Here is a 144,179-nt window from a genome sequence, read left to right as displayed (position 1 = left end):
TCCAAATCGCTAGTAGCCGCAGGCACCACTATAGGCTGGTTCAGGTGAAAAGCTGACACCACCTTAGGCAGAAAATGAGGACGCGTCCGCAGTTCTGCCCTGTCCGAATGGAAAATCAGATATGGGCTTTTATACGATAAAGCCGCCAATTCTGACACTCTCCTGGCTGAAGCCAGGGCCAGTAGCATGGTTACTTTCCATGTAAGATATTTCAAATCCGCCAATTTGAGTGGCTCAAACCAATGGGATTTGAGAAAATCCAAAACTACATTAAGGTCCCACGGAGCCACTGGGGGCACAACCGGGGGCTGTATATGTAGTACTCCTTTTACAAAAGTCTGGACTTCAGGAACTGAAGCCAATTCTTTCTGGAAGAAAATCGACAGGGCCGAAATTTGAACCTTAATGGACCCCAACTTGAGGCCCATAGACAATCCTGTTTGCAGGAAATGTAGGAATCGACCCAATTGAAATTCCTCCGTGGGGGCCTTCCTGGCCTCACACCACGCAACATATTTTCTCCAAATGCGGTGATAATGTTGTGCAGTCACCTCCTTCCTGGCTTTAACCAGTGTAGGAATGACCTCTTCTGGAATGCCTTTTTTCCCTTAGAATTCGGCGTTCAACCGCCACGCCGTCAAACGCAGCCGCGGTAAGTCTTGGAATAGACACGGTCCCTGCTGAATCAGGTCCCGTCTTAGAGGTAGAGGCCACGGATTTTCCGTGAGCATCTCCTGAAGTTCCGGGTACCAAGTTCTTCTTGGCCAATCCGGAGCCACGAGTATCGTTCTTACTCCCCTTTGCCGTATAATTCTCAGTACTTTGGGTATGAGAGGCAGAGGAGGAAACACATACACTGACTGGAACACCCACGGTGTTACCAGAGCGTCCACAGCTATTGCCTGAGGGTTTCTTGACCTGGCGCAATACCTGTCCAGTTTTTTGTTGAGGTGAGACGCCATCATATCCACCTTTGGTTTTTCCCAACGGTTCACAATCATGTGGAAGACTTCTGGATGAAGTCCCCACTCTCCCGGGTGTAGATCGTGTCTGCTGAGGAAGTCTGCTTCCCAGTTGTCCACTCCCGGAATGAACACTGCTGACAGTGCTATCACATGATCTTCCGCCCAGCGAAGAATCCTTGCAGCTTCTGCCATTGCTCTCCTGCTTCTTGTGCCGCCCTGTCTGTTTACGTGGGCGACTGCCGTGATGTTGTCCGACTGGATCAACACCGGCTGACCCTGAAGCAGGGGTTTTGCCAGGCTTAGAGCATTGTAAATCGCTCTTAGCTCCAGTATATTTATGTGAAGAGACATCTCCAGGCTTGACCATACTCCCTGGAAGTTTCTTCCCTGTGTGACCGCTCCCCAGCCTCTCAGACTGGCATCCGTGGTCACCAGGACCCAGTCCTGTATGCCGAATCTGCGGCCTTCTAACAGATGAGCACTCTGCAACCACCACAGAAGAGACACCCTTGTCCGTGGCGATAAGGTTATCCGCTGATGCATCTGCAGATGCGATCCGGACCATTTGTCCAGCAGATCCCACTGAAAAGTTTGTGCGTGGAATCTGCCGAATGGGATTGCTTCGTAAGAAGCCACCATCTTTCCCAGGACTCTTGTGCATTGATGCACAGACACTTTTCCTGGTTTTAGGAGGTTCCTGGCAAGTTCGGATAACTCCTTGGCTTTCTCCTCCGGAAGAAACACCTTTTTCTGAACCGTGTCCAGAATCATTCCCAGGAACAGCAGACGTGTTGTCGGGGTCAACTGAGATTTTGGAAAATTCAGAATCCACCCGTGTTGTTGCAGCACTACTTGGGTTAGTGCTACTCCGTCCTCCAGCTGTTCTCTGGACCTTGCCCTTATCAGGAGATCGTCCAAGTAAGGGATAATTAATACGCCTCTTCTTCGCAGAAGAATCATTATTTCGGCCATTACCTTGGTAAAGACCCGAGGTGCCGTGGACAATCCAAACGGCAGCGTCTGAAACTGATAATGACAGTTTTGCACCACGAACCTGAGGTACCCTTGATGTGAAGGGCAAATTGGGACATGCAGGTAAGCATCTTTTTTGTCCAGGGACACCATAAAGTCCCCTTCTTCCAGATTCGCTATCACTGCTCTGAGTGATTCCATCTTGAACTTGAATTTTTGTATGTACAGGTTCAAAGATTTCAGATTTAGAATAGGTCTTACCGAGCCGTCCGGCTTCGGTACCACAAATAGCGTGGAGTAATACCCCTTTTCCTGTTGTAGGAGGGGTACCTTGACTATCACCTGCTGAGAAAACAGCTTGTGAATGGCTTCCAATACCGTCGCCCTGTCTGAGGGAGACGTTGGCAAAGCAGACTTTAGGAACCGGCGAGGGGGAGACTTCTCGAATTCCAACCTGTAACCCTGAGATACTACCTGCAGGATCCAGGGGTCCACCTGTGAGCAAGCCCACTGCGCGCTGAAATTCTTGAGTCGACCCCCTACCGTTCCTGAGTCCGCTTGTAAAGCCCCAGCGTCATGCTGAGGGCTTTGCAGAACCCGCGGAGGGCTTCTGTTCCTGGGAAGGAGCTGCTTGCTGCCCTCTCTTACCCTTTCCTCTGCCTCGGGGCAGATATGACTGTCCTTTTGCCCGCTTCTTATAGGACCGAAAGGACTGCGGCTGAAAAGACGGTGTCTTTTTCTGTTGGGAGGGGGTCTGAGGTAAAAAGGTGGATTTCCCGGCAGTTGCCGTGGCCACCAAATCCGATAGACCGACGCCAAATAATTCCTCCCCTTTATACGGCAATACTTCCATATGCCGTTTGGAATCCGCATCACCTGACCACTGTCGTGTCCATAAACTTCTTCTGGCAGATATGGACATCGCACTTACTCTCGATGCCAGAGTGCAAATATCCCTCTGAGCATCTCGCATATAAAGAAAAGCATCCTTTAATTGCTCTAAAGTCTGTAAAATACTGTCCCTATCCAGGGTATCAATATTTTCAGTCAGGGAATCCGACCAGACCACCCCAGCACTGCACATCCAGGCTGAGGCGATGGCTGGTCGCAGTATAACACCAGTATGTGTGTATATACTTTTTAGGGTAGTTTCCAGCCTCCTATCAGCTGGATCCTTGAGGGCGGCCGTTACAGGAGACGGTAACGCCACTTGTTTTGATAAGCGTGTGAGCGCCTTATCCACCTTAGGGGGTGTTTCCCAGCGCGCCCTAACCTCTGGCGGGAAAGGGTATAATGCCAATAACTTTTTTGAAATTAGCACTTTTCTATCTGGGTTAACCCACGCTTCATCACATACATCATTCAATTCCTCTGATTCAGGAAAAACTACAGGTAGTTTTTTCACCCCCCACATAATACCCCTTTTTGTGGTACTTGTAGTATCAGAGATATGCAAAGCCTCCTTCATTGCCGTGATCATATAACGTGTGGCCCTACTGGAAAATACGTTTGTTTCTTCACCGTCGACACTAGATTCAGTGTCCGTGTCTGGGTCTGTGTCGACCGACTGAGGTAAAGGGCGTTTTACAGCCCCTGACGGTGTCTGAGACGCCTGGGCAGGTACTAACTGGTTTTCCGGCCGTCTCATGTCGTCAACTGATTTTTGTAATGTGCTGACATTATCACGTAATTCCATAAACAAAGCCATCCATTCCGGTGTCGACTCCCTGGGGGGTGACATCACCATTACCGGCAATTGCTCTGCCTCCACACCAACATCGTCCTCATACATGTCGACACACACGTACCGACACACAGCAGACACACAGGGAATGCTCTATTGAAGACAGGACCCCACTAGCCCTTTGGGGAGACAGAGGGAGAGTTTGCCAGCACACACCCAAGCGCTATAATATATATGGGAACAACCCTATATAAGTGTTGTATCCTTATAGCAGCTTAAATATAGTAATATCGCCAAAAAAAGTGCCCCCCCTCTCTGTTTTACCCTGTTTCTGTAGTGCAGTGCAGGGGAGAGTCCTGGGAGCCTTCCTCACAGCGGAGCTGAGCAGGAAAATGGCGCTGTGTGCTGAGGAGAATAAGCCCCGCCCCCTAAAACGGCGGGCTCTTCTCCGGAGTTTGTGAGATCTGGCAGGGGTTAAATACATCTATATAGCCTCAAGGGCTATATGTGATGTATTTTTTAGCCATAAAAAGGTATTATACATTGCTGCCCAGGGCGCCCCCCCAGCGCCCTGCACCCTCCGTGACCGCTGTGTGAAGTGTGCTGACAACAATGGCGCACAGCTGCAGTGCTGTGCGCTACCTCAGGAAGACTGAAAAGTCTTCTGCCACCTGCTTCTGGACCTCTTCCATCTTCGGCATCTGCAAGGGGGTCGGCGGCGCGGCTCCGGGACCGGACTCCATGGCTGGGCCTGTGTTCGATCCCTCTGGAGCTAATGGTGTCCAGTAGCCTAAGAAGCCAATCCATCCTGCACGCAGGTGAGTTGACTTCTCTCCCCTAAGTCCCTCGATGCAGTGAGCCTGTTGCCAGCAGGACTCACTGAAAATAAAAAACCTAAAAACTTTTTCTAAGCAGCTCTTTAGGAGAGCCACCTAGATTGCACCCTGCTCGGACGGGCACAAAAACCTAACTGAGGCTTGGAGGAGGGTCATAGGGGGAGGAGCCAGTGCACACCACCTGATCCTAAAGCTTTATTTTTGTGCCCTGTCTCCTGCGGAGCCGCTAATCCCCATGGTCCTGACGGAGTCCCCAGCATCCACTAGGACGTTAGAGAAAATACATTTTATTTTAAAACTGTGTCTTGTATTTATTTTAATATTTTCTTTACAGGTGGACTACAGGTGCCAGCGGGCCCCTTAATGTCCAGGCATGCTGGCACTTGGGGTTCTCCAAGTGCCAGCATGCTGGGCACAAGTGCCAGCATGCTGGGGCAGGCTTGCTGGGACCTGTAGGCCGCCTGTAAAGAACAATATTACTATGCTTTACAGGTGGACTACAGGTGCCAGCAGGCCCCTTAATGTCCGGGCATGCTGGCACTTGTGGTTCTCCAAGTGCCGGCATGCTGGGGCGGGCTTGCTGGGACCTGTAGGCCGCCTGTAAAGAACAATATTATAGCATGAACCCCGCACCCACCGCCACCAGGGGTGCGGGGCATAGCACTGGGCTATCAACCCAGTGCTGGTTGTTGCTCAGGAGAGGGGGACCCCTCTTAAATTTTGGGGTCCTCACTTTCTGAGGAATGCCAACCCTGGGCTGACTGGTTTGGGGGGTGTTAATGTCATGGCAGGGGGGACCCCATACAGTGTCTCTACCCTGCTATGGCATTATTCCCCTGGCTGGTTCAGCCTGGTGCTGGTTTTAGTGATGCAAGGGGGACTCTACGCTTTTTTTTTTTTTTAGGGGGGGGGGGGGGGGCGGTTGGGTAGCAGTAAGTGCCTCCCCAGCCACTGACCTCACCGCACATCACTGGCGTGCGCCACTAATGGTGGAAATGGGACTGGGGTCTCTGTGGCAGCACCGAGCACAGGGAACATTTTCTCCATACAGTTCCCTGGCCAGCGGCTCCCTCTTTACCTGTTGCAGGAGGGCGGGCTGCTAGAGGACGGGCAGCTGTATGTGCTGGGGTCCAGGCTGGAGGACGGGCTGCTGTACGAGCGGGCAGGGACGGCCACATACAGAGTCAAGTGTAGAAATTTCATATCCTTGGTGCCCGCTCCTCCCCCCTACCCTTACCGAATCCTCTACTGCCCAATCACAGTGACAGGGGCGTACTTTCATATGGACTGAAAGCACGCCCCTGCCAAAGAGGCACTTCTACCAGTGCCGCCTATAAAGATTTTTTCAATGGCCTTTTTCTGCCTGATGCTTGGCCCCGCCCCCCTCTTCCGGCTTTTTACACAGACAGCGGGTGGCACCCCAGAGTGGTGCCTCTGAAATGCTTTTAAAACTGTTTTTCACAGGAGAGAAATAATTAAAATAATGTAAAGGGTAAAGCAGATACTTATGACACAGAATATGTGTCATAAGTGTCTTCTTTATATTATTTTAATCATTATGACAGGGGTGGCACTGCCTCCCCTGCCTCCCCTGACTGCACGTCCCTGGTTGCCGGGTACCTACAGCGGAGGCTCCGGTTCTCTTCATGTTAGACACACACAGCTGGGGCTCTCCAGGATCGCGTGGCCGCGCTTCAGGAGGTGGTAAGTGGGTCCCGCTCGCGGGACTCGGTCTTTATCGCGATCTGGCGCGGTCAGTGGGAGGCGGGCCGAGCGCGCTGGTGGTGGACACTGTGGATACAGGCGATCCCACTAGATCACCAGGGCATGGGCGCAGGTCAGGTTTTCTCTTAAAACCGATTTTAATATCACCCACAGTACCCGGTGGTTTTGCCAGCAAGGGGGATAAGGTTTAGACCTGAGGCCCCTCCCCCAGCCCCAGGGCGCCATTTCCAGCAAGTGTTCCCGCCCTGGAGCTGCATCTCTGTCTTTTCCTCACTCCCTGTCAGTGTCTGCGGCACCATTACTCCTCAGGTCACTGTTCCTGGGACTGCTTGGGCAAATCCTCCTATGTAAAGCCGCCTGGTTGTCAGCGCTGTGCCTTTACATGACACTTAAGTATTCTACCTGCCTTTTTAGTCAGTGTTAGTTAAGAAAAGAGTGCATTTAGTCAGGGGTTTATAGTACAATTACCCTGTGATATACATCCAGTTTCTTACGGTGTAGTGTTATATCTATTGACTATATAGCTGTGTAAGCTAGTCCAGTGCAGTATTATTGTCAGTAATAACCTCTGCATTGTACAAACTGTGACTATTTGTGTGTGCATTGATAGCTGAGTGGTGTCCATCTCGTGTCTTTCACTCAACTTGCTATCCCTATATTCTATAACCTGAGGGGGCTAGGTGCGTCAGGTGTTATTTAATATAGGATTTTTACAAGATATACTGTATTACGTATTTTTCTCTGTGATTTAGTCACCATATCTCTCCTTTATCTCTGCTGGTGCTGACTACACTGCGCAGGGGTTAGGGTTTAGGGATATAGGCCCTCATTCCGAGTTGATCGGTCGCAAGGCGAATTTAGCAGAGTTACACACGCTAAGCCTACGCCTACTGGGAGTGTATCTTAGCTTCTTAAAATTGCGACCGATGTATTCGCAATATTGCGATTACAAACTACTTTGCAGTTTCTGAGTAACTTCAACCTTACTCTGCCTGTGCGATCAGTTCAGTGCTTGTCGTTCCTGGTTTGACGTCACAAACACACCCAGCGTTCGCTCAGACACTCCCCCGTTTCTCCAGCCACTCCTGCGTTTTTTCCGGAAACGGTAGCGTTTTCATCCACACGCCCATAAAACGCCGTGTTTCCGCCCAGTAACACCCATTTCCTGTCATTCACATTACGATCGCCGGAGCGATGAAAAAGCCGTGAGTAAAAATACTATCTTCATTGTTAAATTACTTGGCGCAGTCGCAGTGCGAATATTGCGCATGCGTACTAAGCGGATTTTCATTGCGATGCGATGAAAAATACCGAGCGAACGACTCGGAATGAGGGCCATAGTGCTGCTAATAATTGTACTGTGTTACCTCGTACTGCAAGTTATATCATGTCTGCTTCTGAGGGTAACGGTTCTGGGACGGAACACACTGCTGGTGTTGCTGAAGCCACAGGCACATATGGGGAGAATATAGCAGCTGTGGGCTCTGGTTCTGGGGGCTCCTTGCCCCCCAGTGGGACTGTGGCAACGGAGGCACATACTGACCCTCCGTGGGCCACTTTTTCCACGCTTCTGCATACGCTAGTTCATAATCTAACACCCCCTATGGGACCCCCATTGCCGGTACAACCGTATGTGGTCCGTGCAGCTAACCCGCCGTGGGCGGACAATTTATCTGCTCAATTAAAGAAGTTGAACCAGTCCCTGACTACTAAAAAGTATGACCAACGCTCGCCTAAGTCCAAGAGGTCCTCTAAGCGAGCGCTCGTCTCCTCACAATCCACTGCTGTCACTGACATCTCGTTTGATGAAGACAGCACATACACTGACCCCACAGGTTCTGACTCAGATACGGCTGATGGGGAGGGTAGTTCACATGTGGACGTTCCTGATCTTTTGGAGGCTATTAAGTTAATTCTGCAGATTACGGATGATCCCGAGCCATCCGTTCCTCCTAAGAAACCTGATAGGTTCAAGCGTCAGAAGGTGATTAAACAAGTTTAACTCTGACCACCTAGTGGATATACGTCAGGAACCCTGGCAAAGCCCGGGTACGAAGTTTGTGCCTCAAAAGAAGATGCTGGTTCGCTATCCCCTCGCGCCAGAGCTGTCTAAGAATTGGGAAACGCCTCCTCCAGTAGACTCACATGAGGCTAGGATGGTGGTTTCCTCAGCTCTACCTGTCACTACCGTCACGTCTCTAAAAGAGCCTATGGATAAACGTGTCGAGGGTTGTCTAAAAGCGATTTACACCCTCACGGGTGCTGTACAAAGGCCCACTATTGCAGCTACATGGGCGGCAGAGGCTATTGAAGCATGGGCCTTGGAGTTAGAAGCTGAAATCTCCTCTGACCATGCTAGACAATGCTTGTCATATATTGTCACAGCTTCTCGCTATATTAAAGAGGCGGCTTCTGATGCCGGTATCCTAGCAGCCAAGGCCTCTACTACGTCAGTCCTGGCTAGCAGGATATTGTGGCTGAGATCCTGGTCTGTGGATCTGGACTCTAGAAAAACCCTGGAGGTACTCCCTTTCAAGGGGGATATTCTGTTTGGGGAGGACTTAAATAAGATAGTGGCTGACTTGGCTACTGCCAAAACTGCCTGTCTGCCTAATACAGCTCCTTCTGTGTCGAAGGCCAAAGGCACGTCCTTTCGCCCCTTTCGTCCTTCAGGTAAAGCAAAAGGTCAGGCGTACCATAAGCAGGTCCGCACTTCCAAACCTGGTAAGCCGAAGCCCAAAAGAGCCTGGGCTGCCCGTCAGCCAGCAGCCAAGACCAATAAGCCTGCCGCATGACGGGGCGGGCCTCCCCCTGGGGGATCCCAGGGTGGGGGGCCGGCTTCTAGGGTATACCCAGGAATGGTTGAAGACCACTTCAGATGCCTGGGTACGGGAGGTCGTCAGTCGAGGTTACGCCATAGCCTTCAAAAACCGACCCCCTCATCGATATTGCCAGACAGACGTCCCGTCGGACCAGACAAAGGCAAACACTCTGCATTCGGTGGTACAGACCCTCCTGGATACAGTAGTCATAGTACAGGTGCCTCTTGCTCAGAGGGGCCGGGGGTACTATTCTCCGCTGTTTCTAGTCCCGAAACCGAATAGGTCCTCCCGGCCCATTCTCAACCTCAAGGCACTGAACAAGTTTGTGAAGGTTTCCAAGTTCCGTATGGAAACCCTTCGCTCTATAGTTCTGGCCTTGGAATCTGGGGACTACATGGTCTCCCTGGACATACAGGATGCTTACCTGCATATTCCTATAGCAGTGTCACATCAACAATACCTGAGCTTCGCTATTGGCAACCTCCATTACCAGTTTTGGGCGTTACCTTTTGGTTTAACAACGGCTCCGCGAGTCTTCACCAAAATTATGGCGGTGATGACGGTGGTACTCCGCCGTCAAGGGGTCAGGATACTGTCGTATCTGGACGACTTGTTAATCCTGGCAAATTCCCCAGATCTTCTCCTGCGTCATCTGGATATGACGGTCTGGTTTCTACAAGCCCACGGGTGGCTCATCAACTGGAAGAAATCCTCCCTGGTCCCTGCTCAGAGCATGGTGCATCTGGGAGCGCTGTTGGACACTCAAAACCAGAGGTTGTTCTTGTCTCAGGAGAAAGTCCTGAAACTTTAGGACAGGATTTGTTGCTTCCTTTCTCGTCCGCAAGTGTCGATACATTCGGCAATGCAGGTGCTGGGCCTCATGGTATCAGCATTCGACATGGTGGAGTATGCTCAATTCCATTCTCGCCCCCTCCAGAAGCTGATTCTAGACAAGTGGGACAGCCTGCCTTACCGGATCAGGTCTCAAATGATCTCTTTGACTCTGGAGGTCCGTCTGTCGCTGCTCTGTTGGCTCCAGGACCGACAATTGTGCAGAGGCCGTCCCTTCTGGATATCCAACTGGGTCCTGTTGACGACAGATGCCAGTCTAAGAGGTTGGGGCGCGGTGCTGGAGCAGCACTCCTTGCAGGGTCGGTGGACCAAGGAGGAATCTCTCCTCTCGATCAACATTCTGGAATTGCGGGCGGTCTTCAATGCGTTGAACCTAGCCCAGCATTTGATTCAGAACCGTCCTGTTCAAGTACAGTCGGACAACGCCACCACAGTGGCTTATATAAATGATCAAGGCGGCACTCGAAGCCTTTTGGCAATGAAGGAAGCCTCACGGATTCTACGTTGGGCAGAACGCCATCTACTGGCAATATCGGCAATATTCATTCCGGGAGTCCTGAATTGGGAAGCGGACTTTCTCAGTCGTCAGGACGTGCATGCCGGCGAGTGGGGCCTCCATCCAGAAGTGTTTAAACTCCTCGTGGAAAGGTGGGGTCTTCCAGATGTGGATCTGATGGCGTCTCGACACCACAAGGTTCCGGTCTTCGGAGCAAGGACAAGGGATCCTCAAGCAGCAGTCGTGGATGCGCTGGCAGTGCCGTGGAGGTTTCAGCTGCCGTACATGTTCCCTCCGGTGTCACTCCTGCCCAGGGTAATTCGGAAGTTCAAGCAAGAAAAAGGAAATCTGCTTCTCATAGCTCCGGCGTGGCCCAGACGGCACTGGTTCTCAGACCTGCAAGGCCTATCGTCAGAGCGTCCACTTCTACTTCCACAACGCCCAGACCTCCTCGTTCAGGGCCCCTGTGTCTACCAGGACCTAGCCCGGCTGTCTTTAAAGAGCCACGCCGTCAAGCTTCCGTCTTAAGAGCTAAGGGTTTTTCCTGAAGAGGTCATTAAAACTATGTTGCGGGCCCGGAAACTGGCCTCTGCTCGGATTTACCATCGGGTCTGGCATTCCTACTTTGTTTGGTGTGCATCTAACCATTATGACGCTTCCAAGTTTAGTACAGCCAAACTTTTGGCTTTTCTACAACAGGGCCTAGATTTAGGCCTGCGTCTGGCCTCCCTCAAGGTTCATATTTCTGCCTTGTCGGTGTGGTTTCAGAGAAAAATTGCGACTTTACCTGATATTCATACTTTCACTCAGGGTGTGTTGCGTATCCAACCTCCCTATGTCCCGCCTGTGGCTCCTTGGGACTTGTCGGTAGTTTTGGAGGCGTTACAAGAGTCTCCATTTGAACCTCTTGGTTCAGCTGACCTTAAGTGGCTTTCCCTTAAGGTGGTGTTTCTGGTAGAAGAGTGTCGGATTTGGGTGCCTTGTTTTGTAGTTCCTCATATCTGATTTTTCACCGTGACCGGGCGGTTCTTAGGACTCGTCCCGGATATTTGCCTAAGGTGGTTTCTTCGTTCCACCTTAATAAGGAGATTGTGGTTCCAGCTTTTGTCTCTCCTGATTTGTCTCCCAAAGAGCGTTCTTTGGATGTGGTACGGGCTCTCCGTATCTATGTGAAGAGAACTGCTTCTATTCGAAAGTCTGATTCTTGCTTTGTTTTGTTTGGATTTCACAAACGTGGCTGGCCTGCTCACAAGCAGACCCTGGCCAGGTGGATCAGAATGGTGATTGCGCATGCTTATGTGAAGGCTGGTCTGTCAGCTCCTGTTCACATTACGGCCCATTCTACTCGGTCTGTTGGACCTTCTTGGGCGGCCCAACGTGGTGCGACTCTTGATCAATCGTGCAAGGCGGCTACGTGGTCCTCCAGGAACACGTTCATAAGGTTCTATGCCTTCGATACTGCCGCTTCCCAGGATGCTTCCTTTGGACGCCGGGTTCTTGTGCCCGCTACAGTGCGTCCCCTCCCATAAGGAACTGCTTTAGGACATCCCCATTGTCCAGACTTGTGGAGCCCAGTGTACCCCGCAGCAGAAAACGAGTTTTATGGTAAGAACTTACCCTTGTTAAAACTCTTTCTGCGAGGTACACTGGGCTCCACAAGGCGCCCACCCTGACGCACTTAGCTTCTTTGGGTTGATATGGCATTAGCCGCTGACACTTCTCTTGTTGTGAGAGTGTGGTGTATGTGGCTACTAACCGTTGTCGTCTCTTTTCCTGCTACTGCATTGGGCTGGTTAACTAAACTGAGCTCCTGTGCTGGGAGGCGGGGTGATATAGGAGGCGGCGCTATGCATCTTGGGAAGAAGGTCAAAGCTTTGAGCCTGTTGGTGCCTCGGATCAAGATCCTACTCTACACCCCATTGTCCAGACTTGTGAAGCCCAGTGTACCTCGCAGAAAGAGTTTTAACAAGGGTAAGTTCTTACCATAAAACTCGTTTTTTCCAGCAGCTGAGCGATTGTCAGACGGCTACACATGATTCTAAGTCACACTGCACTTGTGCCACGGCAATCTGGTGGCAGCAGTTGCAGGAAGGATTTATTCACAAAGTGATTGACAGGGACGTTTTGTGGGGGGCAACGAGGGTGCGAGGACTCAAATGCAGGTGTATCATGACTGTTTTGGGGATGTGTTTCAGCCTGCGACTGCAATCCCATATACAGTAGAAAGGGCTCTGGCATCGTGTGTAGTATGTTATGCCGGCGCTTGGGATCCCGACCGCTGGCTTAAAGGCAGTGGGGTAAGCGCAAAAGAGCCCCTTGCGGACTCGCTGCACGCGCCACGCTATTTATTCTCCCTCCAGGCGTGTCGTGGACACCCCAAGAGGGAGAATAGTTGTCTGTATGTCGGCTGTCGGGATTCCGGCGTCGGTATGATGAGTGCCGGGATCCCGACAGCCGGCATAGCAAATGCCTCAACCGGCATCTTACTTCCTGTGGCCATGCTGTGCAATCATAGGGTACTCCAACCTCTGATAATCAAATGACCTATGACGTCTTTGTACGGAAACACTGAGATTTGTGATGCCACCAGTGGGTGTCTCTAGACATTTCCAGGCAACTACCACATTTGCATATTTTCACACAGTTGCATACAAAGGCGCAGCTACAATTGCATATGCATTTCTGAATAAATAACTCCATGCTCTGGGAGTGCAGACAGGCAGGAATAGGATTGCTGACATGATGTGTGACTTGCCGCACAAGTAAATCATCCCCATGTCCCAAATTATTCTCTATGCCCAGTCTTGAGTGCCCGGGCCCCACCAAAGCCTTAATCCAGCTCTCAACACACAAGTGATAATGGATTTCAGCGAGAGAGGAAAAAAGAAGGGGCCACGGACAGGGCCTTGTTAAATCAGTATGAAGAGGAAGTGATAGAGTTGGAAGTAGAGACCGAGAAGGATCAGTTAGAAATGTAGGTGAATTATTGTGAGAGGGCAGTGTAACAGAGAGTGAAGGAGGAGATGCTGGGGGTCATTCCGAGTTGATCACTCGCTAGCAGTTTTTAGCAGCCGTGTAAACGCTATGCCGCCTTCCACTGGGAGTGTATCTTAGCTTAGCAGAAGTGCAAACGAAAGGATCGCAGAGCGACTACAAAAAAATATTGTGCAGTTTCTGAGTAGCTTCAGACCTACTCAGCGCTTGCAATCACTTCAGACCATTCAGTTCCGGATTTGACGTCACAAACACGCCCTGCGTTCGGCCAGCCACGCCTGCGTTTTTCCTGGCACGCCTGCGTTTTTTCAAACACTCCCTGAAAACCGTCAGTTGACACCCAGTAAAGCCCACTTCATGTCAATCACTCTGCGGTCAGCAGTGCGACTGAAAAGCTTTGCTAGACCCTGTGTAAAACGACATCGTGCGTTGTGAAAATACGTTGCGCATGCGTAGAAGTGCCGTTTTTTTTTTGCATCATCGCTGCACAGCGAACATTTTCGGGTGGTATTCATGTGACAGGCGGTCGAGAGACCGACGGTCACATGTCCTCCACCGACATCCCGCCCCCTCACTATCCCGATGGTCGGCATGCCGACCAACAGGGACTATTTCCACTCGTGGGTGTCCACGACACCCATAGAGTGGGAATAGAACTCGTGGCGACCGCAGCGAGCCCGCAAGGGGCTTGCTGCACTCGCCCCTCCCCACCAGGATCCCGGCGTCGGTAAGCTGACTGGCGGTCTCCTGACCGCCGGTCAGACATACTACACCCAACATTTTCAGCTAGCGATCAACTCAGAATGACCCCCCGCTGTCAGGTCAAGAAGGATATTTATGGGAAAAAGGAGACATGGATTTAGCAAATCAGCATTATAGAAATTGTCTTTTAAATGCTGTGCTCCGGTGTAAATAGCAGTGTGTGGGGGCTCCAGGATGACCGCCCATGTCGTCCCTCCTATAATCCGGCCCTGATAGCATGGGTAGCAGAGTCCCATTCACTCTAATTCACCAGATTTGGCTTAGACACATGGGGGTATATTTACTAAGATCCCGATTTTGACCGAGATGCCGTTTTTTCTTCAAAGTGTCATCTCGGTAATTTACTAAACTCAAATCACGGCAGTGATGAGGCCATTCGTATTTTTTTGGAAGTCCAAGAAAAAAATTACGAATGAATACACCATCGGTCAAAACGCGGCTGTTTAAGTATGAATCTCGGTCATTTACTAAGAAGTGCAAAGCAAAAAAAAAAAAAAAAACACTGCCGTGAAAAATTACAACTCGTAAAAAAGTGCTAAAAAAAAACAGACCTGCTTCTTTTTACCGTGATTGGATAGGCATGCACGGATCCATGAGATCCGTGCATGTATATCATTGGGAAGGGGTGGGAAAGTGGTTATTTTCCACAAAAAAAATGCGTGGGGTCCCCCCTCCTAAGCATAACCAGCCTCGGGCTCTTTGAGCCGATCCTGGTTGCAGAAATATGGGGGAAAAATTGACAGGGGTTCCCCCATATTTAAGCAACCAGCATCGGGCTCTGCGCCTGGTCCTGGTTCCAAAAATACGGGGGACAAAAAGAGTAGGGGTCCCCCGTATTTTTAAAACCAGCACCGGGCTCCACTAGCTGGACAGATAATGCCACAGCCGGGGTTCACTTTTATATAGTGCCCTGCGGCCGTGGCATCAAAAATCCAACTAGTCACCCCTGGCCGGGGTACCCTGGGGGAGTGGGGACCCCTTCAATCAAGGGGTCCCCCCCCCCAGCCACCCATGGGCCAGGGGTGAAGCCCGAGGCTGCCCCCCCCATCCAATTGGCTGCGGATGGGGGGCTGATAGCCTTTTGTGAAAATGAAAAGATATTGTTTTTAGTAGCAGTACTACAAGGCCCAGCAAGCCTCCCCCGCATGCTGGTACTTGGAGAACCTCAAGTACCAGCATGCGGCGGAAAAACGGGCCCGCTGGTACCTGTAGTACTACTACTAAAAAAATACCCAAAAAAAGACAAGACACACACACCTTGAAAGTAAAGATTTATTACATACATCCACACAAACATACATACATACTTACCTATGGCCCCACGCAGGTCGGTCCTCTTCTCCAGTAGAATCCAAGGGGTACCTGTTGAATAAATTATACTCACCAGATCCAGGGTCCCAGGCTCCTCGTAGAATCCATTTGTAATCCAGGTACTTGATTAAAATAAAAAAACGGAGACCCGAGCCACGCACTGAAAGGGGACCCATGTTTGCACATGGGTCCCCTTTCCCCGACTGCCAGAAACCCACTCTGACTTCTGTCTAAGTGGGTTTCTTCAGCCAATCAGGGAGCGCCACGTTGTGGCACCCTCCTGATCGGCTGTGTGCTCCTGTACTGACTGACAGGCAGCACGCGGCAGTGTTACAATGTAGCGCCTATGCGCTCCATTGTAACCAATGGTGGGAACTTTCTGCTCAGCGGTGAGGTCACTTTCGGTCAACCGCAGGGCAGAAAGTTCCCACCATTGGTTACAATGGAGCGCATAGGCGCTACATTGTAACACTGCCGCGTGCTGCCTGTCAGTCAGTACAGGAGCACACAGCCGATCAGGAGGGTGCCACAACGTGGTGCTCCCTGATTGGCTGAAGAAACCCACTTAGACAGAAGTCAGAGTGGGTTTCTGGCAGTCGGGGAAAGGGGACCCATGTGCAAACATGGGTCCCCTTTCAGTGCGTGGCTCGGGTCTCCGTTTTTTTATTTTAATCAAGTACCTGGATTACAAATGGATTCTACGAGGAGCCTGGTACCCTGGATCTGGTGAGTATAATTTATTCAACAGGTACCCCATGGATTCTACTGGAGAAGAGGACCGACCTGCGTGTGAACATAAGGTAAGTATGTATGTATGTTTGTGTGGATGTATGTAATAAATCTTTACTTTCAAGGTGTGTGTGTCTTGTCTTTTTTTAGGTATTTTTTTAGTATTAGTACTACAGGTACCAGCGGGCCCGTTTTTCCGCCGCATGCTGGTACTTGTGGTTCTCCAAGTACCAGCATGCGGGGGAGGCTTGCTGGGACTTGTAGTACTGCTACTAAAAACAATATCTTTACATTTTCAACAAAGGCTATCAGCCCCCCATCCGCAGCCCATTGGATGGGGGGGGACAGCCTCGGGCTTCACCCCTGGCCCTTGGGTGGCTGGGGGGGGGGACCCCTTGATTGAAGGGGTCCCCACTCCCCCAGGGTACCCCGGCCAGGGGTGACTAGTTGGATATTTGATGCCACGGCCGCAGGGCACTATATAAAAGTGACCCCCGGCTGTGGCATTATCTGTCCAGCTAGTGGAGCCCGGTGCTGGTTTTAAAAATGCGGGGGACCCCTACTCTTTTTGTCCCCCGTATTTTTGGAACCAGGACCAGGCGCAGAGCCCGATGCTGGTTGCTTAAATATGGGGGAACCCCTGTCCATTTTTTTACCATATTTCTGCAACCAGGATCGGCTCAAAGAGCCCGAGGCTGGTTTGCCTTAGGAGGGGGGACCCCACGCAATTTTTTTTTTAACATTTAAACTTTATTTTTTTTTAAAACAAAGTGCACAATGAAGCCCAGCACGGATCTCTCAGATCCGGCCGAGATTCATTGTATTAAAGTCGGCAGTGTTTTACAATTCACTCACGTAAAACACTGCCTAAAAAAACTAATGACATCGACATCGGCAAACACGAAAATGCAGAATACGGCAGCTTAGTAAATTAGTCGTAATAAATTCAAAAAGTTGCAGTTTTACACTTTCGATGTCATTCGTGATTATTCTCCCACCAAATCGGGAGAATTACGAATGTTAGTAAATATACCCCATGGATGGCAACTGCTTATCTTCTATCTTCAGAAAGAGAGCTCTCCCAAAACAGAATGAGAGCCCAATAAACAGGACACAGACTTAGAGTTCATACACACTATACAATATTGTGTACGGTGCATTCGGGCACATCGTTCACGATATCATCCAGTGTGTATGCACTATGCCGCTGACTATGCCCGCTTCCACACGTCATTGGCGACATCGCCAGCAAAGGCAGCGTGGCCCCACCGGCGTTCAGTACTCTCGACATTGACAAATGTGTGTGCACTTTCCGATGACAGGTCCCATCATGCATCGTGTACACATGGCAGAGTGTGTACATAGCCTTAGGAATGATGTTTTATGTACAGAGAAAAGTGAGGTGGAGACTGTAACTCATGCACCATTTCACAATCAGTACAGTACTAACGAGAGGCAATCACGAGACCGCCTGTCGGGATCCCAGCAATTACAATGCCGATGCCGGAATACCGGCGCCACAGGCTTTTCTCCCTCTGTGGGTATCCACGATACCCATAGAGGGAATATTGCTCTATATATGAAGAGGTGAGTGGATGAAGGGGTTATTTAACCATTGTTCTGAAAAATTTGCATTTTTAATTGATGAGGGTGATATGATCTAGGGATCATAGTAACAATGGGCCTGATTCAGATGTAGTTGGAGAGTGCATAGCTGTGGCTTACTTGGAAGCTGTAGTGATGCACAGATATGGAAATGCAGCAGGAGGCGTCTGGTATAAGTAGACACCTCCTGCATGCATTAGTGATCCGTGTTGCATTGGATCACCTGCAACACCATCGGCTGACTCAACTCCAACCAAGAGGTCAGGAAATTTGCCTTCCGGCGGAGACTCTGGCCATCACACACCTTTGTTGCGGTCTCCTCCCTGCCCCCAAACTGCTGCAGACTGTCAATTACTTCACATGTGCAGTCGTAGTGCATCCAATGACCTATTACCTGTACCGCACATGCTTAGTACAGGTCTGGAATACTTGTGTTGGGACCTGAATCAGGCCCAATGTTATTTTACATTTTAGTAGTCTATTTACGGACATATTTTGTGGATAACAGTGCTATGTCCAATTCATGTCAACACAAGCACGTCAACAGGGATGAACGGTTGACATGCTGCACATCGGCCTGCTCAGCATATCGACAGTGACCATATCTACATTCATAATGTCTACCCTGTCCCTGGCGGTCTAGTTGGTCTTAGGTGGATTACTAGACTACATAGTAACATAGGTAATGAGGCTGAAAAAAGACAAAATGTCCATCGAGTTCAACCTGTATTATATTTCTTACACTATTCTGTATGTAATTATAGTTTAACTATAGTGACCCAAATCAAGTCATGTTTTCAAGTTTGAATAACTACTATAATTTGTGCTTTTTCTAAAAAAAAAATACTCTTCCCGCAAATGCTGTATCCTTGAATATTTCTTTCATCTAGAAATGTATCTAACCCTTTCAAGTTCCAAGATATCATTTTTATAGTGCGGTGCCCAGAACTATACACAATATTCCAGGTGTGGCCGCACCAATGATTTATACAATGGCTGGATTATACGCTCATCCCTTGTCTCCATTCCCCGTTTTATGCATGCTAACGCCTTATTGCTTTTGTTGCTGCAGTTGGTGGCATGACTTCTGTGTCAGATCTGTCCCCAGCTGCTGCGAGTCCGTGGTGTTGTTGCTCCCGGAGGCGTCACAGTCCTTCTGTATTGTCCTCTCCTTGCACCTGCACTTTAATTGTTAGACTATCACATCAGCCATCATGAAACTTTTCCTTCGGCAGCTTATACTAGGCTACGCTGTCACTTGGCTGTAATTAATGGGTTTTTTTTTTGTTGGTTTTTTTTTTACAACTGAGTCCTGTCCACCACCGAAAGCACTGACAATGGCCATGTTAGTGTCAGAACTGGACCATGGAAGAAGGTAGTCTAGCCTGATCACTTTCTCTGCTTCTGGAGATTTCTCTTAATGTATGATTGCAATCATACATTAAGAGAAATCTCCAGAAGCAGAGCACTGTGTCCCTCCTGGAGAGGGTCATGTTGGGAGTATTCAGCCATTTATCTAAAGCACCACTAAGCTGGGAGAAGGACCACTGATTCTGCCAGGAACTGGGGTTAATCCGAAGTGAACCAGAAGGAGACCACGTTATCAAAATCAGAATACTGAAGAACTACTTTCAACAAACAAATTATATTGAGAGAGAAGATATCTGAATTCTTTTACGTTGTTTGGTTTCCCTGTGACAAAGTGCTGATGAACATATACCCTTTATCATTGGATTGAGAGAAAAAATTGTCGTTTATTGACTCAATTGAATATACCCCTTGGCCTCCAAACTTCCCAACTCCCAGTCCAATCAAGCGTCTGTGGGGTGTGCTGGAAAAAAATAAGATTTTAATTACCTACCGGTAAATCCTTTTCTCGCAGTCCGTAGAGGATGCTGGGATCCATTTAGTACCATGGGGTATAGACGGGTCCTTTGGGAGCCACTGGCACTTTAAGAGTTTAATAGAGTGGGCTGGCTTCTCCCTATATGCCCCTCCGACCAGTCTCCGTATAGAAACTGTGCCCGAGGAGACGGACATACTTTGAGAGAAGGAAATACACAGATAGTGGTAAGATTCACACCAACTCACACATACTAAAAAGGAAAGCCAAGCTAACCAACTTGAAACAACTCAGCAACAGCTGAACAACAATTCTTAACCAAGTAACAATGCAGGAATACGGAGCACTGGGTGGGCGCCCAGCATCCTCTACGGACTACGAGAAAAGGATTTACCGGTAGGTAATTAAAATCCTATTTTCTCTTGCGTCCTAGAGGATTCTGGGTCCTTTTAGTACCATGGGGATGTACCAAATCTCAGGGTACGAGAGAGAGAGTGCTGAGGTTCCTGAAGAACAGATTGACAAAACTTTAGGTCCTCAGAGGCCAAAGTATTGAACTTGTAGAACTTAGCAAACGTTTTCGACCCAGACCAAGTTGCTGCTCGGCAAAGCTGTAAAGCCGAGACACCCCGGGCAGTCGCCCAGGAAGAACCCACTTTACGAGTAGAGTGGGCCTTAACAGATTTTGGACACGGCAACCCTGCCGTCGAATAAGCATGCTGGATAGTAAACCTGATTCAGCAAAAAATAGTCTGCTTAGAAGCAGGACACCCAACCTTGTTGGGATCATAAAGGACAAATAAAGCGTCCGACTTCCCGTGACGAGAAGTTCTCTTCACATAAATTTTCAAAGCCCTCACCACATCCAAGGACTTTGAAGTAATTGAGGAGTCAGTAGCCACTGGCACCACAATAGGTTGGTTGGTTGGTTGATATGAAAAACTGACACAACCTTCGGAAGAAATTGCCGACGCGTTCGGTGCTCAGCTCTATCATCATGGAAAATCAAGTAGGGGCTCTTGCATGACGATGCCCCCAATTCTGACACACGGCTAGCAGATGCCAATGCCAACAGTGTGACCGCCTTCCAAGTAAGAAACTTGATGTCCACCTCCTGCAAAGGTTCAAACCAATCCGATTGCAGGAACTGCAGCACCACATTAAGATCCCAAGGTGCCGTAGGAGGCACAAAGGGTGGTTGGATGTGCAGAACCCCTTTCAAGAATGTCTGAACCTCAGGGGAGGGCAGCCAATTATTTCTGGAAGAAAATGGACAAGGCCGAAATCTGGACCTTTATGGAGCCCAAGCGTAGGCCCACATCCAGACCTGCTTGCAGAAAGAGGAGAAATCGTCCCAGTTGAAACTCCACCGTTGGAAACGTCTTGAATTCACACCAAGACACATACTTTTTCCCAATCCAATGGTAATGTTTAGACGTAACCCCCTTCCTAGCTTGTATCGGCGTAGGAATGACCTTTTTCAGAATACCCTTCCGAACTAAGATCTGGCGCTCAACCTCCATGCCACCAAACATAGCCGCGGTAAGTCTTAATAGGCGAAAGGCCCCTTTTGCAGAAGGTCCTCGCAAAGAGGAAGAGGCCTCAGATCCTCCAGCAGTAATTCCAGAAGATCCGTGTACCAAGCCCGTCTTGGCCAGTCTGGAGCAATGAGCATCGCCTGAACTCTTTCTTTCTCTAACGTCCTAGTGGATGCTGGGGACTCCGTCAGGACCATGGGGAATAGCGGCTCCGCAGGAGACAGGGCACAAAAAGTAAGCTTTTAGGATCACATGGTGTGTACTGGCTCCTCCCCCTATGACCCTCCTCCAAGCCTCAGTTAGGTTTTTGTGCCCGTCCGAGCAGGGTGCAATCTAGGTGGCTCTCATAAAGAGCTGCTTAGAAAAAGTTTTTTAGGTTTCTTATTTTCAGTGAGTCCTGCTGGCAACAGGCTCACTGCTACGAGGGACTTAGGGGAGAGAAGTGAACTCACCTGCGTGCAGGATGGATTTGCTTCTTAGGCTACTGGACACCATTAGCTCCAGAGGGATCGAACACAGGCCCAGCCATGGAGTCCGGTCCCGGAGCCGTGCCGCCGACCCCCCTTGCAGATGCCGAAGTTGAAGAGGTCCGGAAACAGGCGGCAGAAGACTTTCAGTCTTCATAAGGTAGCGCACAGCACTGCAGCTGTGCGCCATTGTTGTCGGCACACTTCACACCAGCGGTCACTGAGGGTGCAGGGCGCTGGGGGGGGCGCCCTGGGCAGCAATGTATAATACCTTTTTCTATGGCTAAAATACATCACATATAGCCCTTGAGGCTATATGGATGTATTTAACCCCTGCCATATATCGCAAACTCCGGGAGAAGAGCCCGCCGTTTTAGGGGGCGGGGCCTATTCTCCTCAGCACACAGCGCCATTTTCCTGCTCAGCTCCGCTGTGAGGAAGGCTCCCAGGACTCTCCCCTGCACTGCACTACAGAAACAGGGTAAAACAGAGAAGGGGGGCATATTTTGGCGATATTTATATATATTAAGCGCATATAACAGAAACAACACCTTTTAGGGTTGTTTATATACATTTTTATAGCGCTTTGGTGTGTGCTGGCAAACTCTCCCTCTGTCTCCCCAAAGGGCTAGTGGGGTCCTGTCTTCGATAAGAGCATTCCCTGTGTGTCTGCTGTGTGTCGGTACGTGTGTGTCGACATGTATGAGGACGATGTTGGTGTGGAGGCGGAGCAATTGCCGGTAATGGTGATGTCACCCCCTAGGGAGTCGACACCGGAATGGATGGCTTTAATTATGGAATTACGTGATAATGTTAGCACGCTGCAAAAGTCAGTTGACGACATGAGACGGCCGGAAAACCAGTTAGTACCTGTCCAGGCGTCTCAGGCACCGTCAGGGGCTGTAAAACGTCCCTTACCTCAGTCAGTCGACACAGGTACCGACACAGATGAATCTAGTGTCGACGGTGAAGAAAGAAACGTATTTTCCAATAGGGCCACGCGTTATATGATCACGGCAATGAAGGAGGCTTTGCATATCTCTGATACTGCAGGTACCTCAAAGGGGGGTATTATGTGGGGTGTGAAAAAACTACCTGTAGCTTTTCCAGAATCAGAGGAATTGAATGACGTGTGTGATGAAGCGTGGGTTAACCCCGATAGAAAACTGCTAATTTCAAAGAAGTTATTGGCATTATACCCTTTCCCACCAGAGGTTAGGGCACGCTGGGAAACACCCCCTAGGGTGGATAAGGCGCTCACACGCTTATCAAAACAAGTGGCGTTACCGTCTCCTGATACGGCCGCCCTCAAGGATCCAGCTGATAGGAGGCTGGAAACTACCCTGAAGAGTATATACACACATACTGGTGTTATACTGCGACCAGCAATAGCCTCAGCCTGGATGTGCAGTGCTGGGGTGGTGTGGTCGGATTCCCTGACTGAAAATATTGATACCCTGGATAGGGACAGTATTTTATTGACTATAGAGCAATTAAAGGATGCTTTTCTTTATATGCGAGATGCTCAGAGGGATATTTGCACTCTGGCATCGAGAGTAAGTGCGATGTCCATATCTGCCAGAAGAAGTTTATGGACGCGACAGTGGTCAGGTGATGCGGATTCCAAACGGCATATGGAAGTATTGCCGTATAAAGGAGAGGAATTATTTGGGGTCGGTCTATCGGATCTGGTGGCCACGGCAACAGCCGGAAAATCCACTTTTTTACCTCAGGTCACCTCCCAACAGAAAAAGACACCGTCTTTTCAGCCGCAGTCCTTTCGTTCCTATAAGAACAAGCGGGCAAAAGGACAGTCATATTTGCTCAGAGGCAAAGGAAGGGGTAAGAGGGTGCAGCAAGCAACTACTTCCCACGAACAGAAGCCCTCCCCGGCTTCTACAAAGCCCTCAGCATGACGCTGGGGCTGTGCAAGCGGACTCAGGGGCGGTGGGGGGTCGACTAAAGTTTTTTAGCACACAGTGGGCGCGCTCACAGGTGGACCCTTGGATCCTGCAGGTAGTATCTCAGGGTTACAAGTTGGAATTCGAAAAGTCTCCCCCTCGCCGGTTCCTAAAGTCTGCTTTACCAACGTCTCCCTCAGAAAGGGCGACGGTATTGGAAGCCATTCACAAGCTGTATTCTCAGCAGGTGATAGTCAAGGTACCCCTCCTACAACAGGGAAAGGGGTATTATTCCACACTATTTGTGGTACCGAAGCCGGACGGTTCGGTAAGACCTATTCTAAATCTGAAATCCTTGAACCTGTACATACAGAAATTCAAGTTCAAGATGGAGTCACTCAGAGCAGTGATAGCGAATCTGGAAGAAGGGGACTTCATGGTGTCCCTGGACATAAAAGATGCTTATCTGCATGTCCCAATTTACCCTTCACACCAAGGGTATCTCAGGTTCGTGATACAAAACTGTCATTATCAGTTTCAAACGCTGCCGTTTGGTTTGTCCACGGCACCTCGGGTCTTTACCAAGGTAATGGCCGAAATGATGGTTCTTCTACGAAGAAAAGGCGTATTAATTATCCCTTACTTGGACGATCTCCTGATAAGGGCAAGGTCCAGAGAACAGCTGGAAGTCGGAGTAGAACTAACCCAAGTAGTGCTTCAACAACACGGGTGGATTCTGAATCTTCCAAAATCTCAATTGACCCCGACGACACGTCTGCTGTTCCTGGGAATGATTCTGGACACTGTTCAGAAAAAGGTGTTTCTCCCGGAGGAGAAAGCAAGGGAGTTATCCGAACTTGTCAGGAACCTCCTAAAACCAGGAAATGTGTCAGTACATCAATGCACAAGAGTCCTGGGAAAGATGGTGGCTTCTTACGAAGCAATTCCATTCGGCAGATTCCACGCACGAATATTTCAGTGGGATCTGCTGGACAAATGGTCCGGATCGCATCTGCACATGCATCAGCGGATAACACTGTCACCAAGAACAAGGGTGTCTCTTCTGTGGTGGTTGCAGAGTGCCCATCTTTTAGAGGGCCGCAGATTCGGCATACAGGACTGGGTCCTGGTGACTACGGATGCCAGCCTACGAGGCTGGGGAGCAGTCACACAGGGAAGAAACTTCCAGGGCGTGTGGTCAAACCTGGAGACGTCTCTTCACATAAATATACTGGAGCTAAGAGCGATTTACAATGCTCTAAGCCTGGCAAAACCGCTGCTTCAGGGTCAGCCGGTGTTGATCCAGTCGGACAACATCACGGCAGTCGCCCACGTAAACAGACAGGGCGGCACGAGAAGCAGAAGAGCAATGACAGAAGCTGCAAGGATTCTTCGCTGGGCGGAAAATCATGTCATAGCACTGTCAGCAGTGTTCATTCCGGGAGTGGACAACTGGGAAGCAGACTTCCTCAGCAGACACGACCTCCACCCGGGAGAGTGGGGACTTCATACAGAAGTCTTCCACATGATTGTGAACCGTTGGGAAAAACCAAAGGTGGACATGATGGCGTCCCGCCTCAACAAGAAACTGGACAGATATTGCGCCAGGTCAAGAGACCCTCAGGCAATAGCTGTGGACGCTCTGGTAACACCGTGGGTGTACCAGTCCGTGTATGTGTTTCCTCCTCTGCCTCTCATACCAAAGGTACTGAGAATTATACGGCTACGGGGAGTAAGAACAATACTCGTGGCTCCGGATTGGCCGAGAAGGACTTGGTACCCGGAACTTCAAGAGATGCTCACGGAAGAGCCGTGGCCTCTACCGTTAAGAAGGGATCTGCTTCAACAGGGACCTTGTATGTTCCAAGACTTACCGCGACTGCGTTTGACGGCATGGTGGTTGAACGCCGGATTCTAAAAGAAAAGGGCATTCCAGAGGAAGTTATTCCTACCTTGATTAAAGCCAGGAAGGAAGTGACCGCACAACATTATCACCGCATTTGGAGAAAATATGTTGCGTGGTGTGAGGCCAAGAAGGCCCCAACGGAGGAATTTCAATTGGGTCGATTCCTACATTTCCTGCAGGCAGGATTGTCTATGGGCCTCAAATTGGGGTCTATTAAGGTTCAAATTTCGGCCTTATCGATTTTCTTCCAGAAAGAATTGGCTTCAGTGCCTGAAGTACAAACCTTTGTCAAAGGTGTACTACATATACAGCCCCCGATTGTGCCTCCAGTGGCACCGTGGGATCTCAACGTAGTTTTGGATTTTCTCAAATCCCATTGGTTTGAGCCGCTCAAATCGGTAGATTTGAAGTATCTTACATGGAAAGTAACCATGCTACTGGCCCTGGCTTCAGCCAGGAGAGTATCAGAGTTGGCGGCTTTATCGTACAAAAGCCCATATCTGATTTTCCATTCGGACAGGGCAGAACTGCGGACGCGTCCTCAGTTTCTGCCTAAGGTGGTTTCGGCTTTTCACTTGAACCAGCCTATTGTGGTGCCTGCGGCTACTAGCGACTTGGAGGACTCCAAGTTGCTGGACGTTGTCAGAGCATTGAAAATATATATTTCAAGGACGGCTGGAGTCAGAAAATCTGACTCGCTGTTTATCCTGTATGCACCCAACAAGATGGGTGCTCCTGCGTCTAAGCAGACGATTGCTCGTTGGATCTGTAGCACAATCCAACTTGCACATTCTGTGGCAGGCCTGCCACAGCCTAAATCTGTAAATGCCCACTCCACAAGGAAGGTGGGCTCATCTTGGGCGGCTGCCCGAGGGGTCTCGGCATTACAACTTTGCCGAGCAGCTACGTGGTCAGGGGAGAACACGTTTGTAAAATTTTACAAATTTGATACTCTGGCTAAGGAGGACCTGGAGTTCTCTCATTCGGTGCTGCAGAGTCATCCGCACTCTCCCGCCCGTTTGGGAGCTTTGGTATAATCCCCATGGTCCTGACGGAGTCCCCAGCATCCACTAGGACGTTAGAGAAAATAAGAATTTACTTACCGATAATTCTATTTCTCATAGTCCGTAGTGGATGCTGGGCGCCCATCCCAAGTGCGGATTGTCTGCAATACTTGTACATAGTTATTGTTACAAAAATCGAGTTATTATTGTTGTGAGCCATCTTTTCAGAGGCTTCTTCGTTGTTATCATACTGTTAACTGGGTTCAAATCACAAGTTGTACGGTGTGATTGGTGTGGCTGGTATGAGTCTTACCCGGGATTCAAGATCCTTCCTTATTGTGTACGCTCGTCCGGGCACAGTACCTAACTGAGGCTTGGAGGAGGGTCATAGGGGGAGGAGCCAGTACACACCATGTGATCCTAAAAGCTTACTTTTTGTGCCCTGTCTCCTGCGGAGCCGCTATTCCCCATGGTCCTGACGGAGTCCCCAGCATCCACTACGGACTATGAGAAATAGAATTATCGGTAAGTAAATTCTTATTTTTTATTACTTTGATAATCCTTGAGATGAGTGGAAGTGGAGAGAACACATACACCGACTGGAACACCCACGGAGTTACCAGTGCATCCACCGCCACCGCCTGTGGGTCTGCCGACCTGGAACAGTACCTCCGCAGCTTCTTGTTGGGGCGAGAGGCCATCATGTCTACCTGAGGTACACCCCATCGGCTTGTCACCTTTGCGAACACTTCCGGGTGGAGGCCCCATTCTCCTGGATGGAGATCGTGCCTGCTGAGGAAGTTCGCTTCCCAGTTGTCCACTCCTGGAATGAAGATTGCCGATAGCTCCACTGCGTGCTTTTCTGCCCAGAGGAGGACTCGTTACCTCTGACATAGCCGCTCTGCTCTTCGTTCCGCACTGTCGGTTTCTGTAGGACACTGCCGTCACATTGTCAGACTGAACCTGAATGGCTTGATCTTGCAGAAGATGTGCCGCTTGTAGAAGGCCATTGTATATGGCCCTTAACTACAGAATGTTTATCGGAAGTCTGGACTCCAGACTTGACCACTTTCCTTGGAAGTTTTCCCCTTGGGTGACAGCTCCCCAACCTCTGAGACTGGCATCCATGGTTAGAAGGATCCAATTCTGAATCCCGAACCTGCGGCTCTCGAGTAGGTGAGAAGTTTGCAGCCACCAGAGGAGTGAAATTCTGGCTTTCGGCGACAGGCGTATCCACTGGTGCATGTGAAGATGTGATCCCGACCATTTGTCTAGGAGATCCAGTTGGAAGTACCATGCATGGAATCTTCTGTACTGAAGAGCCTCGTAGGAGGCTACCATCTTCCCCAGAAGGCGAATGCACTGATGAACCAATACCCGGGCTGGCTTCAGGACATCCCGTACCACTGATTGGATCACCAACGCGTTCTCTACCGACACTTCCGTGTCGAGTATCATCCCCAGGAAGGGCAGTCTCCTTGTCGGCTCCAAATGCGACTTTGGAAGGTTCAGGATCCACCCATGATCCTGGAGTAGTCGAGTTGAGAGAGTAATACTCTGCAACAACCTATCCCTGGAAGATGCTTTTTATCAGCAGATCGTCCAGATATGGAATTATGTTCACTTCTTGCCTGCGGAGGAGTAGCATCATCTCTGCCATGACCTTGGTGAACAATCTCGGTGCTGTGGAGAGGCCAAAGGGCAGTGCCTGGAACAGATAGTGACAATCCAGCAGCATAAATCTGAGATAAGCCTGGTGAGGCGGCCAGATCGGAATGTGAAGGTATGCATCCTTGATAGCCAGGGATACCAGGAATTCCCCCTCCTCCAGACCTGAGATCACCGCTCTCAGAGACTCCACCTCGAATTTGAATGACTTAAGGTTTAATATTGGCCTTACCGAACCGTCCGGTTTTGGTACCACAAACAGGTTTGAGTAATAACCCTTGTGTTTTAGGTGAGGTGGAACTGGAACAATAACATTTGTTTGGACCAATTTTCAAATGGCTTCCTGCAGGAAAGCACTTTCTGTCAGCGAAACTGGTAAGCATGATTTGAAGAATCTGCGAGGTGGGAGTACCTGAAACTACAGTCTGTAGCCCTGGGTAACAATGTCTGTCACCCAGGGGTCTAGGCATAATGACGCCCAGATGTGACTGAAATCTTTTAGTCTCGCTCCCACCTGCCCGATCTCCAGGCTGGGAGGTCCACCGTCATGCTAAAGATTTTGAGGAAGCAGAACCTGGTTTCTGTTCCTGAGAACCTGTTGGTGAAGGTTTTCTGGATTTTCCCCGACCACCCCTAAAGAAGGTGGAAGGGGATTTGGTTTATTTAAATTTTGCGGTCCGAAAGTACTGCAGTGTAGACGTAGGATAAGATTTCCTAGTCAGTGGTGCTGCTGAGGGGAGAAAGGTTGACTTACCCGCAGTTGCCATGGAGATCCACGCATCCAATGCGTCCCCAAACAGAGCCTGACCTGTGAAGGGTAGGTTCTCCACACTTTTCTTGGATTCTGCATCCGCAGTCCATTGGCGTAGCCAGAGTCCTCTGCGTGCCAAGACCACCATGGAAGTAGCCCTTGCATTCAGCATGCGAAGATCCTTCATGGCCTCCACCATGAAGCCAGCAGAATCCTGCATGTGACGTAAAAACAAGTCAATGTCACTCCTATCCATAGTATCCAAGTCCTCTAGTAATATGCCTGACCACTTTACTATGGCTTTAGAAATCCACGCACAAGCAATAGTGGGCCTTAAAGCTACGCCTGTAGCAGTGTATAGAGAGTTGAGCGTCGTCTCAATCTTGCAGTCAGCCGACTCTTTTAAGGCGGTTGAACCGGGGACAGGTAAAACCACCTTTTTAGACAATCTAGATACAGAAGCGTCTACTATAGGTGGGTTTTACCACTTCTTTCTATCCTCTTCAGGGAATGGGAAAGCAATGAGAATTCTTTTAGGGATCTGGATTTTTTTCTCTGGGTTTTCCCAGAATTTTTCAAAGAAAGAGTTTAACTCCTTAGAAGCCAGGAAGGTAAGCGAGGATTTCCTATTTTCTGTAAAATAAGATTCCTCTACTTGTTCAGTTACCTCCTCAGAAATATGTAAAACATCCCTAATGGCTTCAATCATTAGCTGCACCACTTTAGCAAGGGATGCATCACCCCCCTGCATATCCCCATCACCTGTATCAGAGTCGGTATCAGTGTCAACTTGAATTATCTGGGCAAGTGTACATTTTTTTCGGGTATGTAGGTGGGGTATTTGAGGAAATAGTGGAAGCTGAATACTTCAAACCCCTCTACAGATTTTTCTCAAAAACTGCGTCTTTCTCATTATGCGACATCCTTGATGAAATCTGGGATATCATTCCCCTTAAAGAACCCACCCATGGGGGTTCGGATTCAGAAGGCTGGGAAAGCACATTGCATTCCTGAGTACGTGGAATAGACTCCTCAGGAGAAGATACACACTCTGCAGCACATGACACAGAGCCCTTAGACATGGTAATGTGGATATATATATATATACTTACACACACGTACAGGAAAATGTCAGACACAGTTTCCCCCAGAGTACCTTCAGAGAGTCACAGAGTATGAGGAGCCAGCCACACAGTGCCCCTGTGGGCAGTTATCATAAAAGCCCGGCGCTAGCTAGCTAACCTTAATAGGTTAATTAGTACTAACTACACTCTCCCCCCCTGTCTATAACACCCTGGTACCGCAGAGGATATGGAGTTGTGGGAGTCAGCGCTCCCAATCAGCATCCTGCTTCAGTGATCTGCAGGGAGAAAACGGCGCTGGTGAGTGCTGGATCCACTCTGAGAAGCCCCGCCCCCTGTAATGGCACGCGGCTTCCCGCACAATTAAATTATACTGGTCTGAGGTCTTTGATGCTAACAGCGGGATTAGCCCGTTAGCTGTTTTACCAGTCTTAGGGTGATCGTGCTGACCCAGGACGCCCCTCAGCAGTGTCTACATATGCATGCTGCTGAGCCTTCATGGAGCGCAGCCTGTCAGAGCTGCGCTCCCACCCTTGTGCTGTTATTCGCACCGGCGACGCGCTAACCGGGCCGCCGGCGCTGTACTCACCAGTTCTTTCTTCTGGCTTTGTTAGGTGGTGGTGGCCGTGCTGCGGGAGTGAGCGGTTGCCTCGTGGACTTGTGATCAGCACCCTCAGGAGCTCAGTGTCCTTAGAAAAAAAAGAAAAAAAAACCCCTAGAAAAACTCCTTGGAGCTCCCCTAGCTGTGACCGGCTCCTCTGGGCACATTTTCTAAACTGAGTCTGGTAGGAGGGGCATAGAGGGAGGGGCCAGCCCACACTATTAAACTCTTAAGTGCCCATGGCACCCAAAGGACCAGTCTATACCCCATGGTACTAAATGGACCCCAGCATCCTCTAGAACATAAGAGAAACAAGTCTGTGCCATGGAGACCCCTCCTCCCAACTTACAGGAGTTAATGAATCTACTGCTTTACAGTATTTTGGAGCACAGACAAATGTGTGTAAATATTCTCATTGTTTTTATTAGAGTTTTAAAATGTTGGGGGACAATATACTTCGCTTCCATCTGCACAACACCTCCACGTACCTGTCCCACATCATTTTATCCATTTAGCTTGATGGAGGAATTCACCTGGAAACTAACATACATGTCTTTACTGGCAAAATGTTTCTATTTAACACCCCCCCGTCTCCCCGGAAAAATAGAATACAAGTTTGAAATGGAATTGCAAATTGCTAGCAGAACCCAGGGGGTAATTCAGATCTGATCGCAGCAGCAAATTTGTTAGCTAATGGGCAAAACCATGTGCACTGCAGGGGGGTGCAGATATAACATTTGCAGAGAGAGTTAGATTTGGGTGTGTTATATTGTTTCTGTGCAGGGTAAATACTGGCTGCTTTATTTTTACACAGCAATCTAGATTTCAGTTTGAACACACTCCACCCAAATCTAACTCTCTCTGCACGTTATACAGTATCTGCCCCACCTGCAATGCACATGGTTTTGCCCATTAGCTAACAAATTTGCTGCTGCGATCAAATCTGAATTAGGCCCCCAATTCGCTCCTAACTGCATTGGGACCCCTCAGTACACATATAAGGAATGAGGCTGTGTTTTTCCGCTGTAAATTTCACTTTGGGAATCTAGTGGAATCACTATACAAACATTTTGTACTTGTCTGTGGGTAACAATTACTGCAAAAAAAATAACCATTGTGAAGTATATCTAAAATATATTTAATACCAACTGTTGTAGAGTAGGCTGAACACGTTTAGCTAAACTTGGTTTTGGAAAGCAGTTTAGACATGTCACTTTTCTACAACAATACATAAGGCTGGGGAGTCAGTACTGGATACTGTAGCTAGGGAAATGGTACAGAGGGCCTAATTTAATACGAGTTGTAGATATGTAAAAAAAACAAACAAAAAAAAAAACCCCCGCACACCTACAACCCATTACTCTGACATGCGGGGCGACACCCAGCACAGGGTAAGTCTGTACCACATTCCGGAACCTGCCCCCCCCGCCAAACATGCAAGCGCATTGCAAGACGGCGATGCTCTCGCAGGGTTAGGGTTGCCCTCTGCCTACGCAGCCTAGCTGCGAAGGCGGGTGGCTACCCGCCATGTTCAGACTCGCACTGCTGCGTGTGACGTAATGCAGCCGCTGCGGCCCGTCCAAGAAACGGTCCAAACACGGCTGTGTTGTCCGGACCGCTCCCCTAAAATGCCGCCGCAAGACCCCCTCCTGCCATCGCATCTCACTGTGTGCGCCCGCTCAGTGTGGCTTCTGTGCATGAGCACACTTTAGAGGGCTTCAGCATGCGAACGCTGTCGGAAGTAGCCTTCCATACTAAACTAGGCCCAGAATACGGGGGGTTGCTATGGAAGATGATCATATTTTTTGGATCTCAGTTTATCTTCTGGATTGTTGTTTTTTCTTTTACTATAACATATGATCCAGAGACACTTTTGTTCCAGCAGCAACTCTTGAATTTATTTTTTTAAACACGATTTTAGTGATCTCATTTTGACCAATTTCAAGTGTATTGTGGAAGCCAAGTATCAGTTGTTCTAATGAGTTTTTTTTTAACATTAGGCTTAGGTCATATCGTAAAGCAGTTTCCCAAACTATGCCATTACTGTCCAGGTTTAATGGATATCCATGCTTGAGCACAGGTGACTTAATTAGTACCTCAGTGAATTTGATTTAACCATTTGGACTCTGCCATTGTAATCCAGGTTTTAAGGATATCTATGTCGGAGTTTGGGAAACTCTGTGGTAAAGGATAATTTAAGTGCATTGTGGTCTGCACTGGAAATAGATCAATCACCAAGAGGAAACACACAAATATATACATAAAAACAGTAACTTAATAGTGTGCTGGCTACCACATACAACATATATGCCCAATGCCTGGAACCCTTCCACTTGGTGTGGTTGCTGGTAAAATACCATGTCAGGTGTTGTCCTGTTCAACTGGATTCATAACTAGTGACTGGGAAGACCGTGACATATGGATAACGACGAGGTCATGCTCATATAACCACTAGACAATTGCATATGCTGTGGGGATGTGGGCATGACTGCAGCCAAACCATGCAGGAAAAAGGCATCCCCTCACCTTTCCAGAACCACTGGAACTTATGGCTAGCCATAACTAGATACAACTGGAGCAGTCCTCTATTTGTATAGTCGTCCCTGACCATACCGGGATGTTTTGGTTTTTTTGCTTAATTGATACGCAAATCACAGGACAGACACTGGTCAGACTCTTTCCTGCATGATCTACAATGTATCATTATATAGAGACTGCATTTTCAGTATTGGTTATTGGATCCTTATTAGTGCCTTCTTCAAAGCAGTCTGAACTTGAACCACCAAATGGGTGAATCTGAATGGAGCTGGATATAACTAAAGTGCAATAAGATGAAATAATGCCCCTGAGCATCATTAAGCCATTTTTAATTACTAACGAATAAACAATTTGCTTTGAAAGAATGAATCTAACAATTGTTAAGAAGCGAAGTTCATTTAATATACAGTACACACACACACAGTCTGTTTTTACTTACATTAAATTACATTGGTAGATCAGGGGTATATGTCCATTGTGATTATAACTGAAGTTAGATTTTTGTTTTAATGCAAAGATGATTAAAGGAGAACAAATACATTACAATTCAGGGTATTTTAACTTTCAAAGCTGCAATGTACCAACTTGGTCCAAGTTTCCACTACATACAACAGGGTGCAAAAAAACAAACCTAACATGCACAATCCCAAGGTCTCAGCTGTCCATGACCATGAGTATAGTAGTGAGGTGAGGAGTAGTGAGGCCAAAGCACTGGACTTGAGATGTTTATCTATAGCAGTGGTTCCCAAACTCGGTCCTCAAGTACCACCAACAGTTCATGTTTTCCAGGTCACCTAGCAGTTGAACAGGTGTATTCATTACTCACTGACATATTTCAAAAGACCCACAGGTGGAGTAATTTATTTCACTTCCAATCCTGTGAGGAGACCTGGAAAACATGAACTGTTGGGGGTACTTGAGGACAGAGTTTGGGAACCACTGATCTAAAGCCATGTTTTACAAAAATGTTAGATATGTACTTAATGAATAGTAGACTTTCAGTGACATGCTTAAAGTATGTTACTTGCAAACTATTTTTTTTTTTTTTTTTTTTACCATTCATGGTTAAAATATCACATTCCAGTAAGCTACAAAATGATTATTAAAACCATTTTTGAAATCACGGTAAACAACTCCCATGCTCCACAGGCAGAAGAGGGACTACTTGTTGCCCAAGTAAGCTCTGCTACACACAAGTCACTGTGCCATAGCAGCAGCTTTCTCTCAGGACTGTGAATATCCACAGAATGGCTTACAGTAAGGCAGGAGTGCTCACGTTGTACCTGCTGCAAAACACGAGATCCTTCTGTCTAGCCCTTCAGGCCAAGCGGTTGGATTCCCGCTGGCATCATTGGGCCCTAGAAATGTGGTTGGTAGAATACCATTCATAAAGGTTGATAGTGATTATCTTTCATTATCTTTTACCATCATTGTCAATAATCATCCAATCACATTATTATTGGATATTGTGATCATTATGTATGTGGGATCACAAGCTAATTGTGCAATATTGTACAGAGTGTCTGGCCACCATAAATGGAAACATCAAACGCTTTAAAAGTTCTTTTAGCAATAAGCCATTGCCATAGTTGAGGCTTCCAAGAGAATCACACCAGTTTATGGAATCAAGGTGAGAACTTTTCTGATGGATTGGGTTTACCTTGGGAGAGAACCCATGCTTCAGAAGATCTAAACCCCACCATTACAGAGGTTTAAAGTGTGCTTATACAAAGTGAGTGGTTGAAATAATTTGAGAAAACACCCAAACAAGTCCAGTGCATAACATTCACTGACTTGTATATGCCAAGTAATATTTTCTGTTATCCTTACGGATTGCTACAGGAAACTCCAAACCATCCATTTATGAGAAGCCTAGACAGGATGCGGTCAGGATCCTGGCAACAGGAATCCCGAAGGTAAGTACTGGCCTTGGTGTTAGGGATGGGCACTAGAGCAGGGATTGGGAACCTTTGGCCCTCCAGATGTTGTTGAACTACACATCTAAGCATGCCTTGCAACAGTTTTAGCATGGCCAAATAGCAAAACTGTAGTAGAACATGCTGGTATGTGTAGTTCAACAACAGCCTGGGGAGCAAAGGTTCCCCATCCCTGCACTAGAGGGAGGGTTAGGGATAGGCTGGAGGGAAGGGTGGAGGTTAGGGTTAGGCTGTTGGTAGGGACTGTTAGGGTTAGGCTGCGTGAAGGCTGGATTAGGGTAAAAATACGTACCGCGATCCTGACCGTCGGAATCCTGCTGTCGGTATTATGACTGTAGTGTAACGCCAACCAAACAATAGCAGTGCATAGGGTTATTTATTGACATTGCACAAAAGGTTTCATTGTAAAAAGTGCAGCTTGAAGAATGTGAATAATTAACCCTTTCTGCCTGGAAAACAAAGAGCAGCATTAACATTAATCCACTTTAGAGCAAAAAAGGGGACAACTGTTCTAGGAAATAAACAAAACAAAAAAAAAGTTATACATAGGGTGAATTAACAACTGCAGCACAGTGTTTCTGCTCCAGTTCAGTGATTAGAAACCCTTAGAAAACCTATAGTGTGTGTTTTGGACATGCAAGTCAAAGTGGAGGACCTCTAGGACATGTTCTAAGCTTTGTCATGCATGTGCTGTTTAACCCTCTACACATTCCATGTCAACATATGATCTATAGCACAGGCTCTCTAACTCTGCCCTCAGGACCCCACACAGTTCATGTTTTCCAGGTCACCTGTGTGACATTTGCTGATACGCAGTGCACCTTCCAGGTGACCTGGAAAATGTGAACTGTGTGGGGTTCTGAGGACCAAGTTTGAGAACCACTGATCAACAGGACCATGAAAGAACACTACCTAGATAAACCCTACTTTGTGTCCTATTTAAATGAGGTCATACAAAATGTAATTAGAATAATGACACTTAAAAACATTCCAGTCCAGCTATGGAAGGAAGGCACATTTCAAGAGAAAACTGTCAATCCATAAAGCCACAGACATTAGTAAGAACACTTAGCGCACACACACAGGAAGGCACATACCCGCCATGCCAACTGGTGTATAGAGGAGACTAAAGCCACACTCGAGTGTAATTTGGTACACTGGCTTGTTTAGAATACCCTTGTAAACGATTGGAGAAAATAAACGCAGTGATGGGTGAAAAGATAATATAATCGAAATCCACAGGAAAGCCGTGAGCTCTAATGAACGGTGTGAGATCAGCCACAGACAGCACAGCAGGGAATGAAACCCACAGTAACATACAGAAGTAAGCAGACAATGTGTCTAAGTGATCATCAGAGCTAATTTACAACTTCTGAACTAAAGTGCATGCTGCTGGAGGCAGCCATTGCTGTACTTAATACGCTTCAGAATTAATATTACAAAACAAAGGAAAACATATTAATCGATAACCATAGTAAAACCCTTCAATGGAGGGAGGGGGCCCAGTCAGTGACTGCCTTCAATGGAGGGAGGGGGCCCAGTCAGTGACTGCCTTCAATGGAGGGAGGGGGCCCAGTCAGTGACTGCCTTCAATGGAGGGAGGGGGCCCAGTCAGTGACTGCCTTCAATGGAGGGAGGGGGCCCAGTCAGTGACTGCCTTCAATGGAGGGAGGGGGCCCAGTCAGTGACTGCCTTCAATGGAGGGAGGGGGCCCAGTCAGTGACTGCCTTTAATGGAGGGAGGGGGCCCAGTCAGTGACTGCCTTTAATGGAGGGAGGGGGCCCAGTCAGTGACTGCCTTTAATGGAGGGAGGGGGCCCAGTCAGTGACTGCCTTTGACACTATTAAATAATAAATATATTTTTAGAAATTTAAACACAATTCTTAGTTTCAGGTGGGTTCAGGAAAAAACGTCACCTTTGCTCTCCCAATCTGGCAGGTCCCGCAGTATCTGTAACAGCAGCCTGAGCAGGAGAGCCTCATAACTGGGGCAGCTTCATCTAAACAGTCATGGCCAATGCTACAGATGGACCTTCCTGTCCTGGCCTTGTCAGATGGAGGGAGCGACTATAATTGAACCTTTCACATATTTATCCCACCCTACGTAAACTAACAATGTGCAATTTCTTTAAACATTTTCAAATCAAGTTTTGTTCTAGGTTTGTGTTACTTGTACAAGTGCTTGTTAAATAAAGTGGTAAACATTTAGTCCTCCTAGACAATTTCCATGCTGAAGCAGGTTTTACAGATGGGATCGGTAGAGGATCCCGGAGGTCAGGAGACAGACGCAGAGAGCGCGGCAGCGAGCGCAGCATGTCTGCTCACCCCGCTTTGGGCCCGGTATTCCACCCTCAGGTGGTGGCGTGGAGCACCACACCCCGGTCGGAATACCGGGCTTGGGTTGGGATTCCGACTGCTGGCATTTACCTGGCTGTTGGGATTCTGGCGTCTGTATCCTGACCGCCAGGATTGCGACAGCTGGTAATTTAACCGCATACCTTACAGACAGTTACTTGCAGTACGTGTCTCCAGGTCGTGAAACCTCCAATTCTATCACTAGTGCTGTATGCCACACTAACCACCGTGCACAGGCGCTTACAGAAGTGCTGCATTAGGTCAAACAGAGGAGCTGGCTATGCTCAGACATTGACGTTCTCCAATTCCCTTGTAAAAACACTGATGCTGTATAAAATCCCTGAACACAGTGGTATTAACCATTTCAAACTGCTAAAAGCATTTTGATTATCCTAACCTACAAACACTCCATTTCCTTCCAGAATTTTTTTGTAAGCCATTTTATGTGCTTTAAAATTTCAGGCACAAAATTGTTTTTAAATTACGATAGAGAATGAATGTAGATTTTTACTACTTCATTAAAGGCCACAGGCCTGGAAGGAGAAAACATAAGAAGCCAAACATTCCCCACCAACAGAAGAGTAACTCGCAACTTGCAGTGCTTACTATGATACACAAATCTCATATACGCCTGTAAAATGCCAACATCCCCATCGCTTCACCACCCGCTTCTATGCAAACGTCCATGTGTTCGCTAAAAGCACCTTACTATGGGTTCATCATGAATGGATCGTTTACCAGCTACAGCCGTCAAAGTCCAGGCACACAAAATGCATTTCTTAGGCAAAGCATATAGTAAATAAGATGTAAGAAACGTGAGGCTACTGTGAAATCTGAAGATCTACCGAGTACATGAAGGGCTGCAAAACAAGGAGAAATAGGAGAAGAAAGCAGAAAGTAGATGGATTGGGGGAAGGGAGGGGGTGGGGGGGCACTTACATTAAACCAAAACAAAATCAATATTAAAGTCACTATATGCAGCTATAATACAGAGTAGTATCAAGTTTTTTTTATGTATTGTTTTTTTTTGCTTCTTTTCTCGTTTGCTCTATTCAGGAGGTCCGGTCCCCAGATGCGATCCTTTTTGCTGTGTCACCAAGAGTAGTCTGTGTGTGTTTGTTGGAAGCGTTAAGAAGAACAAAACAATTCAAACCCACAAAAGTGCAGTTAGCAGGGAGCTCTCCAAGGGCTGCAGTGGTGTGGGAGGTAGAAGGGGAAGGTTCAAGCCGGTTGCTTTGTTCCCATGTGTGTGGTTATCCGTTGGTAAGTGTAGAAGGAAAGTCCTGGCAGAAGAGTGAGCTGCTGGAAAGGTGTTTAGTTGTATTTCTGAAGCGTGGAAGGGCAGGTGCAGAAGGAAAGGTTATCTTTATCTTGGATACCATTTGTTCTCCTGTTAATTGCTGCAGCACTGGCTCCTGTTCTGCTGCGTCTGCTCGTGGAGATCCACACCTCGGCTCCGACCAGCTGCCCCACTGGTGTTCTGGGGCTCGGTTTTTGGCAGCTTCTTAGCTGTCAGAAGAAAGGAGAGAAATACTTAGGAAAATAGTTGCATAAAAAATTAAGTTGTACAACATCTTTAAATACTTGCCAACTAAACCATAATTTTCAATAATAACAGCCCTTAACATATCTCCCCAGCTGCAACTTCAAAAGACAAAAAAACAAAAAAAAAAACACACATGAAAACCATGTGTTACTTACAGGCAGAGTATGGGGTATATTCAGTAAGAGTCGGATCCATTCCGACATGCAGTTGTCGGAATGGATCCGACAACCCCTATTCAATGGACGGCCAAATCCGAAGGTCGGATTTGGCCATACACAGGGTCATGTGCTGCCGCTGCTGTCAGCGGCTGCGCGGACAGCAGCGGCCAGGGGTGCAGATGGCGGTGGCCAGTGGTAGGAGCTGCAGGGAGAGAGGTGCCTGCAGGCAGCTGAGATTGGCGGCCGATGGGAGGAGCTGGCTGCGGGGAAACAGGTCTGCGGCAGCGGGGGGAGGCACTGCAGGGAAAGAGGTGCCTGGCCTCTCCCCCTTGTTATAGGGCTTCCTTATATATGCATCACTTTGCAGCCAAAGTGATGCATATATAAGCCCTATAACAAGGGTGAATGGCGCCAGTCAGCGGTTCCTAACATATAGGGGTGTATTCAATAACTGTCGGAAGCTGCCGTCTTATTGGAAAGACGGCAGCTTCCGACAGAAATAGGTTGGAAGGGGTTCCAACCTATTTAATAGGGCCTGATTTTTTCCGACAAGTCAAGAATTCCCGACTTGTCGGAAAACACGCGGATTGGCGGAATAACCGCCGAACCGTGTGCTTCTGTCGGAAATAGGGCCAAATCAGACAGGTTTGGCCCCCTTTCCGACAAACTCAATCCGACTGAAAACAAGTCGGATTGAAGTGAGGAGACTAGCGGTGCTGCAGGCGGCTGGGGGAGCTGAGATCAGCAGTCGGAGCTGTCTGCGGCGGCGGGGGGAGGCGCTGCAGGGAGAGAGGTGCCTGGTGCATCTACATATATTTCTGGACTCTGCAACACAGAGAGATACTATGAGAGATTTCGACAACACAAATTGGCATCTATATAGACAACTGTCTAGTGATACCTACTCTACACTACTCTAGTAGCTTGCGCACTCTCCACAGGCTCTCTCTAATGTGAACTTTCATCTCAACAGGTTACCTACTACACTCTCTTATTTATCTGTAAACTAATATTTCTGGTCCCACCACGTAATCTAAGGAGCATGCCGATTGACCGATAAGATAGACTGATTTACAGCGTGATCGCTCAGTGGTGCTATCATGAGGTTGCTCTATCGTAATCATTATCAGCGTTATCTGTTCTTATACTCTTCTTACTGTCTGCTTAGAGATCACTCATGTTACCTATTCATTGACCTATGTTGTAACATTTTCTATACTGTACCATGTTAATATATTTATTATTCTGCAGAAACATTTAATAAAAAAAACAAAAAAAAAAACAAAACAAAAAAAACTGTACTTGTGTTTCTTCATGCCCTAATAGCATAACTGTGGCAGGGCATGCTAGGCTGTTGTAGTTCCACAGGTTGCCTACCCCAGACAGAGAGGACAGTCCAAGTCCAAAGCCGTTAATTTTTGGTAGTTTTGTCGGTAGAATTTAAAACTTAAACAGTTAATACAAAACCACTGCGTTTATAGCACAATCAGCAAGGATCTGTGGTTGAGAGTAGTCGCTGCTTAGTAAATATATAAGCGTAAAACAGACGTAACAGTACAAAGTGCTGACTTTTAATAGGTTAGTAAGTTCGCAAACAAGGTTAATAAGCTGTAAGTCATTGACCAGCTTTTGCCATGCACTTTGTACACTCATGAGTCAATTATCAATTCACTCTCAATATACCAATCTTCTAATATAAAACTGACAAGACATATACAACATATACAGATAAAGGACTCTAACAGCACGATGTGACAGCGCGGTGTTTTCAGTAACACTTTTGTATACAGCACATATCAATTCTGACAGGAGTTAGGGCTTATTCACACTATGCGGCTGTTTAATCTGCTTTACAAGAGGGAATAAAATATTATATTATATATATTTCCCAGCTCTACCTTCATATGCTTAAAAACAATGTAACCAATTTGATTATCCAAATTTAATATATAAATTATGCCTTCCTAACTGTTAAAGTATTCGAATTTAGTGTAAAGGAAAAATGACTTGCTATTTTAAAACAAACAATAAACTAACTAACGTCTGGTGTCTTTTTTGCCAAAAAATGCATCTTATTCGCAACGCAACTAGAACGCATGAGGAGACTGTGCCAACAGAACTTGCATTGGAAAAAAAGCTGCGGCTGCTACATTGTAGCACATCGTATACAGATTCAAAGACTCAGTCGCACACACAGATATACCAGTGTCATATCCAATTAATCAGCACAGTCACCTTGCATTTCCTAGTCGCACTGCATAGTGAATAAGACACATTTTTGGCAAAATAAACAAATTTAAAAAAAGACGCCCAGCGCTAGAAAATTCTCATGCGACCTGGCGTGCCAAGAGGGGTTGTTTGGTGTGACTGCAGCAGAGACGTATGAGGACATATCTGTATTTCAGACTTTTCTGGACCTGTTCACATCTGTAGGTTTAAAATTTATGTCAATTAAGTCACATAAATCCCTTCATATTCCATCACAATCTCAAAAGTGTTATGACACCTAATAAAGAGATTCTGGGAATAGAAAGCAAATAATGGAACTGTACTAAAATGAGTGGCAGTGTACAAACTAGGTAAGTCTTGGAAAAATAATATTTAATACAATCATCCCTTAATTTCTAGCTTAGACATACACAACAGAAAATAGAAAAATATAAGTTTAGACACCAGCCTGTGAACAACGATCTGGAGATGACAGACTTTAAACGCCTTTAAAATGGGTTTCAATTGCTTTCCACTGAGCCATTAAATCACAGAATTCTAGTATAATCAATTTTTAGAGTAGATGATATATGCATAAAACATGTTCGAAATAATTAAAATCAGACATTTCCTTTGTGACTAGCAAAAGCAGATCTTAGCCAGTAAAAAAAGAATGTGTAACCTATATGAAATGATGTCATTGAGGCTTAGACACATTCTTCTGCAGCAAGATACTCTACCTATTGCAAGAAACAGGTCATTCACATTCATAGCCGTCTTGGCGGAGGTTTCCATAAACAACAGACTGTTATCATCTGCGTATGCCTGGGCTTCCTACAAATCAGAAAATAATAGGTCAAACTCCTACGTTATTGATCCTATGGTTTAATGAAAAGGAAACAGAAGAAATAATATTTTTCTCATATGTATGGGTGTGTAAAAAATTAAGTGTAGAATGTCAACTGACTATGCATTTAAGGGTGTCAATCCCCCTTCCAGGATGTAAATCAGTTATCAACAGGGATTACATCACTGAATCAGGATCCGAGTCATCACTGTTGATATAACAGGTTTTCATCGTAATCTGGTATTTACTTTCTCAGATTTACTGCAGACTGTTCAAACAACACACTTCTCAGGAGACAGCTGCCACCTGCACACAACGGAGTGTGAGAGAGTGGGACGGAATAGTTTGGGAAATTTTTGGGATAATTTTGGACTTTTTTTTTATTAATAATTGACAATTTACACAGTAATGTATTGTGTAGCGCAAAATAGTATTATTGTTCGTATATGTATGTATCTCCTTCTTAAAGCTGACACCCTAACGTCTTGCTGCCTAGAACAGGGGCTGAACAGCCCCTTACAAAAACCAGTAAGAACATCTGTATGGCACTTGCCTCATACTCCACCATACGTTTGTTAGTGAGGTCAGCCTTGTTGCCAGACAGCGCGATCACAATGTTAGGACTGGCTTGTCTCTGCAGCTCTTTAACCCATGTCTTTGCTCTGGCAAATGTCTCCTGTTACGAAAGAAACCAGAGTGTTAATGTATATTTAGTTGTTCAAAACATCATAGATTGGAAATAATGTAATGTGACTGTAAGATAACACAATTCAAGTAATGATGACTGCCAACAGTTATTGCAGTATTCCATCATCCGCAGTCATCACAACATCTAAAAGAAATGTACGTAGATCCACATACCCACTAGGCTCCTATGATGCTTTGTTTATGAACTACGCCTAACACAATGTGAGGAATTCAATTGTTTTGTGGGTGCCAACCGGAGCTATTCAATTGTTTCCTCCCATTGGGTGCACATGTCCTGTGTGCGCGCCCCCTTGGTACCGGGTATAGCCACGCCAGGTGGTTAAACCAGTCTAAAGTCCAGGTGAGGGAGCTCAAACACACGTTTGAGCACCCAAATTGCTGTGTTAATGCACATTTCAGCTCGCACCTCAGGAGCAGAAATGTGTCCCGTGACTGCATGCCGCCTGAGCAGAACAACTGAATTGCTTTGTTGGGCGCCATCTAGTTCTCACCGGGGCAACCAACAATGGAATCGTCCCCTATGTGTTAACAAATGTGGTCCCAATTTGGTTTTAAGTAACTTATGAAAAGTCACTGCTTACATTGCACTTTAAGGTCTTGCTGTGTATGATGTTAGACAGATTGCCATCACTTAGACACTATGGGGGGTAATTCAAATGTTTGAAAAGTCAGTTAAGTGTCTGTTTTTTTCCTGTCTATTAGATAGGAAAAAACAGACACCCAACTGACTTTTCAAACAATTGAATACCCCCCTATGTGTTGGAGACATCTCCTCTCTAATTCACTATATATGAATAGAACAGCAACATAATATCATTAACAACCACGCAGTTTTGATCCGGTGTAGAGAAACAACTTTTACATATCCACAATTGGTTACACACCTGGTTGGTAATGTCATAAACCACAATTGCAGCTTGGGCTCCCCGATAGTACATAGGTGCCAGGCTATGATATCGCTCTTGTCCTGCTGTATCCCAGATCTCAAATTTTACAGTTGTGTCATCCAAACACACAGACTGTGTAAGAAATGCAGCTACAAAGAAGAGTGAGGTTGGGGGCGGGACACAAACAAGACAAGTTTATTTGCACAGTACCAAAGATAAAGCAAATCTAACCTTGGTGCATATGATGTCTTACTGAATCATCCAACTAAAGAGTTTTATAAAGACTGTAAAAAAGCTTGTAGGCTGTGTTTATCAGCACATTCAAATAGTAGCGGCCTGAAAGCCGTAATTTCAAAAATATTGAGCAAGCGGGACCAAGATACGTGGCCAACTGCTTTCTCAGCGTCAAGGTTTAGAAGCATATCAGGAGAAAATTTCTTATTACTTTGAAGCAGACATATGATTGCAGCAACCCTGTCCAAATCCCTGTAACCAAAAAACTGTATAAAGACAAAAGCTTTTACGGTATTCTACAGATGTGGATCTACAGTGACCCCCCTATATGCCCTTGTTCTAAGTTACATTATTTTATACCTTCCGCATAGACTGGCTAGGGGCCACCCTGCATAAAGACATGAGCACAGTACAGTTCTTCCAAGTTTAGGAGCGCTATAGAGACTCGTTATCAGCTGCATACAAGTCTTTATTCTACTAAATGGTATAAAACAAGAAAGCTATGGGGTATTTACCTATTGATTCGTCCTCTACTTCTCGACTAATGGAAATCTGGTCAACCATGCCTACAGTACTTTGGTGAATCTATGACTTCACATTTGACATCTGTGTGTTGTCTATTCTATCTTAGCTCTTTATTTTTCCTTGTGCTATGGTTATTTTTGTATCCCGTTACATCATGTCATATCAATGTCAACATAAGTCGTCTGATTTCGGTTTCATGTTCGCTTCATTCTCAAAAAAAATATATTGGGGGGGGGGGGGGGGAATAAAAAAAAAAAAAAAAGACAGTTCTATCATGACACGCCATCATATCTGAGGTGATAGGCCCTTCACAAAGAAATCACTATCACATTTATGAAGTAGCTTGTTCCTAGTTACGGAGATCCACCAGTTTATATTTACTATAAAAGATTACCTGTCCCCCCCCCCCTTCTTTTTCTCTTTCCCCTTAAGCCCTTCACTGCTACGTATTACTGGGATTCAGCCTATGCACTGCAGGGGTTCAAATGGGGGAGACAAGTTACCTGAAATCCTCCCTTGATAGTTGTTACAGCCGGGAGGGGCTAGTCTTGATGTCATCATTATGCCGAATTTTCTTCATCGTCACAATGCAATGTGACAAAACCTCATCACAAGACTGTATGGATTCATTTGAAATTAATCAGTGCAGCCTAAAGAAGACATTTTGCTGCATCACATTGCGACTAAAATGCAAATTTGGGGTGAAAACAATGTGAGAAATACTCGTTGCGAGCAGAGTCTCATGGGACCTGGAGCAACATGGAAGGCTGTATGGCAAAAGTGTACGAGGACACATCTGTATTATAGAGCATTAAAAGTGCTCTATTTCACGCATTCTGGCACCTACAGTCAGGGGTACCATTGTTTTAAATCATGAGACCCATGCAAACTTATTGCCTTGAATATGATCACCAACCCTAGAGTACAACCCTACAGTGCAGACATCATTCTAAAAAGAGAAGCATCCCCACACCTGGATTTAATAAACACAGGGTTCCCCTCATTTGGTAAATTACTTAGTTATTAAAATGGTATGCCTTGTTGGGCTACCATGTTATTCCTATACATTGTATGCATTTCATACAAATACAGAAAAAATATTTTATTCTGAAAACCCTGGGTGTGGGTGTGGCTATTTGCTGTTTTGGAACGGTTGATTTATGCTGAAGCAGTAACCATAAAGGAATTCAGTGCTAGATACAAAAAAAACCCAAACGCGTTTGCTTTTTGTTCACTATTTCAATGAAGAAATGCGACTCTGTACTTATTTTGATACATTCACTTTGTTGTATGTAATTTTTACTTGCCTGTCATCTACCTTTATAAATAAAGATTTAAAAAAAAATAAAAATAAAAAAAACAAGAAAAAACAAACAAACAACTTTTTGGGCCTTTCAGGGTAGATTGTTTTTGCTGTGTGATGAGAAATAAGCACATGCTAATGCCGGAAACGCAGAATTTTTTTCTGTGGGTACCCCATAATTGCTTACAAATATTGATGTTCAAAAGGAGTTCAATGTTCTTTACTATTTTCATAGTTCTGTAATAGTCTATATTAACCTATGCCTTTTTATTTTATTTTTTGTGGGGATATAGATTAAGAGTGAGAGAGGTACAGAAAATAGGTTTAAATGCCATAGTTTATAAAGATGTACAATCAAAGAAACGTATTTGGTCAGAGATTCCCTAACTCCACCATTACAGTCCAGGTTTTAAGGATAACCATGCTTGAGCACAGGTGACAACTTGTACCTCAGTACATTTTAACCATCTGGGCTCAAATATGGATATTCTTAAAACCGTAATTGCAGCGTTTGGGAACCTCTGAACATGGATACAGTAGATAGATACTCTGAAGCCTGGGTGCCCCACAGCTTCACTCAGATGACATAGCAGCAACCAAATCCGATCTGCTTTGTATAAGTAAAGTTCCAAATACCTCAGGGCTTTCCAAAACGAAAAGTATGGGTTATAAGGCTTCTACTTTTTTTTTTTTTTTAAATCTGTTTATTGGTAAAGAGAAAAATACAAGTGTAACACACACATTGCACACGACAACTGTATTACTACAATATCAAATCTCAGGTTGCATAGGAATGTATAACATTATCTCCACACAAGAGCAATCACATATATTATTAAATGAAGTGATGATAACAGTAGGTTACGGATATTACTAAACATATTGCAGGAATCGGTCTTCTCTCGGTGCCATTAACAGTGTGTATATGCTAGTCTAAAAGGGTGTTCCTGAAAACAGTAAAGTTGGGGTTAGAAGGGTGGTGATCCCCTCGTAAGCGTCTCTATATTGTACCATGTAGTATATTTAACCACTTTTCGCATGCTATCACGAATTGGTTGTGGCAAGGTTATCACATAGGGTAGCCATATTGTAAAAAACTTGGAAGAGTTGGATTCCGCTCTAAGAGAGCATTCAATCCAGTCCATTTGGTATAGATACGTCAGTCTAGGAAATAAAAGGGTTATGGATATAGGGGTTCCATGTATCCATTGGGATAGAACAGTCTTTTTCAATGCTGCCGCTATCCTAGCTAGTAACAGTTTATTGCCTGTAGGTAATGAGCAACAATCAGAATCATATTGATTCCAAAAAGCCCAAAGTAAAGTTGGTGTGAAAGGGATATGTAGAGTCGTTGTAGTGTAGTTACAGACGTCTTTCCAAAATAGTTGTATTATAGGACATGACCAAAGGCAGTGGATGATGTCAGCATCAGGTGTGGAGCACTTGAAGCAATTGGAGTTATCAGAGATGCCCGTAAGGTATCTGATACGGGGAGTATAATACACCCTATGTAAAATTTTTAAATGCATTTCAGCATAGGAAGAGGATACTAAATATTTATTAAGTAACAAGTGCCAATGTATTATGGTCTGTAGAGGGATGTCTGGTAGAGTGGTCGACCATTTAGCCAGGCCTGTGGTTTGACAATCTAAGTCAATCTGGCGTCTGGTGTGTGCATAAATAAAGGATGTTGAATAGGAAGACTGGGGGTTTAAACGTAGTTGGGTGTCCAGGGGAAAGTTATAATCTGCTGGCCGTAGGCGCGTTATCAATTGTGTTGCAAAGCTGCGTATTTGAAAATATGCGAATAGTGGTATATGTAAGTTCGGGAATTTAAGCTTTAATTGTGACAAGGTAAGTACTTCGGTACAGGTGACATTTAAGAATTGGTACACTAAACGTAAACCTTGGGAGTACCAAGTTTTGATAATTGCATCTGTGTCTCCGCCTTGAAAGTCTGGGTTATGCAGGAGTGGTTGGAATAGGGAGCAGGTAGTCCTCAGCCCTTTGCGTTTTCGAAGAAGTTGCCACGCTTTGCATGGAGCGAGTAGCAGCGGGTTCGAGCGGATGGACGTCAGTGTGAAGGGGTCTGTAAAATGTAATATGGTAGACAAAGTACCATGGGATAGCATACTCTGTTCCAGAGATATATTAGTGTAGCTAGAGGAACCTCTCACCCAGTCAAGGGCATATCTATAGTTAGCGGCTAAAGAATAGTCTTCTGGGCATGGTATATTCACGCCCCCCAGCGTTGTCTGTTGTTTCAGTTTAAAAAGGGCTATACGTGGACGTTTGTTTGTCCATATGAAAGTATTAAGGGCCTTATTAATTGTTTGTACATCTCGATTGGTCAAAAGAAATGGGAGCATTTGGATCGGGTATAATAAACGGGGGAAAAAGATCATTTTATATAGGTGGCATCTACCTATATATGAGATTGGTAAGTTTTGCCAGCGTGTAAAATCTTCAATCATTTTGTTAATGACACGGGAAAAGTTCAATGGGTACAGTTCGGCTAGGGTGGGTGAAAAGCGTAAGCCCAGGTAGGTTATGAAACCCGTCGCCCATTTAAAGGGAAATCTGGAGCCCCAATTTCGTGCGGCCTTGGGTCCAAGAGCCAAAGCTTCTGTTTTATCAAAATTGATTAAGAAACCCGAGATCAAGTGGAAATCATGTAGCGTGGTCAGTAATGAGGGGAACGCCTTTATGGGATCACTAAAATATAATAAAAGGTCATCCGCAAAGGCCGAAACCTTCACTGGTTGTGTGCCAATTTTTATTCCTTCCCAGGCAACATTTTGCACGCAGGTGCGTATCAATGGGTCTAGAGCTAGATTAAAAAGTAAGGGAGATAGGGGGCATCCCTGGCGCGTACCTCTACGTAAAGAAAAAGCCGGTGTGTTCAATCCATTAATGGTTAGGTGAGCTTGTGGATTAGAGTAAAGCATACTGAAGACTTTAGTGAACCCCTCACCGAATTGTTGAGTGTGGAAAATTCTAAGTAGGTGTGCCCATGATACACGGTCAAACGCTTTGTCGGCATCACAACTGACCACAAGTGCCTTAGATGATGCAGAGTCTTTGACACTATGTATCGCTGCTATTAGGGTTCGTACATTATGTACTGATGTTCTAGTTTTAACAAACCCCGTTTGGGCAGGATGTAAAATACGCATTAGTATCGGTTGGAGACGAGTGGCCAATAATTTGGTGAATAGTTTTAGATCTTGGTTGAGAAGAGATATGGGTCGGTAGGACTGGACATATGATGGGTCTTTACCCGGTTTAGGGAATACTACTATTCTAGCTTCTGTGAATCTCGGGGGCGGAGGGGACCCTTTCAGCAGTGAATTAAACAACGTCAATAAATATGGTGTTATGTGAGGAGCTAGCATTTTGTAATATACTGCTCCAAACCCATCCGGGCCTGGTGATTTCCCATTGTGAAGTGACTTAATCAAGAACAGTAGCTCTGTGTCTGTTACAGGGCACATTAGTGATTTTCGTTCTTCCTCTGTTAATGTAGGTAGGTTAGCTTCTTCTAGAAACTTCATACCCTCTGTTGGGCTATCTAAAGGTGCCGCGTATAAGTTTGAATAGTATTGTAGGAAGGTGTTTGACATAATTTGTGTGTCCATAGTTGAGGAAGTCGGGTCAGTATGTAAGCTAGTTATACGGGAGGGGGCAGTAGATGATCTCACTAAGTTGGCCAATAATTTACCCGACTTATTACTCCCTCGGAAGAATTTATTCCGCTGTACGTCATAGGAGAAGCTGGCTCTCTCGGTGCAAAGCGCGTCATAGAGACGTTTCGCATCAGTGTAATTTTGTCTGTTGTCTGGAGAGTCATTCAATGTCATTGTATTATACGCTGCAGTCAAAGCCTTGCTAAGGTCACGCAACTGGGTATTCAGATGTTTGCGTTTTCTGGAAACGTATTCTAATATTTGTCCTCGGACAACTGGTTTGGAAGCCGACCAAAACAAATTAATGTCGTTCTCATGAATCTTATTATCCTCAGTATAGTTAAGGAAGGCTCTGGTGAGAAATTGGTTAAAGTCCTCGGAAGTTTCCAGATAAGCGGGGAAACGCCAATTATAGGACCTAGGTAAGGGGTTATCTAGGGTGATTGACAACCAAATCGGAGCATGGTCCGAGAGTGAGATTGGTTCAATTTTAGTATCCACCACATGATGCAAAAGAGAATCCGTGATTAACCAATAGTCTAATCTAGAGGAGGAATGGTGCGGGTGGGAGTAGAAGGTATATTCGCGAGCGTCTGGGTTGCGAATTCTCCAGGGGTCGGACAGTCGTAGAGAAGAGGTGAGTAGTGTGAGTGAGGGTGGAGTGGTGATCGTAGGTGTACCGGGTATAGTTGTTTTATCAATACCCGCTGACTGTACACAATTAAAGTCTCCTCCCATGATTATTTCTCCCTCTGCCCAATCTTGCAAATTTTTGTAAATATCAGAGAAGAAAGATGCGTTAGGGCCATTAGGGGCATATATGTTGGCTACCGTATAGAGCGTATTTAGTATTTTTATTTTCAAGAACAGGAATCTACCCTCTTGGTCGACCAAGCTATCCAAGATAGTGGCAGGGAGTGATCTATTGAGAATAGTTAGTACGCCTCTACGTTTGGATGTGAAGGAGGCTGATCTATACTCTCCAACCCACGTATCCCGCAGTACATTAGGATCTGAGATCCGCCAATTAGTTTCCTGCAATAATACTATATCTGGTTTCAAGCGTTTTAAATAGGTTAGGACCTTTTTCCGTTTAATGGGAGTATTAAGCCCATCTACGTTCCAGGACACTAACCGAAATCGTGACTGCATTATTGTGGAAGGATCATGGGTCGACGGCATCAGCCGATACCAACCCTAGGCCATCCACGGGGAGTAGTATACCATAACTGTCGATCCCAGTCCGTCCCAGCGAGCGGACCGATGTGGATCGTTGAAGATAAATAATAAATGTAAGACAACAGATACATTCCTATCATTATACGTAAATCATGTGTGTGCACAGTGTCAATAGTATGAACCAAATTATAAAACCATTTTAACTTTTTGCGGACCCAAATGGGCGCCCTATTAAACAATGGTAATCTCCAAATGGAGAGCAGTAAAACATGTGAGGAGGATAGTCTCCAACCTGGTAACCAGGGGCACCATATTCTAAAACAGTATGACAAAAGATGAGAAAAGAGGGTGAGGGGAAAGGGAGAAAACAAACAAGACAATGTCAGAGACAATTGTAAGGGGGAAAAGTTATACAAAGAGAAAATTAGAAGAACATAACCAATATGGTACTGTCGCACCGTAGCCCTCTTCAAGCTCCAGCCGCTACAGCAAGCCTTCTTCACAGTGTAGGAATATCGTCTATTCAGCTGATCAAACAAAAAGGCGTCAATTGACTTAAGCATGAATGGGTCAAGCAATGGTGGCGATCAACCCACTTAAGAAGGATAATTTGAGTCAGTCAGCATCATCTGTACCCGATAGAAGAGCTGCATCCAAGGAGTTCACAAAATTTCTAGCCTCTTGTGCGGTTTCAAAAAAGTGGATCTTTCCACCATAGGTGATTCTCAGCTTGGCCGGATACAGCAACGCAAATCTGTGGCCCATCTCAAAGAGGCGTTTGCAAATAGGTGAGAATTCTCGTCGTCTTGCAGCAACCAGATATGAGAAGTCTTGAAATAATAGAATTCTGGAGTCTTGGTATCGGAGATCCGTGTGTTTTCTATAGGCCTCTAGCAACCGTACTTTATCGGCATAGTTGAGAATCCTCATGATGACCGGCCTGGGTCTATCTCTGCCGGACTGACGATCAGGACCAATCCGATGGACACGTTCTACTAGGATGGAGCCCGTGGCAGAGACGCATCCTAGCTCTCTGGGTAACCACTGGGAGACCAGGGCCATGAGTTCGGAGAATTTCACAGATTCTGGTAAGCCCACCAGACGTACATTATTTCTTCTATTCCGATTTTCCAAATCTTCTAATTTGTCTTGCAAAGATACCATCAGCTTGTCGTGTTCCACCTGGGTTGTTTTAGCTGCTGATAAATCATCCTCTAGATCCGAGATTCGTTGCTCTGCCTCGGAGATACGTTGATCATGGGCTGTAAGTTGTGCAAGCGCTGAATCCAGAGAGGTTTTCAGGGGTGCCAGTTTTTGATCTAGCAGGGATGATAGTATATTTGTAATTTCGTTCGTGGTGAAGGATTTGGATGGATCCATAATTGGTGCGGGTTGCCCCCGAGGACTAGAGCCTTGACTATACGTCGGGGAAACAGGGGCACTACTAGCGGGATTTTCACGTTTTTGCCTTTACCCGACTGAGCACCCCGTGGGTTACGTAATGATTTAGACATGAATTTGTCCATAACAATTATAGCAATTATAGACTCAATCCAATATGTACTTCTAGCCTGCAAACTGCAGGGGGCGTCAGACTTATGTTTCTTCTATGTGTTTCTCCTCTCCTTCTTCCCCTCCTTCCCCTTCTGTATTGATATTGGAAGGTATGATAATGTATAATATCAGGGGGGGGGGGGGGGGGGGTAGGGGGTGTCAGGTGTGGGAGGATTTGTTTAGTTGCTGGTGCTCCAGTATCTGTCTAACCAGTAGACAGATAGATAATGTCTCAATATGAAATATGAAAGGTCTTCCGGTGGAGGAACTGCAGGTCCTGATTGAGGGTCCTGTCACCACTGTCCAGCACACCCCTTTATCATAAGCACTGTACTATTGTCTCCTTGCCCCGCTGGGGTCCCTCAGATAAGTTTAAAAACGTACTCACTGACAGGGCCCAGCTGGGGAGGCATAGCGGAGATGTAGCAGCAGGGAGCCATGGGCGTGCAGCCGGTTCCGTCACCTGTCGTCCTGCGGCCTCTCCCCGCGTGAGAAGGTTCAGCGGCGGGTGGCGAGGAGGGTCCGTCAGCCGCGGCTAGCGGCAGCACGGGCGTCCGACGTCTGTGAGCCGTTCACGGCCTGATCTGTGAGTCCCCGAAGCCACCACCGGTGTGGGGGGTAAATCGAGGTCCCGGCTTGTTGGTTTCACCTAGGCCGCAATCCGCGGGAGTAGTAAAAACCACTCCCCGATTCCGCGGCTCGTACAGGGGGGATAAGGGGGACCGGAGGGCTACCAAGAATCGATATGAAGCCCTGGAGTGGGCTATTTGATTAAATAAGAGCCCCGTTTTGCAGGAGCTCCTGTGATGTACTTCTGTCTCCTTCTGCAGTCAGGCCACGCCCCCCAGGCTTCTACTTTTTAATGCTTCTCTGAAGCTGCTGTACCCTCTCCCAGCCAGCAGTAGTGGCACAGCTTAATACCCTGCCCCACTTAGAACAGAAACAGGAACTTTGTCCAGCAATTAGAGATAAAACCAGTGTTTGTGTGAACTCAGAGTACATGCTGGACTCCTAGGTGCAGAAATAATAGGATTTTAATACCTACCGGTAAATCCTTTTCTCCTAGTCCGTAGAGGATGCTGGGGACTCCAATAGGACCATGGGGTATAGAAGGGATCTGCAGGAGTCATTGGCACACTAAAAGACTTTGAATGGGTGTGAACTGGCGTGTCCCTCTATGCCCCTCCTCCAGAACTCAGTTATAGGAACTGTGCCCAGGGAGACGGACATTTCGAGGAAAAGGATTTTTGTTAAACTAAGGGTGAGACACATACCAGACAACTGGATTACCAGGAATACCAGATAACGGTATGAACGAAAGACAGCAACAAGCTGAACATAACCGATACACAACCTTTGTGTAACCGAAAACAACAACTAACAATACAACTGCAAGTAACAGTCCGCACTGGGATGGGCGCCCAGCATCCTCTACGGACTAGGAGAAAAGGATTTACCGGTAGGTATTAAAATCCTATTTTCTCTTACGTCCTAGAGGATGCTGGGGACTCCAAAAGGACCATGGGGTCTATACCAAAGCTCCAGACCGGGCGGGAGAGTGCGGTTGACTCTGCAGCACCGATTGAGCAAACATGAGGTCCTCATCAGCCAGGGTATCAAACTTGTAGAACTTAGCAAAAGTGTTTGAACCCGACCACGTAGCTGCTCGGCAAAGTTGAAGTGCCGAGACTCCTCGGGCATCCGCCCAAGATGAGCCCACCTTCCTGGTAGAATGGGCCTTCACTGACTTCGGCAACGGCAATCCAGCCGTAGAATGAGCGTGCTGAATCGTATTACAAATCCAGCGTGCAATAGTCTGCTTGGAAGCATACAGGACAAACAGAGCCTCCATTTTCCTAACAAAAGCCGTTCTGGCGATATCAATTTTCAAAGCTCTTACGACATCGAGAGATTTTGGCACAGTCACGGCATCCGTAGCCACAGGCACCACAATAGGTTGATTTATGTGAAACGAAGAAACCACCTTCGGCAGAAATTGTTGACGAGTCCTCAATTCCGCTCTATCCACATGAAAAATCAAATATGGGCTCTTGTGAGACAAAGCCGCCAATTCCGACACCCGTCTGGCGGACGCCAAGGCCAAAAGCATGACCACTTTCCAAGTGAGAAATTTCAACTCAACCTTTTGCAAAGGTTCAAACCAGGGAGACATAAGAAAGTGTAACACCACGTCAAGATCCCACGGTGCCACGGGTGGCACAAACTGAGGATGGATATGCAGCACTCCCTTCACGAAAGTCTAAACTTCAGGAAGGGCGGCCAATTCTTTTTGAAAGAAAATAGATAAAGCCGAAATCTGCACTTTGATGGAACCCAATTTTAGGCCTGCATCCACACCTGCCTGCAAAAAATGGACCCAGTTGAAACTCCTCCGTAGGAGCTTTCTTGGCTTCACACCACGACACATATTTTCTCCAAATACGATGATAATGCTTTGCCGTGACCTCCTTTCTAGCCTTAAGGAGAGTGGGGATGACTTCCCCGGGAATACCCTTTTGAGCTAGGATTTGGCGTTCAACCTCCACGCCGTCAAACGCAGCCGCGGTAAGTCTTGAAATATGTATGGCCCCTGCAGTAACAGGTCCTCTCTGAGAGGAAGCGGCCAAGGATCTTCTATGAGCAATTCCTGAAGATCCGGATACCAGGCACTCCGTGGCCAATCTGGAACGACGAGTAATGCCGGAAACCTTGTTCGTCTTATGATCCTCACACTTTTGGAATGAGAGGAAGTGGAGGGAACACATATACCGACTGAAACACCCACGGAGTTACCAGGGCGTCCACTGCACTGGCTTGGGGGTCCCTTGACCTGGAACAATACCTCGGAAGTTTCTTGTTGAGGCGAGACGCCATCATATCTATTTGAGGAATTCCCCAACGCATTGTCACTTCTGCAAATACCTCTTGATGAAGAGCCCACTCTCCTGGATGGAGATCGTGTCTGCTGAGGAAGTCTGCTTCCCAGTTGTCCACGCCCGGAAGGAAGACTGCTGACAGAGCGCTCACGTGCTTTTCCGCCCAGCGGAGAACTCTTGTGGCCTCCGCCATCGCCGCTTTGCTCTTTGTTCCGCCCTGGCGGTTTACGTACGCCACCACTGTTACGTTGTCCGACTGAATCAGGACAGGCAGACCTCGAAGAAGGTGTTCCGCTTGCAGAAGGCAATTGTTAATGGCTCTTAACTCCAGAACGTTTATGTGGAGACAAGTTTCCTGGCTTGACCATTTTCCCTGGAAACTTCTTCCTTGTGTGACTGCTCCCCAGCCATGGAGACTTGCATCCGTGGTCAGCAGGACCCAATCCTGGATCCCAAACCTGCGTCCCTCAAGAAGGTGAGAACTTTGCAGCCACCACAGGAGAGATATTCTGGTCCTGGAAGATAGACTTATTTTCCGGTGCATGTGCAGGTGAGACCCGGACCATTTGTCCAACAGGTCCCACTGAAACACCCAGGCATGAAACCTGCCAAACGGAATGGCTTCGTAAGCCGCAACCATCTTCCCAAGCACTCGAGTGCATTGATGAATCGACACTCTTGCCGGTTTCAGAATCTCCTTGACCATGCATTAGATTTCCAGAGCTTTTTCCGCTGGAAGAAACACTCTGCAGTTCAGTGTCCAGGATCATGCCCAAGAAAGGCAGCCGAGTTGTCGGAATCAACTGAGACTTTGGCAAATTTAGAATCCAACCATGATGTTGTAGAACAGTCAGGGAGAGTTACACATTTTTTAGCAACTGGTCTTTTGATCTCGCCTTTATCAGGAGATCGTCCAAGTACGGGATAATTGTGACACCCTGCTTGCGTAGGAGTACCATCATTTCCGCCATCACTTTGGTGAAGACCCTCGGGGCCGTGGAAAGCCCAAACGGCAACGTCTGAAATTGGTAATGATAATCCTGCACCGCAAATCTCAGGAAAGCTTGATGTGGAGGATATATCGGGACGTGTAAGTAGGCATCTTTTATGTCGACTGACGCCATAAAATCCCCCCCTTCTAGACTGGAGATCACTGCTCGAAGAGATTCCATCTAGAACTTGAAAGTTTTTAAATACAGATTGAGGGATTTTAGGTTCAAGATCGGTCTGACGAGCCGTCCGGCTTTGGCACGACAAAGAGGCTCGAATAAAACCCTTCTCCCCGTTGGGACGGGGGTACCGGGACAATGACACTCTGTTGACACAGCTTTTGTATTGCAGCACTCACTACTTCCCTTTCTGGGATAGAAACTGGCAAGGGTGATTTGAAAAATCGGTTGGGGGGGGGGGGGTACCTCCTGAAACTCCAGTTTGTACCCTTGGAACACTATGCCTAAACACCCAAGGATCTAGGCCCGAGTGAAACCAGACCTGACTGAAGAGTCGGAGACGCCCCCCACCGACACGTACTCCCGTAGGGGAGCCCCAGCGTCATGCGGTGGACTTGGCAGAGGCCGGGGAGGACTTTTGGTCCTGGGAGCCTGACACAGCAGGTGACCTTTTTCCCCTTCCTCTACCTTTTGAAGCAGGGAAGGACGAGCCTCTTCCTTTTTTGTATTTATTAGGCCGAAAGGACTGCCTCTGATAATGGGGTGCCTTTTTCTGTTATGCTGGAACATAAGGAAGAAAAGATGACTTACCCGCTGTAGCGGTAGACACCAGGTCAGCGAGGTCGTCACCAAACAAGACACTACCTTTATATGGGAGGGCTTCCATAGCTTTCTTCGAGTCGGCATCCGCATTCCATTGATGAATCCACAGCGCTCTCCTGGCCGAGACTGCCATGGCATTGGCCCTTGATCCCAATATCCCTCGCCGCATCCTTTAGGTAAGCTGCAGCGTCCCTGATATAACAGAGAGTCAAAAGAATGTTATCCCTATCCAGGGTATCCATGTCAGATGCCAAATTATCAGCCCACTTAGCAATAGCACTACTCACCCATGCAGACACCATGGCAGGTCTGAGGAGTGCACCCGTAGTGACATAAATGGCCTTTAATGTCGTTTCCTGCTTACGATCCGCAGGGTCCTTGAGGGCAGCAGTGTCGGGAGACGGAAGCGCCACCTTCTTGGACAGCCGTGACCGAGCTTTGTCCACATTGGGAGATGACTCCCACTTTTCCCTGTCATCAGAGAGGAAAGGATATGCCATAAAAATTCTCTTGGGAATCTGCCACCGTTTATCAGGCGATTCCCAAGCCTTTTCACAAAGAGTGTTCAGTTTATGAGAGGGGGGAAACGTCACCACAGGCTTCTTTCCCTTATACAAACAAACCCTTGTATCAGGAACAGCAGGTACTTCAGAAATATGTAAAACATTTTTAATAGCCACAATCATATACTGAATACCCTTAACCACTTTTGGATGTAAACTGGCCTCACTATAGTCAACACTGGAGTCAGAGTCCGTGTCGGTATCCGAATCCGCTATCTGGGTAAATGAACGCTTTTGTGACCCTGAGGGGACCTGTACCTGGGACAAGGCGTCCTCCATGGATTTCCTCCACGTTTGTGTCTGAGAATCAGATTTATCCAGCCTTTTAGACAATAACGCCACATCTGCATTCAATGTACCCAACATATTCACCCAATCAGCAGTCGGCGGTGCCGACAGAGTCACTCCCAAATCCTTCTCTGCACCCCCAGTAACTTCCTCCGGGGAGGAGCACTCAGCCTCAGACATGTCGACACACCGTACCAACACGCACACACTCACACAGGCTATAGGGGACAGACCCACAGGGAAGCCTGTTTGAGAAACACAGAGTGAGTTTACCAGCCCATACCCCAGCGCCCATATAATACTGAAAAAGAATATATGTCGTCTGCGCTGTTATAATAGCACCAAATAACTGTGTGCCCCCTCGTTTTGCTCCCTGTACTTGATCAGGAGAGTGGAGGTCCGGGCCAGCGTCTCTCCAAGTCTGAAGAGAGAAAATGGCGCTTGTAAGCTGTGAGGGCTAAGCCACGCCCCCTCCCGGCGCGCTGTAGTCCCGCTCAATTTTGAATATTTATACTGGCGGGGGCTTATATTTAGTGCCTAGGCACTTACAATATAACTTTTTTAGCCAGTCTAACCTTCAGTAACATGCTGCCCAGGGCGCCCCCCCTGCGCCCTGCATCCTGTAAGTGCCATTGGAAGTATGTGTGGGAGTATGGCGCGCGCTGTACCTCGTTACTGAAGTCTTCTGCCGTCACTGAAGTCTTCTGTTCTTCTATATACTCACCCAGCTTCTTTCTTCTGGCTGCTGTGAGGGGGTTGACGGCGCGGCTCCGGGAACAAGCAGCTAGGCGTACCAAGTGATCGAACCCTCTGGAGCTAATGGTGTCCAGTAGCCTAAGAAGCAGAGCCTTTAACTCAGAAGAAGTAGGTCTGACTTCTCTCCCCTCACTCCCACGAAGCAGGGAGCCTGTAGCCAGAGGGTCTCCCTGAAAATAAAAAACCTAACAGAAAGTCTTTTCAGAGAAACTCAGGAGAGCTCCCCTAGTGTGTGTCCAGTCACTCCTGGGCACAAAGTCTAACTGAGGTCTGGAGGAGGGGCATAGAGGGAGGAGCCAGTTCACACCCCTTCAAAGTCTTATAGTGTGCCCATGTCTCCTGCGCATCCCGTCTATACTCCATGGTCCTTTTGGAGTCCCCAGCATCCTCTAGGACGTAAGAGAAAAAGAACCGATAACGACCAGGAGCTGGATGTAATTAAATCTGAGCTGGCCAGACGTGTGGGTTCCTGGCCGAACTCTGATGGTATTTTTAAAGCAGCAATTATGTACAAGGCAAAACCATGCCTTGCACAGGATTGTCGCTTTGGGAAAAAAAAAGCAAAAAAAAGAAAGAAGGTCAGAGCTTGCCGGAAACCCGCACCTCCAGCCAACTCATACTTCATTACATCCATCCCATATTCCAGTTTGACAAGAGCCAATACACAAATCAGCAGTGTCTGGACAATGTATATTTCACAAATGCATATGTGCATGATGCAGCTACCCTGATCAGTTACTCTGCGCGCAGTCAACTACAACTCCCCCACTGACAACAGATGGAGGCGGAACTGACATAGACCAATGCAAACACAGTCCAAGCTATACTCCATAGTATGTCATTCTGGAGAAAAGCCCTCCCTGCTAAAGATCCCCCTCCCCCACAATAGCAGGGCTTCATGTCCACTAGTGCCAGATGAGATGCCTTACCCTCGTACTAGATGACACTAGCTTCTAAAAGTGGGAAACGCACTGGCGACTGCACGCTTTCCCAGCGCCAGAAAATCCGAGTCTCCTCTCCACAGCCCTCACCATCAATGACATTTCCCCAGCTCTAGAAGTCTTAATGGTTAACATGAAGGGGCTAACATCTACCTGACCAGTGCCTACTACAGTATCATCACATTGAACAGATATCTTACAACACATCTTTAAAGAGAGACCCGGTGGCATCCACAGTCCACATCACTGCATACTCCCACTCAGAGAGGGCCCTGCGTGACGCTTCTTTATACCTCAACAACAGTTTTGTTTGGTATACATTTTTGTTTGTCATAGAATATAAACAGTACCTTTAAATAAGAATTTACTTACCGATAATTCTATTTCTCGGAGTCCGTAGTGGATGCTGGGGTTCCTGAAAGGACCATGGGGAATAGCGGCTCCGCAGGAGACAGGGCACAAAAAGTAAAGCTTTTCCAGATCAGGTGGTGTGCACTGGCTCCTCCCCCTATGACCCTCCTCCAGACTCCAGTTAGGTACTGTGCCCGGACGAGCGTACACAATAAGGGAGGATTTTGAATCCCGGGTAAGACTCATACCAGCCACACCAATCACACCGTACAACTTGTGATCTAAACCCAGTTAACAGTATGATAACAAAAGGAGCCTCTGAAAGACGGCTTCCTACAACAATAACCCGATTTTTGTAACAATAACTATGTACAAGTATTGCAGAATAATCCGCACTTGGGATGGGCGCCCAGCATCCACTACGGACTCCGAGAAATAGAATTATCGGTAAGTAAATTCTTATTTTCTCTATCGTCCTAGTGGATGCTGGGGTTCCTGAAAGGACCATGGGGATTATACCAAAGCTCCCAAACGGGCGGGAGAGTGCGGATGACTCTGCAGCACCGAATGAGAGAACTCCAGGTCCTCTTTTGCCAGGGTATCAAATTTGTAAAATTTTACAAACGTGTTCTCCCCCGACCACGTAGCTGCTCGGCAGAGTTGTAATGCCGAGACCCCTCGGGCAGCCGCCCAAGATGAGCCCACCTTCCTTGTGGAATGGGCATTTACATATTTTTTGCTGTGGCAAGCCTGCCACAGAATGTGCAAGCTGAATTGTACTACAAATCCAACGAGCAATAGTCTGCTTAGAAGCAGGAGCACCCAGCTTGTTGGGTGCATACAGGATAAACAGCAAGTCAGATTTCCTGACTCCAGCCGACCTGGAAACTATATTTTCAGGGCCCTGACAACATCCAGCAACTTGGAGTCCTCCAAGTCCCTAGTAGCCGCAGGCACCACAATAAGCTGGTTCAGGTGAAACGCTGACACCACCTTAGGGAGAAACTGGGGACGAGTCCACAGCTTTGCTCTGTCCGAATGGACAATCAGATATGGCTTTGTGAGATAAAGCCGCCAATTCTGACACTCGCCTGGCCGAGGCCAGGACCAACAGCATGGTCACTTTCCATGTGAGATATATCAAATCCACAGATTTGAGTTGTTTAAAACAATGTGATTTTAGGAATCCCAAACTACGTTGAGATCGCCCAGTGCCACTGGAGACATCAAAAAGGGGTTGTATATGCAGTACTCCCTTAACAACTTCTGGACTTCAGGAACTGAAGCCAATTTCTTTCTGGAAGAAAATCGACCGGTCGAAATTTGAACCTTAATGGACCCCAATTTGAGACCCATATACACTCCTGCTTGCAGGAAATGTAGGAATTAACCTAGTTGAAATTCTTCCGTGGAGCCTTCCTGGCCTCACACCATGGAACATATTTTCACCTAAGCGGTGATAATGTTGTGCGGTCACCTCCTTCCTGGCTCTGACCAGGGTAGGGATGACCTCTTCCGGAATGCCTTTTTCCCTTAGGATCCGGCGTTCACCCGCCCTGGCGTCAACGCAGCTGCGGTAAGTCATGGAACAGACATGATTCTTGCTGAATCAAGATCCTTTCTAGTATCTCTTGAAGTTCCGGGTACCAAGTTCTTCTTGGCCCAAACCGGAACCACGAGTATAGTTCTTACTCCTCTCCTTCCTATCATTCTCCATACACTGGGTATGAAAGGCAGAGGAGTTAACACATACACCGACTGGTACACCCACGGTGTTACCAGAGCGTCCCAGCTATTGCCTGAGGGTCTCTAGACCTGGCGCTTCATGTGGGACGCCATCATAACCACCTTTGGTCTTTCCCAATGGTTTACAAACATGTGGAAACTTCCAGATGAAGTTCCCACTTTTCCGGGTGGAATTCATTTATGCTGAGGAAATCTTCCTAGTTGTCCACTCCCGGAATGAACACTGCTGACAGTGTTATCACATGATCTTTCGCCCAGCGAAGAATCCTTGCTGTCAATGCCCTCCTGCTTCTTGTGCCGCCCCGTCTGTTTACGTGGGCGACTGCCATGATGATGTCCTACTGGATCAGCACCGGTTGACTTTGAAGCAGAGGTCTTCCTAGGCTCAGAGCATCGTAAATTGCCCTTAGCTCCAGTATATTCATGTGGAGAGAAATCTCCAGACTTGACCACACTTCCTTGGAAATTTCTTCCTTGTGTGACTGTTCCCCAGCCTCTCAGGCTGGCATCCGTGGTCACCAGAACACAGTCCTGAATGCTGAAAGTGCTGCCCTCTAGAAGATGAGCACTCTGCAGCCCCCACAGAAGAGACACCCTTGTCCTTGGAGACAGGGTTATCCGCTGATGCATCTGAAGATGCGATCCGGACCATTCGTCCAGCAAATCCCCCTGAAAAGTTTTTGCGTGAGATCTGCCGAATGGAATCGCTTCGTAAGAAGCCACCATTTTTCCCAGGACTCCTGTGCATTGATGCACTGATACTTGGCCTGGATTTAGGAGGTTTCTGACTAGGTCGGATAACTCCCTGGCTTTCCCCTCCAGGAGAAATACCTCTTTCTGGACTATGCCCAGAATCATTCCTAGGAACAGCAGACGTATCATCGGAAAACAGCTGCGAGTTTTGGAATATTTAGAATCCACTCGTGCTGTCGTAGAACTACTTTAGATAGTTCTTTTCCGACCTCCAACTGTTCTCTGGAAACTTGTCCCTTTCAGGATATCGTCCAAGTAAGGGATAATTTAGATGCCTTTCTTCTTTTAAGAATCATCTTTTCGGCCATTACCTTGGTAAAGGCCCGGGGTGCCGTGGATAATTCAACGGCAGCGTCTGAAACTGATATTGACAGTTCTGTATCACGAACCAGAGGTACCCTTGTTGAGAAGGGCAAATTTGGACATGGAGGTAATCCTTGATGTCCAGGGACACCATATAGTCCCCTTTTTTCCGGTTCTCTATCACTGCTCTGAGTGACTCCATCTTGATTTGAACCTTTTTATGTAAGTGTTCAAAGATTTCAGATTTAGACTATGTCTCACCAAGCCGTCTGGCTTCAGTACCACAATATAGTGTGGAGGACTAATACCCTTTTCCTTGTTGTAGGAGGGGTACTTTGATTATCACCTGCTGGAAATACAGCTTGTGAATTTTTTCCCAATACTGCCTCCTTGTCGGAGGGAGCCGTTGGTAAAGCAGGCTTCAGGAACCTGCGAGGAAAAAATGTCTCGACTCTCCAATCTGTACCCCTGGGATAATACTTGTATGATCTAGGGGTCAACTTGCGAGTGATCCCACTGCGCGCTGAGACTCTTGAGACTACCCCCCCACTGGTGGAGGGCTTCTTTTCCTGGGAAGGGGCTGCCTTGCAGTCTACTTCCCTTTCCTCTATGTCTGGGCAGATATGACTGGCCTTTTGCCCGCTTGCCCACATGGGAACGGAAGGATTGAGGCTGAAAAGACAGTGTCTTTTTCTGCTGAGATGTAACTTGGGGTAAAAAGGTTGGATTTCCCAGCTGTGGCCGTGGCCCCCAGGTCCGACGGACCGACCCCAAATAACTCCTTCCCTTTATACGGCAATACTTCCATGTGCCGTATGGGATCTGTATCACCTGACCACTGTCGTGTCCATGACATCTTCTGGGAGATATGGACAACGCACTTATCTTGATGCCAGAGTGCAAATATCCCTCTGTGCATCTCGCATACATATATATAGAATGCATCCTATTAAATGCCCTATATCAATAAAATATTTTTAGTCAGGGAATTCGACCAAGCCAACCCAGCACTGCATCTCCAGGCTGATGGCGATCGCTGGTCGCAGTATAACCACCGTCTGTGTGTATATACTTTTTAGGATATTTTTCCAGCTGCCTATCAGCTGGCTCCTTGAGGGCGGCCGTATTTGGAGACGGTAACGCCACTTGATAAGCGTGTGAGCGCCTTATCCACCCTAATGGGTGTTTCCCAACGCGCCCTAACTTCTGGCGGGAAAAGGTATAACGCCAATATTTGCTATCGGGGTAAACCCACGCATCATCACACACTTCATTTTATTTTATCTGATTCAGGAAAAACTACAGGTAGTTTTTTCACTTCCACATAATACCCTTTTTTGTGGTACTTGTAGTATCAGAAATATGTAACAGCTCCTTCATTGCCCTTAACGTGTGGCCCTAATGAGGAATACGTTTGTTTATTCACCGTCGACACTGGATTCAGTGTCCGTGTCTGTGTCGACCGACTGAGGTAAATGGGCGTTTTTTATAAAAAACCCCTGACGGTGTTTCTGAGACGCCTGGACCGTTACTAATTGTTTGTCGGCCGTCTCATGTCGTCAACCGACCTTGCAGCGTGTTGACATTCTCACGTAATTCCCTAAATAAGCCATCCATTCCGGTGTCGACTCCCTAGAGAGTGACATCACCATTACAGGCAATTTCTCCGCCTCCTCCAGCATCGTCCTCATACATGTCGACACACACGTACCGACACACAGCACACACACCTGGAATGCTCTGACAGAGGACAGGACCCCACTAGCCCTTTGGAGAGACAGAGGGAGAGTTTGCCAGCACACACCAAAAAACGCTATAATTACATAGGGACAACCTTATATAAGTGTTTCTCCCTAATAGCATCTTTATATATATATTTATATCGCCAATTTGTGCCCCCCCTCTCTGTTTAAACCCTGTTTCTGTAGTGCAGTGCAGGGGAGAGCCTGGGAGCCTTCTCTCCAGCCTTTCTGTGAGAGAAAAAATGGCGCTGTGTGCTGAGGAGATAGGCCCCGCCCCTTTTACGGCGGACTCGTCTCCCGCTCTTTAGTGAAGTTTGGCAGGGGTTAAATATCTCCATATAGCCTCTGGGGGCTATATGTGAGGTATTTTTAGCCAGTATATAGGTTTACATTTGCCTCCCAGGGCGCCCCCCCCCAGCGCCCTGCACCCTCAGTGACAGCGTGTGAAGTGTGCTGAGAGGAAAATGGCGCACAGCTGCAGTGCTGTGCGCTACCTTTAGAAGACTGTCAGAGTCTTCAGCCGCCGATTCTGGACCTCTTCTAACTTCAGCATCTGCAAGGGGGCCGGCGGCGCGGCTCCGGTGACCATCCAGGCTGTACCTGTGATCGTCCCTCTGGAGCTAATGTCCAGTAGCCAAGAAGCCAATCCATCCTGCACGCAGGTGAGTTCACTTCTTCTCCCCTCAGTCCCTCGTTGCAGTGATCCTGTTGCCAGCAGGACTCACTGTAAAATAAAAAACCTAAGCTAAACTTTCTCTAAGCAGCTCTTTAGGAGAGCCACCTAGATTGCACCCTTCTCGGCCGGGCACAAAAATCTAACTGGAGTCTGGAGGAGGGTCATAGGGGGAGGAGCCAGTGCACACCACCTGATCTGGAAAAGCTTTACTTTTTGTGCCCTGTCTCCTGCGGAGCCGCTATTCCCCATGGTCCTTTCAGGAACCCCAGCATCCACTAGGACGATAGAGAAATTAATAATGTATGCCGTGGTGAAGAATGAATAAATTAAATCTAAAAAGGCTCAATAATATACAGCGTATCAATGTAGGCATTATGAAAGCTTCAGCAGTTTTTACAACGCAACAGGTCACAAAATCTTGCCCTTCAAATTTCAATTGGGGTTTCCTCTGTGATCAGCTCCCTGCTAGAGAGAACACTAGTCTGATACATGCTTGGAAATATTACAAATATAGTGATCAGTGTTGGATTCATTAACAAATGATAATTAACCAATTGCATTTATACACAGATGCCTGGAAGTGTAAAATACATCAAGAAAGCCTTACATCATACAGATTTCCACTTGTGACTGTTATAACCAACAAAATAACTTATTTATAAGACCCCACATAATTCTGAAGCGCAGTATAGCGGGGAGAAGAAAAATTCAACAAGGTGTAAAAGAATAAAATAAGCTAAAAGCTGAAGCTTATACATAATGTGCAGGGGGGACTTAGGTGACCGGTAGTCGGGATCCCGACGGTCAGCATACCCAGCGCTATTCCCACTCGTGAGTGTCCACGACACCCATAGAGTGGGAACAGAACCTGTGGTAAGTGCAGCGAGCCACCGATCCCGCAAGGGGCTTCATTTCGCTCGCCCCCTGCCAGCATCCTGGCGGCCGGGATCCCGGCATTGGTATGCTGACCGCCAGGATCCCGACCGCCGGTCACCGGACCAGGGCATAAAATGTAATATCATCTCACAGAAAACATGCCAGAGGTGAGGTACAAGGATGCATGCGTTAACAAGATGGGGGACAGGTGAAAGGATAAGAGGAAGAAGGGCCCTGCTCGTCAGAGCTTACAATCTAAGGTCATCTTATAAGTAAAGTCATCAGGGCTCTGCAGACCACCTACCTCCAATTGTGCTCTCCTGGAATTCATGAAACTGTCCCTTGACAAAGCGCAGTACCAGACTGGACTTCCCAACTGCAGATTCACCCAGCAAAACCAATTTGAACTGGCAGATCTTACTGGCCTGTGACTGACCATTCGGCCTCGCTGCTCCTCTCCCGGCCATTTCCTCAGCACAAATTAGACCGCTCCAGAAGATGGAAGACTGTTAGGAGCCTTTTTTGGGTTTGTGCTGGTGACAGGCAGCAGATTCAAAAACAGGATCTAGAATGCAGGAAAAATGTCCCATTATCAAATTGCACTAACTTTAGTCAATTAAATAATTTATCTTACCTCATAACAAAACCTAAAGTTGCAAGAGATTTTTGTAGACTATATGAGCCACAGGTAAAAAGTGATAATGACCTGATGTATACAATTGTGAGGACTGCTGTACATATTTGTACAGAAAGATACAGAGCTACACTTTATCACTCTCCACGGCTCAATACATCTGCCCCTTAGACTACGAGCCCCACTGGGTCAGGGACTGGAGCGACTAATTAGAATGAGCAGCAAATTGGCACACCCAAGATGTCTGCCTCGTCCTCTAATGTTTTTTCCTTTGGGAAAATCAAAAAAATGTTGTCTGCGCTTATGTAAAAGCAGCTCAGATAAAATGGATAATTGTAGGTTTAAAACGAGCGCTAAATTATCCGTGTAGAAAGTGAGTGTGGCACCTGTAAAAAAGAATAATGATTAATACTTAAAAACTTCTGTTTACAGCTCTTTTGAGAAATGGTTAGGTTGGTGGTATCCAGATATAGATGTAAAAGTCCGGAATCTAACTGTCCCTAACTTACCCACGGGGATTCCTCAGCCGTTGGTATCGCTGTGAGGGCTGTCCGTGGCCGGCTTTGTGAGTCGCGGCTCTCACCGCTGCGTCCAGCGGGAGAAGGATGTTGTAGAAAAGCCGGAAATAGCGACGTCAGTTCGAGTCCGCAAAGCGGCGTAGATGTTCTTGTCTGTGATACCACTTGTCCACCAACGCGTTTCGTGCTGTTAAGAGCACTTTTTCAAGGTCTTGAAAAAGTGCTCTGAACAGCACGAAACGCGTTGGTGGACAAGTGGTATCACAGACAAGAACATCTACGCTGCTTTGCGGACTCGAACTGACGTCGCTATTTCCGGCTTTTCTACAACATCCTTCTCCCGCTGGACGCAGCGGTGAGAGCCGCGACTCACAAAGCCGGCCACGGACAGCCCTCACAGCGATACCAACGGCTGAGGAATCCCCGTGGGTAAGTTAGGGACAGTTAGATTCCGGACTTTTTTTTTAAATCACAAAAGTTTATTGACAAAAGGAATACAATGACATATGAAAGCAATGGACACTCTCAAAGCATAACAAAACTAGTATATAGAGAAGGTTAAGTGCAAGAGTGTGTCCTCATGTTATCTGTTCTATTATATTTACCTTTTTATTTTATTTAATTTCTTTTATTTTTTGCTTTGAACATATCGAAAAACAATCGAGAACTAGGAGCAAAATTAGGAAACAGAATAAAATATTCCAGAGGGATAAACATTAGGATCCTTGAGAGGATTTGTAGGAGGTTACCGAGAGAGTTATATGAGAAAAGGAGGAGTAGAATGAAAAATTAAGGAGAAAAGAGAGTGAGAGGGAGAAGAGGAGAAAAAAAAAAAAAAAAAAAAAAAAGGAAAAGCAGAGAAAAGCAGATACAAGTCGCGAACGGGGGGAGAGCGAGTCGGGGAAAGAGTCGCGTGGGGAAAAAGGGTAATGCGAAGTAGGAGAGATTTGGGAGAGCTACTTGAAATTTAGTGTACCAAGGTGTCCAGACGCCGTGGAATTTATCCACTGTGTTGTTCATCAAGGAGGAAAGATATTCCATCTTAGCCACAAACCAAACGCGGTTCATGAGTTCCAGACGGGTTGGAGGAGTGGGGAGTTTCCATGATTTAGCAATCTGGAGTTTAGCTGCACAGGCTATATGCATAGCTAGTTTGTTTTCCGACTTGGATAGCTGGCAGGCTGGGGCACACAGGAGCAACGTCTCAGGGGACAAAAGGGGGCAGTCCGGAATAAGCGACTGGATAAGGGTGCGGACCATAAACCAAAAGGAGGCTATCCTCGGGCAGCTCCACCAAACGTGAAAAAACGAGCCTACTTGACCACATTGGCGCCAACAGAGGTTAGAAGTGTTTGGATACATTTGGTGTAAGCGCTCGGGGACCAGATACCATCGCGCATAAACTTTGTAGGAGTTCTCCTTAATGGAGACGCTAATAGAACATTTAGAAATATTCAGTCGGATAGATTCCCACATGTCGTCTTCCAGGGGTGTCCCCAAGTCGGTATCCCAAGCAAGTTCATGCGTCATGCGAGTTGACGCGACTGGAGACAAAATGGAGTGATACAGATTAGATATAGTGCCTCGGTCCATGGGGCGATACATGCAAAGGCGTTCCATCGGAGTCGGGACATTAGGGATAGGCGTTGTCCTGGTTGAGGACATAACGAAATTTCGAATTTGAAGGTATTGATAGAAATATGACGTCGGGAGAGAGTGTTTTGTTTGGAGGTCTGCGAATGAGTACGGTGCATTGTTGTGAAGTAGATGGTGATAGCGGGAGACTCCTGCTCTAGTCCAATTGGAGGCAAGTTGGTGGGATCGGGCCCGGTGAGAAGGAGGGGTTGTTCCAAATGGGGGTTAGGGGAGAGGGAGTTGTGTGTAGTGAAAATTTAGATTTTAGCGAGTCCCACACCGATAAAGTTAGGGATATTGTTGGCACTGGTTGAATGGTGTTAGGTCTGTGCTGGCGGGGGAGCCATGGAAGGTGAGAAACCGAGTCGACCTGGGCCAAATCACTCTCCAAATCCACCCATCTCCTTGTGTGCCGTGGAGAGTGCCAGGCGACAAGTTGACTGAGAGCCGTGGCGTGGTAGTATCTTGACAGCGAGGGGAGGCCTAGACCGCCACACGAAGAGCTTTGCTGGAGGGTCTCCCTACGCAATCGTGGCTTCTTGTCATTCCATATGAATTTACCATATTGGGTCTGGAGGGAGGATAGAATCCGAGGAGGGACCGGGACAGGGAGAGTCTGGAAGAGGTATAATATCTTGGGGATGACGTTCATCTTAATGGCATTAATTCTGCCGATCTAAGAAATGAAATGTTTTTTTCCATCCTAAGATGTTTTGAGATATTTCCTTAAATAAGGGTGGAAAGTTGGCGTCATAGAGAGAGTGGTAAGATTTGGTGATTTGTACCCCCAAATATTTAATGGAGGTATGACGCCATGCATAAGGGAAGTTGGATTTCAGAAGGTTTAGGGAATTGAGAGGGATGTGTAGCGGGAGAGCCTCTGATTTGTCGTTGTTCACCCTATATCCAGAGAGGACCCCATAGAGAGTTAATTCTTTGAAAACAAGAGAAAATGCCAGGCGCTATGATTTAAACAAGTGCGTAAGCAGCTCTCTCAGGGGCAATTGGTATTTCGCCCCTAATAAGGAAACAGAAAAAACGAAAAAATGAGAAAGCGCTATTCACATTTGATGTGGATTTTATTTTTCCTTAATAATCAATTTTTGCTAAAAGCACATTCAAATGCCGGCCGGCAATGCACAAACAATAATGATAAAAAATATATATATATTACAATCAACTAAGTAATAATCACACTGATTATGGATAAAATCTTTCACCTATATATTATAAGCACAATGATTCTAAATTCTAATCTGTTTTATATTAAGACAGAAATTTACATGCATACAATTAATCCACCTGTTTGTCTTCTCATGTAAATATCTTATTGCTGTTTGGTCTGACACTTTATAGACATGTGTCTCTATAGCAAAATTAGACCACACTTATGTCCATGGATCCCGGGTTAATAAAGTGCATATATTCCCAATGGATACGACCAATCCTATGGTGGACTGATTCGGAGATATTAAGTGTGGTTCATGGATAAAGTTAATGCATGTATGATGAATATGTCACTGTGTATATGATAATTGAAAATACCGTGAAATAGCCTCTGTTTAGGCACAAAGATGGTAATGCTCCTCCTGGCTGATGCTCCACAAAAGCCTTTTCGTTAGGGTTGAGCGGCTTTTATCCGCAGTGTGCTCCGTTCTCCTCCCGGCCGGTGAGCACTAACCTCGGCCTTATCCGGAGTCCATGAACGGGTGATGTTGAAGGATTTTTTCCCCCTTTCCAAAGGAACTGTGCTCCGTTTTCCTCCCGGCCGGTACGCACTCCCCTCGGCCTTGTCAGGAGTCCGTGAGCAGGTAAAGGTGAAAGGTTTCTCCTCTCCACAGAGACTGTGCTGAGCTGGCTGGCTGGTGGGCTCGGTCTACAATACAATGTGACCGGAGATGCTGACATACGCGTTTCTCCGCCTACTTGCAGGTATCGGCGGCTTCCTCAGTGTCATCGATGACACTGAGGAAGCCGCCGATACCTGCAAGTAGGCGGAGAAACGCGTATGTCAGCATCTCCGGTCACATTGTATTGTAGACCGAGCCCACCAGCCAGCCAGCTCAGCACAGTCTCTGTGGAGAGGAGAAACCTTTCACCTTTACCTGCTCACGGACTCCTGACAAGGCCGAGGGGAGTGCGTACCGGCCGGGAGGAAAACGGAGCACAGTTCCTTTGGAAAGGGGGAAAAAATCCTTCAACATCACCCGTTCATGGACTCCGGATAAGGCCGAGGTTAGTGCTCACCGGCCGGGAGGAGAACGGAGCACACTGCGGATAAAAGCCGCTCAACCCTAACGAAAAGGCTTTTGTGGAGCATCAGCCAGGAGGAGCATTACCATCTTTGTGCCTAAACAGAGGCTATTTCACGGTATTTTCAATTATCATATACACAGTGACATATTCATCATACATGCATTAACTTTATCCATGAACCACACTTAATATCTCCGAATCAGTCCACCATAGGATTGGTCGTATCCATTGGGAATATATGCACTTTATTAACCCGGGATCCATGGACATAAGTGTGGTCTAATTTTGCTATAGAGACACATGTCTATAAAGTGTCAGACCAAACAGCAATAAGATATTTACATGAGAAGACAAACAGGTGGATTAATTGTATGCATGTAAATTTCTGTCTTAATATAAAACAGATTAGAATTTAGAATCATTGTGCTTATAATATATAGGTGAAAGATTTTATCCATAATCAGTGTGATTATTACTTAGTTGATTGTAATATATATATATTTTTTATCATTATTGTTTGTGCATTGCCGGCCGGCATTTGAATGTGCTTTTAGCAAAAATTGATTATTAAGGAAAAATAAAATCCACATCAAATGTGAATAGCGCTTTCTCATTTTTTCGTTTTTTCTAATTCTTTGAAAAGATTGGGAAGGGAAATTAGCGGGTTAGTAAGGGTGAGGAGGACGTCATCCGCAAAAAGGGAGAGTTTGTATTGTGAGTCTTTGATAGAAAAGCCCGTAATATCCGGATTAAGACGGATGCGACAGGCGAGAGGTTCAATTATCAGAGCGAAGATGAGAGGCGACAGTGGGCATCCCTGTCGTGTACCGTTGGTGATGGCGAAGGTGTCCGAAAGAATTCCATTTGTTAGCACAGAAGTGGAGGGGTTGTGATGATAGAGTGCCGATATTGCTTGGAGAAATTTCCCGTGGATACCTAAGTTGCGGAGTGTTTGATCGAGGAAGGCCCACGAAACCCTATCGAAGGCTTTTTCCGCGTCTAATGCCAATAGAAGAGAGGGGAGCTTGACTGAATTAGCGTGATGGATCAAGTTGATGGTGCGTCTGGTATTATCTAGAGCTTGGCGTGTAGGGACAAATCCGACTTGGTCGGGGTGTATAAGGGATGGGAGAAGAGGGTTCAGGCGTAAGGCAAGAATTTTTGCAAAAAGTTTCAGGTTGGTGTTGAGGAGGGATATAGGGCGATAATTAGAGACCTGCTGGTGGTCCTTACCAGGTTTGGGAATAACAGTGATTAATGCTCTAGTAGTTTCGCTGTGAAAGAGTTCCCCGTTAAGGATTTTATTAAAAGTAGACGTCAAGTGGGGGACTAGATCACATTCGAATGTTTTATAGTACGCGAAAGGTAGGCCGTCCGGTCCCGGGGCCTTAGAGGGTTTCTGAAGTTTAAGAGCAGCAGATACTTCCTCGTCAGATATAGGCTTACATAGTGCAGTGGCTGAAGGAGCATCCACCTGTGGAAGAGAGCATGAGGTCAGGAAATCGGAAATTCGCATATTTGAGTCAGGTAGGGATGACGAACTGTCTGGGGAGTTATATAAACGGGCGTAATAATCTTTAAAGATAGAGTTAATGTCTGAGGGTTTATAGTGGGTGTTGCCATTAGAGTCCTTAAGTGAGGCTATGGAAGAGAGGGCTTTACGTGCTTTTAACCTATTTGCCAATAGGGCGTCAGCCTTGTTGCTTTTTTCATAAAATCGCTGGTTCAGCCAACGAAGGGATTTATCTATCTTTTCTGTGATTAGTGCATTGAGGGCTGCCCTGGCTGCCAAAAGCCGTTTGTAGTTCGAGTCCGTGGGACTGCGCTTATGAAGAGAGTCTAGGTTTTTGACCTGATCAGTGAGATTCTTGAGTAGTGCCTTGTGTTCCCTATTGCGATGGGATGCATAGCTGATTACATGGCCTCTGAGGACAGCTTTGTGGGCTTCCCAGACTAATGGGGAACATCCTGATTCAGGATTGTTAAAAGAAAGTATTCCTTAAGATGCCCGGCTATCATGGATTTGAAGGAGGGGATTTTAAGAAGTGTCTCGTTCAGGCGCCAAGATGGGCGGGAAGTTGGGGTATCCAACAGATCAAATGCGGACGCGATGGAGGAGTGATCCGACCAGACATTGGGGATAATTGAAGAGGACAGAATGTGGTTAGAAGCCGGGGGGCTGCAGAAGAGATAATCTAGTCTGGAATAAGATTGATGGGGGCAGGAAAAAAAAGTATAGTCCTTGGAGGATGGGTTCAGAGCACGCCAGGTGTCGAAGAGAGATGCCTCTTTAATAAGTTTGGAGAAGGTGTCTGATATAGGACAGGTGCGGGGGCGCTTCTGGGGAGCGGATTTATCTAGCAGAGGGTCTAGAACTGCGTTGAAGTCCCCTCCCAGGAATACATAGCCCGCTCTGTGTTTTTGGAGGGCTTTGAAAAAGGAGCTCAGAAACCGTTGTTGGCCCGTGTTGGGCGCGTATAGGTTGGCTATAGTTACATCCAGGTGTCCCAGCCTGCCAACCAGAATGATATATCTCCCCTCTGTATCAACATGAACCGAGCTTTGGGTGAAGGGGAGTTTGCTGCTTATCAGGATAGCGACTCTGTTGCGTTTAGATTCACTTGAGGAGTACAACACAGTGGAAAATCGTCTGGAAGATAAATTGGGGTGGCCATTACGCTTAAAATGTGTTTCTTGAAGTAGAACTATGTCTGCGCGTAGGGTGCGGATTGTACGGAATAGATGAGAGCGTTTATGGGGCGTGTTAAGGCCCCGGACATTCATAGAGGCAATGGTAAAGGGCATGGTGCTGGGAGCAGGGAGAGGTAATGAAAAGGGAGATCAGTAGAAGGAGGCCGACACGCTCCGGAGGGGGAGTTTAGAGGAGGGGGGAAAAAAAAAAAAGGGAGAGAAAGAAAAAGAGGAGAGAGGGAGAAAAAGAGGAGGGAGGGGAAAGAGAGAGAAAAAAAAAAAATAGATAAAGAAAAAGGAAAGACAAAAGACCTAAAGAGAAAATTAGAGACGGGTAGGAAAAAGAGAAGGAGCAGGTTACTCAATACAGAGGAGATTGGTACTCCTGTAGTTAGGACTTAGTGGTCCAGAGAGGCGAGGGAACCAAAGTTCCGTGTCGCCAGGAGGGAGTAAGAAAAAGTAAATAAAATTGGGGGGTGGTGGAGATCTAAATGTGTAGAGAAATATCACATGGATAGAGGAGAACAGAGAGTACACGCACAACCCTAGAAGAGAGGGGGTAAGGCTTCAAACAAAATGTGCACTAAGTTGTAGGAGACACGAGGTGGGACGGTGTCCCCTGGGTGAGGGGGAGTAGAGGGAGAGAGACGAGGGGGGGGGGGGGGGGGGGGGAAGAGAGGAAAAAAATAAAAAAATAAAAATAGAACGGAGGGTGTATGGGAGGAGAGAAACAATCAGCATCTGAAAATACATTGAGTACTTATTGTCTGGGGATACCAGAAATTTTACGGCATACATAGATACACACTTGTCAAAGCCTGCGGGATCGACCAGCACAGGGGGTCCACAGTGCAGCTTGTGAAGTCTAGGAGAGAGCCGGCGGTGAAGCTGGTTAAATATGTGAGACCCCTGTGCCCGTGGATCGCACCACAAACCATAACAGATAAAACTTGAAAACGTTGGGACTGCAGGAGAAGAGAGACCTAATAATGCATGGTGCTGTCATTATAACCGTGATCATCTAAGAGAGACATGAAGTCCCTGAGTTGAGAACAAACTAACAATGGGAGGCAAAATGGGGTGCAGGGGAGCGATAGAATTTAACCTCAAATGAAAGTAGCATAGAGGGCTAGGGGTGATTGCCAGAAACCAGAGAGTGGCCACCCAGGCTACTATAAACATATGGAGTCTAGTGAGTTTGGACTGCTACGGAGAGTGGCCTCGAGATAGTTCCAGAAAAAGAACAAAAGGCATCATGGGGTATGGGTGGGGTGGGGGGGGGGGGATGAGGAGGAAGAAAACAAATTTAAAGTAAATAGGGGGGGGGGGGGGGGAGAGGGGTATATGGGGGGAGAAGTGAACACATGCATTACGTGAACATAACATTGAATTCCTTGCAGTCGTATCATCGTATAACAGTAGAACAGTATAACAAGGAGTGTGACCCCCCGACAACAAACAGTCCATAAAAAGTTATACAGATGACTGAAGGGGGAAGCAGGCATAGTAGTGTAGATTATTCAAGGGCTGAAGTAGTTATCGATGGACAGGAAAAAGGGTTCGTTGGAGAACATTCAACTTAACACGTCATCCAATTTTAAGGTGAGTGGTCCGCTCCAGCGGGGGGACCAGCCTCCTCTATGTGCGAGAGCAGATCCCTGCCTTCACGGGGGTCTCTGATGATGACCGTCTTTCCCTGGAGGTCAACGATTAGCTTGAAGGGGAAGCCCCATCGGTATCGGATGTTCCGGTCCCGTAGTGCCTTCGTGAGATCGCGGAGTTCTCTCCGTTTAGCTAAGGTCAGGGGGGCCAGATCTTGGAAGAACTGTAGTTTAGAAGAATTGTAGAGTACATGAGGTTTTCCACGGGTGGAGTTGAAGACCCTTTCCTTATCCTTGAACTTGAGGAAGCGGAGGACCACATCACGAGGAGGTTCGCCATCCCTCGGCTTAGGACGGAGGGCACGGTGAGCCCTCTCTAGAGGAATCTGTACAGCCCCCAGGTCCGGGATCAGGAAGGAGAAGAGGTCGTGAAGATAAGGTTCGAGGTTATCCATACTGACGGATTCCGAGATGTTGCGAATGCGTAGATTGGATCTGCGTTCGCGGTTCTCGAGATCCTCGTTTTTAGTGCGAAGCTCTGATAGTTCTGAGACAATGTGGTCCAGATCGCGCCCCGTATCATTTAAAGCTTTCTGGAAATGGTCCTGACAGGATTCCATTTTCGAGGCTCTGGAAGCAAGGGAAGAGATGTCCGTTTTGATGGAGGCCACCGCCTTGTCCAGTTTGGACTCCAAGGAGTCCTTAAAGTCCGAAATAAGGGAGCGGCGAGCTAGGATATCGTCTTTAGTGGACGGTGCGGAAGGCGGGGAGGCGGAATTATCCATAGAATCGTGAAGAGGGGAGGGGAGACCCCTAGGTTGGGTGTTCTTGGTGCCCCTGGTAAAGTGTTGAGAGATATCGGCACCCCCTTGTTTAGGAGTCTTGGACGAAGATTTCTGCATGTGGATCGTACCAGTGTAGGGTATTATACTATGAAATATGATCCGTCAGAGGAGGTAGGGAGTCAGACGCAAGAGAGAAAAAAAAAGAAAAAAAAGAAAGGGGAAAACGGGGGAGGGGGGGGGGGGGGGGAAACACCCAGGGGGGGACCGCCCTCCTCACTTTCAGCCGGTCATAGTGCCGGGGACTGGCGTGGTGGGATTGTCGGCAATGAGGATTCCACTTCCAAGGTAGTAGGGAGACCCCTGGTCAAGGACCCCTCCGCCGATGCGGACTGGGGGGTGTAAGTCCTGAATGTTGAAGCAGGCCAGGCAATGGGTTTTTCAATACCGGTCAGGTGCCAGCGGAGTCCCGCCGGGAACAAGAGCTGGTGACACCGGGGTCAGGGCGGAGCAGGACGAAGCTTCCAGCGCCCGGCGTGTGGTGTCAGGGGCCACTGGTGGTTCCGCAGTCCCCTGGGAGCAATCAACCCGGATTATGGTGTCAGTGCGCGCAGAGGTAGGGATCAGCAGTGATGTCCCGGCACGGGGGGGGGGGGTAGCAGAAGCTGGGCCGTATTATAATATGGTGAGGGGGTGCCACTGAGGGGTTAAAGCAACAACCGCTCAGTTATCCCTCGATGTTGTTGTGGCTCCCTGTTGTTCTGCTGCGGATCAACAGCCTCCTCCGTGCGCCCCTGAGACCAAGTATCAGCAGAGGGCCCCCCCCCCCCCCCCCAAGATGGCCACTGGGCTCCACAATGCCCCACCAATCTCCGGCGGCCCCAGCCTACCCGTCTGGCTGCAATCAGTAGGCCTCCCGTCCCCGCAGCACAGGGGAGCGGGAGGATGGCGGGCCTCAGCGCGTCCACCCGTGGGGCCAAGGCGGCCGGCCGCACAGCTCTCCACGTCCCAGGCCACCAGAAGGACGGGAGAGGTAGGAGAGGGAGGGCGCGTCTAGCGGCCCGGCGGCCTCCGCAGCTCCGGGGGACAGCGAGCGCGGCGGCTAGCAGGGAAGCTCCGATCACGGAGCGGTCTCACCTACTTGGCGGGGATCGACTCTCCGTCCACCGGGGGGGTACGATGGGTGTATGCCGAGGAGGATGAGGAGGATCACTCAGTGGCAAGGCTCTTCCTTCCAGCGGCCAGTCTGGGCCGCCTCTCAACTCCAGGCCCCGGCTTCACTCTGGGGGGGAAGGACGCAATCCGCGGGAGCACTTAAAAGTGCTCCCCGACTCCGCGGGACCCCCCAAACAACAGCAGCAGGGTATATGTGGCCTCCGAGGGGCGCCTGGGGCCAGCAGGAACCGGCCAGGAGGGTGTTGAAGTGCTTTTATTAACAGTACTGGCAGGAGCTAAGGTGATGCACATCTACTCTCCACAGCAGCTAGGCCACGCCTCCTAGATTCCGGACTTTTACATCTATATCTGGATACCACCAACCTAACCATTTCTCAAAAGAGCTGTAAACAGAAGTTTTTAAGTATTAATCATTATTCTTTTTTACAGGTACCACACTCACTTTCTACACGCATAATTTAGTGTTTTGGGAAAAATAAGAATTTACTTACCGATAATTCTATTTCTCATAGTCCGTAGTGGATGCTGGGAACTCCGTAAGGACCATGGGGATTAGCGGCTCCGCAGGAGACTGGGCACAAAAGTAAAAGCTTTAGGACTACCTGGTGTGCACTGGCTCCTCCCCCTATGACCCTCCTCCAAGCCTCAGTTAGGATACTGTGCCCGGACGAGCGTACACAATAAGGAAGGATTTTGAATCCCGGGTAAGACTCATACCAGTCACACCAATCACACCGTACAACCTGTGATCTGAACCCAGTTAACAGCATGATAACAGAGGAGCCTCTGAAAGATGGCTCACAACAATAATAACCCGATTTTTGTAACAATAACTATGTACAAGTATTGCAGACAATCCGCACTTGGGATGGGCGCCCAGCATCCACTACGGACTATGAGAAATAGAATTATCGGTAAGTAAATTATTATTTTCTCTGACGTCCTAGTGGATGCTGGGAACTCCGTAAGGACCATGGGGATTATACCAAAGCTCCCAAACGGGCGGGAGAGTGCGGATGACTCTGCAGCACCGAATGAGAGAACTCAAGGTCCTCCTCAGCCAGGGTATCAAATTTGTAGAATTTTGCAAACGTGTTTGCCCCTGACCAAGTAGCAGCTCGGCAAAGTTGTAAAGCCGAGACCCCTCGGGCAGCCGCCCAAGATGAGCCCACCTTCCTTGTGGAGTGGGCTTTTACAGATTTTGGCTGTGGCAGGCCTGCCACAGAATGTGCAAGCTGAATTGTACTACAAATCCAACGAGCAATAGTCTGCTTAGAAGCAGGAGCACCCAGCTTATTGGGTGCATACAGGATAAACAGCGAGTCAGATTTCCTGACTCCAGCCGTCCTGGAAACATATTTTCAGGGCCCTGACTACGTCCAGCAACTTGGAGTCCTCCAAGTCCCTAGTAGCCGCAGGCACCACAATAGGCTGGTTCAAGTGAAATGCTGAAACCACCTTAGGGAGAAATTGAGGACGAGTCCTCAATTCTGCCCTGTCCGTATGAAAAATTAGGTAAGGGCTTTTATAGGATAAAGCCGCCAATTCTGAGACACGCCTGGCTGAAGCCAGGGCTAACAACATTACCACTTTCCAAGTGAGATATTTTAAGTCCACAGTGGAGAGTGGTTCAAACCAATGTGATTTTAGGAACCCCAAAACTACATTGAGATCCCAAGGTGCCACTGGAGGCACAAAAGGAGGCTGTATATGCAGTACCCCCTTGACAAACGTCTGAACTTCAGGAACTGAAGCCAGTTCTTTTTGGAAGAAAATCGACAGGGCCGAAATTTGAACCTTAATGGACCCTAATTTTAGGCCCATAGACAGTCCTGTTTGCAGGAAATGTAGGAAACGACCCAGTTGAAATTCCTCTGTAGGGGCCTTCCTGGCCTCGCACCACGAAACATATTTACGCCAAATCCGGTGATAATGTTGCACGGTTACATCCTTCCTGGCTTTGATCAGGGTAGGGATGACTTCATCCGGAATGCCTTTTTCCTTCAGGATCCGGCGTTCAACCGCCATGCCGTCAAACGCAGCCGCGGTAAGTCTTGGAACAGACAGGGTCCCTGCTGAAGCAGGTCCTTTCTTAGAGGTAGAGGCCACGGGTCCTCTGTGAGCATCTCTTGAAGTTCCGGGTACCAAGTCCTTCTTGGCCAATCCGGAGCCACGAGTATAGTCCTTACTCCTCTCCTTCTTATGATCCTCAGTACCTTGGGTATGAGAGGCAGAGGAGGGAACACATACACTGACTGGTACACCCACGGTGTTACCAGAGCGTCCACAGCTATTGCCTGAGGGTCCCTTGACCTGGCGCAATACCTGTCCAGTTTTTTGTTGAGGCGGGACGCCATCATGTCCACCTTTGGTTTTTCCCAACGGTTCACAATCATGTGGAAGACTTCTGGGTGAAGTCCCCACTCCCCCGGATGGAGGTCGTGTCTGCTGAGGAAGTCTGCTTCCCAGTTGTCCACTCCCGGAATGAACACTGCTGACAGTGCTATCACATGATTTTCCGCCCAGTGAAGAATCCTTGCAACTTCTGTCATTGCCCTCCTGCTTCTTGTGCCGCCCTGTCTGTTTACGTGGGCGACTGCCGTGATGTTGTCTGACTGGATCAGCACCGGCTGACCTTGAAGCAGAGGTCTTGCTAGGCTTAGAGCATTGTAGATGGCCCTTAGCTCCAGGATATTTATGTGAAGTGATGTCTCCAGGCTTGACCACAAGCCCTGGAAATTTCTTCCCTGTGTGACTGCTCCCCAGCCTCTCAGGCTGGCATCCGTGGTCACCAGGACCCAGTCCTGAATGCCGAATCTGCGGCCCTCTAGAAGATGAGCACTCTGCAACCACCACAGGAGAGACACCCTTGTCCTTGGTGACAAGATTATCCGCTGATGCATCTGAAGATGCGACCCGGACCATTTGTCTAGCAGATCCCACTGGAAGGTTCTTGCGTGGAATCTGCCGAATGGGATTGCTTCGTAAGAAGCCACCATCTTTCCCAGGACCCTTGTGCATTGATGCACTGAGACTTGGCCTGGTTTTAGGAGATTTCTGACTAGTTCGGATAACTCCCTGGCTTTCTCCTCCGGGAGAAACACCTTTTTCTGGACTGTGTCCAGGATCATCCCTAGGAATAGGAGTCGGGTAGTCGGGATCAGCTGAGATTTTGGAATATTGAGAATCCAACCGTGCTGGCGCAGCACTATCTGAGATAGTGCTACCCCGACTTCCAACTGTTCCCTGGATCTTGCCCTTATCAGGAGATCGTCCAAGTAAGGGATAACTAAAACTCCCTTCCTTCGAAGGAGTATCATCATTTCGGCCATTACCTTGGTAAAGACCCGGGGTGCCGTGGACAATCCAAACGGCAGCGTCTGAAACTGATAGTGACAGTTCTGTACCACAAACCTGAGGTACCCTTGGTGAGAAGGGTAAATTGGGACATGTAGGTAAGCATCTTTGATGTCCAGAGACACCATATAGTCCCCGTCTTCCAGGTTTGCAATCACTGCTCGGAGTGACTCCATCTTGAATTTGAACCTTTGTATGTAAGTGTTCAAGGATTTTAGGTTTAAAATTGGTCTCACCGAGCCGTCCGGCTTCGGTACCACAAATAGTGTGGAATAGTACCCCTTTCCCTGTTGTAGGAGGGGTACCTTGATTATCACCTGCTGGGAATACAGCTTGCGAATGGCATCCAATACTGCCTCCCTGTCTGAGGGAGACGTCGGTAAAGCAGACTTTAGAAAACGGCGAGGGGGAGACGTCTCGAATTCCAATTTGTACCCCTGAGATACCACTTGAAGGATCCAGGGGTCCACTTGCGAGTGGGCCCACTGCGCACTAAACTTCTTGAGACGGGCCCCCACCGTGTCTGCCTGTAAAGCCCCAGCGTCATGCTGAGGACTTTGCGGAGGCGGGAGAGGGCTTTTGTTCCTGGGAACTGGCTGTTTGTTGCAGCCTTTTTCCTCTCCCTCTGCCACGGGGCATAAATGAGGCGCCTTTTGCCCGCTTGCCCTTATGGGGCCGAAAGGACTGCGCCTGATAATACGGCGTCTTCTTAGGTTGAGAAGCTACCTGGGGTAAAAATGTGGATTTTCCAGCAGTTGCCGTGGCTACCAGGTCTGATAGACCTACTCCAAATAACTCCTCCCGCTTATAAGGCAATACTTCCATGTGCCTTTTAGAATCCGCATCACCTGACCACTGCCGCGTCCATAAACCTCTTCTAGCAGAAATGGACAGCGCGCTAACTCTTGATGCCAGTCGGCAAATATCCCTCTGTGCATCACGCATATATAGAAATGCATCCTTCAAATGCTCTATAGTCAGTAATATACTGTCCCTATCTAGGGTATCAATATTTTCAGTCAGGGAATCCGACCACGCCAGGCCCGCACTGCACATCCAGGCTGAGGCGATTGCTGGTCGCAGTATAACACCCGTGTGAGAGTATATACATTTTAGGATATTCTCCAGCTTTCTATCGGCAGGTTCCTTTAGGGCGGCCGTATCAGGAGAGGGTAGTGCTACCTGTTTTGACAAACGTGTGAGCGCTTTATCCACCCTAGGGGGTGTTTCCCAACGTGCCCTATCCTCTGGCGGGAAAGGGTACGATGCCAATAACCTTTTAGGAATTATCAGTTTTTTATCGGGGGAAACCCACGCCTCATCACACACTTCATTTAATTCCTCGGATATAGGAAAAACCACAGGCAGTTTTTTCTCACCAAACATAATACCCTTTTTAGTGGTACCTGTATTATCAGAGATATGCAATACATTTTTAATTGCTTCAATCATGTAACGTGTGGCCCTAGTGGAAGTCACGTTTGTCTCATCATCGTCGACACTGGAGTCAGTATCCGTGTCTGTGTCTGCCATTTGAGGTAACGGGCGTTTTAAAGCCCCTGATGGCGTTTGAGACCCTTGGACAGGCACAAGCTGAGTAGCCGGCTGTCTTATGTCGTCAACTGTCTGTCGTAACGAGCTGACACTGTCACGCAATTCCTTCCATAAGCTCATCCACTCAGGTGTCGACTCCCCAGAGGGTGACAACTGTATAATAGGCAATTGCTCCGCCTCCATCTCATTTTCCTCCTCAAACATGTCGACACAATCGTACCGACACACCACACACACAGGGAATGCTCTGATAGAGGACAGGACCCCACTAGCCCTTTGGGGAGACAGAGGGAGAGTATGCCAGCACACACCAGAGCGCTATATATAAACAGGAATACCACTATAAAATGTGCTTTTCCCTTTATAGCTGCTGTTAGTAACAAAACTGCGCCAAATTAGTGCCCCCCTCTCTTTTTTACCCTTTTCTGTAGTGCAGGACTGCAGGGGAGAGTCAGGGAGACGTCCTTCCAGCGGAGCTGTGATGGAAAATGGCGCCTGTGTGCTGAGGAGATAGGCTCCGCCCCCTTCTCGGCAGCCTTTTCTCCCGCTTTTTTGTAAGTTCTGGCAGGGGTTAAAATACATCCATATAGCCCTGGGGGTTATATGTGGTGTATTTATGCCAGCCAAGGTGTTTTACATTGCTGCTCAGGGCGCCCCCCCCCTAGCGCCCTGCACCCTCAGTGACCGGAGTGTGAAGTGTGCCTGAGTAACAATGGCGCACAGCTGCAGTGCTGTGCGCTACCTTGTTGAAGACCGATGTCTTCTGCCGCCGATTTTTCCGGACCTCTTCTTGCTTCTGGCTCTGTAAGGGGGCCGGCGGCGCGGCTCTGGGACCGAGCTCCGAGGCTGGGCCTGTGTTCGGTCCCTCTGGAGCTAATGGTGTCCAGTAGCCTAAGAAGCCCAATCCACTCTGCACTTCAGGTGAGTTCACTTCTTCTCCCCTTAGTCCCTTGATGCAGTGAGCCTGTTGCCAGCAGGTCTCACTGAAAATAAAAAACCTAAAACTAAAACTTTCACTAAGAAGCTCAGGAGAGCCCCTAGTGTGCACCCTTCTCGGCCGGGCACAAAAATCTAACTGAGGCTTGGAGGAGGGTCATAGGGGGAGGAGCCAGTGCACACCAGGTAGTCCTAAAGCTTTTACTTTTGTGCCCAGTCTCCTGCGGAGCCGCTAATCCCCATGGTCCTTACGGAGTTCCCAGCATCCACTAGGACGTCAGAGAAAGATAAATTATTATTAGTTCTATAAGTGGTATTAAGCCTGCTTAATACCTAGGGGTACGCAACTAGGGGATCTGCAAAGATACATAAGGGTCAATGCAATGGGCATGGATTATAAGATCTACACTAAAAAGGTCTACAGTCAATAGGTCTACCACTAATGGTAGACATGCATTAGGTCGACAGGGTCAAAAGGTCGACACAGCATAGGCAGACAGTAGAAAAGGTTGGACATGAAAATGATTGAGACAAAAAAGATAGACAATTTTTTTGTTAAAGCTTTTTGGGGTGTTTTGTCACTTTTCTGCCACAGACCAGCCCCATTAGTGCACCGCTTCGCTCACCATGCTTCGGGCAAGGTTACTATTCTCAATCGTAGTCCACGTGGATGGTAAAGTATGGAAAAGTTTAGAAAATAAAATAAAGTGTGTTGACCTTGTCAACCTTTTGACCCTGTTGACCTTATGCATGTCTACTGTCAAAGTCGAAAAATATTCCAGTACAAACATCACGTACAAACCACACACACACATGCCCGCTGCGCATGCACTTGTTCCGCCATGCGTGCACATATTCGCAAATTGCGTATGGCCGCACCCACGGTCCTGCGCATTAGAGCGTGGTACGAATAATTACAGTGGAATTTGTACTCTCATGGAAAAGCCACAAAGATATCATAGACTTAATATATATATTGTAAAAATCCCACACTGTCTGCTTGGCCCTTCTAAATAGCAGGAAAATCAGTCACACAAATTAAAACTCCCAGAGACTAAAATACAATGGCCTTATTTACACTAAGCTTTGAAATTCTATAAAGAAGGCATACACCTTTGTTTACTAAAATAGCCAAGTTTCTATTTAAAACAATGAGTACTGAATTGTCATTGTCTCACCTGAAAGTAAAAACAAACGAAGTGACAATACCCAGGAACCGATTCTGTTTAGAAAATCAGAAACAATAGCTAACCACAACAAGACCAGACAGATAGAAATTTTAAGATATTAACATTCCTAGTCTAAAACCCATGGAAATGTAGGTGTTATATATATATATATATATATATATATATATATATATATATATATATATATATAATATGTGGATATACTGTATGTATATCTTGAAGATTGAAATAGATAATCATATCATGTGTGGGATCATATTGTTCAGAGACACGTAAACATTAATCTGGTGGGAATAAGAACATTATTAAATATTACCTCATTAAGTTAATAATAATACCAGATTTATGATTAATGTGATGGGTTTAACTGATCATGGGGCGGGAACTCAGATGTAAACAACAGAAACCACATCTCAAGTCCTAGCCATCGCCCACTTCTTGAACTGACCAATGGTCCCCGGTGCACAGGATATGTCCCACCCCCGAACCAATGGAAGAAGAGCACACAGTGTCTATTGTATTATGTTTTGATCTACTGAATAAAGAGCGAGCTGCAGGCCAGGTCACTATCAAACTCTTAACGCTTTCAACCTGATTAGCGGAGGACCGGGAAGCGCACGCGATTATTCACACGTATGTACTAGTGTTCACTCTAGGCTGTTTTAGCAGGGCGCCGCGCCCTGCCCGTTTTTTAGCAGGCAAAACCCGCCCTGTCCCTTTTGCGGCGCCCTGCTAGAAAAGCCGCCCGCTTCCTGCCCTCCCGGCGTGTATAGATGCCGTGCGCATGCGCGCGGCATCCATTCACGCATTGGGAGAGGGCTGGGGGAAGCCCAGCACCTCCGTCGGTGACGTCGCCGGCCACAGACGCCCTCTATAGTAGCGTCTGTGGGACGCCCCACCTCTAAAATGACGTAGGCATGGCCACGCCCCTAATTTGCGTGGCCGCGCCCCCGTTTCGGTCGCGCGCGCACATATGCCCCCGGAGTCCGGCGCCCTGCCCCTTTTCACTCCTAGAGTGAACACTATGTACATTGACTGTAGCCATTATTCTGTTGTAGATTTATCTTGTTAGCCTGTAGTGTATAATTTGTACTGTTTTACCTTTTGAAATAATCCACTGTGGCCTTAGAACCCTGTGGTTCAACTACATATCGGTCTTGTGTCCTCATTTCCCTGCTAGGGTTTAAAGCGTATTTTAACTGTATAAGGTTTATAAGTATTGATAAGGTGTACGCACTGCGGGTACTTTATACCGTCAGCGCTACTTAAGGTTTAAGGTATAACATCATTGCAGTGTTTTGCTGCATAAAGGTTTAAAGTGTAACCATATTATTACATTGTATTACTAATAAGGTTTAAAGGTCATCAATTGTGTGTGCGCGCGCTGTGCGTACTCTGTACACTCAGCGCGGCGTGTGTACGCCAAGTACGTACCATGTACGGGACTCTGTACGCAAATAGCGTACAAAGTGCGTAGCGCGTGTATTCAGGTAAAAGTGTATCTAGAGGTATAGCTTTATGGTTTAAGATAATATCGACATTATCACTACCATTAGTGGTCGACCTAGTGACTGTAGACCTTTTTAGAGCTGCTCCCTTTCTCTGGAATTCTTTACCTCTCCCCCTCAGACTCTCCACCTCTCTACAAAACTTCAAACGGGCGCTTAAGACTAACTTCTGTACCAAACCCAGCCAAACCTAATCCTAACCCTCTGTTCCACGCTCTCTATGTACCCCATCTGTCTCACCCATGTCTGTCTACCCCTCCCCTTAGAATGTAAGCTCTCACGAGTAGGGCCCTCTTCCCTCATGTGCTTATCCTTTTCTTACTTTAATAATCCTCAACTGCCCAAATCTCACAGTTTTTGGCCACCTTGAAACTTATCTCTATGTCGTATACTGGTGTAGTTATGCTTAGTTACCCTGTACTTGTCCTATATTGTCTTCAACTGTAAGTCACTGTTTTCCTGTTTTGATTATGTGCATATGTATAATAATAATAATAATAATAATAAATGTAGATCTATATACCAGATACCCAATTCAATTACCCGGGTGCGAGTTGCTGTTGTTGCAGCGTGTAAACTAAAAGTGTATACACGGTGAGATTTTGGCTATCTTCGATTTTGGCTATGTGTGATTCTGACTAAGTGCCAATTTTGACTATACTTTAGTACTAGTCAAAATTGACTTGCCTGCACAATCTAACCATGCGATAACAACCCTGCGGTACCGCAAAGTGGCTAACGCCTTGCGATTTGCAATAGCTTTCCTTATAATTTTGACTATATATTGCAAGTATAAATCTCACCGTGTGTATGCACCTCATCACCTCTTGTGGCCCATTCTAGTGCCAGACTTGCAGATCCACGAGCCTGAGGTACTGGAAGAGCAGCATTCAGCCACACTTACTCAAGCCAAAAGGCATCGCAGGTAACTGGATTGACCCAATATAGTGAATAAATACATCATGTTAAATAAAAAATATTAAAAAAGAAAAAAACAGAAAACATCCAATTCAACCTGTATAGATTCTAGGATTCCATGACAAAGTGAACAAACAGGAGCATAATAAGAGTGCCACCATATCATTCATTCACTGAGGTCATTGCAGGAGGGCTAGGGTAACTGCGACTTGCACATTCAACAGATGCCAATAAAATAATACAAAAAAAAAAAAAAAAGGTAAAGCAGGAAACAAAGGCTGATTGGAGAAATTAATCCGGCTTGTCCTGTGACCACAGCAGGCAGGTCAATATCACATGGTTAAGGGTTTTTTTTGTTGGTATTCTGATCACATTAACCTCATCACCTATAAAGCTGGGATTTTTGTGACAATGGGTGCATGACCAGCCACCCTGATACAGTGAACCTTTTTTAAAGTAAAGACTAATATATAATCTGAGAAGTAGGGTGCAGTATGCACTGTATTTACAAGTGACACTACGGCTACGACCAAGCCAGAGCAGATCCCAAAGTCAGCAGCAATCTGCAAGTATAAGGAACTAATAACACAAACTTCCTATTTGTCTTTACCGAGCACAGATGTTATATTATACAGTAGAAGAGTGACAGCTAGTGGCCATGCTGATAAAATTCTCAAACATTACTGTAGTTACATAAATACAATGTGTCATCATTGGTAGAATACAATACAGAAAATTATCTCACTGGATGCCAGCCTTTATACAGTACAAAGATCCCATCATTAGATGCCTGTCACTGTACAGCACAGAACCCGCTCTCACTGGATGCCAGCCTTTATACAATGTAGATACCCCATCACTAGATGCCTGTCACTGTACAGAGATGAACCCGCTCTCACTGGATGCCAGCCTTTATACAGTACAGATACCCCATCACTAGATGCCTGTCACTGTACAGCACAGAACCCGCTCTCACTGGATGCCAGCCTTTATACAATGCAGATACCCCATCACTAGATGCCTGTCACTGTACAGCACAGAACCCGCTCTCACTGGATGCCAGCCTTTATACAGTACAGATACCCCATCACTAGATGCCTGTCACTGTACAGAGCTGAACCCGCTCTCACTGGATGCCAGCCTTTATACAGTACAGATACCCCATCACTGGATGCCTGTCACTGTACAGAGCTGAACCCGCTCTCACTGGATGCCAGCCTTTATACAGTACAGATACCCCATCACTGGATGCCTGTCACTGTACAGAGCTGAACCCGCTCTCACTGGATGCCAGCCTTTATACAGTACAGATACCCCATCACTAGATGCCTGTCACTGTACAGCACAGAACCCGCACTCACTGGGTGCCAGCCTTTATACAGTACAGATACCCCATCACTAGATGCCTGTCACTGTACAGCACAGAACCCGCTCTCACTGGATGCCAGCCTTTATACAATGCAGATACCCCATCACTAGATGCTTGTCACTGTACAGCACAGAACCGGCTCTCACTGGATGCCAGCCTTTATACAGTACAGATACCCCATCACTAGATGCCTGTCACTGTACAGAGCTGAACCCGCTCTCACTGGATGCCAGCCTTTATACAGTACAGATATCCAATCACTAGATGCCTGTCATTGTACAGCACAGAACCCGCCACTCACTGGATGCCAGCCTTTATACAGTACAAAGCTCCCATCACTGCATGCCTGTCATTATATAGCACAGAATCCACACTCACTGGATGCCAGCCTTTATACAATGCAGATAGCCTATCACTAGATGCCTGTCACTGTACAGCACAGAACCTGCACTCACTGGATGCCAGCCTTTTTACAATGCAGATAGCCCATCACTAGATGCCTGTCACTGTACAGCACAGAACGCGCACTCACTGGATGCCAGCCTTTATACAGTGCAAAGCTCCCATCACTGGATGCCTGTTAGTATAAACCACAGAATCCGCTCTCACTGGATTCCAGCCTTTGTACAGTGCAGAGATCCCATCTCAGATGCTTATCAGTATACAGTACAAAATCCAATTTCACTGGATGCTTTAAACAGTATGGAGTCCCCAATCATTGTATGCCTTGTAGTATATAACCCAGAGCTAGCTCCCACCAGAGCCCCAATGTTTGGATAAACCAGTATACGGTACAGAACCAACTTATCCAATGTCATTTCAGTACACCACACAGAGCCCCAAAACACCTGGTGCTCACCCTTATATTTTACAGAGCTTCAGCATCTAATGACCAGATTACTCACCCCTGACGCCAGCCACCTGCAATGTCTCCTCCTTACTTCAGCCCAGCTTGATTTGCGCTATACTTAGCACTGGCCTGGGCATTGGATGCATTGATTGCTTCACTTCAGCAAATGGCAGCCAGAGTTCACTAAAGTTTAGTGAATGCCAACTGTGAAAAGGGACCGTGAACTCAATATTAATCCTCCAGGACTTTAGTGTGTGTAGGAGAGCAGGAGAGTCAAAATAAACAAGGGAAAAAAAACCTTCCAGATTAAGGACAGTTGCTAACCTCAGAATGCTGATGCTCCACTACACATATACACCACAAGGGACACCAGTCTGATATAAATACACTACATCCATCCATCAAAACCAAATGGAAGTGTCGAACTTTAAAGAAAATCTACAGAAAGGATTTTGTTTTCCAGTTGTAGCCAGACAGGCCAGTCCAGAACCAACAAGATTTCCAGAATGTCACACTGTCCTTCAAGCAGAAATCCATTCCGAAGAGTGAACTGTGCAACCAACATAAACACGTTTCAGTCAAGTTCATCAAGTCCCCTGTGTAAAGTAGGGAAAGGCACTAGTGATTAGAAGTCATTAGTAGCCAGTATGTATGACAGCTGGATATAAGAGTCTCTATGTAGTTTACAGTGCAGACAAGATTATACATTATATGGGGGGAATTCAATTGTTTTGTCACCCCTCTTGCGCCTGAACTCCCGTCTAAAGTGACAAAGCAACATTAATTTGTTTGTTCCAGCACATGCAAGCACCTGGGCGTCCATTACTTATCTGACATGTCGCACCCAAAAAGACCGGGTTTAGTTTCATAAAGCGGCTTTACCCATCTAGAAGTATAGGGTGCGCTGCATTTGGGTTGCCCAAAAGTCAAACTTTTTTGTGATTTTTGCTCACCACCAGCATGGTGCAAGCTAAAAATAAGAATTTACTTACCGATAATTCTATTTCTCGTAGTCCGTAGTGGATGCTGGGACTCCGTCAGGACCATGGGGAATAGCGGCTCCGCAGGAGACAGGGCACAAAAGTAAAAGCTTTAGGACTACCTGGTGTGCACTGGCTCCTCCCCCTATGACCCTCCTCCAAGCCTCAGTTAGGATACTGTGCCCGGACGAGCGTACACAATAAGGAAGGATTTTGAATCCCGGGTAAGACTCATACCAGCCACACCAATCACACTGTACAACCTGTGATCTGAACCCAGTTAACAGCATGATAACAGCGGAGCCTCTGAAAAGATGGCTCACAACAATAATAACCCGATTTTTGTAACAATAACTATGTACAAGTATTGCAGACAATCCGCACTTGGGATGGGCGCCCAGCATCCACTACGGACTACGAGAAATAGAATTATCGGTAAGTAAATTCTTATTTTCTCTGACGTCCTAGTGGATGCTGGGACTCAGTCAGGACCATGGGGATTATACCAAAGCTCCCAAACGGGTGGGAGAGTGCGGATGACTCTGCAGCACCGAATGAGAGAACTCCAGGTCCTCCTCAGCCAGGGTATCAAATTTGTAGAATTTTGCAAACGTGTTTGCTCCTGACCAAGTAGCAGCTCGGCAAAGTTGTAAAGCCGAGACCCCTCGGGCAGCCGCCCAAGATGAGCCCACCTTCCTTGTGAAATGGGCATTTACATATTTTGGCTGTGGCAGGCCTGCCACAGAATGTGCAAGCTGAATTGTACTACACATCCAACTAGCAATCGTCTGCTTAGAAGCAAGAGCACCCAGTTTGTTGGGTGCATACAGGATAACAGCAAGTCAGTTTTCCTGACTCCAGCCGTCCTGGAAACCTATATTTTCAGGGCCCTGACAACATCTAGCAACTTGGAGTCCTCCAAGTCCCTAATATCCGCAGGTACCACAATAAACTGGTTCAGGTGAAACGCTGACACCACCTTAGGGAGAAACTGGGGACGAGTCCGCAGCTCTGCCCTGTCCGAATGGACAATCAGATATGGGCTTTTGTGAGACAAAGCCACCAATTCTGACACTCGCCTGGCCGAGGCCAGGGCCAACCGCATGGTCACTTTTCATGTGAGATAATTCAAATCCACAGATTTGAGCGGTTTAAAATGTGATTTGAGGAATCCCAGATTACGTTGAGATCCCACAGTGCCACTGGAGGCACAAACGGGGGTTGTATATGCAGTACTCCCTTGACAAACTTCTGGACTTCAGGAAGTGAAGCCAATTCTTTCTGGAAGAAAATTGACAGGGCCGAAATTTGAACCTTAATGGACCCCAATTTGAGGCCCATAGACACTCCTGTTTGCAGGAAATGCAGGAATCGACCAAGTTGAAATTTCTTCGTGGGGCCTTCCTGGCCTCACACCACGCAACATATTTTCGCCACATGTGGTGATAATGTTGTGCGGTCACCTCCTTCCTGGCTTTGACCAGGGTAGGAATGACCTCTTCCGGAATGCCTTTTTCCATTAGGATCCGGCGTTCCACCGCCATGCCGTCAAACGCAGCCGCGGTAAGTCTTGGAACAGACATGGTACTTGCTGAAGCAAGTCCCTTCTTAGCGGCAGAGGCCATGAGTCCTCTGTGAGCATTTCTTGAAGTTCCAGGTACCAAGTCCTTCTTGGGCAATCCGGAGCCACGAGTATAGTTCTTACTCCTCTACGTCTTATAATTCTCAGTACCTTGGGTATGAGAAGCAGAGGAGGGAACACATACACCGACTGGTACACCCACTGTGTTACCAGAAACGTCCACAGCTATTGCCTGAGGGTCTCTTGACCTGGCGCAATACCTGTCCAGTTTTTTGTTCAGGCGGGACGCCATCATGTCCACCTTTGGTCTTTCCCAACGGTTCACAATCATGTGGAAGACTTCCCGATGAAGTCCCCACTCTCCCGGGTGGAGGTCGTGCCTGCTGAGGAAGTCTGCTTCCCAGTTGTCCACTCCCGGAATGAACACTGCTGACAGTGCTATCCCATGATTTTCCGCCCAGCGAAGAATCTTTGCAGTTTCTGCCATTTCCCTCCTGCTTCTTGTGCCGCCCTGTCTGTTTACGTGGGCGACTGCCGTGATGTTGTCCCACTGGATCAATACCGGCTGACCTTGAAGCAGAGGTCTTGCTAAGCTTAGAGCATTGTTTTATGTGGAGAGAAGTCTCCAGACTTGATCACACTCCCTGGAAATTTTTTCCCTGTGTGACTGCTCCCCAGCCTCTCCGGCTGGCATCCGTGGTCACCAGGACCCAGTCCTGAATGCCGAATCTGCGGCCCTTTAGTAGATGAGCACTCTGCAACCACCGCAGAAGAAACACCCTTGTCCTTGGAGACAGGGTTATCCGCTGATGCATCTGAAGATGCGATCCAGACCATTTTTCCAGCAGATCCCACTGAAAAGTTCTTGCGTGAAATCTGCCGAATGGAATCGCTTCGTAAGAAGCCACCATTTTTCCCAGGACCCTTGTGCAATGATGCACTGACACTTTTCCTGGTTTTAGGAGGTTCCTGACTAGCTCGGATAACTCCCTTGCTTTCTTCTCCGGGAGAAACACCCTTTTCTGGACTGTGTCCAGAATCATCCCTAGGAACAGCAAATTGTCGTCGGAAACAGCTGCGGTTTTGGAATATTTAGAATCCACCCATGCTGTTGTAGAACTACTTGAGATAGTGCTACTCCGACCTCCAACTGTTCTCTGGACCTTGCCCTTATCAGGATATCGTCCATTTTTTTTGAAGAAGAATCATCATTTCGGCCATTACCTTGGTAAAGACCCGGGGTGCCGTGGACAATCCAACCGGCATCGTCTGAAACTGATAGTGACAGTTCTGTACCACGAACCTGAGGTACCCTTGGTGAGAAGGGCAAATTGGGACATGGAGGAAGCATCCCTGATGTCCCGGGACACCATATAGTCCCCTTCTTCCTGGTTCGCTATCACTGCTCTGAGTGACTCCATCTTGATTTGAACCTTTGTATGTAAGTGTTCAAATATTTCAGATTTAGAATAGGTCTCACCGAGCCGTCTGGCTTCAGTACCACAATATAGTGTGGAATAATACCCCTTTCCTTGTTGTAGGAGGAGTACTTTGATTATCACCTGCTGGGAATACAGCTTGTGAATTGTTTCCAATACTGCCTCCCTGTCGGAGGGAGACGTTGGTAAAGCAGACTTAAGGAACCTGCGAGGGGGAGACGTCTCGAATTTCCAATCTGTACCCCTGGGATACTACTTGTAGGATCCATGGGTCCTGTACGGCCCCAGCGTCATGCTGAGGACTTGGCAGAAGCGGTGGAGGGCTTCTGTTCTTGGGAATGGGCTGCCTGCTGCAGTCTTCTTCCCTTTCCTCTATCCCTGGGCAGATATGACTGGCCTTTTGCCCGCTTGCCCTTATGGGGACGAAAGGACTGAGGCTGAAAAGACGGTGTCTTTTTCTGCTTAGATGTGACTTAGGGTAAAAAAGGTGGATTTTCCAGCTGTTGCCGTGGCCACCAGGTCCGATGGGCCGACCCCAAATAACTCCTTCCCTTTATACGGCAATTGCCGTTTGGAATCTGCATCACCTGACCACTGTCGTGTCCATAAACATCTTCTGGCAGATATGGACATCGCACTTACTCTTGATGCCAGAGTGCAAATATCTCTCTGTGCTCTATAGTCAATAAAATACTGTCCCTGTCAAGGGTATCAATATTTTCAGTCAGGGAATCCGACCAAGCCACCCCAGCGCTGCACCTCCAGGCTGAGGCGATAGCTGGTCGCAGTATAACACCAGTATGTGTGTATATACTTTTTAGGATATTTTCCAGCCTCCTATCAGCTGGTTCCTTGAGGGCGGCCGTATCTGGAGACGGTAACGCCACTTGTTTTGATAAGCGTGTGAGCGCCTTATCCACCCTAAGGGGTGTTTCCCAACGCGCCCTAACTTCTGGCGGGAAAGGGTATACCGCCAATAATTTTCTATCGGGGGAAACCCACGCATCATCACACACTTCATTTAATTTATCTGATTCAGGAAAAACTACATGTAGTTTTTTCACACCCACATAATACCCTTTTTTGTGGTACTTGTAGTATCAGAAATATGTAACACCTCCTTCATTGCCCTTAACATGTAACGTGTGGCCCTAAAGGAAAATACGTTTGTTTCTTCACCGTCGACACTGGAGTCAGTGTCCGTGTCTGTGTCTATGTCGACCGACTGAGGTAAATGGGCGTTTTAAAGCCCCTGACGGTGTTTTAGACGCCTGGACAGGTACTAATTTGTTTGCCGGCCGTCTCATGTCGTCAACCGACCTTGAAGCGTGTTGACATTATCACGTAATTCCTTAAATAAGCCATCCATTCCGGTGTCGACTCCCTAGAGAGAGTTACAGGCAATTGCTCCGCCTCCTCACCAACATCGTCCTCATACATGTCGACACACACGTACCGACACACAGCACACACACAGGGAATGCTCTGATAGAGGACAGGACCCCACTAGCCCTTTGGGGAGACAGAGGGAGAGTTTGCCAGCACACACCAAAACGCTATAATTATACAGGGACAACCTTTATATAAGTGTTTTCCCTTATAGCATCTTAATATATAATCATATCGCCAAATAAGTGCCCCCCCTCTCTGTTTTAACCCTGTTTCTGTAGTGCAGTGCAGGGGAGAGCCTGGGAGCCTTCCCACCAGCAGTTCTGTGAGGGAAAATGGCGCTGTGTGCTGAGGAGATAGGCCCCGCCCCCTATTCCGGCGGGCTCTTCTCCCGGTTTTTCTGAGACCTGGCAGGGGTGAAATACATCCATATAGCCTCAGGGACTATATGTGATGTATTCTTTTTAGCCAGAAAGGTAATCTCATTGCTGCCCAGGGCGCCCCCCCCAGCGCCCTGCACCCTCAGTGACCGCTGGTGTGAAGTGTGCCTGAGCGCAATGGCGCACAGCTGCAGTGCTGTGCGCTACCTCATGAAGACTGAAAAGCCTTCAGCCGCCGGTTTCTGGACCTCTTCTTACTTCGGCATCTGCAAGGGGGTCGGCGGCGCGGCTCCGGTGACCCATCCAGGCTGTACCTGTGATCGTCCCTCTGGAGCTAGTGTCCAGTAGCCCAAGAAGCAAATCCATCCTGCACGCAGGTGAGTTCACTCCTTCTCCCCTAGGTCCCTCGTTGCAGTGAGCCTGTTGCCAGCAGGACTCACTGAAAATAAGAAACCTATCAAAACTTTTACTCTAAGCAGCTCTTTATGAGAGCCACCTAGATTGCACCCTGCTCGGACGGGCACAAAAACCTAACTGAGGCTTGGAGGAGGGTCATAGGGGGAGGAGCCAGTGCACACCACCTGATCCTAAAGCTTTTACTTTTGTGCCCTGTCTCCTGCGGAGCCGCTATTCCCCATGGTCCTGACGGAGTCCCAGCATCCACTAGGACGTCAGAGAAATAATGGGAGCCTAAGGCAAACGTGTCCATCAGCAAAAAACAACTGAATAACTCCAGTCAGGCGCAAAAAACAAATTGAATTCCACCCCAATGAGTTTAAAGCAAATGGTTATTTTTTACTAAAAGTCATTCTAGTTAAAGATCGCAGGTCAATCTGTTGTAAGCCCACGCAAGAGAACAAGGGGCCAGATTCAGACCTGATCGCTGTTGTGCTAAATCGCACAGTGGCAGATTATCGAATGACTGCGCATGCACTGCAATGCGCAGGCACGTCGCCAAACAGCGACAGGATGGGGTGAAAATTTTGATCACACGGGCATTCGCAAGGTGATTAACAGGAAGCGGACGCTTGTGGGTGGCAACTGACCGTTTTCTGGGAGTGTCAGGAGAAACGCAGGCGTTCCCAAGCGGTTTCAGGGCAGGTGTGTGACGTCAGCTCCAGACCCAAACAGCCTGTTTGTATTGCACTGTAGGAGTAAGTCTTGGGCTGCGCACCAAAAAAAAAATATCATTCGATGGTGAGTGAGCTGCAAACGGATTTGCAGGTGTTCGCTGTCTGTCGGAATTTTCGAATGCCGTACACATGCATTCGCACACTTGCACGCGGTGGGTTTTCACTCTCCCTGATCACAAATCTCTGCAAATTTGCAGCACAGGGATCAGGTCTGAATTAGGCCCAAAATCAGGTGGAATGAGCAATGCACAAATAGCTGATGTGTTTCCCAACAAAGGAACAGAGAAGTTAAAGGTTTCACAGATCTACTCCAGGCCACTTTCAACAACTTAACAGCCCATGTAAACAGATATATTTTATTAGGACAGTGGGCGAGTACAACGTCACTACTGAAAACAATCTAGATTTAGTCCGCCGGATCGGACGATATATCGTGTGCATATCGCCAAGTGTGTACCCAGCCTTACTCACAGAAATCAGCTAAACAATTCTTGCCATGTCTCCACTGGTGCAGAGAAACCTGGTGAGGACAATTAAGAAGCTGCACCAGGGAAAAAGTGGTTGTTTGAAGAGTCCCCCTACTCTGTACCACCACCCTGACATGGATGTCACAGTAGTAATGACTGCAAGAATGCTGTTACACTAAACGGGAGGTCTACAAATGGCTATTTGCAATTCACCAACTCTACTTAAAAGGCAACCACCACATAAGTACCAACTTTAGAACCTCCAAAAAATAAAATCTATCAAATATCTCATATCACTAATTATTAATTTTCTTAATATAGCACCAGCCCACTTGAGAGCTGCACAATTAAAAAGTAAGTTCAGTACCCGTATCCAACTTTACCACTGATCATTTACTTTTCTAGAGATGGTTATACAAGCCCTCCTCCCCCACTGACTGGTTTTTGCAGGAATGAAGTCCAAGTTCCAGTTTGTGGGACAGTTGATGCTCCCCAACCCTAGAATCTGGGGGTGGATTATTAGATCTACACTAAAAAAAAAAAAATAGGTCGACCACTAATGGTAGACATACATTAGTTTGACAGGGTCAAAAGGTCGACATGGAAATGGTAGATAATTTCTTTGTTGTTTTTTCAGTGTTTTGTCACTTTTCTGCCACAGACAAGCCCCATTAGTGTGCCGCTTCACACACCATGCTTTGGGCAAGGTTACTATTCCCAATCCTGGTCCACGTGGATGGTAAAGTATGGGGGGCGGAAAGAAGCAAAAAGTGTCGACCATTGTCCGGTCGACCTTTTCAAATACTTTTTACATGTCGACCTTTTGACCCTGTCGACCTAATGCATGTCCACCACTAGTGATCAACCTATTGATCGGATACCCTAGAAACTTTGGGGTATTTTTAAGTGCAGGTTTAGAAAAGTGGAGATGTTGACCCTAGCATTCAATTAGATTCTGGCTATTATCTTCTAGAAGATGCTAGATAAATGATTAGTAGAACTGGATTAGTGGCTATGGGCAACATCTCCAGATTTGAAAACCTGCGCTTTAGTAAATCTACCCCTATGTGGGGCTTGATACTGAATACTTCTTCAGTATTCTGATATAGGACGAGTTAATTTTTAGTAAAATCCTAGTACATATTAACATAAACATAAATGATTACATAGCACTATAAATACCACTTAACGCTGGGTAATAACACATGCAGGAGAAGTGCAAAAATAAATGGAAGAGATTAGCCTCAGTAACAGACTTATTAGACCATAATGATGTGGGGGAAAAACAAAAGACAGGAAGATACAGGTCTCAAAATAGTTACACGGTTTACTTTTATTTCACTGATCAATAAAGTCTACATTGAATAACAGTGGTAAATAGGATACAGGAAGGTTACACTAATTGTTCTCTATCACAAGCAGCATTACAAGTAGGGGGCCTGTGAGACTCAAGCTATTGTTGAACAACAAGTCCCAGTGTGGAATGTTGCTTCCACACTGGGACTTGTTGTTCAACAATAGCTTGAGTTATTAGTCTGTTATTAGCAGTATAGCGGCATCTAGCTCCAAGAACTGGAGAGTCAGCAGTATCTGAGGTATCCTACGTTGTCTCTTACAGAGACAGATTATTCTCCACTTGTCAAAGTTTTTTTTAAATTTTTTAATTGAAGCATTAAAGTACAGTACATCTGTAGCTGTGTAAAGGTTAGTACACACTAACTATTATCTCAGCGATGAGTGCATACCCGCTAGATCGTTAATGATGCGCGCTACCGCGAGTCCCTAGCAACATCTCCCTTCGAATGTACATGTAGCTCAATCTGGGGATGAAGCTAGCAATGCCATGTTGTCCAACGCAGCATAGCCTCGCTTCACCCAGACGTTCCATCGCTGCCAACATCGGCAAGGGTGTATGCACTTGCAGATGTCAGCACCCCGCCGGGTCCCAACGCCGCAGATATCGCCGGGTACACATCGTTTAGGGTGTACCCGGATTAAATGGAAAAACGGCTTGTAAATAAAATTCAGATTTTAAGAAAAAAGTTTGTTTGGTTTTTTTAAATTGGCCAAAAATAGTCATTCTATTAATACGTAATTACATGAAAGTGTAAGTTTTTTTTCTTTTTATTTAAATAAACCAAATACACATGCTATTCGCTTCATTTTTAATATCAAAATATTTTTGTTTGGGTCAGTACGGGGAGGGGTTTACAGGCTATTGTAAACAAAAATTTTTAATGACGCTACCTGCAGATTTTTGCTGTACAAATTCCCGCTACCATTTTTTTTTTCACAATTGAATATCACGCAGTAATGAAAAACTGGTTGTAGGGCCCGCAGTGATTTTTACAGCAATATGCCAAATATAACTATTCAGAAACATCCCTCCATAGGTAAAGGGGAGTGAAATCCATTTTTATGGCAATTTTAACATGTAAACGAAGATGACCATTGATGGATCTTATTCTGACCAAGTGAATAATGGTCAATAGAATATTAATATAACATGCATACCGAAAAACAACCTCTTCCACCAGAACAAGGGGCTGGGCTGCACACCCCGACCCCCAATTCAATGAGACTTTCTTCCAGGTGTCCTGAGCACTACCAGACAGACAGGAGAGTTACAAAGGAGGGAATGACCAGCTTATCCCAAATTTGTTTTACATAACATGATTATGGCACTCGGAGGTTTAAGCACATCATACATGGTCCAAAGGACAGGAATGCAAGGTCTGACCTAGAAAGAAATATTTGACATACAGACAAGATCTTTATGTGAATTACTTTGTGCACCACAGAGAGCAAAAACCATAAAACACAACTACATTTGTAACATTTCCTTAGTATTTCAATTATTTCTGTTACCGATTTACTCAAACATTAACAACATGCAAACATGTTTTAAAAACATTAAAATACGAACATTTAGAAGTCAGCTTACCTACCTCCCACATTATTTCCTAAAAATAAATCTATAAAAAAAAATAAGTGAGGGCAAGAGCAGGGTTGTTTAATAGAAAATAGGATTTTAAATACCTACCGGTAAATCCTTTTCTCGTAGTTCATAAGGGATATTGGGGACAGATCAGTACGATGGGGGATAGACGGGTCCAAAGGAGCCAGTGCACTTTACATTTCTTCAACTGGGTGTGCTGGCTACTCCCCTCTGTGCCTCCTCTTACAGGTAAAACAGTGCCCAAAGGAGAATGACATACTTGAGAGAAGGAAGATAACAAAAGGTGTGGTGAGATTTACACACCAGCACACCAACATATAAAACTTAGCCAGCAACACCTGGCAACATTAACAGCAATAGCTGAACTGGAAACACAGACCAGAGAACCTGCAGAAAGTCACTGCACAGAAGCGGGCGCCCAATATCCCTTATGGACTATGAGAAAAGGATTTACCGGTATGCATTTAAAATCCTATTTTCTCTAGCATCCATAAGGGATATTGGGGACAGATTAGCACGATGGGGGATGTCCCAAAGCTTCCAGAACGGGCGGGAACGGGGAGACATCTGCAGCACCGCCTGCCCAAACTGGGTATCCTCTTTGGCCAGAGTATCAAACTTGTAGAACTTCACAAAGAAGTTCTTCCCCCGGCCAGGTAGCAGCTCGAACACAGTTGTAGAACCAAGACTCCACGGGCAGCCGCCCAGTAATAGCCTACCGACCTGGTAGAGTGGGCCTTCAGGAACTGTGGAACAGGTAAGGCTGCCGACGCATAGGCCTGTTGGATAGTAAGCCTAATCCAACAAGCAACAGACTGCTTTGAAGCAGGGCAACCCTTTTTCTGCACATCGTAGAGCACGAACAAGGAATCAGTCTTTCTGATCCGAGCTGTCCTCTTGACATAGACTTTCAAGGCTCGCGCTGCATCCAATGCCTCCGGAGGGGCAGAAGTGTCAGAACTGGACGGAATCACAATAGGTTGATTCAAGTGAAATGCGGAGACCACCTTCGGCAGGAACTGCTGTCTAGTCTTCAGCCCCGCTGTTCTCGTAAAAAGACCAAGTACAGATTTTTGCATGACAAGGCCCCCAATTCTGAGACACGCCTAGCAGAAGCCAGGGCCAGTAACATCACCATTTTCCACGTGAGGTACTTAACGTCTACTGTCGTCAGAGGTTCAAACCAGGAGGACTGTAGAAAGTGTAACACTACATCCAGGTCCCAAGGTGCCGTAGGCAGCACAAATGGAGGTCATATGTGAAGCACTCATTGCAAGAAGGACTGAACTTCCGGCAAGAGAGCCAACTTCTTCTGGAAGAAGATGGAAAGAGCTGAAATCTGGACCTTAATGGATCCGAGACGTAAGCCTTTATCCACTCCAGCCTGCAGGAAACGTAGGAACCTTCCCAAGTGGTATTCAGCAGTGGGATATGTGCATTCCTCGCAGCAGGAGACATATCTCCGCCAGATATGATGATAGTATTTTGACGTCACAGGTTTTCTGGCTTGCACCATAGTTGCAATGACCTTCTTGGAAAGCCCTTTGTGAGTTAGGATGTTCCGCTCAACTTCCATGCCATCAAACGAAGCTGCCGTAAGTCCGGGTAGACAAACGGCCCTTGTTGAAGACGTTTCCTTCTTAGTGGTAGAGGTCAAGGGTCCTCTACGGACATGTCCAGAAGAGCCGCGTACCACGCTCTTCGGGGCCAATCCGGGGCAATCAAGATTGCTCTCACTCTTTGATGCCTGACTCGCTTGCGCACCCTTGGGATCAACAGAATAGGAGGAAACATGTAAACCAGCTGGTAAGGCCAAGGCGATGTCAGCACATCCACTGCGCTCGCCTGACGGTCCCTGGTTCATGAGCAATAGCAGCGAAGCTTCTTGTTAAGGTGAGAGGCCATCAAGTCGATCGGTGGGCATGCCCACCTGTCGATGATCTGTTGAAACACCTGAGGGTGTAGTCCCCACTCCCCGGGTGGAGGTTGTGGCGACTCAGGAAATCCGCTTCCCAGTTGTCCACTCCCGAAATGGAGATCGCAGACAGTGCTCTTGCATTTCTTTCTGCCCAGAGGAGTATTCTTGACACTTCTCGCATGCAGGCCCTGTTTTTTGTCCCTCCTTGTCCATTGATGTGGCATTGTCCGACTGAACCTGGATCGCCTGATCCCGGAGCAGAGGGGAGGCCTGAATCAGAGCATTGTAAATGGGCCAAAGTTCCAGGATGTTGATCAGAAGGAGGGCCTCTTGGGCAGACCACCTGCCCTGGAACTGCGTCCCCTGGGTGACAGCTTCTCATCCTCTTAGACTCGCATCCGTCGTGAGGAGTATCCAATCCTGAATCCCAAAGCGTCCACCTTCCAGCAGGTTGGAAGACTGTAGCCACCACAGGAGGGAAATCCTGGCCTGGGGTGACAGCTGAATCATCCGGCGCATCTGAAGATGGGAACCGGACCACTTGTTCAGGATGTCCAATTGGAACGGTCTGGCATGAAACTTTCCGAACTGAATCGCCTCGTACGAGGCCACCATCTTTCCCAACAATTTTATGCAAAGATGAATGGAGACTCGAGCAGGTCAAGCACCATGCGAACCATTTCTTGAAGAGTTCTCACTTTTTCCTCTGGGAGGAACACTTTCTGTGCTACAGTATCCAGTAGCATCCCCAGAAACAGGAGCCGTTGAGACTAGTGTTCCTTCTAGGCTGTTTCAGCAGGGTGCTGCACCCTGCCCATTTTTGAAATGTGAAAAAGCACCCTGCCCTTTTTCAGTGCACCCTGCAGGACCATAAATCGCCCCCTTGTATACAGAATGCAACAGTCAGAGTGCATGTTACAATGTTGTCGTCTACTCCTTACCCACCTCTGAAATTGGGACACAATTTCTATCCTTTAGCCAACTGGATGGCAGAGGAGGCACTGTAAATAACACAGCACTCTGATCAAGGGGGAAAGAACAGGGTAAGCAGTGTACTGCTTACAGTATTTCCCTAGTAGAACAGACTTATTTTTTTTTTCCTATATATTTTAACCCATTGTTTAACTTTTCTGTTTTAGAACACATAGAAGACTGGACATATACAGTATGTTTCTCAGTACAGATGTTAGGTGTCTTACATGTATGCATGGGTATATGATTTACTAAGGGCAAAATGTATGTACAAAAACTATAAACATATGCGCTATGCTTTGTGCGCAAAGCGTCACATCAAAAATAAAAATGTGCCCTCTTCAATGCTCAGCACCCTGCCCTAAAAAATTCCTAGAGTGAACACTAGAGACGGTTCCAGGTGGGACTTCAGCAGGTGGAGGATCCACCTGTCGAAGTCAAAAATATTACATAGAGAGAACATACAGACTCCACACATTATGGTCGCTATGCTTGCAAATACGCGCAGCGAGCAAATCAATATATAGTAACATATGCATTTACACAAACATGCCACCACAAAAATAGATTCAATACATATTTCATACAGCACATAATTATAACATATCAAGCGCCAGACATCATAATGTTTTAAAATTATATAATGGAGTAACGTCATGTATGTGTATTACTGGGACGAAGCAAGATGGACATGTCGTGTTTGGTATTAAAGCAACCAGATTAATGTGTATATCAATTTGATGCCTGTTAAATTGTAGCTCATTGCAACAAGTAGATATGATTAAATGCATGAAAGCTAAAGTCACTTATTAGAACAATGGATTTCCTGGAAGACAGCATGATTGTAGCCTGGAGCCAGTGGCTTTCTCCTGTAATTACACTATAAAGGCTGGACGTTGCTTGCATATGAACTGACCAATAAACTCATCATGAATGAGAAAGTTCCCTCCCCTAGACTAGTTACAAGAGATCTGCATACGCCCCCAAGAGACTCAGTGTATTGCTGAAGAGACACACAGAAGCGTGCTTTTTCCCCTGGGTCCTGAGTGTTGGTAATATTTTGCTTCTGTTAGCTGGAGTTGAGACACAGCGAAAGATGGAGGAACTGGAGCGTAGAAAGCATTGAGCAAAATATGGTAATTGTATCGCTGGCCATGTATGTATTTGAATTAGTATGTATGTATGTATGTATGTATGTATGTATGTATGTATGTATGTATGTATGTATATATATATATATATATATATATATATATACACACACACACACACACACACACACACACACACATATATATATATACATACACACACACATATATATACACACACATACACACATACATACATATGTACACATATAACAAATATATACATCAATGAGCTTTGGAACTCAGATAATGTGTGGGTGTATTGTTTTCTCTTATGGGATGCAGTGTTTTGCAATGTATAGCGCACATTCATAGCACATGGTAATAAGATGCGCAGGCATCCACAGTATATATTAGAGCAGGCATTTTAAATATTTGTTAGAAAGCAATTTGACATTTACACACCCGTGGTGAGACACAAGTTGGATAGTGCGATCTATATGGAGCAATAGAAGCTAACTGGAACTTGCTTTTATCAGGAGATCGTCCAGGTATGGAATTACGTTGACCCCCTGGACCCTGAGCCGAAACATAATTTCCGCCATCACCTTCGTGAACACCCTCGGAGCTGTAGACAGGCCGTAGGGTAACATCTGAAACTGGTAGCGATCGTTCAGTAGGGCGAATAGCAGATAGGCCTGATGAGAAGGCCAAATTGGGATATGGAGGTAAGTGTCCTTGATATCCAGGGACACTAGGAATTCCTGTTCCAGGCCTGCGATCACCACTCTCAAATATTCCATCTTGAATTTGAAAACCTTCAGGTAAGGATTCAAGGACTTCAGATTCAGAATGGGTCTCACAGACCTGTCTGGTTTTGGTACTACGAACAGACTGGAGTAGTAACCTTATCCACGTTGTTGTAAGGGTACTGGAACAATGACCTGGGACTGGACCAACTTGTTGATGGCCAGTAGCAGCGTACCTTGCATATTTTCCAAAGCTGGTAAGCTTGATTTGAAAAATCATTGGGGAGGAGCACCGTCGAACTCCAGCTTGTAACCCTGAGAGATAATGTCCCTTACCCAAGCATCTTGGCAGGAACTGTCCCAGATGTGGCTGTAGTGACGTAACCGAGCTCCCACCATGAGATCCCCTCGGGGTGGGTGGGCACTGTGATGCTGAAGTCTTTGCAGAAGCAGAATTGGTGCTCTGAGCCTGAGATCCGGCAACGGCTGGTTTCTTAGGCCTACCTCTGGTGCCTCTAGCTGCGTTGGAGGCACCCCTGGCCCTAGATCGAAATCTAGAGGACCGAAAGGACTGAGTAGACAGTCCCAAGTAGGTACGTCTAGCAGGCGGAGCTCCTGAAGGGAGAAACGTGATTTCCCAGCAGTAGCTTTGGAGATCCATGTGTCCAATTCACCTCCAAAGAGCCATTCACCTGTAAAGGGAAGAGATTCCACCTTACATTTGGAGTCAGCATAAGCAATCCACTGACACAACCATATGGCTCTGCACACAGACACAGCCATTTCAGAGGTCCTAGCATTAATATTGCCAATCTCTTTAAGGGAGTCACAGAGGACTCTTGCAGTATCCCGAATGTGTTTTAGAAAAGTTACAGTAATAACTAAGGTCATATCACCTGAAAGACCTTCCTGAATTTGAGAAACCCAGGGATGAATTGCATGCGTCATCCAGCAACCAGCAATGACCGGTCTTTGAGCTACACCTGCAGCAGTGTAGATAGGAAAATTGAGGCCACTCTAAAATCTATCTGCCGGGTCCTTTACCATAAATGAGCCAATAGCAGGAAGTACCGCCTTTTTAGAAAGGCAAGAGACAGACATCCAATGCTGGAGATTCTTCCCAGAATTTCCTGCCTTCAGGGGCAAAGGGGAATGTATGCAGAAACCATTTGGACACCTGATATTTAAAATAGCCTGGAAAAATCCAGATAAAAAATAAGTCATCCAATTCCCTGGAATCAGGAAATGTGACTATCAGTTTGTCTTGTGGGAGGAAAAATGACTGCTGTGTATTAGCATCCTCCAGGGGGAGCTTTAACACATCCCAAATAGCCAATATGAGGGGTTCAATACCCTGGGTAGGGGTGGAATCCCTACTTATGGGGTCCACATCATCCATCATCATCAGTATCTGATAGGACTGCAGGTAGAACACGTTTTTGTGCACCTGTAGCAGACAGGAGGGGATGTTTAGCAGTTAGACTTGCCACTGCTTGTTGCAGTTCCTGAGTTTTATTTGCATTTGCAGTAAGCTGAGATGACATATCAGATAACATAGTTTTGATAGCCCCCAACCAGGAGGGCTCTGGACTCTCCCCCCATATTGTTATCAGCATTCTGAGATGTCCGACTACATTGCTCACATGATATTGAGCCAGATGAACTAGGGGAGAATCTAGCATTACAAAACACTGCATAACTTCGGTTTTACCATTGTGAAGAAGAAAAAATAAGATTTTAAACCTACCGGTAAATCTTTTTCTCCTAGTCCGTAGAGGATGCTGGGGACTCCGTAAGGACCATGGGGTATAGACGGGCTCCGCAGGAGACATTGGCACTCTAAAGACTTTAGATGGGTGTGCACTGTGCACTGGCTCCTCCCTCTGTGCCCCTCCTCCAGACCTCAGTTAGAGAACTGTGCTAAGAGGAGACGGACAGTACGAGGAAAGGATTTTTGTTAATCTAAGGGCAAGATACATACCAGCCCACACCGTACAACTCGGAACATACGAACCAGTTAACAGTATGAAACAAAACAGCATCAGCCCGAGACTGATCAAAACTGTAACATAACCCTTATGTAAGCAATAACTATATACAAGTCTTGCAGAATTTTGTCCGCACTGGGACGGGCGCCCAGCATCCTCTACGGACTAGGAGAAAAAGATTTACCGGTAGGTTTAAAATCTTATTTTCACTTACGTCCTAGAGGATGCTGGGGACTCCGTAAGGACCATGGGGATTATACCAAAGCTCCAGACCAGGCGGGAGAGTGCGGATAACTCTGCAGCACCGATTGAGCAAACATGAGGTCCTCATTAGCTAGGGTATCAAACTTGTAGAACTTTGCAAAAGTATTTGAACCCGACCAAGTCGCCGCTCGGCAAAGCTGTAATGCCGAGACGCCTCGGGCAGCCGCCCAAGAAGAGCCCACCTTCCTAGTAGAATGGGCCTTTACCGAATTTGGTAACGGCAATCCAGCCGCAGAATGAGCCTGCTGAATCGTGTTACAGATCCAGCGAGCAATAGTCTGTTTAGAAGCAGGAGCGCCAAGCTTGTTGGCTGCATACAGGACAAACAGTGCCTCTGTTTTCCTTATCCGAGCCGTCCTGGCTACATAAATCTTTAAGGCCCTGACTACATCAAGGGACTTGGAATCCTCCAAGTCACCCGTAGCCACAGGCACCACGATAGGTTGGTTCATATGAAAAGATGAAACCACCTTAGACAAAAATTGAGGACGAGTCCTTAATTCTGCTCTATCCACATGGAAAATCAGATAGGGGCTCTTGTGAGACAAAGCCGCCAATTCGGACACCCGCCGTGCAGATGCCAAGGCCAACAACATGACCACCTTCCAAATTTTAAATCCACCGTTTGAAGAGGCTCAAACCAGTGAGATTTTAGGAACTGTAACACCACGTTAAAGGTCCCATGGTGCCACTGGGGGTACAAAAGGAGGCTGGATGTGCAGCACTCCCTTTACAAAAGTCTGGACTTCTGGGAGAGAAGCCAATTCCTTCTGAAAAAAAATTGATAGGGCCGAAATCTGTGCCTCAATGGAGCCTAACTTTAGGCCCACATCCACTCCTGTCTGTAGAAAGTGGAGAAAACGGCCCAGATGGAAATCTTCAGTAGGAGCATTCTTGGCTTCACACCAAGATACATACTTCCTCCAGATGCGGTGATAATGTTTCGCCGTCACCTCCTTCCTAGCCTTAATCAGAGTAGGGATGACTTCCTCCGGAATACCTTTCCCTGCTAGGATTTTGTGTTCAACCGCCATGCCGTCAAACGTAACCGCGGTAGATCTTGGAACACGCAGGGCCCTTGCTGCAATAGGTCTTCCCTGAGAGGAAGAGGCCACGGATCTTCTGTGAGCATTTCCTGAAGATCTGAATACCAGGCCATTCGAGGCCAATCCGGAACAATGAGTATTGTCAGCACTCTTTTTCGTCTTATGATTCTCAGTATTTTTTAGATGAGCGGAAGAGGAGGGAACACATAGACCGACTGAAACACCCATGGTGTCACCAGGGTGTCCACCGCTACTGCCTGAGGGTCCCTTGACCTGGGACAATACATCCGAAGCTTCTTGTTGAGGCGTGACGCCATCATGTCTATTTGTGGAAGTCCCCACTGACTTGCTATGTCTGCAAAAACTTCTTGATGAAGTCCCCACTCTCCTGGATGGAGATCGTGTCTGCTGAGGAAGTCTGCTTCCCAGTTGTCCACTCCCGGAATGAAGACTGCTGACAGAGCGCTGGCGTGATTTTCCGCCCAGCGAAGAATCCTGGCGGCTTCTGCCATTGCCACTCTGTTCCTTGTCCCGTCTTGGCGGTTTACATGAGCCACAGCTGTGACGTTGTCTGATTGAATCAGAACCGGTAGGTTGCGAAGAAGAGTCTCCGCTTGTCGTAGGCCGTTGTATATGGCCCTCAATTCCAGTACGTTGATGTGTAGACAAGCCTCCTGGTTTGACCATAGTCCCTGAAAATGTCTTCCTTGTGTGACTGCTCCCCATCCTCGGAGGTTCGCGTCCGTGGTCACCAGAACCCAGTCTTGAATACCGAACCTGCGACCTTCGAGAAGGTGAGCACTCTGCAGCCACCACAGGAGAGATACCCTGGCCCTGGGGGACAGGCTTATTTTCTGATGTATCTGTAGATGGGACCCCGACCACTCGTCCAGAAGGTCCCACTGAAATGTCCTCGCATGAAACCTGCCGAAGGGGATGGCCTCGTAGGTCGCCACCATTTTTCCCAGTACTCGAGTGCATTGATGGACTGACACTTTTTTCGGTTTTAACAGGTCTCTGACCATGTTCTGGAGTTCCTGGGCTTTTTCCATCGGGAGAAAAACCCTCTTTTGTTCCGTGTCCAGAATCAACTGTGACTTTGGTAGATTTAGAATCCAGCCATGTTGCTGCAGCACTCTCAGGGAGAGTGACACGCTTTTTTGCAACTGATCTCTCGATCTCGCTTTTATCAGGAGATCGTCCAAGTACAAGATAATTGTGACTCCCTGCCTGCGCAGGAGCACCATAATTTCCGCCATTACCTTGGTGAAAATCCTCGGGGCCGTGGAAAGCCCAAACAGCACCCTCCAGGCTGGAGATAACTGCCCGGAGTGATTCCATCTTGAATTTGAACTCTCTCAAGTACAGGTTTAGGGATTTTAGATTTAGAATGGGTCTGACCGAGCCATCCGGTTTCGGGACCACAAACAGGGTTGAATAGTACCCCTTCCCCTGTTGAACTAGGGGCACCTTGACAATCACTTGTTGTTGACAAAGTTTTTGAATTGCAGCTAAAACTATCTCCCTTTCTAGGGGAGAAGCTGGTAAAGCCGATTTGAAAAATCGTCGAGGAGGCACATCTTCGAATTCCAGCTTGTAGCCTTGGGATACAATCTCGATCGCCCAAGGATCCACGTCTGACTTAACCCAGACCTGGCTGAAGAGTCGAAGACGTGCCCCCACCGGCGCGGGCTCCCTCAGTGGAGCCCCAGCGTCATGCGGTGGATTTAGTAGAAGCCGGGGAGGACTTCTGCTCCTGGGAACTAGCCGTAGCAGGCATTCTTTTCCCTCTACCCTTACCTCTGGCGAGGAAGGAAGAGCCCCGACCTCTTCTGGACTTATGCGACCGAAAGGACTGCATCTGATATTGCGGTGTTTTCTTTTGCTGTGGGGGAACATAAGGTAAAAGGGTAGATTTACCTGTGGTAGCTGTGGAAACCAGGTCCACGAGACCTTCCCCAAATAAAACCTCACCCTTGTAAGGCAAAACTTACATGTCTTTTTGAGTCGGCATCACCCGTCCATTGACGGGTCCACAGGGCTCGCCTAGCAGAAATCGCCATGGCGTTGGCTCTTGAACCTAACAGCCCAACGTCTCTGGAAGCGTCTCTCATACATAAGACTGCGTCTTTAATATGACCTAAGGTCAATAAAATGCTATCCCTATCTAGGGTATCAATGTCAGATGACAAGGTATCTGCCCAAGCTGCTACAGCGCTACAAACCCAAGCCGACGCTATTGCCGGTCTGAGCAAGGCCCCCGTATGTGCATAAATTGATTTTAAGGTAGTTTCCTGTCTGCGACCAGCAGGATCCTTGAGGGCTGCCGTATCTGGATACGGTAGCGCCACCTTTTTGGACAAGCGCATTAAAGCCTTGTCCACCTTGGGCGAGGATTCCTACGTAACCTGTCCTGTGCAGGGAAAGGATACGACATAAGAATTCTCTTGGGAATCTGCAGTTTCTTGTCTGGAGTTTCCCAAGCCTTTTCAAATAACGCGTTCAGCTCATGAGATGGGGGAAAGGTTACCTCAGGTTTCTTTTCCTTAAACATGCATACCCTCGTGTCAGGGACAGAGGGGTCAGCTGCGATATGTAAAACATCTTTTATTGCAATAATCATATAATGAATACTTTTGGCCACCCTTGGGTGTAACCTTGCATCATCGTAGTCGACACTGGAGTCAGAATCCGTGTCGGTATCAGTGTCTGCTACTTGGGACAGGGGACGTTTCTGAGACCCTGTGATACAGCCAAAGCCATGGCTTGACTCCCTGACTTTTCTCTGGACTCTGCTTTGTCCATTCTCTTATGTAATAAAGACACATTTGCATTTAAAACATTCCACATATCCAGCCAATCAGGTGTCGGCGTCGCCGGAGACACCACAATCATCTGCTCCACCTCCTCCTTAGATGAGCCTTCCGCTTCAGACATGCCGACACACACGTACCGACACCCCCACACACTCAGGGATAGATATATATATAGATAGATAGATAGATAGATAGATAGATAGATAGATAGATAGATAGATAGATAGATATATATATATATATAGATATTATGCTGCTTGAAAAAGGCTATTAAAAGAGCCGAAACGTTGCTTAAGAGAAGCAAGATGTCATGAGTTATTTATTTGGCTGAATAAGTCCGCAGAGTGCCGTACGTTTGGATGATATATATAGAGAGAGAGAGACAGTCCCCCAATAAGGCCCTTTGGAGAGAGAGAGCGCGAGTATGCCAGCACACACCCAGCGCCACCGGATACTGGAATAAAATCCCAGTCAGTACAGCGCTTTTATAAATATACTCGCTGCGCCAAATAAATGTGCCCCCCCCCCCCTCTTTTTGCCCTCTGTATGTGTTCAGCAGTGGACAGTCCGGGGAGCCAGCCTCTCTGCAGCGTGCTGTGGAGAAAATGGCGCTGGTTAGTGCTGAGGGATCAAGCGCCCCCCCCTCACCGGTGGGCTTCGATCCCGCTCAAATCTTTACACTGGCGGGGGTTTTTGCCATATACTGCCTCCGCAGTATATATATCTCTGCCAGTGTCCCTAAAAGGTTAATAATTGCTGCCCATGGAGCCCCCCCTGCGCCCTGCACCCATACAGTGCCGCCAGTGTGTGTGTGTGTGTGTGTGTGTGTGTGTGTGTGTGTTTGGAGCAATGGCGCGCAGCGTTACCTCATAGAAGATCCGAAGTCTTCTGCCGCCTTTGAAGTCTTCTTTCTTCTCATACTCACCCGGCTTCTATCTTCCGGCTCTGTGAGGAGGACAGCGGCGCGGCTCCGGGACGAACGGCGAGGGTGAGACCTGCGTTCCGACCCTCTGGAGCTAATGGTGTCCAGTAGCCTAAGAAGCAGAGCCTATCATTTAAGTAGGTCTGCTTCTCTCTCCTCAGTCCCACGATGCAGGGAGCCTGTTGCCAGCAGTGCTCCCTGAAAATAAAAAATCTAACAAAAGTCTTTTACAGAGAAACTCAGTAGAGCTCCCCTGCAGTGCACCCAGTCTCCTCTGGGCACAGGATCTAACTGAGGTCTGGAGGAGGGGCATAGAGGGAGGAGCCAGTGCATACCCATCTAAAGTCTTTAGAGTGCCCATGTCTCCTGCAGAGCCCGTCTATACCCCATGGTCCTTACGGAGTCCCCAGCATCCTCTAGGACGTAAGAGAAACAGGTACAATACACATACAACACAGCCTGAAATAAAATACAAGCCTGTCCTATTGCATGTGATAGGAGACACAGGAGAGAGGACACTAGTGCACCAAACACTGCACAGCCCCAGTGAGGCGGTCAGCATTTTATATATGTAGACAACAGTGAGACTGTATTATGAAAAATCCCTCAGAGGGATGTTACTAGTGCACACTATAGCGGCTCTCCCCCTCTACACCCGGTACCAGTGATCCAGGGACTGTTATGGAGGAGCTGTTGAGGCTGCTGCTGCTATGCAGAGGAAAGCGCCAAAATGCCGCTGAGCCCGCTCTCATGTAGCTCAGTCCCCCGCCATGGCGCCGGAGCTACTGTTTTATATTTATACTGGCCATGTCTCCCTATGTTTGTAGCTTCACATAAATGTTTGATACAATGTATTTTAGCTAGTGTCACGCAGGGGCTACAGCGGGTCCCCCCCAGGAGGGACCCGTACGCCTCAACCGCGCTTCAGCTGAACAGTGAACCGGGGAAACTCTGGAGCTTGCAGAGTGTGCAAACCCTCCTGAGGGCACTTTTTTCTAAACTGAGCTGAAGGAGGAGGCATAGAGGGGAGGAGCCAGCACACCCAGTTGGAAGAAATTTAAAGTGCACTGGCTCCCTTGGACCCGTCTACACCCCATTGTACTAATCTGTCCCCAATATCCCTTATGGATGCTAGAGAAATACTGGATATAAATTGCACTTCAGATGTTGGATCTGGTAGAGGCAAAGGTTATATTAACTTGGCAGCAAGTTCTATCAAAGACAAGTCTGACTTAAGGGTCTATCTAATGCATGTCGGATCCTTTCAGACGGAAAGGATCCAACAATGCAGTATTCAATTTGCGGACAAATCAAACAGGTTTTGGCCGTTATCGACAATGTCAATCCGACTTTTTTTAAAGTCAGATTGACATTTTTCGGAAACGGGGATAAAACCTGTCGGATTTGGCCGCTAAATCCAGCACAACACGTGGATCCGCGGCGAATCCGCCGATCCCAGTGTTTCTCGACAAGTCGGAATTGCCGACCTGTCGGAAAAATGGCAGCCCCATTGACTAGGTCGAATCACGATTAAACTTAAAAAGTCGGAAACTGCCGTCTTTCCGATAAGACGGCAGTTCCAACTATAATTGAATACACCCTTTAGCATTTATCACTATTGGCGAAAATTAATGGTTTTGAAAACCCGTCGGTTTAGTAAATACATCTTCAAGTCTCATCATTGGTGACACCTCTGTCCCACCTTTGCTGATAAAAAATGTTTTTTCGACACGCAACTATCGGAACATTTCCGGACAGAACACAACTGTTCTCTGAATTCAATCAAATATTTCACTGACCTGACTCACGTCAAACCGAATTGGAGAAATCGTAATAAAGAAAAGATACTAGCCAGAACAGAGATGAGGATGATCTTTAATTTACATACGCTAACCCCCACTGTCCTAAATCAAGACTTTTAAATAAAATGGTTTCTCCAAGACACAAAAACTCCAGAAAAGACAACACACTTACTCATTACAAACCAGATCATATTATATAAAAAAAACAAATCGTATCTCTACAGTTTTACATCTAATAGGAGACCATTTTATAAAACCTTCGCTACTTGTTATCATTGGTTCTATAACCAAAACTACTTCATTTTGTTACATATTATTTATAGAGGTAATATGGAAGAAAATTCAGACTCCCATTTGACATCAGTATTTGAGTAAAACATATGCCCTAGAAGATATTTGACTAAAATCCCATGAAAAGACAAAACCACCAATCCAGGATATAGTAAAATAGATTACTATTATATCATCTTCACCATGATGGGATTCCGATATAGAAGACACTTCTGATCAACTGCACCATGAATTTCCTTATTCCAAAATGGAGGAATCTGCACTTCCGGCTGCTCTGCTTTTACTATAATCCAGGACATAGTATTATAATGTCATATTTAGACCCTCTTTTCTATCTCCACCATAAGATTCAGATATAGAAGTTTGGACTTCAAAAACAACTTTTATACATCAATTCTACCAAAGAATACCATGCTCAACCGACACCCTTATCTAAAATGGCAGCAAAGACACTCCCGGCAAACGTTATTATATCCTTCCCTATTCCAAAATGGCTGAAAAAGCACCCCTGGCCGTTCAGATCCTACTTTAGGTCCCTCAACGCTCTCTATATGGATAAACACTTCACCCAGCCTCACTACTGCATTGCTTAGCTGCCGGACTGAAGTTTTATCGTTTAAACATAGATTTGGAAACATAAGAAATCGTTCATTTCCGCGGACGTCACTTCCGGTGGACCCCAAATTACCGCCCATTCAATCACTTCTCACCCTTTATAAGGACCCCAAGGCATAGGGAGGCTACCAGCCTTGAAAGAGAGACCATAGCAGTATTGAAACGTGTATGCCAGCGTCCAGCACCCTTTGCCACCTGCAAGATTGATGAGGAGAATCCCTGACCCGGAGGAGGACATAAGACCTGGGAGCCTATGCAGGGTATGTCCAGAATACCCTGCATTCTTCAATACCTGCACACCTCCTACTCCTGACTCCAGTAGGACTCCCATTCCTTTAACCGCACAGTCAGGGGTCAATTCAATCTATTTTATATTTTTGCACATTCTTTATGCCATTGTTTTTTATCAAACAAATCGTTCAGCGAATTGGAACAGTGACCACCTTGCCCACAGTGCGATAACAGCACAACACTGGGACATTCTTATTCATATGCCCTTATTTATCAATGAGTGATAAATTTCACTGTGAGTGATAAATTGCACCAGCCAATCCGCTCCTGTCATTTTTCAAACCAAGCCTGTGACATGGAAGTTAGGAGCTGATTGGCTGGTGCAATTTATCACTCACAGTGAAATTTATCACTCATTGATAAATAAGGGCTTTAATTATTAATTTTATTGCGAGTAATGCATGTTCTAATTAATCATTACTACAGAATGTTTTGAACCATTTCCAACCTTTTATATATGTTGTGTGATTTATACATTCTATATGATCTACATTTATACATTCTATATGATCTTATGATCCATTTCAATCAGGATTCAGGAGAAGACCTAGCACTGAAACAGCCCTGGTGTGTGTTAAATGATCTTCTGATGGCAAGAGACAGAGGTGACTGTTCAATATTAATCCTTCTGGATCTCTCGGCAGCATTTGATACCGTGGACCATGGGCTTCTGATTGAGCGACTGATTCATTTCTGTGGTCTGGATGGCACAGTCCTAAAATGGTTCAAATAATTTCTCACAGGCAGGTCACAGAGGGTATCGTCTGGATTATACTCATCACCACCAGTGCCATTGCCATGTGGTGTCCCACAAGGTTCTATATTATCCCCCATGCTTTTTGCAGTATACATGCTCCCATTGGGCAAAATAATCAGGCACCATGGCCTGGTCTACCACTGCTATGCAGATGATACACAACTGTACTTGTCCTTTGCTCCGGGCACTGATAACCCAATAGCAACCCTAAATGGCTGTCTAGCTGAGCTATAGGAGTGGATGAGCGCCAGTTAGCTGCGACTGAACCCGGATAAAACAGAGGTCCTTAGGATACGACCGCAACATCAAAGGACAAGACTGCAGCATAGCCAACCAACTGGATTTACACTCGGGGATTCAGAATTACAGACCAGTGATCGTGTGCGGAATCTTGGCGTTGCCCTGGATGGTGGCTTGACACTTAAACATCAGATATCAACCACAATCAAATCCTCATTCTTTCACCTGAGGAACATAGCCAGAATCAAGCACTTAATTCCCTCAGATGATATGCCAAAAGTCATACATGCATTTGTATCATCTCGATTAGACTACTGTAATGCCCTCTACCTTGGTCTCCCAGCAAAAGAATTGCAACGCTTACAGCTGGTGCAAAACACAGTTGCCAGGCTGTTAATCAACCAGCCCCTTTTTAGCCACATAACACCCATCCTCTACTCCCTTCACTGGCTGCCTGTAAGATGGCGAATCATCTTTAAGATTGGCTTACTGAGTTTCAAAGCATTACATGACCAGGGCCCAAGGTACCTAAAACAGCTTCTGACCCCATACTGCACCACTCGATAACTGCGATCTGTAGATGAAGGACTTTTAGCAGTACCTAGAATCTCCTGTAATTCATCTGGGGGTCGAGCTTTTAGTCATGCGGCTCCGACTCTATGGAACTCACTTCCCCGCACAGTGCGAGAGGCCCCAACTATAGAATCCTTCAAAAGTAGACTCAAGACTTTCCTGTTTACTCAAGCATTTCCATAGTGTCCCTTTTAGTATCTTCATGCTTCTGTATTTTATGAAAATGTACTTCATTATTTTCTGTACTAAATTATGCTATGGGGTATATGCAATTAGCGGCGAATCGCGTCAATTTTTCGGCCGTTTTTTAATTCGACACAATTCGACCGTCTAATTTCGGCAAGTGGGTGCCGAAATTGACCATATTCAATAAAAAAAAGAGTAGGAGTCCCCCGTATTTCCCCCCCCCCCCCCCCCAGTAGAACTACAGGTACCAGCGGGCCCGTTTTTCTCCCGCATGCTGGTACTTGTGGTTCTCCAAGTACCAGCTTGCAGGGGAGGCTTGCTGGGACTTCGTGGCACTCTCCTGATTGGCTGTATGCGCGTCTGCTGTCAGACAGCGCATCGCAAAGCCTCTCCATTATATTCAATGGTGGGAACTTTGCGTCAGCGGTGTAACCCCACCGCTACCCGCAAAGTTCCCACCATTGAAACTAATGGAGGGAGCTGTGCGATGCGCTGTCTGCCAGCAGACGCGCATACAGCCAATCAGGAGAGTGCCACGAAGTAGCGCTTCCTGATTGGCTGAAGGGACCTTCTGTGACAGCAGTCACGTGGGGTCCCGGCATTCGTGGAAAGGGGTCCCATGTGTAAACATGGGACCCCTTTCAGTCCGTTTGGTCCGGGTTGCCGTTTTGTTGTTTTGCCAAGTACGTGGATTATAACCTGGACACTGGATTGAGGTGAGTATAATTTTATTCACAGGTACCCCGGATTCTACTTGGACAAGTGGACCGAACGTCGTGTCAACATAGGTAAGTATGTGTGTGTCGGCAGGTGTGAAATAAAGTTGTACTTTTAAGGTGTGCGTGTCCTGTTTTTATTTGGGTATTTTCCCCCCCAGTAGAACTACAGGTACCAGCGGGCCCTTTTTTCTCCCGCATGCTGGTACTTGTGGTTCTCCAAGTACCAGCTTGCGGGGGAGGCTTGCTGGGACTTGTAGTACTACTGGAAAAAAACAATATTCTTTCAAATTTCCCAAGGCTATCAGCCCCCCATCCGCAGCCCTTGGATGGGGGGGGGGGGACAGCCTCGGGCTTCACCCCTGGCCCTTGGGTGGCTGGGGGGGGACCCCTTGATTGAAGGGTTCTCCACTCCCCCAGGGTACCCCGGCCTGGGGTGACTAGTTGGATATTTAATGCCACGGCCGCAGGGCGCTGTATAAAAGTGACCCCCGGCTGTGGCATTATCTGTCCAGCTAGTGGAGCCCGATGCTGGTGTAAAATACGGGGGACCCCTACTCTTTTTGTTCCCCGTATTTTTTGCACCAGGCGCAGAGCCCGGTGCTGGTTTTAAAAATACGGGGGATCCCCTGTCATTTCCCCCCCCGGATTTTTAGAACCAGGACCGGCTCGAAGAGCCCGAGGCTGGTTATGCTTTGGAGGGGGTCCCCACGCCATTTTTTTTCGTGATTTTACCATTCCATTTAAAAAAAAAAAAAATAGATATTTTTAAAAATATATAAATAATACTTGTGCCTCCAAAATAGACAAACTAAGTACCTAATCCCTTCTAATATAAATAGATATGCTATTACCAATAAAAAAAACACCAAAAAAAAACATGTTTTAAATTTTTTTTATTCGATTCCCCCACCAAAGTGTGGCGGATTGAAAATGACGAATTTACTGACTAAAAGCACTGTTGTCGAATTTCCAAACTTCAATTGAATATACTTTTGGCGAATTGCTGCATTTGTACCATTGCAGAAATGTCGAATTTGACAAATGTCGAATTTCAAAAAGTCGAATTTTGAAAGTCCGTTTTTTTTTACGTAAAGTACTGAATTGCATTGTCGATTTTTTTTTTTGGGCGAAAAAGTCCCGTTTTTCGACAATTTCGGGAATTAGACCGCAATTGCATATACCCCTATGTATCTGTTAAGCGCCTTGAGTCCTATTGGAGAAAGAGCGCTATATAAATAAAATGATTATTATTATTATATTTACTGTATAAACACTGTCTTGTTAATTCACATAGTCCTGTTAAAATACTCACCCATCATTGTTGCTGACAACAGAGTAGCGCCATCTGTGTGCCACGCTTCCACAATTTAGGGTTAATGGGGGAAAACCCCTGTTGGCATATAGGCCCTTCACAGAGTGTACGCAGGCCTAAGAGTAACTAAGAGTAACCACTATATTTTCTAACTTTACAAGTTTAAACCTGGTCTGTTTGGGTGTGACATGCATGAACAGTATTGGGCACCCAGTTACTTGCACCCGCTGCACAATCAATTCAATATCTTCACAACTAAAGTGACAGGACTGGAAAGGGGGGGGGGGGGGGGGGGGAGGGAGGATTAGGTGTAGAAACAACTGAATTGCCTCTTGTCAGTTTGTGTAAATGAGACCAGACATACGAGGGGCAGCCTCACACACTCGAGAACATTTTTTTGCACAGGAAAGAGATGTGCTTCCCTTTGTGCTCTTCCTGACATGTCAACAAAATGATGCTCAGTGTATCATGTAATCACTTTCAACCAGGGCTAAACTGACTATTACGAACCAAAAGGGATTGACAGGGACGCTGACATATTAGCACTCTGTGTATTATTACCCTTAATAAGGAGGCGCATTATTTTATTTCATCATAGTACAATTTAGTATATCAGCACCACTGTAAACGTAGCATGCTGCCAAGTTATTTTTAAATGGTGTGGTTAACCTCATTATAAAAAAAATAACAGTGTCATACTGTATGTTACACCAGGGTTTACCACACAATGATGCACTGACTAATCCAAATCTGCACTCCCATATGTTGATATCTAAGGCAGTGTTTTTAAACCAGTGTGCCGTGGCACATTAGTGTGCCCTGAGCAGTCTCCAGGTGTGCCGTCATAGAAGCAGAGCCAGGTCCGTCAGTGTTTTGCCACTACCTAGGCCCTGGAACAATCAATACTGTTGGTTTAGTGGTTACAGAGCCAGTTCTAATTTTGGGCCCGGGCAGTGTAGGACTCTTCTGGCTTTCTCAGATGTGGCTCAGGCATTACCCATGGAGAAGCTGCGACATGACATCCTAGGACACACAACTGCACCATGCATCACCATTATATTTGAGTGTGCCTTGGCAATATTTAAATGTAGTTCAGTGTGCCGCGAGTTGTACAAGGTTGAAAATCTCTGATCTAAGGAAACACACTGCATCCATGTGATTGAATCTGAAATGTTAAGCTTGTACTCTGTGCAAAATTAATAAAACATAATACTGCACATCGAGGGAAAAAAACATAATTAGTAAGACGTGCCATTTATACACATACAATTCTCCTCTATTCCAGAGGAAGCATGTTTTCCTGAAAGCATGTGACCTAAACACCACCAAATACTTCCATCTGCCAATGGATTCTCTCTACCCAACTTCCTCCCTTTCCCATTGATTTTACTCATCTTTCTGCACCTGAAGTATGCTGCCTGGGTGTCATCCAAGTTTCTGGCAGTACAGATGGTGTGATCATTACTGCCTCACAGCACTGAGGTCATGGGTTCAATTCCCACCTTGGCTCTAACTTTGTGAATTACATATTCTTCCCATATTTGTTTGGGGGTACTCCGGTTTCCTCCCGCAATCCAAAAATATACTGGAAGGTTAATTGGCTCCCAACAAAAATTATCCCGTGTGTGTGTGTGTGTGTGTGTGTGTGTGTGTGTGTGTGTAAACACGTGTTTAGGGAAGACTAAATGGTGCAAGTGGGTGTTTTCTGTTGTCAAATTCTATGTTTATATTATTATAATGAACCTTTATTTATATGGCGCCACATAGGATCCGCAGCACCCAATTACAGAGTAAACAAATCATGAAGACAGCGACTGACAGTTTAATACAATATAGGACAGGTATAGGGTATATTAACATAGCTGCGTCAGTAAACAGTGCTGAAATAAGTATCATGGCGGCAGAGAACTGAGGGATTTGGTGTCATCAAAGGTAGTATTGAAAAGAAGATAGGTTACGCAAGAGGCATATAGGCACATGAGGGAAGAGGGTCCTTCTCGTGAAAGCTTACGCTATTTCTTTGACCTGCACATTGTCCCTAACCCAAATTTTGCCACTTCCACTTCTGTAACATCTCCACCTAACTGTATAACCTACCAAAACTCTAATACACACCCTTATGTCTCACTGAGATTACTGCAACCTTCTTTTCATCGTACATTGCCACTAGAATGTAAGCTCTTGCTAACAGGGCATGCTCTTCTATCGTCTCCATACATTTATGGAAATTGTAGATTCAATTTATGCACTTATAAATCTATACACTGTACATAAAAGTCAAAGTATGTATATTTATTTGTTCTTCATAGGCTCCTACATGTTTTGATGGATCTGGAACAAATTTGGCAAGGGGCCCATACATCAGCAATCACAATATATTGTTTCACAGATCCTTGGATTTCCCCCCCCCCCCCAGATTTATTGTTCCCCCAATCAATCTGACTTGCCCATACATTACAGATATTGGTCAGTGATTTGCAGATCATTTTCAGTTAAACAGATCTGCCAATCTTGAAAGACTCATCAGTTTACTAGAAACGGTCTGCAGATCTGCTGATTGTACCCATGCACTAGCAATCTACAGTCCCAATTGAACACCTCGATCTGTGAACCCCATACATTGCAGATTTATTTGACACAATCTGCAAAATGTCAGATTGACCCAACTGATTGCTGATGTATGGGCACTTTACACATACCCTTCATTATCCACCTCAAAATACTGGCATGGTTTCAAGTGAAAAACCCCCACCCCTTGCCCCAGTTATGAAATTGCAGATAGAAATGCATTGGTCTGTTTGTGTGTCTGTGAGGTCATGCTGTGATGTCATAATGAAACAACTGCCTATACCAGGACATTGCTGCTGCCCTGTCTCATAGTCCACCAGAGCCCTGGCAACACACAGCTCACCAGCAGTCGGCGATATCACAGAAAAGCTACTCACATAAGGTTAGTGACTAGACAAAGATAAGGGCAGCTTAATGCAATGCAGAGGTGGCAGACTAGGAGCGTGATTATCGAGAGTCAGGGGAAAATAGAAATTGACAGTTACACACTCTTCATTATCCAACATCAAATACAAGTAGAAAAAATCCAACCCTTGCGGGCCAGGGCCATATATACACACATCCTACTCATTGATAACTTAATAATTGGAAAATGTAAACTTGGGCAACGCCGGGTACTTCTGCTAGTTGGTCTATAACGGTCTTATGTACTTCTAAAAATGTGTTGAATAATTTATCCCCTTTCATCAGCGTTATGGAACCCTTGTAACACCCTATAACTATAACAGCAAAAATTCTCTTCACTGATAGGTTTGACAATACTCCTAAAGCCTCATACACACTAGACGAGAAAGTAGAAGCTCTCGCTCAGAAGGGAGAAGTCTTAACGAGATCTTTTACAATCTCATCCAGTGTGTACACTCAATGTCGTTAACGACGCGCGCTCCCGCACATCGTTAACGACCCCCTCCGCCGTCTGAACATGTACAGATGAGGGAGGTCCTCGATAACGACAGCCATGCTGTTGTCCCCCCCCCCCCTCGTAATCACTCCCTTCCCCGCTGGCATCGGCAAGTGTGTATGCCGGCACCTCGCCAAGTCCCCGCCGCTGCCAATATCGGCATCAGCGTCGGCGGGGGCTCGGCTAGTGTGTACTGGGCTTTTGTAAAGTTTATTTTGAAAAATATGTATTATCATCTGTTCTGCATATGGATGCATGCTTTCAGATGGATTAGCAACTTCCACTAAACTTTGTTTACTATCAAACTACTCCAGACTTTTATTCTGGCACATCAACTGGTTCCAGTTACTAGTATGTAGTTCCCAGGCACAACATGAAAGCCACTTTGTCAGCTGAAACACACAATCATACACTAACACTCATCCCACTGAATAGGCAGCATGAATAATCAATCCTGATTCTATCAGTGATCCCTACTGCCACCTGAATTTGCAATGTGCGCCACAAGCATTTCTACCACTAATCAATGAACACATATGGATATATTTTAGGTGACGGAATATTTTCTACACTGTATCAGTGTTACAAATAGAAAGGAACACTGCTATAGTGTAAAAAATAAAAATATGGTCATTGTTTATAAAGCCCACAATATTCTGCAGCACTGCACAAAGAAGAATTACTTATCAACACATAAAACATATGGCATCACGTATGCTGTGCACAAAACAGCAATAAAATACAAAGTACAGAAGTTACCATGAGAAAATGATGCAGTTATCAGATCAGCAGGCTGCTCACAGCATCTGACTAGGGGGTCTATTTACTAAGCCTTGGATGTAGATAAAGTACCAGCCAATCAGCTCCTGTCATGTCACAGGCTAGGTTTAAAAAATGGCAGTTAGGAGCTGGTTGGCTGGTGCTTTGGGGGTGATTCAGACCTGATCACTGGGCTGCTAACTTTGCTGTTCTGCGTTCAGATAGTCGCCAACCCCAGGGGGGGGGGGTGTAAATTTGCCGTGCAAGTGTGCGATCCCATGTTTACCCCAAGCTGCAAAAATCCATTGTGTGCAGTCTCTGTGCAGCCCACCTGCGTTTTTTTTGGACACTCCCAGTAAACGGTCAGTTACCATCCACAAACAGCCTCTTCCTGTGCAACACCTTGCGGACGCCTGTGCGAGTGGAATTTTCGCACAAGCCTGTCACAGACCGGCGATGCCCGTTGTTGGCCGACACGCTTGCGCACTGCGGTGCATATACATTTTGATCGCACAGCAGCGATCAGGTCTGAATCAGGCCCTTTATCTCCATCCAAGGCTTAGTAAATATACCCCTAAGGGGTTTATTTACTAAGCCTTGGATGGAGATAAAGTACCAGCCAATCAGCTCCTGTCATGTCCCAGGCTGGGTTTGAAAAATGACAGTTAAGGGCTGGTTGGCTGGTACTTTATCTCTAGCCAAGGCTTAGTAAATAGTGCCCTCATTTACCTCTAGGTGTATGAAGACATATCTGTAGCATGTTTTGCTTATGTTGTTGATAACTGAAGAACCACACGGGATTCATTATATGAGTTTCAGTCGTGTCATTTTGTCACTGGACGTTATGAAGGTATCAGTGCTGATGTGAAGGGAACAGTAACTAATCAGTGTTTAAGACAGTCATTGAGGTTTCACCCATCCTCTGCGGCTGGATACACACTTGCTGATGTCACATCAGATTAGACATCGTACAAGAACCCCACCTCCACGCAAACTATACCGTTCATACACACGGAACAATATTGTTTGCTTCTCGTCAGTGACGGCATGCACCCACATAAGGTGCATGCCGTCTCGCACAATCTCTTTAGATTTCAAGGTGAAAACTAAAGGTATTGTACTTCGTTAATGACCCGCAGGAGCGCGCATTATTAATGATATAGTGAATACACATCGGACGATGTAAACGATATATTGTACAATGCGCCGGATTGGACAATATATTGGGTACATATCACCAAGTGTGTACCCAGTATAAGAGCGCTGTCACACAGATGTATTTTACTCCTTGGTTAAAGTGCCTTTGCCAAGTTGCTTCTAACTGCAATAATTATTTTAAAATGTAAGCAGATCCCCTGAGCACCCCCCCACTCCTACAGAGCGCTGCAGACAGAGGTGTCTCTAGAAGCATCGGTGGCCAATTCAATATACTGCTATGTGGCCCACAGCATTCTAGTGACACCCCAGATCACAATTCCTCTACAACTAATAGTGCTTTCACGTCGCAAAAGCGGGTCGCACCCAGGAGTTGACACGGGTCCTTCCCGGGTGTGACCCACTTAATACCCCTTTCAGACAGGCGGCATATTGCCGGGTTGGTGGTGTGCGCGGAGGTGGCACCTGGAGATCAGATCACCACCAAGCACCGCCTCTCCCAACAGAGTGAACGGGTCCTGGGTCGCATCGATCCGGCAACCCGTTGACACTGCACTTCAACCCGGGAATAACCCTGCTTTGTTCCCAGGTTGAAATACCGGGTCACGGGTCAGTCAACCTGGGAAATTCTAACATACTCCTTCCACACCGCACCTCGACCCGGCAATATGCCGGCTTATATGTGCAATGTGAGAGGGGTATAATAAACCTTACTTACCTGTCTGCAAAGAATAATCTTCCATATACATAGAAACTTGTCCATTGTATGAAACAAATAATGGAAACTATTCTCAACAAATAAGTATTCTTCTACTTAAAAAGTTAATACTTTGTTCTTATGTTGCGAAATGCTTTGTTTAGACAGCTTATTATTTAGCGATCTCTGATTTGACTGGGGTTTTGTTACATCCATCCAGACATTGAGCTTATATTAACGGCCGTAACGACTATGTTTATCTGTCATTGCTCGCATTCATTGGATTGTACTTCCCTGTAATACCAGTCAAAAGATGTATGCTGTCTCCTATATTCTGTTACTCTGTTATAAATCAATAAAAATTTATTGGGGAAAAAAAAAAAAGTTAATACTTGATCACATCAAATAATATATATTATTATTATTATTAAACCACTAGATAAATCATGGCTACAAAATATTCCATCATAATAATTTAACACGCTGACCATGCACAACCACATAGCTAATAGGATACCCTTACACCCTCTCAGAAACGGCTCATGTTTCATAATTAAGCCCTAGCAACATAATGATTTATAAGAATACCTGTAAACCTGAATACAGCAAGACCACGAGGGGGAGGATAGGGGGGGGATAGTTCGCGTCTGTTGCTGCAAAGGGAAGCTGAATGGATTTTTAAACTTATCACCCTTTCCCCAAAGAGGCTTAATGAGAATTCAGGTTTACAGGTATTCTTACAAATCATTATGTTGCAAGGGCTTAAATAAATATATATTTCTATTACCTAAATGGCGGATCATGTAAAGCTGGACTTATATATAATCACTATGCTGTTATATCACAGAATATTATAATGTTAGCAGTATGAAATCTCAGTAATTTTGTATTATGTCAATATTCTGTGATTAAGTTTCTTAATTAATGTTCTGTTTACTCAGTCTCTCGAGAGGGTTTTAGAAAAGAATGCAGCTTCCAAAGTGGCTGGTGTAATTTGCAGATGTTACAATTAGTTTGTTACGTGATAACTTTGTTACTTGTAACAATCTCATAGTTCTCTATGTATAATGTGATACAGATGTAGACACCTTTATCTTGACCGATTCTCCGCCTAGACGGACGTTTAGTCACGCTAAGGCAATAGCTTAGCTTGCTGAGTTTAATCACAGGCAGGCGCGTTGAGGCGATTCTAGATACTCAGCATGCATTACACATCCCCACCACTGGGTGGCTAATGCTCCACTAATCCAGTACTTTCGATCGTATAGCGGCGGATTGATCTACAGCTCTGGCAAATGGACAGTGACGACTGTAATGTTAATAGATGGTGACCAATGGTCAGACGGTGAGAGTTCTCAATATAAATAAATAGTTTATACAGACACAAATGAACATGTTAAAACACTTGTGTATGCAGACACAAGATTGTGTATGGAGACGCAACTAATTTTGTAAAAGGAAGTATGTACAATGCATAAACAACGTACTTTTGAAATACATGTACAGTATGAGCGTCCGAGTTCCCGTGACATTCACTTTATTATAATTTTTTTTCTTTGTTATACATTCAATGGGTGCACATAAATCTTGTCTTGTAACCTGATCGGAACTCCCTACTGCATGAACTGTGCAGGCTCCCAGGGAGGAAGGGGAAAGTGGGATGGGGGTAGGGCGAGGCAGTGGAAAATACCGTGTTCAAAGAACGGGCCAATGTTGAAGGAGCGTCAGAATCCCCTAGCTAAAATACACAGGGTCGATAGGGATAAGCGAGGTCTATGCACATAACGATACACCCCACCCCATCGCATCACAAAGTGACAAAATGTCCGAGGCACATGAACCCCCACCTTGTAGCATTATGTGCATAGACCTCACTTAACCCTATCGCCCCTGTGTTTTTTTAGCTAGGGGATTCTGACGCTCCTTCAGCACTGCTTCATAGCCTGTAAAACCTATGCCGTCACTCGCTCCATAGCGGAGTGCTGACACAAGGCGGATGTTCATGTGCCTTGGACATTTTGTCACTTTGTGATGCGATGGGGACTGGGGTATCGTTAAGTGCATAGACCTCGCTTATCCCTATCGACCCTGTGTATTTTAGCTAGGGGATTCTGACGCTCCTTCAGCATTGCCCCGTGACCTACAAAATCTATGCAGTTACTTGCTCCATAGCAGAGGGCCTCCATGGGGCAAGGAGCCACAGGTGGTAGCCATTTCAATTGAGTCTGCCCTGCTACAGAATTGTGGGGGTAATTCTGAGTTGATCGCAGCAGCAAGTTTGTTAGCAATTGTGCAAAACCATGTGCACTGCGGGGGGGGGGGGGGCAGATATAACATGTGCAGAGAGAGTTAGATTTGGGTGGGTTATTTTGTTTCTGTGCAGGGTAAATACTGGCTGCTTTATTCTTACACTGCAAATTAGATTGCAGATTGAACACACCACACCCAAATCTAACTCTCTCTGCACATGTTAAATCTGCCTCCCCTGCAGTGCACATGGTTTTGCCCAACTGCTAAAAAAAAATTCCTGCTGCGATCAACTTGGAATTACCCCCTGTATGTGTACCGTATCGTGCATAGAACCTTAACAGTACAACCGCTCCTGCAGCTTTGCCCTGGTTTATGTGAATAACTCCCTCCCTGTCTACTGCATGACCTGTGCAGGCTCCCAGGGGGGGGGAAGGGCGATTGGCTAGCGGGAGGCGGTGGAAAATACCGTGCTTTTGAAATGCAAGTACTGTATGAGTCCGAGTCCCCAGTATGTTCTTCTAGTGTACTAATTAGCATGAACAGCTTGTAACGTACAGTGGCAAGTTTAATCTTTCTATGTATAATGGAGAGATAAAAGCTCCTCCCTAAGTTCCTAGATGCCAAATCACCGTCCTTAGTATCTCTGTAAAGTATGTTCTACTAGTGTACTAATTAGCACGAACAGCTTTTAACTGGATGCCAAATCACCGTACTTAGTATCTCTGTACAGTATGTTCCATTACAGTACTAATTAGCACGAACAGCTTGTAACGTACAGTGGCAAGTTTAACCTTTCTATGTATAATATAGAGAGATAAAAGCTCCTCAGTAAGTTCCTGGATGCCAAATCACCGTACTTAGTACCTCTGTACAGTATGTTCTATTAGGGTACTAATTAGCTGTTCGTGCTAATTAGTACCCTAATAGAAAATACTATACAGAGATACTAAGGACGGTGATTTGGCAACAAGGAACTTAGGGAGGAGCTTTTATCTCTCTATATTATACATAGAAAGGTTAAACTTGCCACTGTACGTTACAAGCTGTTCGTGCTAATTAGTACACTAGTAGAACATATTGTACAGAGATACGAAGTACAGTGATTTGGCATCCAGGAACTTAGGGAGGAGCGTTTATCTCTCTCCATTGTAATCTTTCTAAGTATAATAGAGAGATAAAAGCTCCTCCCTAAGTTCCTGGATGCCAAATTACCATCCTTAGTATCTCTGTACTCTATGTTCTATGTGCACAGACCTCACTTATCCCCATCGCCCCTGTGTATTTTAGCTAGGGGATTCGGGCGCTCCTTCAGCATTGCCCCGTAGCCTGCAAAATCTGTGCTGTTACTTGCTCCATAGCCAAGTGCCTCCATGGAGCTAGGAGTCACAGGCGGTAGCCATTTCAATTGAGTCTGCCCTGCTATAGAATTGTATGTGGACCGTACGGTGCATAGAACCTTGACAGTAGAAACTCTTCTGCAGCTTTGCCCTGCTTTATGTAAAACTTGTGTTTGCTATGCGATCGAGCCCGGTGTAACGTAATGTGCATAGACCTTGCTTATCTCTATCACCCCTGTGTATTTTGGCTAGGGGATTGTGACGCTCCTTCAGCATTGCCCCGTAGCCTGCAAAACTTATGCCATCTCTCACTCCATATCCGAGCGCTGCTTGCCACATGGTGGGGGTTCAGGGGCGGCGGCCATTTTGCCAGTGTGCTATGCGATCGAGTCCAGTGTACCGTAATGTGCATAGACCTCGCTTATTCCCATCGCTCCTGTGTATTTTATCTAGGGGATTGTGACGCTCCTTCAGCATTGCCCCATAGCCTGCAAAATCTGGACTGTTACTTGCTCTGTAGCCTAGGGCCTCCGTGGGGCAAGGAGTCAAAGGTGGTAGCCATTTCTATTGAGTCTGCCCTGCTAATGAATTGTATGTGTACTGTACGGTGCATAGAACCTTAACAGTAGAACCGCTCCTGCAGCTTTGCCCTGGTTTATGTGAATAAAAATAATAATAAAGTGTCTGGAAAAAACTAACATGCAGTCGTACTTTAGGAATCGAACCCAGGACTCTGAGTATAGGAAGCAGAACACTTCACCACTTCGCCGCAGACAGATGAATAAATCCATTGGTTTTGATTATGCTGTAATGGTTATGGGATTAGGACGTTAACATACTGTACAAAATTCCTAATCTCAAGAGGCAATAGTGAACTTCTAACACGTCCATTTGCGACAGTGTACACTACTGGTTTTATGTTTTGTCTGCGGGACTTGGACGCTCACATATTCATAAAGTACTGTAGATGGATCATATACTGTATGCTGTACTATTTGCGTCTGTACTGTATATACTGTATAAAAATAATGCAGCGTAATGAGTATTTACTGTATTAAATAATGCAGCGTAATGAGTATTTACTGTATGCAGCGCAATGAGATGCCTTAGTAAAGTAGTCCTTACTATATATTTAAGTATTCTATTTCTCGGGAGACCACACGCATGCGCAGTGGTGATTGTAAAAAGCGACATCTAGTGGATGATCGCAGGTATTGCACGTAAAGGTAACGCCAAATGCTCTGTCTGCCTCTGTGCGATTAGGTACGCCTGTCTGTGACTAGGCGTGCCTCCCTACGCCCCAGTACACTGCGTATGCTCGATCGGGACAAATGCCTCAGCCAGTCAAGATAAAGGTGGCTACATCTGTATGTATCCTATATTTACTGCTACTACTGATCTCTTTTTTTTTTACCACCTTATGTGTTTAAATGTGGTGATGGTTTTCACATGTTAATTTTGCCGTCACTTAGGCAGCGTCTGTGACGGGGCGCGTCTTCACTTGGTGTATGTATTTAAGGCAGGATCGTTTTACTTACCTTTGTCCTGACAAAGATCTGAAAACAAGATTGAAATGTTGATCAAACTGTTGGGGTCCGTGTGATTATTCAAAGCCGTCGTGAGTGCCGCCTATTTGGTATATATTATATATACACACACACACTAATAAACGAACACGTTTCTCTCAGAAATGGAACAGTAGCATGCCTAATTACAGATGCAGCCATAACCTGAAGTTTTTGCAGCATATGACCCATAAAAATAAGTAGCTGCTTCTCTGCCTAATTACTGTACTTTAGCCAGTGAGGGCCTTTGAGCAGCACAACAAATAATAGAGGTACGGATCTAGCTGCAGAGTGAACATAAAATGAGAGATGCTGAGGAGCGCCATGATGAATTGAGCATGAACAATACATTACATCTTACGCAGGATTTTGTGCACATTGTAGGAGTGCACATACTGTACATTAGTTAGAGGACAGCAACACTGAAGAGAAAACACTCAACAGGAGTTTAAATATTTGATGATATACGTATATACATTTTAAAGGTGAAAAGCAACACTAAATTAGTCATGAAATACAGAAGATATTGAGTTTATAGATAGCTATCAAGTAGGAATGAAGCTAGCAGCTAAGGGCTGCAAGGGGACACGATGAAGCATACAGCATTCAATAGTACTGTTCAATAATGTTGGCAGTGGTAGGCTAGATGATATACTGCGGAGCAGCACCAGGTGTGCGGCTGCAGCCCAGTCCAAAATTCAAATAGGGGAGCCACACCAACTGCCACCCCAAACATTGCCAGCCGGGACTTACTGGCAGTTGATATGGCTCCCCTATTTGAATTTCGGACTGGACTGCATCTGGAGCCACCACTGCTGGGGAGTGGGTCTCCCATGGCACTGTATAAGACTCTAGCATATATAGTATACCAAGGAGAGGTTCTCCCATGCCACTGCATGCAGTGTATAAGGAAGTGGTATATACAGTATATTGGGGAATGGGTCTCCCATGCCACTGCATGCAGTGTATAATGATGTGGTGTATATATAGTATACTGGGGGGTGGGTTACTCCCATGGTACTGCATGCAGCGTTATGACAGCTCAGGACATCGCATATAATGTACCATGTCAGGCCTAGTGAAGGGGTGTCCCAGCACATATAGCTGCAGACATAACACACACGATCCCTCCTCCCATGTGCATACATGTAGTACTACACGATATGGGTCACACACATATGCAGCGTCAGGTCCATGGAGGGGCAGAGACAAGGCAGGGCCCTGCATAAGGACCAGCACTGGGCGGTCACAGAGAGGCAGACACTGCACACTCATCCGTAGGACATTACCTAATGGAGGAAGCGGCCGTGTCCCTGACCGGGTTGGTCACCGCTCCAACTCTGCCTGGCCGAACGGGAGATGCCGGATTCCGGGGGCCTAAAGGACCTTTGCTGACATCACAGTCATGTGACCGAAGGAGGAGTGATGTCACTGTGTACCATGTGACTGCAGCAATCAAGTTCCTGTCAGACTGAAGCGGAACACGCAGCACTGGCCGCTGGCAGGGGCGGGAGCGCACAGCACAACGTGCCAGGAGGACGCACTAATAATCCCTCCTACCAGCAGTGATTGCTGCTGCTGCGTGTACTGTCTGGAGGAGCATGGAGGCTGTCTGTGTGCTGCTATAAACTGCGGGGAGCATGCGGGCTGTGTGCAAGTGATTTTATATATATATCTATATATATATATATAGTGGGGAACTATGAGGCTGTGTATCTGATGTACATTGGGGGAGCATGGTTACTGTGTGCATGTGATGTATACTGGGGGAGCATGGAGGTTACGTGCATGTGATGCTATATACTGGGGGAGCATGTGGGCTGTGTGCATGTGATGTATACTGGGGGAGTATGAGGCTGTGTATATGATGTATACAGGGGGAGCATTGTTATTGTGTGCATGTGATGCTACATACTGGGGGAGCATGATGAGGCTGAAGTAAGCTTATTGAGCCTGCTTCTTATTCACTTCTTATTCGAGCTCCAGCTTCTTGGTTGATTCTATTTCGGAGTGGGAGAAAGGACCTTTTGACGTATCTAGGGGAGGAGACACGTCACCAGGGGGAGGAGCTACGGGCGGACAGGGTACCCGAAAAGTACGCTCGCCACGCTTCGGGCTCGGTGGCTCGCTCCGCTTCGCTCGCCACCTGATTACTAAAGGTAATAGTTGGTGGCGTGGATAGTAGAGGAACTATCCCGCTGGCCTAGCTCCTCCCCCTTGTGTCGTAACTCCTCCCCCTTACGGAAAAGGTCCCTTAGCCCACTTGATTCTAGCATCTACCCCAGCTTCTTATTCAGAATTTTTTTTGCCAGGGTTAATTGGTCTCAAACCACAAATTTGACACCTGAAATCAACAGCGCGTGGTCACTTGCATATGACCCACTTGTATTTTGCCTGGCCCAACGCTATTTTGGCATGAAATACACTGGCAAAGTGGGCATACACACCATATTTTACCATTTTGAATAAGTAGCTGTAGTTTTGCAAGGGTTAACTAGTCTTGGGCCACAAATTTGGCACCTGAAATAGGGAGCATCCAATACAGGCTCTGCGCACAAAGCTTTTCTTAAATTCTTCCAACCAGTCTCTGTGGGCCTAGGGGGTACTTCAGACAACGGCAGCAGCGATCGCAGTCTGAATTACTTTGTGGAGTGCGCCCTGCGCGTGCACACCCCGGGAGCCCAGTGACATGCTATCGTCTCAGGGCTGCGATCGCCTCTGCCTGATTGACAGGCAGAGGCGGGAGGGGGTGTGCCAACAGCGTTCCAGACAACGGAGGCCTTTGAGGGGCGGGCCGAGGTGGCTGCATGATGTCACATACAGCCGCTGCGACTCTGGACATGTCTAGTAGCGGACTGCTAGCGCGCAGGAGCTGCACGGGCAGGGAGCTACTCGTCAGGTACAAAATCATCACCACTGTGCAATGGTTTTTTTTACCTGAGGGGGGGGGGGGTGCTAGGGCCTGTCATGCGGGGCGGACTAGCCATGTGCTGGGCGTCCCCCCGCATGTCAGAATGAATGATCGTAGATGTGCTACATTTAGCACATCTACGATCAGATCTTGTCCGGGGACTGTTTCCTCAGACATCCAGATGCTGCCCTGTGGCAAAATCGCATATGAACCCACGCAGTGGCGGAACAAGACCGTGGCAGGCCCAGGGGCAACAATATGCATTGACCCCCCCCCAATCAAAAAATAGGGCATTGTCTCTTTGAAAAGTGGTGTGGGCACACAATAGTACCACCAATTCAAATTATGCCACACAGTGACAGTTCTTCATGTCGACATAGTGAATGTCAATATAACTGTCGGCCAATTGTATCCAACTCCCACAAAAACTCAGGAGGCTTCTCACTGTATAAAGATGGGACAATTCCTTTGTACAAGAATACACAAGGCCCATGGAGACAGATGCCCACACTATGCATCATGCAGCCAGCAGCAGCACATGCACCCTGGGTGACAACACATGACTTTGTGCCTGGCTGCCTTAGTGGGGTCACTCTATGCTGTATATTATATGTCACTGCAGTCACCATTACTGTTTGCAGAGAGCCCAGCTTACTGTAACAACCCCGCCCACCACCTCCCAAGCTCCGCCTCTTCGAGGTCCGCAATTCTGAGTTTGCAGGATGAAATGTATAATTAAAAAAATGTATAATAAAATAAAACTAAATAAACACACAAGTGCCTGACCGCCTTACAAGGAATGCTGTTGCACTACCTCAGCAACTCTACAGTTTAGCTGCATGGTCACGTGATGCTCCGGCGCCGGTAGCAAAAAGAAACAGCCGGGCTGCCCGTAAATGAGAGGGGAAGATGGCCCCTTCTCCTTCTCCAGACTCCTCCACCGCATCCTCCTCCCACTCTGGCCAGACCGCAGATCTGCCTCATTCTGTTAAGGGGAACCGGCGGCTTGCAGCGTGCCGGCGGGTGGCATGTAATAAGTCACACTGGCCCGGACCTCCACACTTCTGTACAAGTAACAGTGGAAAACGGGGGGGGGGGGCACAGTAATTTGGTGCTATTATCATATGATATAAAAGCGCTAACAGGTCTGAGGCAGTGTGTATAAAGTCTCAGTACCGGGATAGGCGCTGGGGTGTAAGCTGGTAAACTCCCTCTGTGTTTCTCTAACAGGCTTTCCTGTGGGTCTGTCCCCACAGTGTGTTTGTGCTTGTCGGTACGTGTGTGTCGACATGTCTGAGGTTGAGTGCTCCTCCCCGGAGGAAGTTGAAGTGGGGGCAGATAAGGCGCTGGGAGTGAACCCTGTCGGCACCGTCGACAGCTGATTGGGTAGATATGTTGAGTACGTTGAATGCAAATGTGGCGTTATTGACTAAAAGGCTGGATAAATCTGATTCTCAGACCCATACATGGAGGAAATCCACGGAGGACGCCTTGTCTCAGGTCCAGACCCCCTCAGGGTCACAAAAGCGTTCAATTACCCAGATAGCAGATACTGATACCGACACGGACTCTGACTCCAGTGTCGACTATAGTGATGCCAGTTTGAATCCTAAACTGGTTAAGAGTATTCAGTACATGATTGTGGCAATTAAAGACGTATTACATATCACAGAAGTCCCTACTATTCCTGATACAAGGGTCTGTTTGTATAAAGGTAAAAAACCTGAGGTGACTTTTCCCCCCTCTCATGAGCTGAACACTCTTTTTGAAAAAGCTTGGGAATCTCCTGACAAAAGGTTACAGATTCCCAAAAGAATTCTAATGGCATATCCATTCCCTTCTGAGGATCGGGAAAAGTGGGAGTCAACCCCCAATGTGGACAAAGCTCTGTCACTGCTGTCCAAAAAGGTGGCGCTTCCATCTTCTGACACGGCTGCCCTAAAAGACCCTGCGGATCGTAAGCAGGAAACTACCTTAAAATCCATTTATGTCACTACGGGTACGCTGTTCAGACCTGCTGTTGCATCGGCATGGGTGAGTAGCGCTATTGGAAAGTGGGCAGATAACTTGGCATCTGACATAGATACCCTGGATAGGGATAGCATTCTTTTGACTCTCAGTTATATCAGGGACGCTGCAGCCTACCTAAAGGATGTGACGAGGGATATTGGCCTGTTGGGATCAAGGGCCAATGCCATGGCAGTCTCGGCCAGGAGAGCACTGTGGATTCAACAATGGAATGCTGATGCCGATTCTAAAAAAAGCTATGGAGGCTCTCCCGTATAAGGGTGGTGTCTTATTTGGTGACGCCTCGCTGATCTGGTATCTACGGCTACCGCAGGTTAGTCATAATTTCTTCCTTATGTCCCTGCACAACAGAAAAAGACGCCTCACTATCAGATGCAGTCCTTTCGCCCAAATAAATACAAAAAAGGAAGAGGGTCGTCCTTCCTTGCCTCTAAAGGTAGAGGAAGGGGAAAAAGGTTGCCTGCTGTGGCAGGTTCCCAGGAGCAGAAGTCCTCCCCGGCTTCTGCCAAGCCCACCGCATGACGCTGGGGCTCCTCTACAGGAGTCCGCACCGGTGGGGGCACGTCTCCGACTCTTCAGTCAGGTCTGGTTTCACTCTGGCCTGGATCCTTGGGTGGTAGAAATAGTGTCCCAAGGGTACAAACTGGAGTTTGAAGACGTGCCCCCCCACCGATTTTTCAAATCAGCCTTGCCAGTTTCTCTGCCAGAAAGGGAAGTAGTGTGCACTGCGATACAAAAGCTGTGTCAACAGCGAGTCATTGTCACGGTACCCCTGTCACAACTGGGAGAAGGGTTTTATTCGAGCCTGTTCGTCGTCCCAAAGCCGGATGGCTTGGTCAGACCGATCCTGAACCTAAAATCCCTCAATTTATATCTGAAAAGTTTCAAATTCAAGATGGAATCTCTTCGAGCAGTGAACTCCAGTCTGGAAGGGGGGATTTTATGGCGTCAGTCGACATCAAAGATGCCTACTTACATGTCCCAATATATCCTCCACATCAAGCTTTCCTGAGGTTTGCTGTTTAGGATTGTCATTACACATTTCAGACGTTGCCGTTTGGTCTTTCCACGGCTCCAAGGATTTTCACCAAAGTAATGACGGAAATGATGGTGCTCCTGCGCAAGCAGGGTGTCACAATTATCCCGTACTTGGACGATCTCCTGATAAAGGCGAGATCAAAGGAGCAGTTACTAAGAAACGTTGCACTCTCCCTGACAGTCCTGCAACAACATGGTTGGATCCTAAATTTGCCAAAGTCACAGTTGGTCCCGACAACACGGCTGTCATTCTTGGGCATGATCCTGGACACGGAACTGCAGAGAGATTCTCCCCCAGGGGAGAAAGCTCTGGAAATCCAGAACATGGTCAAGGAGATTCTGAAACCGGCAAGAGTGTCGATTCATCAATGCACTCGGGTGCTGGGGAAGATGGTGGCAGCCTACGAAGCCATTCCGTTTGGCAGGTTCCATGCCAGGGTGTTTCAGTGGGACCTGTTGGACAAGTGGTCCGGGTCTCACCTGCACATGCACCGGAAAATAAGCCTATCTTCCAGGACCAGAATATCTCTCCTGTGGTGGCTCCAAAGTTCTCACCTCCTAGAGGGACGCAGGTTCGGGGTCCAGGATTGGGTCCTGGTGACCACGGATGCAAGCCTCCGAGGCTGGGGGGCAGTCACACAGGGGGAAAATTTCCAGGGAAAATGGTCAAGCCAGGAAGCTTGTCTACACATAAACGTTCTGGAATTAAGAGCCATCTAGAACGGCCTTCTACAAGCGGAACATCTTCGCAGTCTGCCCGTCCTGATTCAGTCGGACAACATAACAGCAGTGGCGCACATAAACCGCCAGGGTGGAACAAAGAGCAGAGCGGCGATGGCGGAGGCCACAAAAGTTCTCTGCTGGGCGGAAAAACATGTAAGCGCTCTGTCAGCGGTCTTCATTACGGGCGTGGACAACTGGGAAGCAGACTTCCTCAGCTGACACGATCTCCATCCAGGAGAGTCGGGTCTTCATCAAGAGGTCTTTGCAGAAGTGACAAGTCATTGGGGAATTCATCAAATAGACATGATGGCGTCTCGCCTCAACAAGAAGCTTCAGAGATATTGTTCCAGGTCGAGGGACCCTCAAGCCAGTGCAGTGGACGCCCTGGTAACACTGTGGGTGTTTCAGTCGGTGTGTTCCCTCCACTTCCACTCATTCCAAAAGGTGATAAGGATCATAAGAAGAACAAGGGTTTAGGCGATACTCATTGTTCCAGATTGGCCACGGAGGGCCTGGTATCCGGATCTTCAGGAATTACTCAAAGGAGATCCCTGGCCTCTTCCTCTAAGAGAGGATCTGTTACTGCAAGGGCCGTGCGTGTTCCAGGACTTACCGCGGTTGCGTTTGACGGTGTGGCGATTGAACACCAAATACTAGCTCAAAAGGGTATTCCCGGTGAAGTCATCCCCACTCTGCTTAAAGCTAGAAAGGAGGTTACGGTGAAGCATTATCACCGTATTTGGAGAAAGTATGTGTCTTGGTGTGAATCCAAGAAGGCTCCTCTACGGAAGAATTTCAGCAGGGTCATTTTCTCCATTTTTTGCAGGCAGGTGTGGATGCGGGCCTAAAATTAGGCACCATTAAAGTGCAGATTTCGGCCTTATCAATTTTCTTTCAAAAAGAATTGGCCGCCCTTCCAGAGGTTCAGACCTTCGTGAAAGGAGTGCTGCACATCCAACCTCCGTTTGTGCCCCCAGTGGCACCATGGGACCTTAACGTGGTGTTGCAGTTTCTTATGTCACACTGGTTTGAACCTTTACGAAAGGTTGAGTTAAAATTTCTCACTTGGAAAGTGGTCATGCTTTTGGCCTTGGCGTCCGCAAGACGGGTGTCAGAATTAGCGGCTTTGTCTCACAAGAGCCCCTATTTGATCTTCCATGTGGATAGAGCGGAATTGAGAACTCGTCAACAATTTCTGCCAAAGGTGGTTTCTTCGTTTCACATGAACCAACCTATTGTAGTGCCTGTGGCTACTGAAGCCTTGGCTGATTCAAAGTCTCTCGATGTAGTCAGAGCTTTGAAAATGTATGTTGCCAGAACGGCTCAGATTAGGAAATCAGAGTCTCTGTTTATGCTGTATGCTCCCAACAAAATTGGGGCTCCTGCTTCTAAGCAGACTATTGTACGCTGGATCTGTAATACGATTCGGCATGCTCATTCTACGGCTGGATTGCCGTTACCGAAGTCGGTGAAGGCCCATTCTACCAGGAATGTGGGCTCATCTTGGGCGGCTGCCCGAGGAGTCTCGGCGGTTCAACTTTGTAGAGCAGCTACTTGGTAGGGTTCAAACACTTTTGCTAAGTTCTACAAGTTTGATACCCTGGCTGATGAGGACCTCATGTTTGCTCAGTCGGTGCTGCAGTCTCGTCCGCACTCTCCCGCCCGGTCTGGAGCTTTGGTATAAACCCCATGGTCCTTTTGGAGTCCCCAGCATCCTCTAGGACGTATGAGAAAAATAAGAATTTACTCACTGGTAATTCTATTTCTCGTAGTCCGTAGTGGATGCTGGGGACTCCGTAAGGACCATGGGAATAGCGGGCTCCGCAGGAGACTGGGCACTCTAAAGAAAGATTTAGTACTATCTGGTGTGCACTGGCTCCTCCCTCTATGCCCCTCCTCCAGACCTCAGTTAAGGAAACTGTGCCCGGAAGAGCTGACATTACAAGGAAAGGATTTTGGAATCCAGGGTAAGACTCATACCAGCCACACCAATCACACTGTACAACTTGTGATAAACTTACCCAGTTAACAGTATGAACAACAACTGAGCATCACTCAACCGATGCTACATAACCATAACCCTTTGTTAAGCAATAACTATATACACGTATTGCAGAAAGTCCGCACTTGGGACGGGCGCCCAGCATCCACTACGGACTACGAGAAATAGAATTACCGGTGAGAAAATTCTTATTTTCTCTAACGTCCTAGTGGATGCTGGGGACTCCGTAAGGACCATGGGGATTATACCAAAGCTCCAAAACGGGCGGGAGAGTGCGGATGACTCTGCAGCACCGAATGGGCAAACACCAGGTCCTCCTCAGCCAGGGTATCAAACTTGTAGAACTTTGCAAATGTGTTTGAACCCGACCAAGTAGCAGCTCGGCAAAGCTGTAATGCCGAGACCCCTCGGGCAGCCGCCCAAGAAGAGCCCACCTTCCTTGTGGAATGGGCTTTCACTGATTTTGGATGCGGCAATCCAGTCGCAGAATGAGCCTGCTGAATCGTGCTACAGATCCAGCGAGCAATTGTTTGCTTTGAAGCAGGAGCACCCAGCTTGTTGGATGCATACAGGATAAACAGCGAGTCAGTTTTCCTGACTCCAGCCGTCCTAGCAACATAGATCTTCAAAGCCCTAACTACATTAAGCAACTTGGAATCCTCCAAGTCACGAGTAGCCGCAGGCACCACAATAGGTTGGTTCAAATGAAAAGATGACACCACCTTTGGCAGAAACTGCGGACGAGTTCGCAATTCTGCCCTATCCATATGGAAAACCAGATAGGGGCTTTTACATGACAAAGCCGCCAATTCTGACACACGCCTAGCCGAAGCTTAGGCCAACAGCATGACCACTTTCCACGTGAGATACTTTAGCTCCACTGTCTTAAGTGGCTCAAACCAGTGGGATTTCAGGAAAGCCAAGACCACGTTAAGATCCCAAGGTGCCACTGGTGGCACAAAAGGAGGCTGAATATGCATCACTCCCTTAACAAACGTCTGAACCTCAGGCAGTGAAGCCAGTTCTTTTTGAAAGAAAATGGATAGGGCCGAAATCTGGACCTTTATGGACCCTAATTTTAGGCCCATAGTCACACCTGACTGTAGGAAGTGCAGGAATCGACCCAGCTGGAATTCCTCTGTAGGGGCCTTCCTGGCCTCACACCAAGCACATATTTTCGCCATATACGGTGATAATGCTTTGCTGTCACGTCCTTCCTAGCCTTTATCAGCGTAGGAATAACTTCATCCGGAATGCCTTTTTCCGCTAGGATCCGGCGTTCAACCGCCATGCCGTCAAACGCAGCCGCGGTAAGTCTTGGAACAGACAGGGCCCTTGTTGCAACAGGTCCTGTCTGAGAGGCAGAGGCCATGGGTCCTCTGTGAGCATTTCTTGCAGTTCCGGGTACCAAGTTCTTCATGGCCAATCCGGAACAATGAGTATTGTTCTCACTCCTCTTTTTCTTACAATTCTCAGCACCTTTAATATGAGAGGAAGAGGAGGAAACACATAGACCGACTGGAACACCCACGGTGTTACTAGTGCGTCCACAGCTATCGCCTGAGGGTCCCTTGACCTGGCGCAATACCATTTTAGCTTTTTGTCGAGGCGGGACGCCATCATGTCCACCTGTGGCAGTTCCCGTCGATTTGCAATCTGCGTGAAGACTTCTTGGTGAGGTCGTGCCTGCTGAGGAAGTCTGCTTCCCAGTTGTCCACTCCCGGAATGAACACTGCTGACAGTGTGCTTACGTGATTCTCCGCCCAGCGAAGAATTCTGGTGGCTTCTACCATCGCCACCCTGCTCCTTGTGCCGCCTTACATGAGCCACTGCAGTGATATTGTCTGACTGGATCAGAACCGGTGGTCGCGAAGCAGGGTTTCCGCTTGACTTAGGGCGTTGTATATGGCCCTTAGTTCCAGGATATTGATGTGAAGGCAAGTCTCCTGCCTTGACCACAGCCCTTGGAAATTTCTTCCCTGTGTGACTGCCCCCCACCCTCGGAGGCTTGCATCCGTGGTCACCAGGACCCAGTCCTGAATGCCGAATCTGCGACCTTCGAGAAGGTGAGCACTCAGAAGTCACCACAGGAGAGACACCCTTGCTCTGGGGGATAGGGTGATTAACCGATGCATCCGAAGATGTGATCCGGACCACTTGTCCAGTAAGTCCCATTGGAAGGTATGGAACCTGCCGAAGGGAATGGCCTCGTATGATGCCACCCTCCTTCCCAGGACTCGAGTGCAGTGATGCACTGACACCTGTTTTAGTTTTAATAGATTCCTGACCAGTGTCACGAGCTCCTGAGCTCTCTCTATCGGGAGATAAACCTTTTTCTGGTCTGTGTCTAGGATCATGCCTTGAAGAGGCAGATGAGCTGTAAGAACCAACTGCGACTTTGGAATATATAGAATCCAGCCGTGTTGCCGTTTCACTTCCGGAGAAAGCGATACGCTGTTCAGCAACTGCTCTCTTGATCTCGCTTTTATGAGGAGATCGTCCAAGTACGTGATAATAGTGACACCTTGCTTCCGCAGGAGCACCATCATTTCCGCCATTACCTTGGTGAATATTCTCAAGGCCGTGGAGAGACCAACCGGCCACGTCAGAAATTGGTAATGACAATTCTGTACCGCAATTCTGAGGTACGCCTGATTAGGTGGATAAATGGGGACACGAAGGTATGCATCCCTTTTGCCCCGAGACACCATAAAATCTCCCCCTTTTTTAGGCTTGCAATGATCGCTCTTAGCGATTTCATCTTGCACTTGAACCTTTCCAGGTATATGTTCAGGGATTTTAAATTCAATATGGGTCTGACCGAACCTTCCGGTTTCGGGACTACAACCTGGTGGAATAATAACCCCCTCCTTGTCGAAGGAAGGGAACCTTGACCACCACCTGTTGAAAATACAACTTGTGAATTGCAGTTAACCCTGTTACCCTCTCGCAGGGGGAAGCCGGCAGGGCCGTCAGTGAGGAGGCATCTTCTCCAAATCCAGCTTGTATCCCGGAGACACAACATCTATTGCCCAGGGATCTAATAGGGAGTGAACCCACTTGTGGCTGAACTTACGAAAGCGTGCCCCCAACGGGCCTAGCTCCGCCTGTGGAGCTCCAGCGACATGCGGTGGATTTTTTTTATTTTTTTTGCAGAGTTCGGGGAGGACTTCCCTGGGAACTAGCTGTTCCATTGCTTATTCTACAGGACACGTCAAGCAGAAATCGACATAGCTTTGACTCTAGGACCCAGTATACTCATGTCTCTTTGGGCATGTTTTATATATATATATATATATATATATATACCTATCTCTTAAGACAGCATCTTCAATATATATATATATCTCTATACATACATATATATATATCTATATGCATACTAGGGTCTCAATCTCTGCTGATAAGGTACCTGTCCACGCTGCCACCGCGCTATAAACCCATGCCGACACAATCGCCGGTCTGAGTAGCGTACTAGAATGTGCACGCTATCTGCAGGATTCCTGAGAATAGCTAGTGCTACCTTCTGTGCAAACGTGACACCCTAGGGGAAGATTCCCATCACATCCTGGCCCTAGTGGGGAAAGGATACTACCTGAGAATTTTTTTGTGGGAAGCTGCAGTCTCTTGTCTGGAGATTCCCGCTCTTTTTCCTCATGAGAGGAGGGAAATTTACCTCAGCTTTCTTCCCCTTAACATGTGTACCCTTGTGTCGGGGACAAATGAGTCATCAGTAATATGCAAATCATCTTTTATTACAATAACCATGTATTGAATACCATTCAGCCATTTTGGCTGTAACTTTGCATTATCGTAGTCGACACTGGAGTCAAACTCCGTGTCGATATCAGTGTTTATTATTTTGGATAGTGAGCATTGTGAGACTCTGAAGGTCTCTGCGACATAGGGACAGACATGGGTAGATTTCCTGTCTATTCTCTAATCTTTTGTGCAATAAATTCACCTCAGCACTTACACATATCCAAACAGGTGTCGGCGTTGTCGACGGAGACACCCTCTCACACACATATTTGCCCTATCTCCTCCTTAGGGGAGCCTTTTACCTCAGACATGTCGACACACACGTACCGACACACCACACACACAGGGGATGCTCTATTTGAAGACAGTTCCCCCACAAGGCCCTTTGGAGAGACAGAGAGAGAGTATGCCAGCACACACCCCAGCGCTATATGACCCAGGAATCACACAGTAACTTTGTGTTAACCCAGTAGCTGCTGTATTTATTGTTTTTGCACCAAATTTATATGCCCCCCCCCCTCTCTTTTTACCCTCTTCAATTGCAGGGGAGAGCCTGGGGAGCTTCTCTCAGCGGATCTGTGGAGAGAAAATGGCGCTGGTGAGTGCTGAGGAAGAAGGCCCCGCCCCCTCAGCGGCGGGCTTCTGTCCCGTTTCTGTGTAAAAATAATGGCGGGGGCTCGTACATATATACAGTGCCTGACTGTATATATGTATAATTTTGCCAAAAGGTATCTTAATTGCTGCCCAGGGCGCCCTGCACCCTACAGTGATCGGAGTGTGCGGGTGTGCTGTGGGAGCAATGGCGCACAGCTGCAGTGCTGTGCGCTACATTAAGTGAAGACAGGAGTCTTCTGCCGCCGATTTCGATGTCTTCTTGCTTCTGCTGCTTCTGTACTTCTGGCTCTGCGAGGGGGACGGCGGCGCTGCTCCGGGAACGGACGATCAAGGTTAGGTACCTGTGTTCGATCCCTCTGGAGCTAATGGTGTCCAGTAGCCTTAGAAGCGCAACTTAGCTGCAGTGAGTAGGTTTGCTTCTCTCCCCTCAGTCCCACGTAGCAGAGAGTCTGTTGCCAGCAGAAGCTCTCTGAAAATAAAAAACCTGACAAAATACTTTCTTTTCTAGCAAGCTCAGGACAGCCCACTAGGAGCACCCAGCTCTGGCCGGGCACAGATTCTAACTGGGGTCTGGAGGAGGGGCATAGAGGGAGGAGCCAGTGCACACCAGATAGTACTAAATCTTTCTTTAGAGTGCCCAGTCTCCTGCGGAGCCCGCTATTCCCATGGTCCTTACGGAGTCCCCAGCATCCACTAGGACGTTAGAGAAATAGGATTTTAATACCTACCGGTAAATCCTTTTCTCCTAGTCCGTAGAGGATGCTGGGCGCCTGTCCCTGTGCGGACTATGGCCCTCATTCCGAGTTGTTCACTCGCTAGCTGCTTTTAGCAGCATTGCACACGCTAGGCCGCCGCCCTCTGGGAGTGAATCTTAGCTTAGCAGAATTGCGAACGAAAGATTAGCAGATTTGCGAATAGAAATTTCTTAGCAGTTTCTGAGTAGCTCCAGACTTACTCAGCCATTGCTATCAGTTCAGTCAGTTTCGTTCCTGGTTTGACGTCACAAACACACCCAGCGTTCGCCCAGACACTCCCCCGTTTCCTCAGACACTCCCACGTTTTTCCCAGAAACGCCAGCGTTTTTTCGCACACTCCCATAAAACGGCCAGCTTCCGCCCGGAAACACCCACTTCCTGTCAATCACACTACGATCACCAGAACAATGAAAAATCCTCGTTATGCCGTGAGTAAAATACCTAACTTTTGAGTAAAATAACTAAGCGCATGCGCTCTGCGACCCTTGCGCATGCGCAGTAAGCGACTAATCGCAATATAGCGAAACTCGGCAACGAGCGAACAACTCGGAATGAGGGCCAATATCTGCAGTACTTGTTGATAGTTATTGCTTTTGTTACACAGAGGTTGTGTTTCGGTTATGTTCAGCCTGTTGCTGTTTTGGTTCATGCTGTTAACTGGTATTTCTCTGACGTCCTAGTGGATGCTGGGAACTCCGTAAGGACCATGGGGAATAGACGGGCTCCGCAGGAGACTGGGCACTCTAAAAGAAAGATTTGGTACTATCTGGTGTGCACTGGCTCCTCCCTCTATGCCCCTCCTCCAGACCTCAGTTAGATTTCTGTGCCCGGCCGAGCTGGATGCACACTAGGGGCTCTCCTGAGCCCCTAGAAAGAAAGTATATGTTAGGTTTTTTATTTTACAGTGAGACCTGCTGGCAACAGGCTCACTGCAACGAGGGACTAAGGGGAGAAGAAGCGAACCTACCTGCTTGCAGCTAGCTTGGGCTTCTTAGGCTACTGGACACCATTAGCTCCAGAGGGATCGACCGCAGGACCCGTCCTTGGTGTTCGTTCCCGGAGCCGCGCCGCCGTCCCCCTTACAAAGCCAGAAGCATGAAGATGGTCCGGAAAATCGGCGGCAGAAGACTTCAGTCTTCACCAAGGTAGCGCACAGCACTGCAGCTGTGCGCCATTGCTCCTCATACACACTCCGGTCACTGAGAGTGCAGGGCGCTGGGGGGGGGGCGGGCGCCCTGAGCAGCAATAAAAACACCTTGGCTGGCAAAATAACCACAATATATAGCCCCAGAGGCTATATATGTGGTAATTACCCGCCAGAATCCATAAAAAAGCGGGAGAAAAGTCAGCCGAAAAAGGGGCGGAGCCATCTCCCTCAGCACACTGGCGCCATTTCTCCCTCACAGTTCCGCTGGAAGGAAGCTCCCTGGCTCTCC

General features: G+C 46.9%; 1 protein-coding gene across 1 annotated transcript; it reads right to left on the bottom strand.

Annotated features, from left to right (window-relative positions):
- Window positions 1-33,429: 33,429 nt before the first annotated feature.
- Window positions 33,430-130,402, bottom strand: RAB5B (RAB5B, member RAS oncogene family). Its single transcript, XM_063952609.1, has 6 exons — window positions 130,199-130,402; window positions 66,126-66,386; window positions 43,695-43,846; window positions 42,652-42,778; window positions 41,996-42,085; window positions 33,430-38,852 (listed from the first exon to the last, which is right to left on the bottom strand). The coding sequence occupies exons 2-6, from the start codon at window positions 66,286-66,288 to the stop codon at window positions 38,737-38,739; spliced, it is 648 nt and encodes a 215-aa protein (XP_063808679.1). The 5' UTR covers window positions 66,289-66,386; window positions 130,199-130,402; the 3' UTR covers window positions 33,430-38,736.
- Between the last annotated feature and the right edge of the window lie 13,777 nt (window positions 130,403-144,179).

This window comes from Pseudophryne corroboree, chromosome 2, assembly GCF_028390025.1.
Source record: "Pseudophryne corroboree isolate aPseCor3 chromosome 2, aPseCor3.hap2, whole genome shotgun sequence".
NCBI lineage: Eukaryota > Metazoa > Chordata > Amphibia > Anura > Myobatrachidae > Pseudophryne > Pseudophryne corroboree.
This window is presented reverse-complemented; position numbering and strand designations above follow the sequence as displayed.

What these genes read in the sequence shown, in the direction of transcription:
- RAB5B (XM_063952609.1), bottom strand. Translation starts at nt 66,288, where the DNA reads ATGGCCGGGAGAGGAGCAGCGAGGCCGAATGGTCAGTCACAGGCCAGT. An exon ending in CCAGGAGAGCACAATTGGAG is followed by an intron (nt 43,847 to 66,125) that starts GTAGGTGGTCTG and finishes TCTTCTTTGTAG; the next exon opens with CTGCATTTCTTACACAGTCT. An exon ending in TTTATGACATTACCAACCAG is followed by an intron (nt 42,779 to 43,694) that starts GTGTGTAACCAA and finishes CTTTCGTAACAG; the next exon opens with GAGACATTTGCCAGAGCAAA.